The 144,179-nt window shown below is 38.1% G+C and overlaps 1 protein-coding gene across 1 annotated transcript; it reads right to left on the reverse strand.

Annotated features, from left to right (window-relative positions):
* Window positions 1-12,368: 12,368 nt before the first annotated feature.
* Window positions 12,369-90,396, reverse strand: elfn1a (extracellular leucine-rich repeat and fibronectin type III domain containing 1a). Its single transcript, XM_059348710.1, has 3 exons — window positions 89,833-90,396; window positions 39,475-39,565; window positions 12,369-16,705 (listed from the first exon to the last, which is right to left on the reverse strand). Exon 3 carries the CDS (start codon window positions 16,324-16,326, stop codon window positions 13,957-13,959), a length of 2,370 nt encoding a protein of 789 aa, XP_059204693.1. The 5' UTR covers window positions 16,327-16,705; window positions 39,475-39,565; window positions 89,833-90,396; the 3' UTR covers window positions 12,369-13,956.
* Between the last annotated feature and the right edge of the window lie 53,783 nt (window positions 90,397-144,179).

The raw sequence follows: 144,179 nt of genomic DNA on the forward strand, positions 1-144,179 counted from the left end.
GCATGCATTGGGTGAGAGGCAAGATACACTGCTGGAGAGGTCGCCAGTCCGTCACGGGACTAATATATACAGACAGACAAACACGTTCACACCTACAGGCAATTTAGAGGTTCTTTCACCTGACCTGCATGTCTTTGGACTGTGGGAGGAAGCCAGAGCACCTGCAGGAAAAACATGAGGACATGCTGTGAACATACAAACACCCAATCTCACGCCAAGACACACACAAAAACAGTATTTCTTACACTTAGAAACCTGACTTTACTTTAATAATCCTTTATTTTTTTCTGCTTTGAATTCACGTCAGCATCATTAACTTTCAAACTTTTGTATAATAAACCTGGAGCCCCTGTTCTCTCTACAAAACATGAACAGAATGTTGTGATCTCTGTTAACACTTTTACTAGAAGTAATGAACTCATGCATGGCCACCTACAGGAGCTATTTCTGTGGAATTCAGATTTCTCTGCATGCCAGAGTGTAAAATGAAGAACAAAGCTTAATTTCAGTCACAATGCATATTAAAACACCATTCCTTGGTCTGATGCATCTCATTCTCTATTCAGAAAGGGTGTTGTTGTCAAGTAGAATGCAGAGGCGGTTCAGTCCAAATGATCACTTGTTTTTTTCACACTTTAACTCTCAAAACTGGTTTGTCTTGCAGTGACAAAGCACATCCTTTAGTCCTAAAATGCAAATTTACAAAGTGCAATGTCTGTATAAAATTACCTGCTGTGACCTCTAGGATAATCACAGCCTCATGAAACTTTACTACCATGAACTAAAGACCTAGACACCCAGCCATCTTAGCTATATTTATAATAAGGGTTTCCAGAATGCTTAACATCTAATTGTCAATAAATGCAGAAAATCCAAAATGTAAAAAAAACAAACAAAAAAAACAACTGACACCAAATTACAGTACTCCTAAGTTCTTGGTGTGGTATTTTGGAAGGATTTTTGACAATTTTGATAAAATCTTGTGTGGTCAAAATGGGAAAATTTTGCACAAAATCACACATGATATCAACCGCAAAAAAAGCTTAACTTATGAGACATAATTAGCCATGCCCTCTACATACTAATACCATAATGTTCTAAACTATTATACACTTGAATCATTTTATTTTCTCATTAATACATAGATTTTAATTTCAGAACAACTTTTTTGACAATTTATGACTAGAACAACTCCACACAGAGTTGAGCTGCATCTCAAATTATTCGTCAGGTTCCCATTTTTCAGATGGTGTATACACTTCAACTGATGATCTGCTATCTCCCCCTAAACATCCCCTATTCCCCACCCCCAGTTCTCTATAAATGGCTAATATCATACAATGATGAAGTGATGATGTTTTATATCCTATATTTTGTAAGTCAGCTTCACTGTGATATCATAATATTCTACACCCATTTCGGTTATTACTCAATGGCATAGCTCCACAGTTCCATATTTATTTCCATATTTCATGTTTCATTTGGTCAGATACTGAATTGGTGACTAATCTTGGGTGCCCACCTTCAAACCGTGGTGTTGTATATACACTGTAAAAAATTTTTTGTATAAATTACAGTAAAACACGCTTTTAATTACCGCAAATCAAACAATAGCACAAAACTTTTACTTTTACTGTCATAAACTGTAGGAAACACAAGTTTTGCTTTAAAAATATAACATTTTCATGTAAAGTTAATGGATATAAACCATGATGTCACAATGACACAATTACCCTAAAAATAACGGGATTATTCAGTCTAAATGACTGCTGATATTTACATCTAAATTTACGGTAGAAAACCCACCCACTGTATTTTTTATGGTGAAGTTCTGGCAACCACAGCTGCCGGTAATTTACCGTAAATTTAACAGATTATTTTTTACAGTGTATCTTATGTATTGCAGGGTTGAGGATATGTGAGTGAGATATCCAAGTTCTGGAATTTGTAGCTTCCTGGCAGCAGTCTTGGCAGTCTGACCGTCTGATGGACTGGAAACTTGTCCAGTGTGTTTCCAGGCCTCGGGGGCAATGTATGCTGGGGCAGACTCCAACCTCCATTTGACCCGTGGGCATGGAAAATTAATGAATAAAAATGTGTTGATGAATCCAAACACTTGCATCATATTTGATACGAGTAGTAAGTCTCCCTCATTTTGATTCTGTGCAGATGTTCCATTCATGCTCATCAGTTTCTTCACTTCCTAATATCTCCGTTCTTGTTGCCGATGCACTCTGATTAACGCTCGGATTCACGTGTTAAGAAAGAAAGAAGGATAAACAGGAGTAGTTAGTGTTTGTGCGGAATATGTAGCAGCCCGCAGAGATCCTGCTAATCAAAATCAGGGAGCTTCCTTCCTTTTTCTGTGTGATTAAACAGTCAAAGGATTGGGATAATAGAGAATTGTTTTTCACTAAAGCGAGAAAATAATGCACCAAAGCGTCAAGTATTCAGAGAATTCTTAAAATGCTTTTAGCGTATGATGGGAAATGCCACCTCTTAATGGATTGCAATCTGAGCTTTTTAAACTCATGAAGCCTCTGACTAATTGCATTCTCTTCTGCACCACAAAGTCATTTCACAAGTCAAAGGCTGCAAATTTCAGAGTTGATCATTCTAAAAAACATTATTCAGAACAACTTTTAACTAATGTAGATGCAGGTTGACTTGCTTTACTATAAACAAATGTTAATACTACAAAAACTTTCTTTAATTGATGGCGAGTGTTTTTTTTTGTTTAATTTGTTCTCAAGAGCAAGGGAAATCAACATATGTTGATATACAGTACCGGTCAAAAGTTTTAGAACACCACAATTTCAAGTCCAATGAACAGCTTGAAAGGGTACAAAGGTAAGTGGTGAACAGCCAGAGGTAAATAAAAAAAGGTAAGCTTAACCAAAACTGAAAAATAATGTACATTTCAGAATTATACAAAAAGGCCTTTTTCAGGGAACAAGAAATGGGTTAAAAACTTAAAGCAGTTCTGCAGCAACGGAGATTGATCAAGCCTTGAAAGTTGCTAAGTAGGAAGCAACCAATTCCTACAGGTGTCCCAACTTTTCTTGATCACTTACAACCTACAAGTTGCTCCACATTTAAGGGAACTTCTGCAACAGAGTTGGGAAGAACTTTCTGAAGAATATTTGATTTCCATTGAGTGTGTTGAGCTGTTCTATCTGTTAAGGTGCTACTTTGATGAGTCAAAAGTTTCCTTTCTAAATTGATTCTCTGATTTCCTTTTTAACTTCAATTGTTTATTTGTTATATGCATTAATTTCAGAGTACACTGAGACATTAAACTGCATCATTTGCAATTAAATTCTGGAAAAGTTGGGATGTTCTAAAACTTTTGACCAGTAGTGTATGTAAATATGTTTTTTTTCACAAATACTGCTGTAGGGCATGAGTTAATATAAGTGCCTTTCATTGACAGTGACTCATTTAATTTCTTTAGGCATCTTCTGAAATAAAGTCCCTATCAGGGCAATCAGTGACGGCTTCCAGAGACTTTATGATTGCTGGACAGATTAGAGGGACTGTAGTATGCATCAGAGCCTCATCCAGGAAATAACAAGTGCCTCAGCAATCAGAAATACGTTCCAGAGGAAAGGAGGGGAAAAAAGCCCCTGTGATTGCAGCGTTTTTGAGATTAAAAGGCACCACACAGAGGACGTAGCTATGGTGAATTCCCAGCTGAGACAAAAGCTCCAACAAAGTGTGACACAGAGAAATCTCATTGTGTCAGGATCTTGAAGTGACACATTCACAACACGGCACAGCAGCAGGACATTATTTCATTCAACAGAGTGAGTTCCTGCTTCAAATGAAAATGCATCTCAACTATTTCCAGCGAACGCGGTGCTCAAAAGAAATGATTACGTCCCTCAGTGAAATCTGAATTGTGGTTAATTCTGGGTTAATTTGAAACATTTTATAAATTATGGACTTTCAGCACATGTGACAGACAAGTTTTACATTATTCACCACACTGTCAATCTCTTTTGTATTGTTTATTCATTGATTAAGGCCGTTGCCATAGCAGTAAAGGCAAAGGTATTATGAATATATGTGTATTTTCTATTCAAGTGTACCATAAAGTAATGGCATTTTAAGTTAGCATGCATAATGGCAGGGGGACCCTGAAGCTGAACCGAATTAAGCCCTTGAAGCTATACTGGTTAAATGAAATAATGTCCATGCACCATACAAATCTCTTTATATTATTATTTTTTTTATTTCTCTCTCTCTTCTCTCTCTCCCTCTCTCTCTTTCAGACAAGAAAAAGAAAAGAAAACATCTTAAAATATATATCAGTCATTTTGATAAACAGGCCTAAACATGTTACCACATCCAAATAAGGTATGAAGTCAAGGCACATCAACCAACTTTTTTTATAACTAAAAAACAACTTAAAGCGAATTATTGTGTGTACATAAAGAGCATTTAATTTTCAACCTAACTCTATCAGAAGGTCATCATTTAACTAGTTGTATGAACTCAAATAATCGTGAATTCATGACAGAAGCATATACAATAAACATCTCTGTAAAACGTGTCACTGAGAAGGTTACAACCCTGAGTAATTTATGATTTACACATACTTTTTTAATATAAAGTGTCACAGGGTCAATTTAATTTCATTGACTTAGTATCTGAACACATATATTCAATATTTACACCTGCTTGTTTGATAACTTTGTTCTTTAAGTCAAAAGTACTGTATGTCACTGGCTTTATTGATGTTTTGTCAGTGGTGAATGAGTTACTGATCAATTCAAAGTTCAAAACACATGAAAAATTACTTTTTTTCTCTTGTGGATCTCAGTCTTTAATACAGGAAAATAATTAACATTATTCCTTTTAAACGCGGTGAAAGGAAATGAACTGATCCAGCCCATTGTAATTGTGTTCAAGGGAGTCCTCACCTCTGAATTGAGTGGTAAGCAAATTCATAAAGCGACAAGGAGGAAATAATTAAAGCCTAAAAGCTTTTTATCTTCCACAAGAATAGAACCATTGATTTTTTTTTTCTCTTCGCAGCCTCGTTTGTACTCCGCTATGATCAGAGAGGAGTCTTTGTTTGGCAGGAAAAAAAATAAGAGGACCAAAGATGTGGGGAAGAGACAGGCAGGCTCATTATCGCCAGAAGCAAAAGTTCCGGGAACAAAAGTCATGTGACCTGTGTGGGCATACGTCTTATATTTTCTAGTGTGTGAAGACTCTTTGATTTGCTCTCACTTTCATATTGTAATGAGCCGTTCGGGCTCTTCTGCTCCAACATGTAATGTGCTCAGCAGTTCCTCTACTCTTCCCTGGCAGTAGTGTTGACTGGTGGTCCCTGTGACCTGCCTCTGCACAGCGCTCATTTGAAGGATCATTCACTTGTTCTGCTTGGCGATCACTGGAGCTCCCGTCTCGAGCTGCAGTGCTGTGTATTAATGAGCGGGTCCTGGGTCTTTCTGGCTCGTTGGAATCATCCATCAGCATAAATCTCCTTTAACAAGAGTGAGGAGTTTCAGCCCATCAACATGAAGGTGCTCATAGATCACAGGCTTCAACACGCCTTGGTAAAAACATGAAAGATTCATTCATAATGCTCTTTCTTCGGGAATCAGCCACAGCCGTATGACGCATTAAGCTACTTGTCAAAATGTTACTGCAAATCAATGAGAAATAGGACTAAATTAATCATCAAATTTCATTAAATTTCATCAGATGTTTGAATATGAAATATAGCCATATTTCGCATTCAAGCACATTTTGAAAGTTTATGAAATATGATGGACTTATAATAATAGCCATATTTCATGTTTGAAATGCCTGTTTTTGGTCACTATCCACGCTTGAAACGTCATTAGCTTGTTTAATCACCCTCAGAAGCAGCTTTACACAAGTTCGATCTTTTAATTGAGCTTTGATCTCCATGCAGATCTCATTTTATAGCCCGCTGTATATCCTCTGTTCTTCACAGCTGATCACCCCTATCCAATTAGACATTGAATTTGACAAGAGCAGAGAAACTTTTGGTGTTTCCTCTCCTCAAATACTTTCAACTCAGAGCTTTAGTCATGCTCTGCTGACAGCTGATTAATGCACTCTGTGTGCCATGTCCAGGGATAGAGGGTCTCCATCGCTAAACTTTGTGGAAAGGATGACAGGCAGGGTGTTTATGTGCAAAAAGCAATCTTTAATACACGGCAGGGAAGGGAGGAGGGGTTTAAAAATGTCATGAAGTGAAACTAATATTTGTGTCTTGTATTTCGCCTCGACTCCATGATCTTTTGTCTTTTCACAATGTTGCGCTTCCAGAGTAGAAAAGCATAAACAGCATAAACAAATGTGTTTGGGGATTAGGTTGATCTTTTTTCCTCATTATCATCTAGCAGCTATTCTGTGTCCCCACAAAATATTTGTTAGGTCGGGATCAACATAAACCCTTGGGTAAAGCCCCAGTTGTGTGATCAGTGTACTGCTCCCTGTTTTCTCAACTGTGACATGTTGGAGTCGACATGTGCTGTGTGTGAAAATCACTCACTGCTTCTCACATTCATTATTCCACCACAAAATAAACACTTGCTGGGGTTTTCTGATAGGGAGAGCAGAGAAAATTATGAATCACCTTAAGCTGACATGCAGCAAGTTATCCTCAATACAATCCGACATCAGTGCTGGGTGTGGTCGGAGGAGCTGTAACTTAAAAATGGGGCTGCCTCTTTAAATTTAATGGTCCATCAGGCTGTGTGCCATCTCAGTGGTTGTTTCCAAATAGGAAAAAGCAGTGACACCCACCCAAAAATCCATCCATTGAAATGGACAGGGAATCTGAATGTCAATGGAAGAGAAATGTTGAAATGAGGAAATTATTTTCTCGTGATCAATTATCTTATAATGCTTACTGTTATCCTGCTCAGCATGTATTCATTAGCTCAGCGTAAACTTGATACTTGACTTGTACTATGACAGGTTGACCATATAAGCTGACCATATATTATGTAGGTTGACAACTTTACTATGTAAGCACAATGTGAAGCAACTTTCAATGTACCCAAAATATCTGAGCCCCGACTGTATTAATTGCCTCAACATCCTTGCATTTGTATTCATTCTAATGAGAGATGAATCCGACGTTGTGTGCATTAAATCACATGCACTGAATTCCTCTTTGACCACCTCCACATCTAGAAAAACACATCATATCACATACCACAGATTATGTACACAGAATATACAAATCTTTGTTCATACTGTTTTCTGGAGATAATTTAATTTTAGATTTTTTTAGATTTTGTTAAAATATTACAAAATATAGCTCTCCCCATGGGTTCTCCAGCTTCTTCCCACAATCAAAAAACATGCTGCTTAGGTTTTTTTTAAATTTTTTTTATAATAATGATAATAATACCTTTATTTATATAGCACGTTTAACCCTTTTTTTTCCTCTTTTTTTTTATATATATTTTTTTCCCCACAAAAAACACTTACATAACAAAACACACACAAAAAAAGGGGAAAAAAACATGTTGGTAACTCTAAATTGCCCGTAGGAGTGAATGAGAGTATGAGAGGTTGACTGTCTGTATGTGTCTACCCTGTGATAATCTGGAGACCTGTCCAGGGTTTACCCCGCCTCCTGTCCACAGCCTGAGTTCAGATAATGAATGAATGAATGAATGAATGAATGAATGAATGAATGAATGAATGAATACATAATATGAGTTGCCGTAAAACTTTCCACTCCTTGAGGTCAACACAAGCTCAGCTTCTGCCGTACAAAGATTAAGTGAGGAGTTAGGAGTTGAGTCTGTGTAATTTCTGCCTTACTGCTAACCTCTGTTGTTTAGTGATGTGAGCAACAACAAATCAAAGTCCACGCCTTCCTCGGTCTCTCCCCTTCATTTCCCTCCAGGCGAGCCGAACAAGCAAATTGCAGTAGAAAGGCAGCAAAAGCAGCACTGTAAACACTATCGATGGAGACTCAAGCAAAGTAAAGCAATATGGTTATTGCTTTGTTGTTAGAGTTCATTGCATTTTTAAGAAAGGATAGACTCCTTTAGCTTCAGGTACTGAAGTGTTGTTTATTGGGAGCATTAGAACTGGCAGTAGTTTGTTGAAGATGGCAAATGTAAGTTAACTAAGTGAGACACAGTTTCACCTTCAAACAACATAAAAAACCCAGACTTGACCTGCTGCTGAGATTCTGAATTCAGTTTGAACATGTGTCTTGACTCGTTTATTTGCCAATATTTGTCAGAAATCCCTGCAGATATTTACTACAGATATTATGCTTCCAGAAAGCAGAAATAGGATGAGGAAACGCATAGAATCTTTAATATTGTGATTTTGACATTTGCTCTTAGGCGAAGGTTGGAAAAGCAATGCAGACAAGTTCCACCCACTCCAATGTGATGTACTATTTGACATGTATAATTTGTGGTATCCTTTATTGATATAATATAATGTTTTCGGTGCATACTGTATATATCATGTATCACATTTAACGCTCTACCACAGTTATATTCCCTTTGTCCTTGTGATGTGTGACACATTTTATAGGTTGCATATATGTTTTTCCTTTATGAAAAACATAAGAAGAAATAAAAAAAGGCCTTTTCTTTCTGTCACGGTTGCAATGGTACATGGCAGAGCTCCTGCAACATGCGGCTACATTGTGTAATGGTCTATTGATGCTGCTGTGGGTGGAGAAAAGGGGATTTCTTCTCCTTTTCTCTCAGTATGATGAGTGGCGATGGCAAGGAAAGACAGCTACACCTTACTTTCACTTTTAATGTTTTCAGTACCTGGAAAAAAAAATACTGTCAGAGATCTTGTCACTGGAAATGTCACCACCAAACACCACCATGGGACAAGAAAAATGGGCTAAACATGGGTTCAGATAAAAAAAAAAGGTTGAAGTTGAAGTTAACTGTCATTATTGCCCTAATGGCCCGCAGTGTAATTTTATCTGGCCCGCGAGGCAATACCAAATTATTATATTATTATTGTAAATTAATGAGATTGATGTGTTTTTTATTTGAAATTTGATTTTGCATGTCTGCACTATTTAGTTATATATTGTATGTTTATAAGCGTTGCTGGTTCCATATTTAATGTTAAAGCAAAACATGTTTGGTATATATTAAAAGGTTTATTTGTTCAATGTTGGCCCGCAATTTTATTCAAGTTTTAAATTTTGGCCCATTGTGTATTTGAGTTTGACACCCCTGCCCTAATCACATTAATGTGACTTGGTGTGGACATGGAAACATGTCTACCGGTTGAAGAGTTTGTATCAAAAAGAGATTGGCAGGCGTTGTGTACATGAAAGCAGATGATGTGATTCTGCACCATCACAAAGCTTACCTGATTTGTATTAACACTCATCTTTAGTGTACTCCAGGCATTATAGCATGTCATGATGCACCAGATCACAGATGGGTTGGTTGAAACAAAAATTGCACGGTCAGACTCCTAATGTGTGCAGCAGAAAATTGATATTTAGTGCAAGGTCTATGTCAAGTCTCTGGGCTGCATATTTGGTGTTCTGATGAAGCCAGGGGATATCTGGGCCGAGACTTCTCCTTCTGTGTGCTGGTCATTGTTTACAGATGTGAGAAATGGAGTTGGAGTTGGGAGACAGCGTCTATAAGTGGATTGTTTCACCAGTAGCCAGTTTAACTAAGTTAGCCAAGCTAATAAAAAGCTAAATCACCATCGCATAAGGCCTGATGGGTTCAGAGATTTAATTTCGACAATGCATTCCCTTTTGTTTGCTGTCCACATGGACTGTTTACCTGCAGTCAACCAAAGCTTCCTCAAACTTGGTTGGTCAATACTACTCGGACTACAAAAGAACCACAGAGATTTAAGGAGATTACGCCTTAAATAATGCTGGACAAATTATACTTGAATAAAAGTTCAACAGTATGATGCATTTTGCTTAAAGGCATAATAAGCAGGACTCATCTTTGAAAACACAATATTCGAAATTAGACCCTAGCTCAACAAGCTTTGTCCACTTTGTGTATCGTCTTCATATATTTGTGTTTTTTGACTCTGCGTCCACCATTTAACCCATAAGAACCCAGAGCCAGTTATCCTTAAAGGACGTGTTCTATAAGTGGACCACATAGAACACATTTCTGATGTTTTAAAGAAAAATTCTACCCCTAAATGTCAAAGATCTGTGATGAGACATAAACGTTACAATGGGCGTTTATGGTCTTTATGTTTATGATATTTCTTATTTTAAAATAGAACACAAAATAGACACATTTTCTGCTTACAGAGACTTAAATTTACGAAATGTACCTTTTTATTTTCCATCTCCATAACATTTATCAAAATTGTGACTTTAATTTGTGCAAGAAATATGGTCAGAACAAGTTAAATACAATACAGGACACCCTATTAACGGATTAGAACTGTTAAATGGGTTTAAACTTCGCCTTGTCACAAAAAATACGCTTTTTAAAATTAGCTACTTTTTCACATTTCTGTTTCCAGTCACAGCTACATTCTTGTCAAAGTCACATGACCACCACACCAGGGTGTTGAGTATACGTCGCTTAAGAATTTAATGAGTTAATGTGAAGCATAAAGCTGAATATGGGAGATTATAGAAGATGTAAAATGTTTGTTACATGGGTGTCACCATGGGTTCTTATGGGTTAAAGAGCTTTCTCGTTTTAAAATCTGGCACCTGTTAATTCATTTTTAGAGTCAGGCACCCACACCCTGCGCCCAGTGGCTGCGGGCTACACTTGTGTGTCAATATTGACACCGCAGCACACTTCTAATGGGTCATAAGTGATGATTGAGAGGAATTTTTGATTTTATGAGTCTATTAGGGTCGGGCTCTGATGAAATTCATTTCTTCAGTGGCATTACATTTGTAACACAGCATTCACAAAAGCAGCTCCTTTAGATGTGGTAACAGATGCTTTGCGGCTGTACTATTGTCGTCTCTGACTTTCTCTGTCATCACTCATTTTAAAAGGTAATATGTCTGATCACACGGCACAGCTGTTGTCATTAGCCTGCATTTTCGTTTGTTTTCTCCGACGCCGCCGCAGCGGAGCAGCTTGGTAATGACTGTTGGCCAACATTGTGTTTATCTATCAAATTTTATAGTTGTTCTGTTATCTGACAACAGACACAGAAACATCTGTAAATCAACAACTGTATCTTGAATTCAGCCTTTAATCTACAGTAAAACACTGTAATTTTGATCACAGAGAGCACCTTGCATTTCTGCTTTCCCACAAACTGCAAATATAAAAAAAATGTTTTGCTTTTAAGCTTTTACACTTCTCAAATATCGATATTGGTAGCCTAAAAAATCCAGTCTTGGTGGGGCTAAAAATAGACACATTCATAAATAAAGAGAACAAAAGATCAAAAGAAAAGATAATAAGAGTGAACAAAAGATCAGTGAGCGAGACGTTAATGTCACAGAGCAGGAGGACATTTCCATACCAGCTAAGATGCAGGACATCATCTCCAGCAGAGCCTGAACGTGACGTAGATCCAGTGACCGTTAGAGAACCCCTAAAGTGATTCTGGCCAGAAGTCGTAATAAAGATGCTGGTGTATACTGTATGTGCACCCTTAACTTTATTTCACAGTACTTTGTCTGAAAGCAGATAACATAGTATTAAGAAATAAAATAAAAAAACACATTTTTTGTGCTCTTGTTTGTTTTGATGCACTTGAACAACTGTTGATCTTTCTAAAGGTTTTATCAACACTCTTATTAGACACAGAAGTGCTACAATATGCAGTATAAAAAACATGTTGCTAAATAGCTAAATGAACTAGAAACCTGACAGCTCTCAGAAGATACTGAAATGCTTTTATAAAAATAACAACAAATGGAGACTTGTCAACAGTTTCAACATTGAAATGAAACAAAAAAAGGAAATTTACACTTGTACACATATCCCAAAATCTTAAGGCGGTTGAAATATTAAGTCAGACAACCAAGTTAACTTTCTAAAGTGCTTACATAACACATTCACATCAGGCTCATGAATGCTTCATTTCACATCAATGAATAAAATCAGCGTCATGACACACTTACATGAAATGGACGCAGCATTATGACAGAAGAAGTACAAATGGGCTAAATAATGCCTGCAGTTATACTTACATACTCACTTTCTAATGGGACAAAAAAAGAGTTGATGGAAAAATATGTCGCCAGATTAATTCATTCCCTCAGGTCAGCTCTGCTATCAGATTGCAGGCGGTTGTCCTCACCTCAGCACACAGTACACTGAGAGTTGAAGTTATTTCCTCGCAGACAGCTGATGCTCCAATGACTAATGTGTTTAACCTCAAAGAGCTTTTCTCTACTTTTTAATAAGCCCACGTCCTACATCAACCATACATTTAGACTTACATTATTACACTTCTTCGAATGAGTGGGAGATTCATTCATGTATATGCAGTGAATCATCATGAGCCTGTTTGGAACAAGTTATATAAACATCTTACAAAAGAAAAAGCGTAAATATTTACTCAAAAAATTTCATGATATACAAATTCACAGCCAGTAAGTCAGAGGATTCAGTTTCACATTCTCAAATTTTTACTCTAGCACGTTGATATTCGTCTGGTACGTAGCTTTCATAATATACAAAAAGATTTAACAGCCTAGCAGTTAAAAATAAAATGAAACCTCTCAGCAAGCAACAAGGCTCATCCGAACAGAACAAACTACTTTCCTGCATTTATCGGATCAGACATTATGCAATATAATACACTGGACGAAATATTGAAGCAAAGGAAAAAACACAGTCGTTAATAGCATTAAATAAATATTTCCTTACATAAAAGCTGCCATAGACAGATCAGAATATGTATCTGTTACATTCATCCATCGGGCTCTCCTGTAGGGAAGAACAGCTGCTTGTACCTAAACAACAGGTGACAAAGTGCAGCTCCCTTCCCTTTAAAATGTTAGTGATTAATAGTAGGCTTTCAATACCATATCCTGTATGTGGATATTATTGTCTCCCAATGTTTCACTTTGTAACCGATACAATAAAAAAAGAGAGTCAACATGGACCTACTGCTGTATGTTCTTACGATTCCCAGACCGTGCAGAAATATTGTAAACATTTCAGCTTTTTCTACTTTGGTACTAAAGATACAAATGGTGGTTCATGAAACTGATGGTTGAGACTTTCTGTACAGCATGGAATATACTGCATCGTAATCTGCATGATTCCATGCAGGGAATACTGCGTTGTGTAATAAAGGGGACACAAAAACTGAATCCGTCTGTATCTTTTAAATGCATGTAAAAAGCTTTTTAAAAAAAGTAAAGAATAAAAAAAACAAAAAAAAAACAGGCGGTGATGGTTAAATGTTCTGACAGGTTTAAAGTGGCTGTTCTTCAGCAACAAGTTATTCTAAATGAACAGCACTCCATTTGATAAACCTGATTCATCCACTAATACTTATCCATTTACACAGCAAACATTGCAAATATAGATACCCATATCTGTACATAGTTTTGTTGAATTAAATATATGCAGGGAGGGAAGAAAAAAAAGTTCTTTTTGAATGAAGGGTCCAGATAGTTCCTCAAAAAATATTGAGGTTTCAGTAGACATATCTTCATATAGTAGTTTCATATTACACAACAGCAAATCCACTGTCACAGGACTTGGCCATGCGATACCCAAAAACCTATAATCCATTGTAACATATATATTATTAATTTGCAATATATTTTCTCTTTAATAGATAAAAGTTTTCCAGATGAATGCTTTACATAATATGACAAATTTAAAGACTCTTTATCCCATTTTCCTCACAGTCAAAAGAGAATGTGATACACGTGAGTGAGTAGTTGATTATAATATGGAAGTATCCATTGATTCAATTGTCAGATGAGGTTCTTGTGTCATTTCTGCAATGTGTGGTCCATTTTAAAAACACCTAAAGAGGTTATGATTTTTGTTGGGATGATACACCTTTCCAGTAGTCTAAAATATCATGCAGGTCCTCATCCTTTGCAAACTGGACTTTCTTACGCAGTGCATGGCCGGCGGCCATGTACTCTTCATCTTTGTGCCGTTTCCGGTGGAGTTTGAATCGCTCCCAGATGCTGTGTGAAGGTTTGCAGTAGTATTCGGGACTGGAGGAGTAGCTAAGATTGTGATACTGAGATGACAGCTGGGAGTATGCTAAGTCTCTGGAGCGGGAGTGAGTGAGAGGTTCCAGCATGGACTTGTGGCTATCGGGTCCTTCCAGCTCCTCTATCTGAGCGTCGGGGTAAGAGTGCCTGTGGTCGCTGTACTGACGGATCTTCTCTGCCTCGGCCCTCAGGATGGCGGCGGCAGGTGTTACAGTGAGGATGGTCTCTCCTGTCGGGGAGGTTTTCTCTATGTACTTGGAATCAGAGCGATAAGGCCTGGGGCTCCGCATGGGCCCACCTGTGGCAGTGCTGGGCCTCTTTGGTGAGGCATCAGAGGACCGATGCCTCTGCAGAGAGTGGTGATAGCTGTCCGTATACACTGGGGACAGAAGGCCAGATTTACTCTGCGGGTGTTCTGATATTAGTACAAGCTGGGGCTCTGCAGTGGACACTGCTCCAGATTTCCCTTGAAAAGAGGTGGATTCTGACTTCAGAGCATCTATACAGTTGTTGATTATCTGATTTACTTTATCCACCTCTTTTGCAATGGTGGAAATCTCTGCCACCGACCCCTGGCTATTCCCGGCCATTCCCATGTCACACTCCCTGCGTTCATGGTGGTCCACGCTCCGCACCTCCATGTAATTCCCTTTCATCATTTTCGGAGTATCACTTATCTCTTGAAATTTGTACTGCTCCATTTCAGCTGCAGATGGTAAGTACGGCATACGTGCCATGCTCTCTCCGGCCAACAGCTGCTTCTGCGACATCCGAGAAATAGTCGCTCCCTCCAGTTCTTGTCCATATTTGAGTTCTATTATATTTTTTTTCAGGTTACCTGCTTTTTTGTGCTTTTCATCTTGCTGACGCTTTCTTCGTAAGCAATAGTAGACCACACCCAGAAAAATGACCATGCTAAAGAGGCAGCCCAGAATTGTCATAATGTAGTGAGTAGCAGTTGCATGGTTTACACCTTTGTTATGTCCATTCCAAGGGCCAGTAGTGATTGTCAGACAAGTGTGGTTGTGTCGAAGAGAATTACGTATTGAAGCGACACAGTATGTGTAGTTGGTGTGGGGTTTCAGGCTTTTTAATTCAATGTCCTCCTTTATGTCTTTCAGGTTTTGAATATCTGTGAAAAAACTGTTGTTGTACAGAACCAGGATGTACATCTTCTTGTAGGGGTGAGGAATCTGAACTGTGATGGTGGCACCTGTATTCGATACCTGCTTCAGTTTCATCTCAGGGTTTACTTCATTCACTTCATTATAGGTTGTACTGATAGTAATGTCTTCTGGTTCTGTACCTGACGGACAATCTTCCAGCCCGCATAGTGTCGAATCCGGTGGCGGTGTAGTGGGCTCGGTGGGCACAGGAATAAATGGTGTCACGTAGTCATCAGTACACACGGTGGTGAGCATGTGAAGAGCATTTCGGTACGTTGGATTGTTTGGATTCTGGCTCAATAAACTATAACCAGAGACGCCAGGTGGGGAGTCGCAGACCATCCTCTCATTCGTCCGATTGGGGAAAATTGAGAGCCATTTGACAAAACCAAGTAATTCACACGAGCAGTTGAAAGGGTTGGTGTACAGCTCGCAGGTGGTCAGTTTAGTCAAACTGGTAAACGTGGACCCGTCTAACTGCTGGATTCGGTTCATGGAGAGGTCAATGTTCTCAATGTTGGGGCATTCCCAAAAGGCATTGGGTGTCACAGTCTCAATCAGGTTTGCCTGGAGGTAGAGGTACTGCAGCTTTCCTAAACCCCTGAGGATCCCCTCTGTCAGGTTCCGCAACTTGTTGAAGCCCATTTGAAGGACCTGTAGGTTAAACTGAGCCGAAAAGGCCCCATCCTCAATGTAGGAGATTTCATTCTTAGTCAGGTTCAGGTAGGTCAAGTTGGCAAAGCGACTAAGGGCAGAATAATGGATACTTTTGATTTTGTTTTCATTCAGACGAAGGTCCACAATGGTGCTGTTGATATGCTGTGGGATGGCCTCATAAGGTGGTTGGTTTTGGCTACAAATCGCAAGCCATACAAAGCCCTTTTCACCCTCAATTAACCAGCAGTCTCCACTGACGCGGCCAACATGAGTCAAATATACAATGGCTACAGACCAAAACAAGGCACTCATCACCATGCCTAAGCTGCAGGCCATTGGTGCTTCTCTGAGGGTCATGTGCAGGGCCAAAGAAAATGAGAGGAGTGTGATACCGCAGTGGTTTCAGTGCAGCTGAGATGATCCTTTTGGAAAATCAGCTGGATGTTCAACTGTTCTCCGGGCCAGACACAGTCCCTTTATTTGTCTCCTCCTCATGGATGAATAGTATTGTCCCCATGTACCAATCAGAAAAGTGTTGAGAATCTGCCCTTACACTGAGTTTCTTTCATTGAGGTTTGCCTGAAGTGAACTTGTGGTGATGTTTGAAAGAAATCTCACCGCCTCAGGTTGGCTTGTGCTTTTTTCTTTAGAGGTTACCATCATTAAACGGTCTCATCTTATTGTTTCTGCCACTGTCTTCCTCTCTGTGTCTCTCTCATGTGCACGGAGGAATAACCTGCAAAAGACAAGAACACATAGTTGACATTAATTACATTTGTCAGGATAAGAAATGTTCTTGCATGGTTAGCAGTGGCATTCAAAGCCCAAGATTCATGTTTCCTGCATGCTCTCCTTGGTCATGCCCTACCAATTATTTTGTACACAATTTAAGAGGTGTTTGCACTCACTGTGACAGACTCCAATTTAAGGAAACTGTTGGCCAATTACCATTTGACAGGTTGGGAAAAGCAGGGTCCCTGTTTTCACCACCATTAACCTGAGGACTGTCAGATGCAACTGAGGCAAGGCCAATGTTAAGAAGCTGCATTAAATCAATTATACAGCACCACAGAAAAGGGCACTTTGGATCAGTGTATTTAGGATTTTCTCCGAAAACCTTCATGCATAAATTAAAATCCTTTTGAGCCCTGATTCTTCAAAAGAAGAGAGGGAAATTGAGCACAAGGTGTGAATACTGGATCATCCTAAATTAAATTAAGATCTTTGGCAAAAGGACAAAAGTCATAGTTGTAAAAAAATGGGAACAACAGTTCTTCCGAGGCCACTGTGGAGACAAATCTCAAAAATGACATTTTCTTCTTTTTTGAAACTTCTTCTTAATCTTTCTTCTCTTCTCAAATACAAATATATAATATATATATATATATAATACCATATGAAATCCTTAGAAGCACTCGGTTTGCTTTTGAATAGTTAATCTGTTTTTGCTGTTTCTGCTGTTTCATACAATAAAATAATACAATATAATCCACTCAGTGGTATCTTTTCCAGGTAAACGATTTTGCTAGGCTCATAATATTATATTTAAACCAATAATAAATAGTAAAACAGTAACCATTGTTGCCACAAGTGACAATTAGAGAATCATAGCAAATGCTACTATGAAGTAAAGAAGAGCCATAAATATACACAGTCACCCGTAAATAAAATATTTTCTACCTCTTTCCATGAAATAATTGTAACAATGATATTTATTATTGACAGATAAAGTGTATATATGCTCACAACTTGATTAATCAATCTCTTCCAAACATATCACAATGAAAATTAAACCACAATTAATAGAGGATTGTGTCTGAAAACAAAATTATTCCAAATTTATTGGTGACTGTAATAAACCGACTTTAATGTGCTCTTTAATGTTAGTTATAGAGGAATATCTACCGCAAGTTTGTTTACAAAGCTACCAAGTGAGGCTGTAGTGGTATTGTCCATGTGTATTAAACTTTTGTTGAAGAAAAAGTGTAGTGTTGTTCAAAATATACATATCATTTCTTGTGTTACCAATACAGTTCTATTACATCACCAGATCACTCATTATTACAGTCTTCATTGCAGCATTTAATCACTGAAGGGTTAACCTATAACTACTGACATGGAAATAAAAAATATATATAATGTTGCCTTCCGCTCAGCTATTCAGTAGAGCTTGAAAGACTCATTCACCAATAATAATGTGTCTTTTAAAGTAATTTGTCAAATTGATTCTTAAAATGCTGCAAAGGGAAGTTTTTACTCAATTGCAGGTTGAATGATGTTTGTGTAGAAACCAAATTCAGCCGTTAAAATTGTTCAAAGAAATATACACAGAATGGCTAATAGAAGCATTCTTATCAGCAAAACAGTCAATTTAGATTCTCAAATTAATTTACCTTTTTTAAAATACAATTAAATAGATGTCAACACTACTCTTCCTGAAGGGGTGGTTCAACTATTTCCTAACACAGAGGCTAGTGTTGGGCAACCTTAGAAATATTTGGGATTAGCATTTACAATCATCTTGTAACAACCACTAATTTGTAATTAATTATAGGACTAATCACACTGCGATGGAAATGAGCACATCTACTGAGAGATATTGATATGTTTAATCATGTATTCTCCTTTTTTAGTTCACCAGCTCTGCCTGTGACAGTCTGAAATGCTCTGCCTTGTGGGGGGGACACAGGGGGTGAGAAAGAGCTTTTGTGTGTTAGAGGACATGGCTCTTCACAACAGGGATAATCACTGGTAGACTAGAATAAATGTGACAGTTTCTGGCAAAGGGAATATACTTCAAAATGAAGACCCCACCTGCCATCAGAGACCTAAAGGCCATTCCTGCTGTGATTTGACCTTTTTTTTTAAGTTAAGTTTATCACATTACAATCATGCATGTTGTGGTTTTCTCATATCATAAATCAAGTTCGGGATACAAATGTCACCATAGATTGTATAAAATGTGGATGCAGTCTACGTGACATCACCCATAGGTTTCTGAAGAACTCAATTGAAGCTTACAGTGGATGGCTCCCATAGCCTGACTCCTCCTATCTCCCAGCTAATCCAAAAAAAGGTGGAGCACGGGTGAGCTGAGGCGGGCCACCTGTAAGGGCACCCACTTGTCAATTAAAGCAGCCATGCCCTTTATTATGCACGACTTAATGCCTTGCTTTGATTTAGATGAAATGTGTGATTTATAATGAAATTCACCAATTCTTTGCACAAGGCTGAAAAGTTAAATGTGGCTGTCAGTGAGGGTTGAGATAGCCTCAAGTGGCCAGTGGAGGAATCAAGGTTATTATAGTTAACGAAAACTAACGAAATAACGAAAACTAGAATTGAAAAAACATTTTCGTTAACTGAAATAAAAATAAAAACTAGAGTTTTTAAAAAAACGATAACTAACTGAAACTGTATTTTGTGGTTACAAAACTAACTAAAACTAACTAAAATTATAGTGAAAATGTCCTTAGTTTTCGTTTTTGTCAACTTTTTTCATTCATAATTCAGTGTTTCTATTTCAACATGCAACACATGGTAAATATGTTTACTGAGACTGGGATGTCTACACTCCAACCAAAATTCAAAACAGTTAATAACCTTATTGGGGCTGAGATGATAAACCAAAGGAAATAAAAGCAAAATTTATTATGACCACTTTGAATCTCGCACCCAACAAATAGCCCATTACAAAAAAACTAAAACTAACACTAAAACTAATAAAAACTAAACTAAAACTAAGCATTTTCAAAAACTAAAAACTAAACTAAAACTAGAAAACTCACTCTGAAAACTAACTAAAACTAACTGAATTTGAAAACAAAAATTCACAACGAAATTAAAACTAAAACTAATGAAAAATCCAAAACTATTATAACCTTGGGAGGAATAACATTGAAAATGTCTAAAAAATATCAATGTTTGGTTGTAAAAAAAAAAACATTGCAAAGCTTCAGCTGTTCGTTTTTGCACCTTGCTTACCAAGCTGGATAGCTTAGTTCAGGCCTTTTGTCCAAATGTGGTCACTTCTGGCTTGAAAAGCAAGATGGTTACAGCCAAAAACCTGGCAGTTGATGGCCAATCAAGGTTTAAAAACAATAGTCCACAAATGCTATGTACACTTCATATGCCTTAATTGGAATGGGTATTGACTTGGAACCAGCACCAGTTCTGAGGCCAGTTGCTTGAGTCTGATTGTGTACGATTTTCAGGGAAACTGAGATGTGGTTGGTGTGTGTTTTGGACTTCTCTTGTCCACCTAATTATGGTTCAATCTCAGGTTCTTCTTGCAGTGAGGAATTACGGCTAACCAGTGAGCCATAATACCACCCAATAACAAATGGTTTTCACATTTTATACTCACAAACAAGCCCTAACACACAGACAATAACCCACACCACATAAGAACTGCATGCTTCATGTTACATTAAAATTACATAAGAACTTAGAATAATAGAAAACTAACAACTAGTAACAGAATGATTATAAATCTGCTTTTGGGGAAATAAGCAGCTCCGAACCATCTCCAGTCATAGATGTAATCTGATGCATGCTTCACATAGATTTGAGTTGGCCCAGAGGATGAGATTATATGTGAATATATCTCATAGTTGAGCCTTTTTGTGATTTATATTCCACACATTTACTGTAAATGGGAAAGCTGGTATGTCTTCATTGCCAATTCGCAATTTCTGCCTTCCAATTTCCACCCTTTACCAAATGTGGGAAATGAATGCATAATACAGCAAGCTGTCTCGCTGTATGCCGTATGTATTCAGTAAACTGGTATTTTGTGTAGTGGCAGTCAGTGTGAAGATTTTTATTTGCAATGTGAGTGTGACAAAGTTTCACAACTGAGGGCAGACCCTGTTATTGAATGTCCATTCTGTGAAACTACAGCTGTCTGCAAGTTTCATTCAAAGGCACATAAAAGCATTTCGAATCACAAATGAAGGACGATTTTAGTGCATAGAAACAATTTTTAATCGCAATTCTCTTTGGTCCTTGGTACAAATTATCTGCAAACGGGCTGAGATGATTGAGTAAAAGCACTGGTCAGCTATTCAAGTGCAGATAAAGAGGAGAAATTAATGTTGTGATGTAGGACGCTGCATCAGAATGCCAAAGGCTGCCATTACAAAACCACCTTCATGACGACAAAAGAGCAGCGGCAGAGGAGCATTGAAGAAAAGAACGCTCTCAAAGCCCCCCGGGAGGAAAGAGGGTCCAAATCAAATGTTCCATGAAATGAATATGAAAAAATACAGCCCTGCAGAATATCTGGCAAGGCAAAGAATCTCTTAAAGGAAAATGGTGCCTTGTTATTATTCCCCAGTCTCTGACCTTTATTGCAAATACCACACGGCGGAGAGTGAGCTCATCTGACCCGATCTTCCACCCGCTCACAGCGTGGCACTGGTGCAAGATCCTTCACCGGTTAAATGGAAGTTTAAGTTAAACCGGAGGAGTCTCCTCTCATTTACAATGCATTGGCTGTGTTTTGTTTGTCCACAGTGACTCACTCTTAGTGAGCCTCCAACTGATTCACTGCCTCACCACTAAAAGCCATGCATAAATTACAGCCAGGCTAGTTCACTGTGTTAGGGCAAACACAAAACACACATAAGCACACTCGCAAAAATAGGTGATGCTGCTTTTACATGCAGATTTTGAATTCAAATACATAACTCTTGCACTCACTGTGTCCCAGTGAATCCACAGCATATGCCAACAAAAACAATGCCTGCGGTGTTGAGTTGTTAGGGGATAAACAAAGCAACCAACTACATTAAAATTAATTTTTGATTTTCATGCAAATCACATCATACTGTATATGCAGATCTTCAAATGAGCCTACGGCATCCAGCAGGGTATGTTGTCTTATTGAGAGTTTAGGTCTATTTGCCACCACAGACCCACTTTCCATAATGGCAGCAATCTGTATGGTCCAGTGCTAGCCCTGAGTGCAGCAGGCCAGAACACCCAAGGCATCAGAGCTGAGTATATTCCCCTATCAGACACAGGCAGCCATTCCACAGTCTCTTTTCCATTTAGGCTTTATGCGCTGGGTAATGAAGGCTTTTCTTTTTCTTTTCCTCTTCTGTGGATAACCTATGAAACCCTGCTCTTGAAGACGGATTCAAACACTGCCTTGTAAATTTCTGTTCCAGTTGCTCAGGGCCTGTTCACACTACACTTCTACTCAGTAAGTCATTGGCTCTCTTTGTATGAAAAAAAATATTACAAAATATCACTGCGGCGGCTGTAAATGTGGAGAAATAGAGTTCTATCTCTCACAAAACGAGTTCTGGCAGCATATAAAGCAACTAAATTTAAGGCAAAAAAAAAATCTGATTTTTTTTTTTTTTTTTTTTTAGAGTCGTCCAGGGAAAATCCACACAAGAGCTCGATTGCTGATACGGCCTTAAAGGAGAGGGGTGAAGTATTGTGATAGTGACATGGTAGATCGTGCTTTAAGGGGAATCTTTCAGCTGCAGTGGCTCTCTGTGTCTGTCTTGAGTCTTTAAACGTGAAGCTGAAGAGTCGTCGTCTCTCACATAAAGCCTCAGGAGTGCTGCTCTGCCACAAGAGCCAGTGCTTCAAGGCGAACTTTGACAGAAGCTCCAGAACGACACACTGAGAAAAACGATCTTGAAACTACTGTGTCTCCCTCCTCACAAACAGTCGTATATTGTATGCAAACCGACCAGACTGCACCTCAGCACCTCTCTGGCTATCTCTCCCTCCCAGTCCTCTTCCTTTTTGTCAGTGTATCTGTCTAAACAATTTTACCGTGCATACTAAACATATTTTTCTGTTCTATCTCCAAGTGTCTTTAAAAGCAGGATATCAAAGGATCTGCTTTTACAGTTTGAGGCCCAGCTTTTTCTTGTTTCTCACCGTGCTTCCTATCTTGTTCTTTGTGATGGTGAAGGTGCCTCAATCTCTGAGGATCCTCCTCATCCATACCAATGACTGCCCTTTATTTGATGTCATTGAAAATGCATGCACTTCTTGCTGGGAAGAATGAAAAAAAGAAGTAAAGATTGGAAACCAGAAGAGGAGAATCAATTGAGTTTAAATGGAACTACTTCTCTTGGGGAAGGAAAACATTGTGCTCATTGAGGTACTGAATTGCTTTGAAGGGGAGGAGAACGAGGACACGTATGCATCGGTTATATCAGAGGATATTAAACTCATACATTAATTACTCTGGGAATATTGTCTGGAAAAGAATTGATGGTCCTGTCTTCATTGAGTTTGCTAAAAGTTCGGCACTTTTTATGAGTTCTGTGATATACTTGTTGGACTTGATGTTTCTTTTTCGGTTGGCAGGAGCTCAGCAAATGGAGTTTTTACTTTGTGTAACCTAAATCCTTAGTGAGGATTATTGTATGACACATTGATGTACTGAATAAATTTGTTTCGAGACTTTTATTAACTCCGAGTTGCTTCATCGTATAACCTAGAGTTGGAGGAAGCTTCCAGAACAGTTTTTATCTCAATATGATGTATTGAGGTAATACATGGAGTGATTACATAATAGAGGCAATTTGATCATTTAAACACAAATTTTCCTAGAACTGTTTGATTAATCTTGCAATTGCCTGATTCCCCACGATAAAGAACATTCCACAGAATTTGAAATCTACAATAGATTATTATTTTTTGCCACCTGGGGGCAACGCAAACAATTGCTTAATGGCATAACCAGCAACTTACATACTTGCATCATGTATGTAACGTATGTTAGGTAAAAAAAATAAAATACTAATTTTACCCAAAACCATGATTATTTCCTTAACCTTACCAAGTGGTTTTGCCCCTTGAACCGAACCAAACCGCTCCTACCGTTTCACAATTTTAACCACGTTTTAAACTGTTATTGTTATCTTTAGGTATCAAGATGTAACAAATCATGAGAGTGAATTAAAACAATAAAGTTGCAGACGGACAGCTCACTGTAAAGCTCCATATGGCCGAGGAGAAAGTGAAGAACAAAGTGACTATTATTTCTGTTATATCTGCAAATGTACGATAACAATTGGAAAGCTGAAATTGTTATTGTATTTATTTTTTGAAATTCTGTGAACAAGGCCAGATTCAAACATATTTTTGCTAGTGATACGAGCTTAATTTCGTAAAGTGCACTTTCTCGGTTCCACCACTAGGGAGAGTGGCTAGAATAGTCTGCGCTACTTGTAGTTCCAGGCTTCTGCTTCTCAGATAGGGAGCTTTAATACTGATATAAGCTCCTGATATAGTATATTTTGGTAAAAAATATTCTAGTGAATAAGCAGCATTGGCTGAGTTGCAGTGCCCATTAGCAGTTTACAACAGTACTTGGCAAACTAAACAGCACTTCTGTGTATTTGTGATCTTGGTGGTTTGGAGAAAATACTGTAAATGCTGAATCAAAAGGAATACATGTAAACTTTTATTTTTATTCTTCCTAATAATCAAACATCCTTGATTTGATTTGAGTTCATTCCAGGATGAGTAAAGGACAAACAACATTTCCTCGCTGCCAATTAGTACTGGTCCCTTCTAATTAGCTGCAAATTAGCATCAGGATAAGAAGTATTGCTGAAGTGTGGGCTGATCTAAATGAATGCTGATGATATGACGTGCTAAATGTCAAATAACGGATCCTTTTTGGATAATTAAGGCCTTGAGTGCAAAGGTTGGGCTGATACAGATATGCACAAGCATCCTGAATTTGAAATTATTGAAAAGTTACATTCAACCCACTTACTGCTTGGTATTCCACACAGGTGTCATACTTTGTAAAACTTTAAATGACTTACTGCCCTGCCATCTCTTGTAAATTCCCAATATCTCACTCTATTGTTCTGCAGTGTATCAAGAGTCCTTCAGCAGTCTCATGACCTAGTATGATTCAGGCTTAGACAAGAGCAAAAAATCTCATTACAAACTAAAAGCTCTACTTTGGGTGACACCTCTTATAAAGATGATAAGCCGTGGAGAGTGGCATGGAATCACACCACACTGATGGAGACAGATGCATTGGTGAAACCCTGCAGGAGAATTAAAGCAGCCAGACACAATCGTTAGCAGAAAACAAGGAAGCAGAAAAGTGCATCTTGGTCAGCCTTTCTCAGCTCTTTCTTTTAAAATGAATGCGGTGATCTCTGCACTTTATTGTATTCCATAAGAAAACCATAACAGTTCTGCTCCACAGGATGCATACTGAACAGGGGGAAAGGCAACTGGGCTATAGAGAACATTTATCAAAGGGACAGGAGCAAAGCAGAGTTTAATTTAATTCTGTACTTTTGAGAGTAAGATACAACTTGGAATAACACCTGAAGGTTTAAATGCAATTTTCCAGGCCATCAACTGACCATCAACTCGGCACGTTACTTTGGCCTCCGAGCCAAAGCATCTGCCAGCAATGTCTCTAGCTGCTGACTCATGACATGTCCAACTAAAGTGGGTGCTACTGTGCAGCCCTGAGCGTGACAGGAAGTTAAGGAAAACTCACTACTCAGGTGGATTTACAGAAACGTCTTTATGTTTTTATTAATATCTTATATTTAGAGAATTGATAAAAGTTCACACATGCTGATGGAATCTGCGATAAGACCCGCTTTCCTTATCTTTGTCAATTACCTCGCCATGCTGAGCCAAGGTTTCTCCACCAATTAACCTTCAGAGTGTGACAGGAGCTAATTCAATTATGCTGTACTGCAGGACCGTGCTTCTGACTGACAGGTCAACCTGCCTTTGTGTTCTGATTGACAGGCTGTGAACAGGAAATCAGCCTTTTCCTTGTGCTGCATGTTTATATCTGTGTGACACTGCAGACCATGTGATTATTAAGGAAGAGGTCATTATCACTTTGAGATTATCTCCACAAAGAATTTAACTCAATTCATCTACATATTGAAGAGTTAACTTAGCTTCCAGGGTATTTTTCATTTCTATCTTGTCCTCATAATTTACACAGATTTAGTCAGGACATTCTAATCAAGATATTAACCATGTATTGCAATGGCAATATGTAGTTTATTTTACTGCTCATGTGGTGCTCTGGAACAACTCTGAGCAAATTTGACCCGGGCTGTGCTTATGCTCACATTCCCCACGACTGAGAAATACAGATCTAATGATTGAGCCTACCAGCGCAGTAATCAGTAATCAGTAATCCAGGGGTGTCAAACTCTGGCCCGCGGGCCAAATTTGGCCCGCAGTGTAATTTAATTTGGCCCGCGAGCCAATATCAAATTATTATATTATTATTGTACTATAAAAGCCGCTAATACTAGATTTATTATTGTTATTTTATTTTTAAATGTATTAACCTGTTGAAAAAATTATTTTGATATTTAAATCAGAAGGATGCAAACAGAAAAGAGGCATACGATTTTTATTTAATTTTTATTTTATAAATTAATGACATTGATCTGTTTTTATTTGAAATTTGATTTCGCATGTCTGCACTATTTAGTTATATATTGTATGTTTATCTGCGTTGCTGGTTCCATATTTAATGTTAAAGCAAAACATGTTTGGTATATATTAAAAGCTTTATTTGTTCAATGTTGGCCCGCGATTTTATTCAAGTTTTACATTTTGGCCCATTGTGTATTTGAGTTTGACACCCCTGCAGTAATCAGTAATCAGTAATCAGTAATCCATCCATGGGTGTTGAATTTAAGATTGAGGTGGTCTATCTGTCACAAGTTTCGATACATTAGTCTGGTATGTGAATGCATAGAGATTAGCTCACGAGCATCTGATTTGGAGGGGAATAATGACTTGGGGCCCTATCTTACACCCGGTGATTTGATTGTGATTTTCACGCTGAGAGCCCACGTTGTGTAAGTGTAGTTGTGCCCATCTGTGTGCCCATGGGCATGCTGGCCTTAAAAGGAGCTCTGGTCAGGTGCAGTGTTGGCACATTGCTATCTTGAGGCAGCTGAAAGCCAACAAAAACCTGGTCTAAAATCAATGTTGCAGTATTTTCCTGCTGTGTGAAGGGTACATTATTCAGATAAACTGACATCTATCACACTGACACAAACTCTCTCTGGTGCCCATTCAATTTGATACAAGCTCACTGTATTAAACTGTGACTTTAAGACTTTAATGGGAGATGTTTCACCCAAAACATACCTTTGATTAATTAAGAGACTAAACACAGTCTCAGAATATGAGCTGTTTAACCAGCAAAAGTTGGAGTTGGACACACCTTAATTGCACTTGCACCACACACTTTAGACCGTGCACTATAGATCGTTTGAATAGGGCCCTTATTTGAGTTTAATTTTACAGAACCCTAAAGGACTATTACAGTGGGACAAGGTGACAGGAGGAAAAAAAAATCAATCCGTGTTAGCAAGGATGTTACAAAAGACTGACTTTCATACCTCTGCTATTTGATCCGTCCATGATGAGAGGTGGAATGTCAGGAAACACGGGGGAGGCAAATGGAAACAACCACCTTGTGCAATGGCTATGTTGAGAAATAAAACTGTCTCTACCTTGAATGGAAAGTTATTGCTTCTGACAGGGCAAATTCTCTCCAGCTCAATAAGGGGCAGATGATGCAACAGAGAGCTTGAGCTTGGCTATCACAGGAGTGAAAGGTTTTTTGGTGCACCACAGAAGACTGTAGAATTGAAGGAGATCTCAACTAGAGGTGACAGGTACACCACTGGGAGAAGTTTTCTCCCAGTTAGGTTGGAGGATGTAACAAATAAATGCTTTAAATGCTAATGGACATTAGTGGAGATAAATGGGCGTAAAATGCTCTGGCAACATTGTGTCAAAATTTGCATTTTTATTGCTGTTGTCCATTTAAATTTACCTTCACAAACGCACATGGCAGGGAAGGGGAGTAAAGCAACACTTTCTACACAACAGAAAAATATTGCAGCGTGTTCGCAGGAAACAGTGGTTAAAAAAAAAACATCACCTAGTGCTTGAGTAGCTCTCACGTGTGATGCTATAGTTGTCACAGCCTTAACAATGCCATTCACTGTTTTCCCACATGCCTCCTCTCTGGCAGAGATTTTATTGGAATACATCATTCCCTATTTAAAGACACAAAAGCTTTAATGAGGTCTTTTACTGCATGTTTCATCACAGGCATGGATAATACAAATCCTCCATATAAAAACAACTGCCTCTGTTTCACAGATGCTCCTCATATACAAAGCCTTTTGCTCACTTCTTGTAAAAAATAGGGTGTCAATAAATGTCATCTGTGTCATAACCTACTAAGGAGATGAGGCAGAGGTAATTATCTTTGTACAACAAAGTTGGAAAGGTCATATGACAAGATATATTACTTAGTGGACAAGTGTATTGTGGGATGTGATAGATCATTTTGCCCATGAACATGTTCTACTTTTACTGAGACCTTTTGAAATGAGTGCTTTCATTCAGGCCACACAAATTATGTTTTCACTGTGACACTTTCAGATTTTATTGTGCTGAGATGCACGGTTTTGTAAAACAGTCATGTGTGAAAGAGACGAGCCACCTCTTTTATCCATGTAGACATGCAGTCTCAATCTGCAGGACCTTATTACACTCACATCCTTTAAAAAACTCTTGAGAGATCTGGAAGCAGACTCGTATCGCCTTTGCACTTGTTTTTGATGATGTCATGATCTTGTACTGTCCATGCCTATCTTACTGTGTTGTCTGGCTTGCTTGTATTTTACTGTACGTCCATGTTTTATTGTCTGTTCTTGTCATGATGCACTGTCTGTCTTATTGTTGTAACTTTTAACCCTGCTGCTGTCTTGGCCAGGCTTCCCCTGAAAAAGAGGTCTTTGTGTCTCAGTGGGACCGACCTGGTTAAATAAAAAAATAAAAAAATGTATCCTTTATATTTTGCTTACTGTTGAGGCATCTTTCACCAACTTGTTTGCACATGCTTTCAGTAATAACACTAAGTATCCAGGTGTTACAGCCGACTCAATACATAGATAATTAAAGGAGACATATTATGCTCGTAATCAGGTTCACACTTGTCTTTTGGGTTTCTACACTGTAAAAAAAGATAAACAATAGCTTCTCAATAAAATTGAGGCAACAGATTGCACACAATATTATTAATTAAATCTAACTACGTTACAAATTGAGTTAATAACACCTTAACAGGAAGTGCCTGTCAATTAAAAACAGACTAATTCTATTGTGTTGGATTCATTCAAAATTCTCTTGATTTAGAATTTCATAAATAGAATAATTTATTACAGTGTACAATAACAAGTTTACATACTGTAATGTTAAAAAAACAACAACACATTTTTCCCCTTATACGCTCTGTTTTAGTTCCTGTTTCTTTAAGCCCCACTCCAAACAAAGCCCAGTCTGCTGTGATTGGTTAGTCTTTTCAGTTCTTCTGCATTGCACTCTTGGTGTCTCTGCAGCTGGGGAATGACTGTAATTGCACTGTAGTAGCACTTTATACCTATTGTATAAATAGTAAAGCTGTGACATCACAACCATATGAAAGTCTTGAAACTTCCACAGTATTTATATAGCACCTAGACCTTTCTTGAAATAAAAAGACATTGAAATCTCACTTTTCAAATCTCTACTTTATTCAATAAGCTCAGGTAGCCTACAATCTTTCCATGTCCCCACTTGCAACTGCAGAATTACAAGTACCCCATTTACAATCACATGCATGTATGTCATGTTTTAAAATATGTGGACAGCTATTGACAAGACACTACACTACCATAAATATATCAAGAATAAGGAATAATAGATTCCTTTTCCGCCAATAGATCCCCGTAAATCCTACACACTGGCCCTTTAACACCTGCATACCATTACTAACTATTTCTTCATCTATGTCACCAATAAATATTCACTACATCAGTTAAAATGTGGCTTGTAGCAGTTTGGTATGTGTTCCTATCAGTTTGCATATTGTGAGACGGAGTAACTTTGCCCTTTTTAGGAATGATTTCACTATACAGTACATGTACGTCACAAGGTTGTTATAGTTAACGGAAAATAACAAAATAACGAAAACTAGAATTTAAAAATCATTTTTGTTAACTGAAATTAAAATTAAAATTAAAACGAGAGTTTAAAAAAAAAACGATAACTAACTGAAACAGTATTATGTGGTTACAAAACTTCGTCCTTCGTTGTTGTCTTTGTCAACTTTTTTCATACATAAACCTTTTTGGTTGATATAAAAACTATTTCATCAATCTGGTTTTATGACTTAATAAACGTATTGGGGCTGAGATGGATAAGACAAAGGAAATAAAGGCAACATTTATTGTGACTTTTTTTTAACCTGGCACTCAACAAATACCCCATTTAAAAAAAACAACTAAAACTAATAAACACTAAACTAAAACAAAGCATTTCCAAAAAATAAAAAATCACAACGAAATCAAAACTAAAACTAATAAAGAAAACCAAAACTATTATAACCTTGGTCAGTGTTTTTTTAATTTATGAAACACCCACAGCTGTGTGTATTCAGGTATCAGGGTATTACAACTAGTACAACTGCTGAATTAATCGTTTTATTCCCTCTCTCCTGCCGAAGGTGAATTATAAATGCAGCTGCCGTTATCACGCTCAGTTGGAGACAGCTGATGTCCCTGATATGGATAAATGAAACTTAGACAGTATTATTGACTAATTCACTCACATCACTCTTATCACTAATATACTGTTTTCATATAGTAGATTTATTAAACCTTCAACTAGGTTTTCACTGGATGAGTGATTCCTTGTCGGGACTGTGCCACAGTTCTGTCACATTACCGCCCAAGTTGGACAGTCAGACACCGATACTGATCTATAATCCATTTGAGGTGCAATTTTCAGCTGTAGTGCTATCTTTCTGAAAGGATAAGGGAATAAAGAAACACAGCCGCGATTACAAAAACACATACATCAATCCTAAAATGGTGAGGTCACTTCCTGTTAAACATAAATACCCAAACACGGCAGAGTATGATGGGAATTAAAGATAATGATTTCTTGCTGCCATTAAAAAGTGCTGGGTGAAATATCATTGTAACTGAGATCAAGAGGCGGAGAGATTAAAAGGTAATAAAATGAGAACCTGCAAATGTTTTATCAAATGATACTGACGGTGTGATGTTGTGAAACTTTTCTCATTTGGGCATCTCATCTTCTGCAATCTTGTTATCTTTCAGACCAAAGAAAACTTCTTAAGAAAATCACTTGACAAGATTCAAAGACCCGTAGGAAGCCTCTGTACCTGAGACAGTTTTCACATCAGTTTTATCTCCTTATTATAAACATTTAATTAAGACATCTTCATCAAATGTAATTAAAGATTTGTTGATCCCCATATTTTACCCTCTTATAATAATCTTAATGAAATCTGGCAGGAACTTACTGGCCTAGAACAATGGACAATGTCGTACAAGCGAAACTAGAAGGTAAATGTCAAAGAACAATGGATAATGTCTTACAATAAACTGAAAGGCAAATGTCAAAGAATAATGGATAATGTCTTACAAACGCAACTAAAAGGTAAATGTCAAAGAATAATGGATAATGTCTTACAAATAAACTAAAAGGTAAATGTCAAAGAGACATGATGAAAATGAAGGACAGTGTTGGACGAACAAGAAGAAACAAAAGCAGATGGCCAGAGATCCTTCTTTAAAGGTGCGTGGCCTCGGGTTTTTAATCCTTCTCTGCAGGCGATAAACCAAAGCCTCAATTATCTCCTCATGTCTCACTCAGGAACAAGTGTGTGTTTTGAAACAACACGTGCGTTAAACATGGAGTTTCTCGCATTGCATCAATTTAAAATGCTATACGATACAGACAAGAGGCTTTGTCTTCTAAGCTCTGACTGAATGAATGGCATGTAATAAGAGGGAAGAATTGAGGTGTCATGATTTGAGAAAAGTCCCCCGTCATCCTGAGAAAGGTGGCGCTGCACTTATCAGTGATGTGGAAAAAAATCATTAGGGAGTCTGTAATGAATGGCTGACAGCTGTCTGTCAAATCTGTGTAGTCCTGTTTTAACTTCCATTCATTTTCTCCATGATTGGCTTTCTCATTGCTGAGTTACAGCCCGCTGCCAGTGCAAGTCTTTATTAACACAATGCGGGATTTGATCAAAGTATGAAGAACTAACCCTGTGTTGACTTGCTTTATGGATTTTGTGTGGGCTGACAAAAGACTGGAGTCTCATTCTGACTTTTTATTGACTGTATTCATACATCGTGGGATGTAAATATTTTATACTTACCCTATTGTTTTATTGTTTGGGTTTCTGGAGACCTCAGACCCATTTTACAGCAGGTTCTTATTGTTTTATCACTATGATACGAACTTTTCCTTATTTTGTTAATACAATTGATGTCCATATGCTTTATGTTTCTGAATGGCGTTTATATTACTTTATATTCAGCAAAGCATCCCCTGAATACAAAATTTGTGTTATTTTTTTAAACTTCATTGTGTAGGATAACATACTGTGCTGCCTATTTCTTTGGAGGGTAACGACTTTTTGATGAACAAAATAAATATTCTCCATGCATAGCTCATAAAACGTACAAAAAATGAAATCGTTTCTTATACGTAACAACAGCAACAATAGCTTTATGGTCATTTCAGCATTTTGCCACTTTCATCAAATGTGCATCCCAACTGAAGGGTAACAGCTTGAATACTTTTCTACATATTTAATTATAATAATCCAAAACAAATATATATTTGTTATAGGGAAGATTTTTTATTCATTCTTATCAAGATGGGAGCACACAAATAAGCTTTCTTTATGCAAAAAATGTAGATTTATTATTGGATATTAATCAACAACATAGAAGTTAGAGAGCAACACATTCATAGAACTGGAGTCATGTTGAGTGACTCAGAGGTTACTGTGAGTCTTGTAAAGTCTCGTATCTCTGTGTGTTGGATGTCTCTTAACCCTTTATCGGGCGAAGAACTATATTTGGTAACTTCAGTGGATACCAATATTAATATTCTAATATTTAGAGAAAAAAGTTGCAAATTTACTAGATTAAAGAGGCAAATCTACAAGAAAAAAAGTCGCAGATTCACGAGAAAAAAGTGGAGAAAAAAGCAACTTTTTTCTCACCGATTCACCACTTTAAATCTCATAAATCTGCAACTTTTTTTCTCGTAGATTTGCCACTTTAATCCTGTAAACTTTTTTCTCAAAATATTTTCCCCCTCCCCTGGGTCCATATGTTTTTTTTTTTACACATTCTGGCTGTTTTTAATATCCTCCAATATTCTCTAGGGTTGAAATTTGGAATTTGCAAGTATTTCAATTAGTTTTTTAACCTTTTAAGGGTTAAAGGCAAAAAGTATAGTAAAGTAGTCTGACGCAATACAAATTATTTCTTGCAGGCCCTTGTCTGCATGCTAGATATATAAGATACGACTGTCTATCGATCGTTAGCTGTGTACTTGGCTAGCAAATGGTAATTAAGACTAGATGTACTCCAGTGGTAACTTAGTTCACAGTAACTATAAATAACTTTGGTCTTATCGAAGGACCCATCTGTCAGTTCTTTGGAGCTGAACATAATTCAAATGCCTTGTTCTGTGTCCATTGCTTTCTAGTTGCCATACAACTTTGTGCAAAGGGTTATCATAACACAACCTGCGTTGGTGGGTGAAAATAATTAGTGGGGCTCAATTAAATCTGTGTTAATGCATTATAGCATTTAATTAGACAGCTACTACTGTATTAATACATTCAGCAGTAGGGTCTGGAGAAGCAAAAACAATGTAAACAAAACACAAAGGTGAAACATTTAACCATAAGAAACGCTTGTGCTGAAGTTGTGATCATCATGAAAGAGCAATATTATAAAATGTAATCAACAATAGAGCCATAAAACAATAACCCTCCCCAACACCTCTATTTCAAAGTAAAACATAACCCTGTGACTTCAAACTCATCAGAAAGTGTTCTACCATGTGAGGCAATTTCCAATTACATTTATCATGCATATTTTTTTTTCATAATACACAACAACAATGACTGGTGCGAAAGGGACTTGACTATGCAAAGGGTGTTTACTGATTTAATGTTTTTTGGTGTGATTTGGATCCACTCATCCTCTGCAGGGCAAAGCCTTTAATCTTACGGTGGCCATATTTCTGATAGATGTGGCTCTCATCACTGAATTAATAGACTGAGGGAGCATCAAGTGAGTAAATTGATCGCTAAAAATTACAGCACATTAGAAGTGATGACAGCCCGGGCGGGCCAATTGAATGAGTTCAATTCTGAGATTGCCCCAACACAGAACCACAAGCGAACCACTGAGAAGGCATTATGTCGGATTGTGTTTTATTCTGATTGAACACCATAGTAATACTCAATCTAGAAGGTAAACCAGCCATTAAGCCTTTTAAATATGGATATTGCTGCCATAATGGATGTGGTCTGTTGCATTGATCTTGCATAAAAAGAAAAGTTAGTTATCAAGTTGACATCCCAGCAACTAACTCGTCAATGCAACTACATAAACCAATGTTTTATTTACAACAAGTTGTTTTTCCTGTCCTGAGGGCATTGATCATTGGGCACCAAGAACTGCAGCCAACATGAGGGATAACAGGCCAGAGTCAAATCGATGCATTGAGCGAATGCAGTGGAAGGGTTAAATTCCTTTGATGAGGAGAGAGCCCAATAATTGCCAACCATACGGATGTTTTATAATCACTTTATGTGACCAATTTAAGGCTCCCTCGGGATCCATGTCTCTCACAGGCTAATCCATGATGCTCTTTACGGTAATCCATTCAAATAACTCTTCTCTAGTGCCATCAATTAAGAATCCAGGTTGATGGAGGAGCTGGCACTATGCAGCTTGATTGGGATGAAGGTGCTGTGACCTGAACGGGAGAATGATCATCACAGTGATCAATAACAGCTTGATGATCTGAATCCCATATACTGATTTGAAAGGTAAAACTGAAAAACATAGAAGTGATGACGGACTATCACACCAAAATCACAGTTCCCTAACTAACTAACCCTAGTATTTCAGAACTAAAGGCATACACTAGTATTTGTTCATAACAAAATATTGAGCCTCTTGAAATCTCCACACATATGAACAGATTTGTTCATGTGATTTAAGAGAATTTGTGGCTTAAATATACTTTGAATTTTCTGACAGTAAGAATAAACGTAATGTACAAGACCTGTCATATAACTCATGCACATGCCTTTTCCTACAGAATTCGATAGAAATGGAAAAAGTCTCTCTCTGTTCATCTGTTAACCATTCACAAAACAACCGTTCATCCGATAGTCTTCACACTGCATGCATTATGTACACCATGCAGTGTATTTTGAGCGGACCCCTATTGTTACTGTTACACTGGCATAAGGCACGCTGGGTACAGCCCGCTCACCATCGCTTGCTATAGTTCATTTAAAAATGGATGAAGAAAGGGAGACCGCAGAGACCGGAGATGTTACATTGTATTGAACTCAAACACTTTCAGCATCAGCAATGTAACTTTAGAATGAAGGCTGTTTCCCCTGGAGATAGCTTGGCTGGTAGCTAATGATGTGAATAGTCTACCATTGCTCAGGAAAGCAACTATGTCAAGGCAAGACCCAAAGAAGTGCATTGTCGAGTGTGAAGCTGTTCTCGAAGCTGTTCTCGCTGCGGTTCTCGAATGCTGCAAGCAGCAATACTGGAGGTCAGCTTACTAAACGTACAGAAAGGACACCAAATATGTTACATAGGTTAACTTAGGAACATGATTTAATCTACTTACTTATTTTAGCCCAAACAATGATTTTTTCCCTTAACCTAACCAAATCGTGTTGTTGCCTAAAGCTAACCGAACTGTGCAACAAGATCTCCAACCTAAATGATAGAATAGGACTCCGGATCGTTCTAAAAATAGCACACGTCATTATACATACACGTTTGCAGTTCTACGAAAGGCTGCAGTTGTATTTAATTTAGGCTACTAACCTGGTTTACGGCAAAAAACGTACTGGTTAGGAATTATTAAAGACAGTTTAAACAGTAAATTAATCTATGTGAAGGCTGGAAGTGTTGTAGTTACGAGAGTGACGTGAGCCACAGAAGTTAGGAAAAAAATGTAAGTTACGTAAAAAATAATTTACTTTTGTTTTGACACGGGACACAAACCCGTTCTCCTGGGTGAAAGTCTGCCACTTGTTCAACCCAAGCACCTCCCTTTCTTCCCATCCTGAGTGTGATATCCGGCATTTAAATTTTGCATCAATCATTACTTCTGCATCTGCAAGATGCCGGAGGACAGTCTAAAATGTAAATGTGAGTCGTATTTTGCTGCATGTACAAACGGCCTCAATTGATGTTTTTGAGGGAAGACCAGTCTGAATTGAGACATTTCACAACATTAACCACATGTTTAAAACTGCAACCATTATGTTTAGGTATGAGGGCATGTTGATATCCTGCCACCAGTATGGGAGCTCATTTGTGGGCTGTATTAGAGGGCAGGAACAGACGACCTATGTGGTCAAATGGGTTGAAGAAGTTCATGGGCCTTCTTGTGAACAGGTGGAATTCATCAGGTTGAAACAAATTGTTGAGGTCAAGCTTGAGTATGTCAAGGTTAAGAGTCTGGTGAGTCCGACTTAGAATGAACGAACCAGTCTCGCAGAAAAAATATGAAAGGATTTTTTTAACTAAGAATAGGATTTTTTCATCCTGCACATTGTGTATAAATCAGGGAAGTAAAAGCACATATCTCTGCAGGGAAGTAGGAATTATGGGTCCCCTTAAAGAATATTGGTCTGGACACTCTTTTTTTTTAAATAACATAATTAAACTGGGAGTTTTGTGGTCCCTCTCCAGCTCTGGGCTAACAGACTTGTCACTAACTTTCACCAGCAGCAGCAGCAGCAGCAGCAGCAGCAGCAACACTACATCTTCAGCTTTAAAGACAGCGGTTAAACCTCCCTGCTACTCTTTCATTCGTTGCCAAAGTTGTTTTAGGATGGCAATAAATAGTATGAATGTACGGACTTGTTGTGCTTCTTATGCATAATGTGGTCTTATATTTATACCCCAAGAATCGGTAAAGCAGAAATATTTCTGGACAGTTCGACATAAGAAAAATCCTTTTGGCCGTACTTGAAAGGCAACAGGGATTAAATAAAAAATCATTCAATTGAACCAGCACTCAAACACATATTTGATGTGTCCAATTGATTTTATTTTTGAAGTCTGTCCAAACATGCCTTTTCCTTATGTGATTAACAAGAATATATATACAAAGACTCATTGTCTCTCAACTTCTAGTGTAAATAAAAATGCCATAAATAGCTGCTCCCATTTAAAAACAAAGACTGAAATGATGTGAACATGAAAGAAACACATAAAAAATACAGTAGAGAGGATTTATTTGGTTAGTGATGACACTAAAACAGCAGAATCAGTATCTATTCAAGTGCTTTCTGGCAGATCTCAAACACTGAATGTCTTGCTGATTTAGACGATGATACTGAATACATTACTGTACTGTGAGAAACTGTCTTTAAATAAGTCTTTATCATTCCTACATAGCTTTGTTTTCAAAGCATGACGTTATTATCATTCTTCCCTGGGGGCCTCTCCATTTTCAGACTGCATCTCTGTCTTTTCATTTTTGTTTAACAAGCATTGTGACTTTAGTTTTGCAGAGTAAGTATTAACAAGAACAAAAGTTTATTGCTCCACTAGCAGCCCCATGAGGCCGGCTATCTCATTTTACAAAAAATAACGTTGTATGGATACAAAATAAAGATACTTTGCGTTTTTTAGATCTTTACACCAGTCAGCCACACACGCTCAGCTCTGCTTTAAACTTAACGCTATTGACATGCGAACTGTAACAGAGCTAAATAAGCTCTAAGTAAGTAAGTTAAGTGGACTTTTTCACCTGCTTTGAGCTTTATGTAGGACACGGAGGACTGTAGGACTACATTTTCAAAGGTTACAGTTTACTTTTCATTTTTCTTCTTCTGCTGCAATTAAGTGAACGGCAAGAGTAATGTGTTAAATTTAGAACAAGCTCTGCTGCTGCTGACATGTGCCTTAATGAAGCCATAGGGCACTCTCCATCTGCTCTGCTTTACCATGACAGACTAGCTGAGATACTAGTGAGTGAAATGTATTCCAAGAAAGCGAGTCTGTGATGATTAAAATTTGAGGGCCACATCCCTTTTGTGAACGGCCTCTCAATTAGAACTAATTGTTCAGTGTGCACACACCCGTCCTGCAACTGTACACACATCAGCCAATGAAAGTACTCATTTGTTGCCCAGTCGAAAGCAAAAAGGACAGAACAAAGCAAAAGCAAAAAAACCCATTCTGTATCTTTAAAGAGGCATAAAAGATCATATGGTGGCTAGTATATGAAAGCTTAAATGTGCATATTTATGCTGATATGCAGCCCTCTTTGGCATAAAGGTGGTAATAAACTTATTAAATTCAGTGTTTAATTTTTTGCTGCAGGTTTTGATCTTTTCACACCGTCATTTAAGGGCAACTAAATCATAGTGTTTTCAATTATTTTAATAATTAAAGTTTGAAGTGAATTATTAAAAGGAAGATTAGAGTCATTGAGGAAAAAATTAAATTTTTATCATAATTGTTGCAAAGAATGTCCTTTGATGAGGTGGTTATAACTGGGTTATAAAAATAGAACTAGTGAAAAAAAACTAGACATTCATAGACATTTTATTCTAATACTCACACTCAGATTTCACAAATAAGAAATAGAAGTAGTAGCCTATTAAAGGAATTTTTCTGATTTTTTGAGGTTAGGTTATATGAGGTACTTATCCGTAGTCAGTGTATTACCTGCAGTAGATGGCGTTTAGCACACCCCCAGTTTGGAGAAGCAGGCGGGAGGACAAACAGTGTACCACTGCAGCGGGGGCAGCAGCAAAACCTAAAAGGCCCATCTAAAAAATCTATATAGGTTTAACTTTACGCTATGTTTAGAAACATTCTCACTGGTTTACCTTCTTATCAGACAGCCCTGCTTAAGTTTAAAAGGGGAAACTGAAGCCATTCTATGCTCTCTTTAAAGCCACCAGACTCCCTTGACAAAAACAGTAATTTGACCTCAGAGAACATGGTAGTTACCGGTCTACAACTCCTTCATCTGTAAGTTGTTTGTGTTAGTGTGTGACCTTGGTGTTTTAAAGCGATTCTCTTGAAAAGACCCCAGTTTATAAATCCTAAACATTTTAGTTTCTAGTGCTGAGATGCAAACGTAAATTTAAAAAAATCTGTTGTAGAAAACAGGGAAACCTGAACAACAACAAGATTCTACAGAGTGATATTCAGACTGTCAACTCTCTGGATGACATGTCCTTTGAGTGATTTGTCTTAGGCTCTATACTTGTCATGTGCATTGACCAGTGGATTAGCGGTGGATTCTCTGTGATCCTCTTAGGGGGTGTTTGCTCATGCAGACCTGCAGTCCACTCCATGCTACAAGCAAAATACCTGCACTTACCTCTGGAATCTAGGTTGAAGTCCTCAGTGTGAGAAAGCATCCCTGGTGTCCTCCAGCAGTGCAGATGTTCATTGATTTCTCATGTTGAACTCTATGGAAAAAAAGAAATGATATAGAAAGATATTAAGTCATTATGAGCAACTCAAGATATTGTAAGTTAACAAGTACTTCACACATTCATGTAACACTCAGGTATTTAAGCCAACATGTTGAATTCATTCCATGGAGGCCAGTCTTAATGGGGCATGTAATAAAAAGCTGCTTCTTCACAGGATAACCTTCTTTTGGCATTGCGGTCCACGAAATGAATTCAGCTGCATGAACGTTCCTTTTTTCTCTCATTTTTTTTTCAAGAATTGGCACCACCTCATTAACCTTATCTAGCAAGCAAAAGCTAATGAAATCCTCTGTTTCAGTGTCCGGTCTTGCCAAAGTTAGTTTTACTAATTAATCAAACATCAGGTCCCCCCCTATCATCTTAATGACACCCCGTAAAGCAAATGAGAATGTGCTGCACACACTGCCTAAGGAGAGACTGCATGGGCACATCTTCATGCATTTTTATTGGGAGTTAAAGTTAAGTTGAAATAAAAGAGAAGGAGAAACGTTAAAGAGAGATTGATGTTTTGTATTCCCTCCAAAAGCGAAATAGAAATGAAATATGATTTCCTCATCTTTTATCCATGTTTCGTTCTTGCTTGTACGATTCTGTTTGTGGAATCTGTATAGCATGCAGTGATCCAAAGCGGCAATTTTCCCACCTACATACATATTAATATCTGCACAAGACAAGCTCCAGATTACAGCACAATCAGTATTCATATTACTACTCTTGCTCTAATGAAACAATTCTGTGTTCTCATCCCTTGTGATTCAGAGTGTACGACATGCTGTATCAGATGAAAAGCACCAGCAAAATTCAATCTCAAACAATCAGTAATGGAAATCTGCAAAATGGCTAGATTTTCAGTAAATGAGAGGACAATAGATAATGCAATTCAATTAGCTACTAAGGCTGCTATTTGCATCCCAGTGAAAGGGGTGATAGTTTAAGTGGCCCAAGGCAGCTGCCTTTCAGCAAAGGCCTGTGACAACACAAAAAGCAGCGGAACCAAGAGAAAAGGCGAGTTTGGGAGTCTTCAGCAGTATTCTTTTAATTACTCATCATAATGAGTCCATTTAGCTGTTCAATGACCCATTTTACGGCATTGAACAGGCATGGGAAGCTCTCTGTCCTTGGCAGGGTCAGTCCTGCAGCTGCCCCAGCCTGCCATGCTTTAACCAAGAGGGAACATTTCTTTCCCCCCACTGGGCTTTAACAGACAGGTTGCTCAAGACTTTTCCCTCAAAACACATTTGTATATGTTCACGCTGGCTGTATAGGGGAATTCAACAGAAATGGGAGAAAAAAAAAAAATTCTTCATGCATGTTGATGGGTTTGTTATATTGGCACCAACCATGAAGTTGCCCCCCAAACATTGTCCAATAGGGCTATAACAAATAGTTAAAATATTAGTAGCTTGAAATGTATTTCATAATGTTGTCAAATTCAAGCTGTTAGATAATAATACAATTGGTAAATTGTTGGTTTTGCTGGTCTAGTCCAGTGCATGAGCTGAATCGGTTTGATTTTATGCAAACTGACTCAGCCAGCATTTGATATTACGGCAAGTTTGGCAAGGCAAGTCTATTTTTATAGCACAATTCGGACACAGGGGCATTCAAAGTGCTTTACAGGGGCAAGATTAAAATACATAAAACACATTAGAAGACATTTAAAAGCGAATTTAAAAAAAAGGGGGAAAAAAGGAATGAATAAAACATTTAAGAGCGAATGAATAAAAATTACAGGTTAAAATGGAAACAGAAAAGTCTTCAGACTTGATTTAAAAGAGCTGAGAGTTGCAGCAGACCTCAAGTTCTCTTTATGACAGAATCAGTGCAACATTCAACTTGAATTTACAGCATTTACAACACACAGGCTGGACTTTTTTTCTTTTAGCGTGATGATGTCATAAAATATGATGACAGACACCTGGAGCTTTCCACAAAATCTTCAATGACAGCTTAGAATGTAAAAAAAAATGACATTCAGTAAAGCCCTGGTGTCCTATATGCACAGTAAAAAAATAATATATATAAGTAATGATAATGTATACTGCTACAGTGAGCAACCATGTATGGGTCACAGTGGTGTCCATTGGCAACTCAGTTTGCCTTATTACTATAGTTTTTGACTGTTTTATATGGAGATGTGGAGCTGTATTCATCCACCATATTTTTCAACATCTTACTGTGCAAAGACTCTTTTGTGTTGCTTTTCATAAGACATGATGTACGTGAGGATGGGTCAGGCTGCAGCCCTGGAGGAACGAGTGCAGGAGGGGAAGAGTGGAGGTGCTGAGGAGAAACAGACCCCATATGGTCTTGAGGAGCTGGAGTTTCTGGCACATCTCCAGAATGCTGACCCAGAGCATTGAAAGGTTGAGCACTGGCACCGATCTGACTGATTCTGCCCAGCTGCTGACGTGCAGAGGAGCGCACATGGATATGAGGACAAAAATAGCTTGCTGGGATCCACAGCTTGACGCAACTGTTCAGAATTTAAATCACTGCCAATTTATTCTGTTCCACGTCAACTTCCTATGAGATGACTACCGTCACAGTGTAGCAATATTTAGTTATTGTGCATAAAGGATGTTTCGGTTAATTTCGTTTGATCTGTGCTATTACTGCCCTAAGTAGATGCTTTAGAGAAATAAAATCCAATTTGTAACATATTAGGAGGGAGATTTTAGATTTGCTATTCAAAACTGGTCGTGTGCAATCCATTTGAATAAAGAAAGCAGTTTAAATATTCAGAAAAGAAGTGACCCCAAGTCAATTTATGTGTGCCCTCTACATCTTATTGTATAAAAAAGGCAAACCATCTTGTTGTGCCCCTTCATTAATTGAAGAGATTAGTGTGCTTAAGAGGTTTGCAGAGTAACGACTCTTCATTTAAAACAAAGATAGGAGAGATTGAGATTCTTTAAATGAATATTTAGAGTTAATAAATCAACCGGGAGGTTCATTCTCCCATTCCACCAATGTATGCACTCCCTTCATTTTTCTGTTTGATACATTTAATAATTTAACTCATTAACAGCAGGAACTATAATATATGTAACTTAATATAGCTGTACTTGGGAGGAAGATATGTAATCAAGTGGAAATCTCCAGGGCTGAAAACTGAAGCCAACAACTGCAGTTCCTCAAATGGCCACTCAAGGCTGGCTCCAAAAGTGAGTCAATACCCATAGATCCCTATGGCAAAATGCACAACTTTACAGCAGAAGTAAACATATTTACAGCTTTGTAAAAGAAAAAAATGTTTTGCATCTATAGCTAATTTCCTGTTCATTCATTTTAATATATTCACCCTTAATATTATATTAAGTCCCTATAATGTCCAACATCATAGCACAACATTTTGGTCAATCAATCAATCAATCAATCAATCAATCAATCAATCAATCAATCAATCAATCAATCAATCAATCAACCAATCAACCAATCAACCAACCAACCAACCAACCAATCAATCAATACAGTATCACATCCAGTATCACAAAATATAATATGGCTATACTGAAGTGTATCATTGTGCTTTGCCTGACCAACAGTTCAGAAACTCCAATATATTAAATTAACTGTAATATCAAACAAGAAAGAAGAGCAAATCCATAACTTTGACGAGCTGAAACCATTGAATATTTAATATGAAGGCTTGGAAACTGACTTCAATGATTAATCCATTAACAAAATAGTTGCTAACGAATTTCCTGTGGATATATTATATTAGGTATGAATGTCTCAGATAATGTTAATGAATGCACACATCATCATACACACATTTGAATCATCTCTCTGAAAGGAAAACAGCCAGACATTCGCACATTTCTTCAGAGGGAGGTGAAGGAAAGTTAAATAGAACATTTTGAGCCCAGCTTTGAGGAAACCGTTTTTGAAAATGAAAGAGGTTTAAATTTACTGGTTGCAACTGTGAAGCTGATGCAAAGTGTTTACATAAAGACATGATTGCAGCTCTGCCTCTATGTACCTCAAGTGGGAGTCAACTCAAGTGATAAGTGCCTACTGGGTTCACCCAGGAGTACATCAGGTGTTACCAACAACTATCATCAATTTAGAGAAAGTTTCCTTAAAAATGCATTGACCTTGGCACCCTGGGCCATGTCGTGCTGCACACAGCTTCCTGTGGCGTCTAGTTTTGAAATGTATCTAAATTCAAATGACTCTATTTTGTAAATGTAAAAAAAAAGGGGAAAAAAAGCATAGCATCAATCACTTCTGTTTTGGTAACTTGCCAGTGGCCAAACGACAGAAATAAATCTCTGTGTAAATGTGTGAAGATGTGACAGAAGTGTTGCTTTCCAATAAGAATACACATGATTTGCTCCTTGCGTGGTACAGTTCATTCAGAGTAACTTGCATTGAACAAGATCATTTTTAAATGTTGACATGATGACGAGGTGGTGAATACATTTCCTGTTATGTACTTCACTGATCCTGTGCTGCCAATCAAGGAGTAACTCACTTTACAGCATTTGGAAAGCATGGCAGCTGGGGTGGAGGAGGGTGTACAAAAGCACAACCAATCTTTGTAGCATGCTGCACAATCACAGGCAACAGACTGCACAGAGTAAACAGCAGACTGGCTAAAAGTAACACTACTCTTTGAAAGGTCCACTCTGATGTGGAATTATGGAATCAAACTATTGAATAAAATGCTTTTTTCTCTTTCTCGACAGAGAAAGGAATCGCTCAGTGGAGTTGTGTTGGGGAGAATCTAAATGAAGGTGGTTCCAGCTGACCGTGAAATAACTAAAGCGGGGGTTAAGTTATTAGATTTCCATATTATTTGCTAATACTCAAGATGTGACATTCTTGGCTTTACATCTGAGTTATCCAGACTCTGTTGAGCCTGAAGGTATGGAAGTGGAGAGCAACACAGCGAGTTTCCCCTGTGGATAATAGGAGAATATGTGCTGCCTGTTGAACCCATAGACAACAAGCCTTAAGCAAAGCAACACACAAACACACACACACACATGCACAAGAATCCTTCCATTTAAACACTTTGCCATGTGCATGGGTATGCACACAGTAAACTTTGAAATTGCCTTTCTAAAAATAGACACGCAGTAATACTTACAGTACCCTCAACCATGGCAAATGCTTTCTACAGTAAAAAACACATTTAGAGGCAGAATGAGTTTCCTGATAGCTTCATGAAAGCAAGATACTGGTGTGCTATTCCTTCACTCATACAATATTTAAGTAGCATGGCATGCTTTCTAGAGCACACATAATGATGTTGTAATGACTCGACGGTGAAACAGAACATGGATGGTTGTAGACTTTAGTGGCAAAGTACAAAATGATTACACTATACTGAGCTTATGTGGAAATCTTCTGGTTGACAGAAAAGAGAAAAAAAGAGAAAAAAGACGTTACTTTTTGAGACTTTATTATTCATCTGAGATGTTAAAATCTCCAGTCAAATTTTACATGTTACATTCGCTACATTGGAAAAAAATACATGAATTATTCAGTTAAGTGGCAGGTTGTGGTGGTTCAGTGTTTTGAAATTTTACAAGAGTTAACATGCCATTTATTTGTGATGAAATTATGATTATCCTGCCAGTGTTGCATAATCGTATCCTGAATGTACTGTTTGAATGCTCAGTAACATTACATACGGCTTGATTATCAGATTTTTGTTTTGTTCGACTATTATTTTGTTTTTTCCCCCCTTTTTTCCTAAGTAGAAATAATGACGGAACTGCATAACAGTAATTGGTGCTGATTCTTATTAATTTTAATAATAATTATGGATAATTTTATTTTCTAAAAAAAGAATAATGGTTTCATTAGAAAATGTAACAAAGTGACACGTCTGTGTTGAAGGACTCGCTCTCCACAATGGATTCTCACTTTCCATTCTCACCTCTGCTCACGCCAAAAAGCACATGGAAACCCTCTTTTTCTTGCTACTATTTCGTCTTTTTACTTTGTGCAAATCTTTTCTTATCAGTTCAGCCTGTACTTCTGAATTCAAATGCTGTTTCTGTTATTTTTTATTAAGGAATACATGTGTGTATATTTCATAAAATTTTACTTAAACCAGTGTACAGTCTGGTTCAGCCTTTCAGATTCTCAAAGGTGAGAAATAAGCAATCTTGTGCAGATAGAGACCTTGAACCTGGGAGCAACTCACTGAGATGTATGAATAGCAACAGCTATATTCCTTCAAAAAAGGAAATTAATATTAAATGGGCAAAGCTCGATAAATGGACTCATTCCTGCTAAAATGTATTGCTGTAATAAAAATAATACACATACAATAGACATTTTATATCACTATATGGCCGAGCCCTATTATTTAATATTCTATTTAAGAACCTGACACTGTGAGTGCGCTACCTCTTGTGTTGTTTTAACATACAAAAGCTGTGCACTTAACCTTTGCCACATTGAAGGAAACCCTGCTGTTGACACTTCATTTCAGAGGTGCATTCATAATCTTTTGTTCAAGCCATTTCTGTGCTCTGTGAACAGACTGGACCCCAGGGTCCAGAAGCAGGAAAGCTATTAAGTGGCACAAAACTCTTGGGCTGTTTTGTTTTGCCTGGGGAATCATTCATTTAATGTATGATCTTTTCCTTGTACAGTAGTTCCTTCTGCTTAGCTTCCAGGCAACCTCTGAATAGTAATGAATAGTCACAGAATAGCACTCTTTGACCAAGAGTGGCCTTGCACACATGAATGTGACAAAGATATTAATGTACTCCCATGTCTGTTTTTGCTCTCCAGGATTGTTCATCGGGAACATCTTGTGCAGCACCATAATGACTTTTATTCTCGGTCAAAGTCAGATCTCTTGAGTGACACGGGCTGTAATTTGTTATTATCTGGAATAAGTGGGGTGGAATGATAAGGATGACAAGTATAACAGGGGCTCTGCGTGGTTTTACTCCACTGCCTTGATTGCTTTTAGCAGATTTTCTTCAGGGCAGAACCAGCTCAAGAGGGCATTGTGGTGCTGGTATTCTGGGATGACTGTGAAGAACAGCTACGAACATGTGCACACTGAACACAGACTAATGCACAGAGGCTCTTTTCAGGAAAAGAAAAGATTCATGGTACATTATGCACTTTCATTATGGCAGTGCATGATGTCGTGTACAGCACAACTCTATGCCTTTTCTTCACTAATAATGTTCCCTACCTCTTGAAAGTTTAAAATTGAAAAGGCTTGTGCCGACATGAAAATCTATGGACCCTTTGTTTACAAAATAATTGGTCTCATGTGAAGCACGTTGTTTCATATTCTCATGAGTGAACGTTAAAGGCATCTGGGAAGACATATGGTGCAATGAACACTGATGTTGCAGTGACACTCCTGTCCAGCGGCATTCTTTTAATTCAAAATAAAGATCGTATCAAGAAGCAGCTGCAGAATATCTTCAACTACTCTGCACCATTAAATTAAGACCTACAGCAGAGCAAAATTTCACCAACAGCTCCAGCATTAATTTAAAATGAGTCCTGTCATCAGTGCCATCATGAGACTTGAATTCAAACTGTGATACTGAGGATTGCAAAGGAAGTCCATGAAGCATCCAACAGTTCACTGTGGGCATTTTATACTCTGCCTAATTGATATCATCATTGGAAAATCAACATTTTACCCTGAATAAAAATGGACTGAAATACCACAGTTTTATTCTCCTTCACACTGGGTTTATTTCTTTTTTAATAGTATGCACTATTTGCTCCTAATGCATTAGTCTTTAGTTCGTATCATTTGTTGAAGGCCATACATCATAAAACTTAAATAGATACACTTGTGAGTTTGATGAGATTGACTAAGTCACAGTCAGGTTATATGGATAGCTTTAAAGGCAGGCTTTACTGTGTAAAGGACAAAAGGTATAAGCTCGCTATAAAGAGGAGCTTGCAGTTTAATTGATGAGATCAGAGGAGACTTAGAGGACTGTGAGATGTAAAAAGAATTGCTGCATCCCTGGTGAGCACCCTTAAGGCCTTAGAGTTGTTTGCAGAGGTTGTCAAAATGACAGAGTGCTGTAAAATCCTCGTGTTTAAGTTTATTATTAGCCTTAAACCGATCTGGATTTAAATGTTCACTGTGTAGAACAGAGCGCCTGCATTATGTCAAAACTCCAAGTATGAGATGGGAAACACACCCTACATTTAGTGTCAGGTGACGCATATCTGGGGCATGATCTGAAATGAAAAATGGCACAAGTTATCTCGCCTTGTTCAACTCACGATGCTCAGCGTTCACAGGGAGAGAGGGAGTGTTGGGTCCATAGTGCTCCACTTTACATATGTTAACACGGAAATCTGCAAGGCTGCAAGCCAGGGAAGACACAGTGTGCTGAGTGCCCTCATGGTCAGTGTGTTTACGGGGGCACATCCCAGCTTCTCAGCTGATGCACAGGAGGGAGATACTGCAGACTGCCCTCTGTACACATTCCCTCTATGTTCATTATTTAGAGGAAGTGGTCAGCGCTCCAGCCTCCTGCACATTTGCTCTTGTCCATTCATATATTCAACACTGGTAAATGTTAAGAATCAATTTGGCTCTGCAGTCAGACACGATTCCTGCGACTGTTCGTTCATCCGCTCATGAATATGGATCATTCAGACCTCATTGGCTCTTTTTACAGTAATGTGAGTAGTAAAGCCTCGGAAAAATCTCTCCTGACCACAGTGAGCCTCACTTTCCAGGTGAGAGCACTTTATTCTCCCCGCTCTCCCTCTGCAGTAGGCCCACTCAATAAATCACAGTGCAACGCTCCGCCTCTACTCTGCAGCCGCTAAGACACCAATGTCAGTGACTGTGAGGATGAATTGTCATGACTCAGCAAAGACTTGGCTTAAAGAGGCCTGCTTTTCATTTTATATTTCAGGAATTGTTAAACAAATATGTAAAATAAATTTAATCTAGAAAATGACCCTTCAGGGACAATTTGGCCAGAAATTCCTGCAATATGACTGATGATTAATGTAATTGCCTCCTTTGACTGATTGAATAATTAAAAAGGGAAAATGAACAGACATCATCTATAATACAAAGAGTAGAAAGTAACTTGAGATACGAGCATGTACAGGTATTGTTGTCTGTGAGAGACCTGGTCAAAAAAAACTGGTGTAACCTTTCCTGGATCAATTTCCAGTCCACTGTAAAAAAAAAAAAAAACCTCCATAACAAAACATTTTCACATTGCGCCATGCTTGTATAACAATAACCTCGCATCACATGAATTAAACGGATTCTGTGAACCATAAATGCTTTTCATGTTGACACCTTGAAGGAGGACAACCTGTGCACTGCAGCTATTTCCCTGTTGCCTCAATCAGCACTTATAGAATGGATAGGGTAACAAGCTAAGTGTCTGCACTAAAGGCATTATTCAGTGTCTTCATATTGATGGGTCTTGCCAGAGTTGATTCATTAAATGGTTTGAGTGGAGCTGGTAATGCACTTTGGGGTCTGATGAAGCTACAGTGTCAACACTGAAGCCAAGCACTCGAATCAAGTCTTTGCATCGTGCATTCTGCTGTGCAATGAGGGATGTTCATAGAAATGAATTGGTTGGAATGCTTAAATAGTCAGAATATTATCTTATGAAACATCATGCGTATGTGCAATAAAGCCCTAAGATTTAAATACATTTTACTGAACATAGCATATAAAGAAAGTGTACAGTACTAAAACAAAAATGGTTCTTGCTGAAATACCTACAGTATCTGAGTCATCCAAGGATTGAACTTGTTATTAAAGTCTGAGCAGCCGCCAACTCATTGCCCAGAATTATTCACTCAGTTATTCAAGCAGAATTTATTCAGCAACTAAAACTTTTTTGCAAGTGCTAATTATAGCACATTCACTTCACACACATACTTTATATTGTTGCACCATTAAATGTAGCCTACAATACGATTTATTTTTTAGAGACTTTCATTAAGTGCTTGTTATTTTTTTAATTGCAGTTTTTTTTTAACCAAAACTTTGTTACTGGAGTGACATAAAAAGTTAGTGTTACCAAGCCTGATTAAGTAACCAGACAAACGAGTAGTTAAAGTAAAAAGTGTCAGTCCGTAGTATATCTGAAATATAAACAAATGGCTATAAAACATATTTCTGTATATGATATAGATGAAAATATGTTGACCCTCGAGCTTCATCGTTATGCTGATGATGCTCTTCTTTAATTCTATTAGTTCTTCGCACTTTGCCATTTGAAACTTTCTGACTGCTGATTAAACTTTTGGTGATTTCTAATTGTGGAAATGGGTCACTAAATCTTCCCTCTAATAACTATCTTCTGGGTAATGTAATTGATTCTGTTCCATAGTACAAATATCTTAAATGATTATGTTCTATCTTTTAAACTGCATATTTAGCAGATCATCAAAATGCTGCAGTTGGCTTTTTATTTTGGAAACCAGGCTTGATTTTCTTTTTTTAAACCAAAGTGAGGCACTTTCATGAACGGTAGGGATTTTTAAATTTTTAAAGCACTCATCTGCTCAGTGTCTAGGTTTGTGTTGCCTCAGTGAGGACAGTGTGTGCAGATGAACAGTGTTTAGCTTCCCTCCGTGTTGCCAGATCAGGGATCAGGAGAGCCATGACCCTCTGGTGGCAGAAAGCGCCAGATTTCACGCTTCAAATTGTTAAGGTCTGTTTTACATTACGCTTATAAATGCTGCAATTCTGGTTTGCTTTACTGTGTTATAGAGTTATTTCTTGCTGTTTTAGTGACATTTCTGAATCATGGCAAATGAAGATTTTGTGATGTTCATCTTTCAGGACTTAGGAGCTCTGTAAATTTGGGTGAAGCTCGAAATTTTCAGTGCACAAAAAAAATATTGCTTTCAATTTCCAAAGTCTTTATAATCCTAGTTTCTGGTCATAATTACTGTTAATGTGTCAAATTCATTAGCATGCAACGACTACCAGGACATAAATAAAAGATGGCATGCTGTTCACTGTGATGGATTACCTATCTCAGATGACATAAACACACAACAGATTCACCTGGGGGCTCTGGGGAAGATTAAAATCAGTGATTTTAAACACTTAGACACTTCCTGTCTCGAGGCGTGAAGTTGCGAAAGATCTTCATTAACAAAAGTTAAGATATCAGAAGTTATTTTTTATTTCAACATACCATAAGGGAGCTTTTGTAACATGTTTTATATTCAGTTTCCTTAGGCTTATTCATCAAGTCACTACGATATCAAAGGTGTCATAAAAATAAAATGGGATGACATTTAACAAATTACGAGCAATAAATCACCCAAAAATGCATCTCTCTCTAAAAAAGCTCTATTAAACTCCTGATTCAATTGTACAAGATGTGAACATACAGTTAATATAGTTTTACCTTTGATTTCTCACCATGTTGGAAATCTAACACTGAATAAAAACAATTGCAACATCTCTAAGGCCCCGTTCACACGAGGACAGTCTGAACAGAAGACGCAAAAGTGGCGTCGCGTCTTCACTTTTTATTCCTCGTTTAGACGAGCATTTTTGGGAGGAAATCTGCTGCATACGGTGACGCAAAAGTGTGTGAAATTCGATTGTATGCAGCCAGGCGGCATCACTTAAAGCCATAAGAGCATCTTTAGGCATACAGAAGTTTTCACGCCACACATTTTCATCAGCTACTCCTTCCACAAAGTTCTCCACCATCACTAGATCTCCCAGGTCTCCTTCACAGCCGTCTGGCTCCTCCCACCAATTGCTGCATCCAGAATGTGATGGAGGTAATTCCAGATCCTTCTCTGTTCACTAATACTATCTGTACATATCCTGTACATTTGGTGGAAAGACTCCTGTAAGTTTATTAGAGCTGCCAGAGCAGCTTGAAGGTCCCACCATGGAAATAATCCCACGTTTGTTTATTTCCTGTACTGGAGCATGTATGTGACGTAAACACATACGTGACGTGAGCAGATCAGATCAGAGTTTTGTGTCTTGTCAGTGTAAACGACACGCTACGGAGGAGAGGATTTAACTTTTCCACTTTGGAAGGTGGTTTCAGATTTTTGCGTCTTCAAGCCCCCAAAACGCCGTCACCGTCTAAACGAAAGGCACTTCCGATAAAATATTTTGTCGTTTTTACCCGCGAGCGTCCTCGTGTGAACGGGGCCCAAGACTCTATCAGCTCCTTGCTTACTTGGGTTATCTGAGGGCTCCACGTACGTTGAGGCTAATGTCTCATCACTAATGCTGAGGCACAGAAGCAGACCCAGTTTCCCCCGCTTGCCTCCTTCTCTCATCTCTTCCTGATTTTGTTTTCCCTCAAGAGGTTTAACTGTCTAATAGGACTTGAGTGGTAGTGAAAAAGGGGGAGCAGAAGTGTGATATTTTCTGGCATACCTTGACCTTGGATACTCTGTTAGAACTGATCTTAGTAGGTAACAGTAAATATTTCATGTAGCACCTCAGGTTGCCTCTCAGGGAATGTAGCAGACTTTTTAAATAAACCTGCATCTGTCAAACTCATACAATAAGCATTTTTTAGTTATCAACGCAGTGACATTCATAAGCCCTTTGTTTACCAAAATTTTGATTTACTCCTCTTGATATCAGCACTTCTCTGTGTGCTAAACGCACAAGTTCACATCACAGTGATAATAAAAATACCACATGTCATGCAGCATCAATGAGCAGCTTGCACTCTAGGCTGCTTTAATGCAGTGGGATTTGCCAAAATCCACTAGCTGCATCAGGGGATGAGATGACTGCTGCAGATAGACGGGCATGGTGTCTCAGTGGGAAACATTATGTGCATCTTTTCTAGTTATCATTCAGCTGCCTTAGTTAAACATAACTTTTGGCATCCCCTTTCATCGCACGAAACATCTGTGCGCACCAGTTCATCATTGGCTCTGTCGCTTTCCTCCCTACTGCAAGACTCTCTGTAATCCTGCATTTATATTTTAGTTGTGCATGATGTAGTTCCATTCCCTTTTTTAGATCACTGTATTTGAACTGATTGAGTCTTTAGTGTGAAGCACTCAACAATGCTGGGGCATTTTTTTACTCTACTTTAGACTTCTGCTTGCTGTGAGTCCTCTTTTAACCGGGAACATATTTTAGGTATATCTCCATGTGAACCCTGCTGGAAAAGAAAACCCATGTCCACAGCATTCATAGCCACTCTGAACTGTCTGAGGGTTTCATTTGGTCAACTCGCTCAACTTTTTTCCACATCTTTCATGTTCACTTTCTGAGTCTCCATTCCTCTTTAGCCAGGATGTGGTTTGCTTGACTTGCAGTGACAGAATTCTTTCTCGATGATCTTTGTCCACATTTCTTGCATTTTTATTCTGCAATGAAGCACCTGGCTTCATGCTGAATTTTTTGGTACATTTTTCCAACATCTGCTGGTGCTGGCTGTGTTCCTGGGCTTTGGCTTTCTCTCTGAGCGTTCTGAACTCCTCTGGGCTGGTCACCTATGAGACATTTCCTGCCCAGTGCATGCATGTTCTGCATCCTGTTGACTATCACAGGAATTTGGCTCAATGCAAACTTAACCTGAACTTATAATTTTTTCTTAATTTGGAAATTAAATGATTGAATGCGCTTAACATAATAACTTTTGTTCCCCTGATAATTTACTGTCTCATACATAGTTTCCAGGGTTAAAAAGACAGTTCACCCTTAATAAAAAACATATATCCCTCTTACATGTGCTGTTTATATTGTTTTGGTTGCAGATTTGACTGCAAATTTGAGATATTGGCTGTAGAGATTGTCACAAACATAACATAACTATATGGAATCTTATTTATGGTGCTCAAGGCACAAAAATAATACATTTGAATAACTCAACAGCAATGTCTCGACCCAAAGACTTTTGCTAGCAGTTTTATGTAGGAACCATTTTCTTCCTACAGAACCTTACCCTTATCACCTTGCAGAAGTAAGCATAGAAAAAACTTGCATCTACTCATGGCTACCAATGATGCTAGCTTACATAGCATCACTTGAGCTAGCTAAAGTAACAGCTCAGACAAGGAGGACGCCATTAATCCTGCACCATCATCAGCATGCACTTCTCGAGTGAGTTGTACATGGAACTACAGAGACATTGCTGTTGATATTTTCAAATAATAGTATGTCTTTTGCCGCTTTGAGCACTACAAGCAAAGTGCCATCTGGTTCCATTATATTCTAGAGAAGGCAGACATTTCTATAGGCAATATCTCACTGGGGAACTCACAATAGAACAATCTTGATTGGTAAGTAGAACCACAGGTAGGACAAAATAAAATAATTATTCAGATTTTGGGGTGAACTGTCCCCTTTTAGTGATTAACTATCTTGCTGATGGTGCTTAATGTCTCCTGAAGAAACTCCATTGATGGTAGTCTGACAAAATAATACAGTCATACACAATAAATGAGTGACCAAGCTAAACACAAGAAAGAGCCAACAGAAATGTTCAGTGAGGTTGTTTGTCACAATGCTGAATACTGCAGTAACAGTACTGCTCCCTCATTTGCTATTCGGCCTGAGATCAATACTGGGAAGCTTGTTGGCCTGCTCATTGCTTTATTATGGAAATTGAAAACTAAAGGGGCTGGGCAGCTTTTATTTCAAGATTGCAACCTGGAAAGTAGGAAAGAAAACCAAAAATCTAATTCAGAAAATGTTGCCAGGTAATAATTTAATTTTTGTATTAACAAATACAGAAAAAGAACAGGCATATTGCAGTATATTAAAGGCCCTAAAGGATGGTTCTTTCATATGAGAGTAGCTCTTCTTGCTGGTATGAAATACCACAGAATAAAAAAGACAATGTCTCCGGTCCTGCTGCATTGATTTTATTACTTCTTGAGTCCGGCTGTTATATGATTTTAATGCTTAATCATTGGAGTACTCCTTTAAGAAAGGCTGACATATTTATGAGCACATGTCACACTGGTAATCTGGTTATTTTTTTGTTCTTTCTGAAGGTAGATGAAACCTGAAGAGAACTATAGCATGCTAAACCAACACCATTAAAGGCAGCCAAAAATATAATGGAGTAAAGATGTTTTTTCATATGAACTTCCAACAATGGCTGAATCAGGTCCACGCAGTTTCCAGAGTTGTCTAATGATATCAGGGTCGGTCCTTATTGACCGTAGTTAACGTATTTTATCATCTCTCCAGATAGACATTTCTGCTTGTGTCTTCAAGTAAATAACCCCCTTTTCTTCACCCTCTGAGATTTGTTGCATTAAAGAAACGTTGCTTGCTGTGAAATCTCCGGACAATGACCTGTTGGCTTTATCAGACATTACACAGACTTTGTATTAGTGAGCTGGCAGGGTAAAGTGTCATTAATGTCCGGTCCAGCTGATTCAGACATCTGTGTTCTTACATACGGCTCCTCTGGGTAATGCCTTGATAAGTTTAGGGTTGCAGTGTGAAAGGGGCTTAACTGTTTTATGTCTTCGGGCTATGAGGGTCAAAGCAGAGCTAAGAACAAAAACTACCATGGAGAAATAGACAGTACTGGAGATGTGTGCATGGGAAAGATTAAAGTATCAGGTCTGTGGACCTCACGTCGCCCATGGCTGCTCTAAAGCTACACTTCATAACAGCCTCTCAGCGCTGCAGCTGCCTCTTCTCTACCAGGATTAACGGGTTTGGAAGCACCACTAACAGTCCCGACAATGTAAACCTCTCAGAGCTCTCCTGAATAGCACCAACGCTCGATATTACTCCACGGTCGCATTAGTAAAGTATGATAATAAATGAAACCTTCTCCTGAACACCCCATTAGTAAACCTTATCTTTTCACAGCCTCCTACAGCCACCAGCTATCACACAAAAGCCCACATGCTGTCCGAGGCAGAAAAGCCTCTCTTCTTATTTTTTCGCTCTCTGTCTCTTTCCTCATTTGTCTCTCGTCCGCCCTCCTTTTCACTTTTGCTCTCATCTATTCATTGACGTTTTTCCTCTTCTACAGTGTGAGTGGATGCAGTACCTTGTTAAAAAAAAACTCCAGTGCATCCAATCAAGGCCCATTTGCTTTGTGGTGATATATAATAGCTGTAATCCTAAAAAGTGATATTAGTGATTACAGCAAAAAGTCAGCAGTGCTTGATCATCTAAATGAAATGTTTGGATTTCTCATGTTCCCTAACACTTTTGTTGGCTTTTTTTCGTGTCTCTGATGTGTTGTTTTAGATTTTCCTGGCTGTTACTTGTATTTGTTGGCACTCATGTCTCTGCTATTATGACCTACTCATGCCTTACTGGGGGTTTTTCAGTGTCACTGCCCTTTAAACTCAGCTCTCCACCCCTCGAGTCATGCCCGGGGAAAGATGACATTGGGAGGCATCGGGGGCATCTACTCTTGTGTAGGGTTATTCCTCGGTTCCTTTCCCTTCAGAAAGCAAAGGCTAAACAAAGCAATATTTTACGTGACAACCCAATTTTTCATACATGGCTGTTTTAATAAAGACATTTCTGGAAACCCCAAACCCCAATTATGAGGAAAAAGTAAAAATCTTCCTGTCATAAACATTCTTTTGCTCAGTTGTCTAACAATAACTACAATCCAGACACTGAATATGTTTACAACTTTCACACTGTTTTTCACACTAGTCTTTCACGTGAAGCTCGATATAGTTATAATGAAGCAGTAAAAGGGTTTTAGGATAGACTGTTTAAAGAATGTGTGACCATTATTCTTTCCAGCAAAATGCTCAATGGGGACTTCGAGGTGAAGACATTGTGTGTTTGGACTCTGACCACCGGGTCAGACCTGGCTGAGCCACTCTGCTCCAGTCCCAGACCTGTTTGTGCTGGATTTAAGCCGTGTTTTAAAATAGATGCATGTTTTCCAGGTCAAAGTTGAGCAGTCTAGTGGCATTTTCCGACTACTCTGGCTAAAAATGTTTTTGGAACCTTAAATCTGGTGTAGTCACAAATAAGCTTAGCTTGAGTCGATAAGAATATCATGCTTTTTGCTTCTTCATTTAAAAAAAAACAAGTGCACTTAAAAGTGGAATTTAAAAGGTATTTGTCTGCACTCCTGGGAAATCCAAATGTTTTCCTTTGCCTGTACTGCATTATTTATGAAAGCTGAAAGTCAAGGCAGAGATTGTGTTCACCTAAGTGTGATTTGCAGCACATTTCTCATGCCTCCTTGCTAGCCTATATGTCATTCTACCTGGCTGCACACCAGCCACCTAAAAGCCTGTGTGCTTACATCATCGTTCTACTGGGAAGAGATTTTTGCCAAAATGTCCACAACCATCTGATCCAGAGGACCTCGATAGGACTGAAAACACAGGCTATTTTACTACAGACTGTGGCACAAAGCACAGAATCATTATCCAGGGCAGGTGACACAGTATATAGATGATACGCATTACGCTCTCTTAATGAAACACCTGTTATACTCTCTGGCCTACCAATATTTGGTGTTAGGTATTGCAAAGTGAAAAATTCTTCAGGTGGTATTAACGCTGTTAGTTTTTCAGTCTTATTGCTACGACTAATGCAGGATCAACGGAGCAATAAAAACATGATATAATGAACTTTCTTTCCTCACTCGAGGGTTGTAAATAATCTGCTGTTCAATTTACAGGATGCTGTATAACCTCAATTTTAGCAATGTTACATTGGAGAGTAACCTGTAAAACGGTAGTCTCTAAAACATTAACAAACACTTAAACCGGTAAAAACACTCTTGAGTAAAATATTACATTGTTTACCGAGAAAGGGTTATGCCTTATATTGTAAATATGCACAAATTCTACATGGGGAAAACTTATGGGTTTAGAAACATTTTTCTTTAGGTCCCAACAAGGGATGAAAGTGGATCCTTGCAGCTAAAATTATGTTTTAATGTAATTTTCATGATGCTTAACTCGGCACAATCTATTTCCTATGTATTCTCTTTACTGCAAGCTAATGGCATTAAAGGGACAGTGTGGTACATTATTCTCATCGAGCACAAAGGCTGAAGGCAGGAGGAGAACAGAAGCTCCATCATAAGTTTAACACAGATACTACTTCCAAGTATGCAAAACTAAGAAAATTCAACAGTACAACAGAGTACAGATTCATGTTAAATCAATCTGTGGCTACTCTCTGTACCTACGGCATCTTTGTCAGAGATTAACGTGGACTATAGAGGGAAAGAGACAGCGAGACTATGTCACCCCTGCAGCTTTTCCAAGTCACAGCAAGTCAGGGCAATAGCGAGCTGAAAGTGGTTATGAATTTAGTTCCTTTTCAAATCTCAACGCAGATAACGATCGCTGCTATAAGATATCACATGTGCTGCTTCGGGGACACACATGCTAGTGTTTTCATGCTATGCCTTGTTGACAGACAAGTGTTTCCAGGTCATTTGAAAGAGAAACTTAGCCGGCTCTGTGTCACTGCTCTGTGAGCAATAGCCTATATAAAGAAAAATGCTGTTCCAGAGCTCACGTCACTCACCCGCCAGCTAAAGTCTGCCAGTCCAGTCCGAATGTTTGGAGTGTGCCCCCGGATATAAAAGTACGCCTGTGAAGCTTGACAAAAAGCACAATGTGTGTTAATGGGCGATAATCTTTTCTGACAGTCGGCACTGAGTGTTAGAAGTTACAGCTGGAGACGGAAAAAAAGAGAATGAAAAAATGTAGCATAAGGTTGTAGTGAGAAGTTTGAGTGAGAGATGCATAGGTTTTTTTTTATACATAGGTTGTGTAAAATGTTCTAAATACATTTTGAAATTCTAACTGACTGAATTTCAATTTTTAATATCACAGAGAGAATAAAAAGCATCTGTTGGGTACCATATGCCTGCTTCCAGCCATTCCAACCATGCTTTTAACTTTATGTCTTGTGTGGAACTAAGAGATACATCATGCTGTTAGAAATAGTTATGTGGGTGGAATTATTTTTGACTCATCTAACCAGCATCTCCGGTGACATCAGGTGTTGCCAGGTGCAGTTAGTGACATTTAGAAACAATGTACTTGATTCACTAAAAGCCTTGGCTTGTAGGTATCTTGTAGAAACTGGCATTGAAGTCATTGAAGTGATGTGTTTGTTTCCTGTGTGCTGTTGTTATGCACAGCGGGGCTCCAGATCATCACGTGGAGCGATGCGTCACGCCGCCCGTCAACTTCCTAACAAAGGTGGGATGTGTTGGATTGTTCCTGTTTGACTTGTTAGGCAGTTGTCTTTTGTCAATCAGGCTAATAACAGGCTTCTGGTTGCCCCCCCCCCCCCGCCTCTCGTAGATAGAGAGTGGCAGACCGTCCCTGATGACCTATTAGATGAGGGTTAAAAAAAAAAAGAGAGTTGCATTGGGCCAACTTCAAAGAAAATTACATTGCTGTGTCAGTGTCAATGTCAGGGTGCAGGGCACAGTAATTGTACTTTACCACACAAGCCTACTGAAAGAGAAGTGGAGTTGTTGCTCCCATAAGACTGGGTTCATCCTGAATGGCTGAACATATGCAAATCCCACTGAGGAGAGTTTCAGGGATAAGTGGCAAAGAGCCCTATTAAAAGGCTCCGAGATTGTAGAACAACAGGTAGGATTCGTAACTATCGTCACCATGGCAATGTTTAAATGGGCCGTTCAATCTATAAAGTTGTACTTAATAGATGCTTTAGAACAATGAATCCACAAGTGCTGTCAGAGCCAGCAGGATGCATGCTTGCACAAATGGCTTGCTTCCCTAACGGCTGCCCATTTGGTGGCTTTAATTTCATGATGTCTCACTTGTGCAATCGGTAAATACCAACGAGCTAATGATGAGCACTAAATGTTCTCCCTGAACAGTGAGTGTTGTCTGTGTTTGCTTTAAATCATGACTGTGAGTGGTGGTTGAAATACTGCAAGAAGATAAAATGTCAACACAATATAACGGACTTCAAATATGTAGTATCATAGTGACAGTTACAGACACTGTCAATGAGGTGGGTCGTATTAGGTTCAATCCATGACAATCAACACTTTCATATGTTACTGTAAAGACATCAAGGATAAAACAACACTTGTCACCGTGGGCTGAAAATGCAATAGATGAGCAGTATTTGTTCCACGATGATTGCCCTATGTTTGCTCCACATCAATGTGTAATAAGTAGTATTTTATGATTTCATTTTTGCTTGTCCCCTGTTCTTGACATATCCAAGCGAAAACTGGATTTGCTGATGATTTCATCCAGATCACATTGTTATTTTGATTATATACTGAATATACACACAATTTACACTGTATATACTAACGTATATATTATGTGTATCGTGATATTGTAGATTTTTTGGGAAAATCAATAGGAAAAGCTGTCAGTGGATAAAGGATAAGATGTCTGTATCATCAAGGCACTTCTCGGCATTGGTAGGGCTGCAACTATTCATTATTTATGTTTCCAAATAGGCTGCTGATTGTTTTTTCCTGGTCTTCCAGTTATTTTTTTATTATCCATAAAGTGTCAGAAAATAGAATAGTCAATAAAGTAATTAATTCAGATCCTGGTTCAATGCAGTTTAAACATTTCTATATTTGAACAGTTTTAACTGATTTCTAAAATTACCTGCAATGAAAAGAATATAAATTCTCAGGAATAGCCACCTTGGTAGAAGCAAAATCTTACAAAATTTGTATTGCATCATGCACAGGATTCAACTTGCTCTCAACTGCCTTGACTCTGTCTCAACTGCCTTTTGACTTTGTCTTGGCTCAGACTCGGTTCAGTTGGTTTTAACTGCAGCTTTTCCTCTTGTTTTATCAACATGTCATCCAAACCAGCCTGTTAAAACTTAACTTTGACTGTGCCTCACTCACAGGCCAACAGGGCCTCTTCTCAAACATAGACAATAGTGCAGTGTGGGATTGTACTGTATGACAGCACAAATTGTCAGAACACTTGTTTCTCTGTCCTAGTTACAAAAAAGGAGCCTTTTCTACAAACCGACGGAAGACAAAACATCCCCCGGACCACAGGCAACATCCTCAGAGGAATATTGTACAAGAAACAGTGTTTCAAAAATGGAACGTTTTCACACCAAGCAGACGCAGACTGCAGCCTCTTTGTGGATGAAAAGAACTGACTGTCAGTTCAATGAGTATAACAGCTGATCTGTAGGAAGAAGACGGTCTTCTCCAAGAGAACTGAGCAACACTTCTGTCTATCTTTCCTTTTTACATGGACCTGTTAAACTGCCAAGCTGTAAGGCAGCAAATGATTGGTGTAAGTCGCTTGAATTTTCTCACCACCTGATACACGTCCATCACTGTAATGTATTGAAGGAGCTCAGGGGAGATGGGACATGCAGAGATGTCCTTTGCTTAGAGTTGTGATTGACTCATGCTTCGCTGCTCAGTAAGGTACGCCACTGTCTGTCAGGGGCTCCTTTGTGTGCCGTGCCACCCCACAATCCTTCTTACTCAGTTTCCTCAACTACACTCAAAAAAATAACTTGTTCCCAGAACAAAATAAAATTATGGAAATAATTTCCACCTAAATAAAATGCTTTAATTTAGTGAGAAACATATATGTATAATATGTTGGGTCAACATGATGTATTTGCGTTACTGATAATTACCAGGGGTCAGTCTAACTAGATTTGTAAGGGTAATTGTAACATACTAACATCATTTTCTTGGGCCATTTAAACATGTATGACATTGTTAAGAGTTACTTTATTTAATAGAGTTGTTACAACTACTTTTTAAAATAGTGCAGTACATGAATTAATTGTGCTGCGCCAACAAAACAAAGTTAGATTGAAGTGGTTTAGCCTAAAAGATTACCTTTATCATATGAAAATGAACATAATAGTAATTATTCAGAAAATAAAGAATTTTTAGACAGAGTATTATATTCAGTAATTTAATTAGGTTGTTTTAACATAAAGTATTCTACTAAATTTTAAAGTGTTGCATTTTATGCTAAAACTACATGTTTTAAAACTGTTCAACCACAAAACATCATTTTATTTAGTAGAAGCTACATGTTAGACTAAGGAGAAGGTAGCAGACAACCAGTTTGCTTTTTTTGAGTGTACTCCAAAACAAGCAGAGAACAAGCATGTGGTGCAGCTCATAGCTTAACATGTAGAACTTTAAAATAGTGTAAATTTTAACCGGAACAAATGAAGGGGAATAAGTTCAACCTGAGCCTCGGGGGAGGTGTGCTTAATGAAACCTGGCTCAGACGAAATTTCCATAAAATAACCATAAAGGATTATTTTCAAATGTCTGGACCCCAACAAATTTGGTTAACCCCATTGTCTTCCGTCTTCCTTAAAGTAAAGCAAACCCTCTTGTACAAATGGTATAAAACTTGCTGGATCACGTAAGACAGAAAAGATTTTACAACTAAAACAGTGCTCGTTGTTGCATCAACTTGTACATAGAGATTTTATTCCACTTGCAGAAGTCGAGAGGCTTGTTAGAATAATACTCTTCGATTTTCATTATATGCATCAGTCCAAGTAAAAAATGTCAGAGTTATTTGCCACTTTTTGGAGAGTGCACAGTTATCCACCTGCAGAGCACAAGGTTAGTCAAGCTGCAGAGAAGCACAAGCACTCCAGGTGACTGTGCCATCACATTTCTTTCCTTCCTCACTTGCTGGACCTCTCTGACTTCAGAGTTCACTCAAGTAACTTCCACAAGTTCTTCAATGAATTATATAGTTTGGGACACTTGTGAGACTGGACACTGATAATACAAAAGGATTCTGGAGGTTTCATAAGAAGTTGTGACGCTGTGTAAAACATCATTTAAAAAAAACAACAATGCATCAAATACAGAATTTAGGGTTTATATATCCAAAACACAAGATCTATTAGATTGAATTTTAACCTCTTAAAACTCACCTGCCTGGGTAGTTTTAGGGGTAGGGAAAGGATTTGGATTAGACTAAAAACATTTATGATCCAAAGCTTATAGCATAAGATCTGTAAGGCCTAAATGTATGTACGAAACTACATTTGTTGAAAAACAAAACAAATGTTTTGGGTCTACCCCTACCTGCTGATGGGCAGTTGGGGTTTAAGATTTTAAATATTTTGTCCTTAGCAAATTATCACATTGTATTTTATTTGCATTTTAGACCATTTCTCCATTTTTTTTGGAATTGGGGTTGTTGCTCTTCACATGCCTCTCCTTGCCTTAACCACTGAGACAACAGATCAGAAAAATGCCTATATGAGTCATTTTTGGAAGACTCATGTGCTACTTGTTATCTCATGGCACGCTTATTTACTTTTACCATAATATGCCATTTATATTTGTTTGAAAAATCCTGTTCCAATCACTGTAACTCAAGCTTCCTTTGCCTTATGGATCACTCTGACCTCAACACAATACACAATCTTTTATACAAAGCATTTTAAGATTCCAGGCATACATTCAAAAATATAGCTGGACTACAAGGACAGGGAATATACTGCCAGGAGAGAGAGAAACACTGTAAACACTCAGAACGAGGAGGTGGAAATGGAGAAGTCCTAGAAGAGCAAGTGAATTGTTTTTTTTTCTTGCGAGGCTCAGGCTGCATGTATGTAGCAGACTATTAAGCATTCTCACAGTCAGTGGTGGTCAGTGCTTCGCTCTCTGTGGTGGGAATCTGTGGGGGCAGGCATAAACAAACTGTGTTGTAGGGCTGAGGCTGGACTGCCTTGAGGCAGCAGCAGAGTCTAAACTGCATCTTAGACAACACCTGGTGAGCTTATGCAGCTACAGAGCACCTTCAGCCTCTGGCTCAGCACCTCAATGTGCTATACAGAGCTCTTCGGGGGCTCAGCAAGCAGCAGTCTTTATTGTGGTGCTTTATTATAATGCTTGGCTCTCTCTCTAACTTTGGGTGAAAGTTCTGCATGTAAAGAAATCCCAAGCTGTTCAAGATCGTAGAGACACAATACAGAGATTGAGCTCTGCTTTGCTGTGGATTTTCTCTCTAATCCGCTACACACAGCTCTAAGACACAGTAAAAGGGATTTACCATAGAATTTCAGTGTTGCATGTTATTCTAACATCTTGAAATTAATTTGTATCATTCAGAACCTTAAAGGAACAGACTATTCTACCCCTCCCCATCTGTGTGTGCTAATGTGCACAGACAGTACAGTTTATAATTATGCAGAAAAGACAACAATATATTAAGCTAAACATTCTACACTTAGGGGAAATATACTTTTTGCATTATGGTGAAGAGTTGGATGAAAAGACTGATATGACCCTCATATCTACACAGTAATATGAAACTACTATTGTGGTATTGTGGTGTCAAAATCCGTACACAGCCAGACAGACACCTGACAAAGTACTTTAAACCGCTACTGTGGTTGTTTGACCTGCAACAGGTGTCTCCATGACCACGTTTTGCCATGATGACACACACACAGACTCACAAGGTGAAAACAATACCAGCCACATGCTGTCACAGCTGGTAATCAATAAGCTTTAAAGGCACTGGAGAGGTGGATTTTGTTACCAGTCAGGCTGTTTCTCCCAGTTTCCACTTTCACTAGTCTCAGCTTACTTCAGACATAAAGATCAAATAAATGTTCATTTCTAAAAATCTAAATATTCCTTTAAAGCATTAAGGCTGAATTTGATCAGGGTCAGTAATTACAATATGTGTAAGTATAATAATAATAATAATAATAATAATATTAAAAATCGATGAAATTAGCTACTTTTTACATTGGATGATCGCATAGCCAGTAAGATTTGAGCATCTTGGTGTGTTTTGTTGCAGTAAGAGCGTGCTATAAGATCCCCTCTGGGCTGCTGGCTCATACTGTATACTGGCCCTAAGACTGAGTCTGGACATATCAGATCAGCGATGGCACTAAGGAAATGATGTCAACCTTGGGGTGGGATGTTCTCAAGGCGATGTTGACTATCATCTGATAACAATAGCCACTGCAGCCTCGAGTCCTTTTCTCCACCAGAATCATTCGATCCTACTGAAGTTCAAATACAGCCAGCTTATTCTGAGCATGGCAAATAATGGATTAGGGGGGGATTAGATGCAAGCAAACATAAAAAGAATCGTACGTTTTGAATTTCTTCTCGACCTAGATGTATGCTCGCACCACAGGAAGGGAGAGATAATGCACAGTGTGCCAATAAGTATACAGCATGATATAAAGTGAGGGAAAAGGTGTGCTGGACTGAGTGATTTTATGTGCAGGCGTTTGATGTTCGGCTCGGTGTGTGGCAGAAATCAATTTGCAGAAGATAATTGTTTATTTCCAAGGGGAGAGGAGGAGGCAATGAAAGGCAATGAAAGATTGAGTCTACATCACTGTACACAAATGGCACTAATGGGGACAATGATCATCTCCAAATGAATCCAATTATGGGGCTGTTATTCCCACACCTCCCAAGTCTTGATGTCTTCATATGGGTGCAGTTATTCAGCCAGTGAAAGCAGATAAAAAGTTGTTGACCACATCACACCTTGCTAATAAACTCATATCTGTCCCAACAGTTTGACAGTTAAATAGAAACAGATGACAGCTGTCCAGGAAAGCTCAACCGGGGAGGTTGTAGCTGCATGGAAATCGATGGGATTACCTGGGGGATTAAGAACTGTAAGTACAATAACAAAATGGCTTGACGAGGACACAATTACCAGCTGATAAAGACTCGCAATGTGGACACGAAGGCCTGAGTCACTGTCACATTTGAAAATGGGCCTCCTGCAGCCTGCTGACTAGAGGTGGAGCCCTAGCACAAAATATGACTTAACCCAACATCACAATTTTAGTGATCACTAAAAAAACACCGGGCTACAAATATACACAGTTTAGGTAAATATCAACAAGATCTCTGACCTTAACGATAGAATAGACTGTTTTCAATGCTACCTATAGCGACACATATGAGCGTTTCGTAGCTCATACCACGGAGTGTTCTAAAAATAGCACACGTCATTATACATACATGTACAGTATTCATTCATTCATTAACCTTAATCGCAGGGCTAACACAAAGAGACAGACAACCACGCTCTCATTCCCACCTACGGGCAATTTAGAGTCACCAATTAAACCTAAGTGCATGTTTTTTGGACTGTGAGGAAGCCGGAGTACCTGCTGAGAACCCACGCTGACACTGGGAGAACATGCAAACTCCACACAGAAGAGCCACAGGCGGGAGGCGAACTGGCGACCCTCTTGCTAACTACTACACCACCGTGTAGCCCCTCACGTACGATATGTGGTTGTAAAAAAGGCTGCAGTTTCTGTGAATTTATGCTACAAAACCACTGACCTAGGTTAAGGGGAAATCACTTGCTAGTAAGGCGATATGAAAGACGTGCGTAAGAAATGTACGTAGATGCTGGAAGTGGAGTAGTTATGAAGGTGACGTGAGCCATGGAAGTTACGTAAAAATGTAAGTTACTTTTGTTTTCACACGGGACACGAACCCCGTTCTCCTGGGTGAAAGTCAGCTGCTTCTTCTACATCCGCAAGATGGCAGCTGAGGACAGTTCGCGTATGTATCAGGCTGCAACCTCTGGGTCTGAGCAGGGAGGCAATCCAGGAAGTGCCTTAATTCCAGCAGGGGATGCTAAGTGTGGCTGCAAAAACATTTCTGTCCATTCATTTCAGTGCAAAATGAGAAAACTTATCACTTGATTTATTACCTCAGAATTTTTTTAGGACAACTCTATGGTCTCAATCGCTAGTAAAAAATCTTCTGCAAGACAATTTGATGTTAAATAATAAGTTCAAATAATGACCCAATTTAGGAGAAAATCGTATGATTTGGGGCGGGGCTACCTTTATTTGACAGGTCACTAACAAGGCATCATCAGGAGAGAAGCAGAACAATGCGTATCTGCAATACTGTGTCAGTAAAGTTATATATAACGTTATATAGATATAAAAAAGGACGTTTAGCGGTTTGTTCTCATAACTTTGACCCTTTCACTGTATTTTCATTTAATGTTTGTCATTGTTTGTTAATGTCAAAATAATGTTTATTTGACGTTTTATTCAGTAAAAATGTCTTGTTCAGCGTTTGGTTGGACTAACAGACACTCCAAAGAGTCGCTGCTCAGTTTTCTGATGTAAGTAACATACTTTTTTTTTTTTTGCTAGCCAAAGTGAACATCCCAGTTAATGCTCCAGCTAATGCTAACATGAATTAGCAGCAGTTTCTCTCAGTCAGGTTGAGGTGTAGAGAGGCTGTAGTCAGTGATCAGATCCCTCTCCTCCTCCACAGTCCAGATATGGTCTGCTCCCCATTTAGGAAATAAAATGGCGACGCAAGATGGCGAAGAGTATAACACTGAACTCGATGCTTTCAACGGGCACTGTAATTGGGTGACGTCACAATGACTACGTCCATTATTTAAGTCTATGGTATGTACAAACACCTTATATTGATGTTTTTGAGGGGAGGCCAGTCTAGAAAATATACTCTTCCCTGGGTTGTTTTGAGCCAATGTTAGTGATATTTTCTAACACTTTCGGAATACTTATGCTCAATTTAACCCAGTGTTAGACACAACCAAATAAAAATAAAGACCTAATAAAACCCATCCAATTTGATGGGGCACACGCATAAACATTTTTTGTCGGGAACTCATTTTTTCCATTAGCACAACACGACATGAATGCAGAATGAATGCCATATCTTGCAATGTTACTGAAAGTAAAACAAAAGAGTATCTGCCTTGGAATTCACAGCCACTCCAAAATGGTATGGGTCCTTCCCTGGCCCATGTCTACACCATTCTACCAAGTTTCATGAAAATGGGGCCAGTAGTTTTGCCGTTATTCTGCCGACAGACAGACCAACTGAGCTGAAGATATAACCTCCTACAATAATACAGTCAAAACAATTACAAATTATAGACCCAGATCATTTTTGGTGTGAACATTCAAGATCACCCAGGAGACATTTTACTAAATTAATCTTTGAGGGGACATGCATTATGTTTATTTCACCAGATAAAATGGTATTAAGAGTTAAGAAGAACACCACAAAGTCGCATCTCATTTCTTCTGCCGTTAAAAACTTCTATCAGTACTTGTAAAATTGAAATGCCTCAGAAGAAACCTAAAAATATATTTTCCCAGTATCTACTTAACTCAACATATTGAAAAGTCTGCACACCATTTAGAGTGTAATCAGCCCTCTGCTGAAATTATATTAGATTCCAGACTCCCATCCATGAGACTCTCATCAACTTAACATTAGGCTTGAAGCTGTGCAAATTATGAAAAGCGTTCGTTTAAGGACCGGCCTCTCGCCTTCCTGATGAAAGCTTTTGTGATGGTTTAGGGAACACCACAAAGTCACATATCATTTTCTCAGGGCATTAGAAAGTCCAATCAGAATCCATAAAGATGAAAAACTACCTCTCAACTCCAGAGGACCAATATTTAACTGCAGTGTCATATTGATGCACGGCCTAGAGCTCTTCCATTGATAATGAATAGGAAGCGGAGTTGGATGACTCATAAATAGTTTGTCTGAACTACAGCTCAAGGAGCTTTACATTATTCTGCAAGTAAGAGGAATTGATAGAAATTCAATGTCTCCGCCACGGTCACTTTTTCCATCTTTGAGTCAGTTCTTTGTCTATCAAGTCATATATTAGTCAAATTATGTGTGCATTGGGTTAGAGGTCAGGGACATCTCTTTCTGGCGCGCATCAACAAAAGAAAACAGTCCTCTAGAACCTTTAAAGCTGCACACTGACCTTTGGCAGTCTGAAGAGGAAATATCTGTTTGAATATTCGAAATTTCATGCAGGTGATAATAACAGACAAGCTCTGAAGCTTGCAGCACAACTTTTCTTTGCCATTCAGGCCCCATTCACACGAGGACGGTCTGAACAGAAGACGCAAAAGTGGCGTCGCGTCTTCACTTTTTATTCCTCGTTTAGACGAGCATTTTCGGGAGGAAATCTGCTGCATACGGTGACGCAAAAGTGTGTGAAATTCGATTGTTTACATTCCAGGCGGCATCACTTAAAGCGATAAGAGCATCTTTGGGCATGCAGAAGTTTTCACGCCACACATTTTCATCAGCTACTCCTTCCACAAAGTTCTCCACCATCACTAGATCTCCCAGGTCTCGTTCACAGCCGTCTGGCTCGCCTCCGACCAATCGCTGCATCCAAAATGTGATGGAGGTAATTCCAGATCCTTCTCTGTTCACTAATACTATCTCTACATATCCTGTACATTTGGTGGAAAGACTCCTGTAAGTTTATTAGAGCTGCCAGAGCAGCTTGAAGGTCCGACGCATGGAAATAATCCCACGTTTGTTTATTTCCTGTACTGGAGCATGTATGTGATGTAAACACATACGTGACGTGAGCAGATCAGATCAGAGTTTTGTGTCTTGTCAGTGTAGACGACACGCTACGGCGGAGCGTATTTAACTTTTCCACTTTGGAAGGTGGTTTCAGATTTTTGCGTCTTCAAGCCCCCAAAACGCCGTCACCGTCTAAACGAAAGGCACTTCCCATAAAATATTTTGTCGTTTTTACCCGCGAGCGTCCTCGTGTGAACGGGGCCTCAGAAGCAATGAGTTAAATGTATTTTGCTGTGGTGCTGATGCAGAGTTTAGGGAGTTGTGATCATTAACTTGGCTGAGATTTAATTTGATCATTTCCTTTTTGCTGAGTTAATTTCCTGCCAACGATCGTACTTGACGTGTGTGGTTGTTAAAAGTTGCTTCTAATCTGTAAGTTGTGGGGTGGTCTGCTTTAATTGACGACAGTTCCAATTCATTTGGAGGACTCCCAATGCTCAGTGTGTAATACTTATTATTTTGCCACAATATGCTTCATTTTCGGCAAAAAATAATAGGCCAATAATTTGAGATTTATATTATCCTGTATTATTGTGATCATTTAGTTATACCTGATAAATAAAGCTGAAAAGAAATAAGCCAAATTGCTTTCTTTGGCTAAACAAACTGTTTACACACTCTGATACAGTAGCATTGCATAAAGTAGTATATCTATAATAACTTTATTTTTGTATTCAGTATTTAATACACTACCATGTCTGATGTGACAGATAGTGTCTACTGAATGTGAAGTATTTGGAAAATGTGAAATGTACTTTACAATAAAAATGTATTTACATTTTAATAGTCCAAACTATTCATTTAATGTGTTGCCTTTGCTTACTACATCTAAGCCCTTTTATACCCTGAAGTATGCACAAACTCCAGGTTATGAACTGCATTTTAAAAATGCAAATATTACCATTACCATTCTTACACGAGAAGAAGGTAATTATCACTAATCAATATGTACTTTTTTTTTTAAAAGCTCCATATTGTGCATCCCTTATTAGGATGCATCAACTTAATGTTGAAATCTGACTATCAGGGGTTGCAGGCTTGGTTTGTTTCATTTCATTATTTTTTTTGTCTTCCAGGAAAAACTATTAAAATTGATTTAACAGGAATGAACAGCCACATTTTTAGGGGGTGATAAGACACATGTATTAGATATTAGATTAGATAAGACAAACTTAAAGTGGAGTAGCACTTAAGCTAAATATGTTTTATTTTATTTATTTGTTGTGTTCTCAAGGCATGGTAGATGTTATTGTGCACCCTAACTATTGGGAAATGGCCTATTTAGATTTATACATTTCCAATTTCACGAACTAAATAAGCAGAATGTTTTATTTCTGCTTGGATAACAGCAGAAATAGGACATTCTCTTTGGAATTCGCTGTCAACGAGGTGTGGCGAGAGAGATGAGGTTGAATAAAAGCAGACAGATAGCTTAGCAAGAGAGGTTAGAGAAGAGAGAAGAAAAACAAGGACTGAAAACAAAGGTGAGGGGAGAGAAGAGGAGCGGTCAGCGATGGGGAGAAATGAACAGATGAGGACAGTGAGTGCTGCCAGCTCGGCATGAGTGCATGTGTGTAGCTGGGGGATAATATGGCCACAGTGGCAGAACACACATCTCACATCACACTCAACAGGTGGGTCAACAAGGGGCATCTCAAACAGGCAGGCAGGAGCTTATCTTAATTCTGAGGGAGAGAAAATCCAAGATCCTATCCACACTGACTCCCTGTAATCGATGCTGACAGGTAATTCAGAGCAGTGCATGGGAGAGCTTACAGCTCGCAGGAGTGGCAGGACATTTGTGTGGCCTTGGTTGCTATACACTGCATGCAATCAAAGTGCTTCGCAGTTCCAATACATGTCCAGATAAACACATATTTTATGAGAGCTAAAAACCAATCCAGCAGAGGACCAACGATGATGGACGAGACAAGAAAGCAAATCCTGTCCATCTCTCAGCGACTCTACAACTACCCTCAGGTTTTCTTATCCAAGTAAAATTATGTGAACATTGGTGCAGTTCCTATTATACTGTTTGTATTATACATATAACTCCACTGCAAATAAACTGCAACTACAGCATATATTATAATAGCATCATAATATGATGATATAGTGCCAAACCTTGGCTTTTTCTGCTTGAACAACAGACATTTAGCATGTCTTAGCCAGGCATGGCATATATTGTTTTTCTCAGGAATGTCTTTGCTTTACATGTGATTTGTATTCTACACCGTTGCCCATAAAATTGGAATCATTTTTTTTCCAGACACAATCATCTGTTAATTCTTGTTTCATTTTCATTATTTTATTCCAACTTCACGAGCAACCGTGTATATTTTTAGGACAGTTTTTATGCAATTATTAAATTGTTGTTGTTGGTTTTTTTTTTGTCCACAGGCAAATATCTGTAAAAAGGAATAGAGGACCATGTTGATGGGATATTCTGAGCTTTAGTATATTTATAGCTTTGTGACATGTTGTTTTGGAACTACACGTTGTGGGACATAAACAGAACGTTTGGAAAATAGCACCATTGAAAGTATGCCGAATTAGTTATTAGAAGTTTTTGCTGGCAAGAGTTACAATGAGTGATGTTTCTCTACGATTTGGGGGGATTTATCGACATTAAGATATAATGATATCCTTGGAATGTGTAATGAGTGTGTCCATGTTCAGATTTGACTGAGCAATGACTCAGAGAAGAAGGAGTTAAACTTATGTATGTGATATTTGCATTTGCATTGTAGCGTATATATATATATACGTATATATTTATATATATATATATATACCCCACAAAACACAAATACACAAGTCACAGTAACAAGCTTCAGAGCTTCAGACAAAGTACCTTTAGTACTCTGTCTGACACCTCGGTCTCTGTTTCCTCTCCAAGTCTCTCACTTTGTGCTTTACAACTGTCTGAGTCAATAAAAACAATATAAGAAGGTGAGGGGCCATCCCACATGCCCATTTAAAATCACTGCTGGTGTTTTGGGGTAAAGTCAGACCCTGCATGGATGTGGAGGCCAAACCCAGAGGACAAAAACATGGAGGAGGGTGTATGTAGGCTACCAGGGGAAGTGTGGTGGCTTATGGCTGTGTATCCAGAGCACATTAAAAAGAGAAGAGAAGCCCGCTTCAGCTGGTCCCTCAAAGCTGCCATTGGCATCTCTCCAGTTTTGTGATGGGACTTATTATGTAATTCCATAGCCTTTTTTCTCATACTTAACTATTGCTAAAACCAACACGACTGGCAGTTGACAAAAATCCCCATACACTGGATGACAAAAATAAAACAAAAAAATGTTGTGAATGTAAACTTGTGGAGTGATATGTAAATCTGCATAAATCTTCTGCGACTCCATTGCAAACTCGAGCAGCGATGTGCATGAATAATATTACAAAAATACAAGAGTGCATTGTTTTGAATGTTGGCCACATAGGCATTGAAAGAAAAGCTATCTCTCAACAGCTGAGCTGAGATTGCGCACCATGCATAAAATATTCTGCATGTACTGTATTTCACTATGAGCATAAATTCCAAGACTCATGAAAAAATAAACACTACAGCACAGTATAATGTGTTTTTGTTCACATCCACCACTGTGGGTGTGTTATACTACGAATGTTTTATCCCATTCATAGGTAGCAGTTGCAAACTTTAAAGCACACTGGACAGTGTAGACACTGGAGAAAATTGTTCAAATACACTGCTATAATTTTAGTTAGGACAGTGTAAAGAATTATTCAAACCAATTTGATTTTAAGCAAAAGACCGGACCAGATACTAAGTTTTACCACTAGGTGTCGTATATGACTGAGCAGCTGAACCTGTGTGGAACATAATGAGAGGGAAAGAGCCCATGAATGACAGTATAGCGACTTCTCACCTTTTTTCATCTGCTTCAAATCCAAAATCTTGTTATATTGGTGCAGTTTTAGCATGCATGGCTTGTCTCATAATTACAGAAAACAAAAAAACACATGACCGAAAGCAGGCTTTCTGATAAACACAAAGTGCGCACTCCTGTCTTAATATTGGCATTGCACATTTCTACAAACCAAACATATGCTGAATCTCAATGTTTTTGAGCCACAGATATATTTAATCTAAACATTTCTGAACATCGTCAACCCGTTCCCTTTCCCTACCATGGTGGTAATGAAACCTGACCAGGATGCAATCTCATTTAATATTGGAAATTCAGACAAAATCTAATAAAATCAAAAATAATCAGGATTTGCGTTAAATTAACTATTCCCATACATGAGTAGTGGATGCAATTCAAAAGATTTGAGAAAAATAAACCATTTGAAGCAGTTACGTGGGTTAATTTTCAGGTTAACTTAAAACCTAAGAAAAGGAACTTGTAATTGGTGTCGTACAACCAATTGAACAAAAAATTATATAAGTTAATAAAAAATAGTAAAAAAAGGCACAGGTTGCTGACTGAGGTTACTTTGTCATAATGACAAATGCTGGCTTGCATAAAATCAAGCCGGTTCAAGCTTGCACACCAGACCAGAGTGGAAAAACTGGTAATCAACCCAATTTGACTAATATAAAACATGTTTCATATGTGTTAATTGTAAATATAGCTTTATATTTAGTGGCATTTTTCTTGAGTGGCAATTGAAAAGGTCAGAAAGAACAAGTCATGACAGATGCCCTCAGCCACAGTCACACTGAGGACACAGTGAGGTTAATGCTATATATCTTACACCAGGAAGTATCATGGGATCGGAGCTTGCATGGTTTGTGATGCATATAAATGCAAATGAATAATGGCAGGGCAGTTGAGGCTGAAGCAGACACAGACAGCTGGCTTTATATAGAAAAATACATGGAAGAAAGAGAGTTTGCCTTTTTCCCCCAGACATTTTGTTATGAAACGTGCTTTCTTTAAGGAATTTTCAACTGTTCATATCAAAGGGATTTTGACAAAAAGGACAAAACTAAAGATAATACACATAGATGTTAATAAGAAAATACATTGCAGAGGTTACCACTTGCAATGTTTAAGGAGATTAATGGTTTGATAGTAAATGTTTTGTGCAAATAATCAGATTATGAGAAACTAAAGGTTGTAATGAGCTCAAGATAGTTTAACAAAATGCTTAATCTTATTACAATCCTCTCCACAGGGATTACCGAAACCTTTAATTACATCATGTTACATTCATGAGAAAGGGAAGAAAACGTTGAAATGATCCAAATATCGCTTTGGCCACTCTGATGCCACATTACGACACAAGCATAAAAAACAAAAGGCATCTATAGCTGATTATTTAATCTTTTCTCTACAAACCAAACAGGCACATTAAGCTCACTAAATCCATTTGCAGGAGGCAATTTTCTATAATAAGTATGTGATGCAAAGAGGCTACCTGACCTCTTGAGTCCTCTTTAGAAAATCTTGTCAGGAAACTTGAAAAAATGATTGCTCTACATCTTTTGGTTGTGCTTCATAGTATCATTTACACATGAAGATAAAAGTGAACACACTTTAGCGTCGAGACTTTTTGGGGGAGAAAAACTAAAACTTGTGATGAAAGCTGGGAAAAGGGAACAAAGTCACTCCAAATCAGGGAGTTCATTCTTTCAGAGAACTCCACTTTTAATCAATGAAAAGGAATTAAAACAAAAGTTCAAACTTCTCTCTCTTATGGGAGGTCCCTTCAAACTCTTGAGCCCTGCCTCAGACTGAACCCTGGCGGCAGTCAGTGCTGCAGGGACAGCAGCAAGACACAAAAACTCTAAAAGCTTTGAAGTACCACCAGTGAATGCAGTTCTTTAGTATATGTTTCATATTTAATGACTGAAACATCCTGTGCTCTTCGTATGATATAGAAGCACTATAGTGTCATCCCTTTGAACACTGTCCACATTAAAGATTTATGCCTGGCGACACATTTTTTTCTCGCTTCCGTCAAGCAGATTTCGCACATGCAATTAATGTGAAAAAGATAAGCATGCTTTGAACTATATGTGTTCTCGTGTCCCATAAGTGCGTCCACATTAGTCTTACAGTGATACCGCTGCTTATGCAGTGTTAGAAATGTATTGCTTACAAGATTCTGGGTTAAGTTGTTCACCTTGATTATCAATATTAATTATTATATAAGACTTCTGCTTGTAGTTGTCTCCGGTACTTGGGGTATCCTCAGTCCAGCAAGTGTCGTTCACTATGTTTATCTTTGTAATGAGATCCGATCAGCCAAATGGGAATGCTGAAAATTCTTAAATAGCAAGAATAATGAAAAGTGAAAGACCTAGCATTTTTAATTAGAAGTTTAGTGACACTGGCACGTAGCACTAGGCATAGGCATTTAGCTGTGCAAATCAGATTAGACAGAAAAGGATACAGTTAGTCAAGCTTGAACCTCTAATAACAGGGTGCAGAGCCTAACGTTCACTCCAATGTGCATTTTTCCTCATGGACGTATCCACTTCTTCTGATGTGGATTTATACGCTGGTCAAAATGGATTATACTTTTTAATCAGGCTCATATCTTCGAAGACTATCAAGGAAAATTAATTGAAATTTCAACCTCTTTTATGCTGTGATTAATGTAATTATAATAAACCTAATTTTTGCATTACATTGCTGAATTGAGGTTTTTTTTTCTCCCACACATTCCAGGAATGTGTGTTTATTCACTGATGCTGATCACTGATGCTTTTAGTAAAATGCATAATTGCTGTTGAAAAGTTGACTTTATTACTTTATTAATGGAGAAACCTTGTAGCTCCTACAAGGATAAGACTATAGTTTCTGAATGTATCCTCATTAACAGTTCGTATGATGTCATACAAAATATGACTGTGGTATTTAATGTAGTGAAATGGTCGCAACGTTGCTGTTTATAAGGCTGTCTTTATGAATGGTTTGCATGATTTTTTGTGGAAAGTGATGCACTGGAATTTGTACACAAGAATCCAACAAAATGTTGTCACATAATCACTATTTTAGGCAGCATTCTCCTTCTCTTCCGCTATCAATCTTGCAGGGGACACTGTTGCTGCATCCAGGCCTTTGCGCCACCTAAGATCATTGTGGTTTGTTTAAAGAAATTCTATCATTAAAAAAAAGGCTGAAAGGCTGACTGAAGGCAGTCAGACCTTTCTGTGGCGTTACATCTTCTCCAAGCGAGACCATTTATACACATTATCATAGTAATAGTTCGGTTTGATGTGAAAGATCTAGTCGGTTGAGAAAATGCTTTTGATAATTTGTAGAGAAGAGAAAACAAGTTCATCATCATGTTATGACTGGTAGTACTGCGACATAACAGATGCACCTCTTTGAAAACTTCCCTGGAGGAGGGACCGGAGGCAGAACACAGAGGAATTGACAGAGGGACTATGCCTGAGGCAGATAGAATTGAAGTCTGAGCAGGCACACCCGCAGGGCTAATAGGCACTCTAGCCCTCCAGGGAGGCCCTGTCCTCGAATAAAACATACAGTACAGTATATACTATAGTAATATTCACTTCTCAGGCTTACTCCTGCAGTTCATCCACAACTTCACTGAGCCCTCCAAGGATGTCCAAGGACCTGAGTGTAGTGAGTTATTCTATTTGAGTTATTCTATTTGAGTTATTCTATTTTAATGGTACAGGGAGTTATATCTGGAATCCTCACATTCAGATTGTGGAAGATAATACTGGAAAACTATAGAAGCTTAGCCTAGTTGACTACAGAGCAGACATCTCGTACTTGTTCTTCCCTTAAACATTTTTCATTTTCCCTGGAGGTGAGCCTATAGTGTGGGCCTGTAATGTATTTATGTCTGCTTTTAGAACATTTTCCCCTTTCTAAGACTATCCTTAGTACAGTATGTGTAGTCTATAGTTTATTACGTGTGGTCCATTGACACTCCTCTGGTGGGAGGATACCACATTATGCTGCCCTGGTATTCATTACTTCCAGGTCATAAGGTGCCTTCTCTGTCTGCGTCAAATCAGTGATAAGAGGTTCAAGTTCCAAGCCAAGCAAAGGGGAAGAAAACAGAATGCTACTCCTTGATTGTTGATGTGCACCACTACATATATGCTGCCTGTGGCATGCAAGGACACCATATTTTATTAGGTGTGTTTCACTGATGAAAATCCTTTATAGCTAGTGCAAGTGAGCTGAGCTGTGGGTACATTATAGCATGAGTTGAGCATTCTGCTCCGTCCTTCATTTGCAGGTTATTTCCTGCCCTGGCGTCATGAGGCTTTGGTATTCATCAGCTCTCTGAACAGTGCTTTGACCACGAGTGAGCTATGATTCTCACTGTTTTTTTCCGGCTCTTGATGGTGCACGAACAACTTAAGAAGAGAGCGGCAAAACTCAAAAGGCTATGAATATAGAGTGGTTAGATCTTTATTTTCCAATGCAGGCTGACACATGAGTCAGAATGACCTTTTTAAAAAAAATCATTTTATCAAGCTGCAAGACTTTGATGGTTTATCTGCTACATGGTGTGTGTGTGATCTGTGTTTAACAGATCATATCAAATGCAAATATGCTTGGATGTTTTGCTTTTATTTATTTTTTCCAGGTGTATGTTAAATTTGCCAGTGGCTTTGGCAGCAGGTTCTAAATGAAGATCCTTGGCACCTGTATTTTGCCTAAAGTAGTTGGCCTGATTCTAAATTCAGACAGGTTATGGAGAGCAACCAAGTTTTGATTTTTCTTTTTTTAAATGCTTCCAAGCTGACAAAAGACTAAATCCAACAATCCATTCTAAAAGTGAAGATTTTACGGTATGTACTGGACATGTGCATTTCTTCTCATTCTTCTGTACTTGATATTTTTTGCTGAGATTTCAATGCGTGGCACCAAAATGAGTGACCGTGTAGCACTCTTTTCTCTCCTTTCTCCTGTTCTGCTCCTACACCTGAACTTTGTTCAGTTTGTCTTGTGAAAACCATTTTATATAGCACAGGTAAATCATCTTAGGGAAAGGCTGAAATCCTTTTTTAAATTGCTAACAGCTATTATTATTTAAGACCCCCCCACCCCCCACCCCAATTACTGAACAATACATGGCAGATGATAATAATTTAGTTCCAACTGTCCCTGCTTCTGTTTAGATTCATCTTACTCAATTTTACAGGTTAGAACTGTGTTTTTTGAATGTGTAGGAATATTTTACAATATGACAGACTTATAAAATCTCCTTTAAAGGGTAACTTAAGACTTTGTTTTTGCTTAGTTGTTGAAGTTCTCACCTTGGTATAGTGATAAAATGCTCCTTTAGTGTGGTAAATGCATCCTGGCATCACTGTTACTTAACATCACGTTGTATATAGCACATATTCGTCAAATCACAAGAGACCTTTACTGCACATTGTATTCACTGTGCATAGCTTCACACAGATTCCAAGTGGTCTTACTAAAGAAGTGGGAAAGCATAATTGGCACACAGGCTTTACACATAATCTCCATATTTATTTGAGGAATAACACCTCACAGGCCTGACAATCTGGCACCCCAGATCCGCTCTCTCTCTGTGCTCTGGTCTCACAGTGGGTGATCACCAGGCTGAGCTGATTCGGCCTGAAAGACAGCGCTGTTTAATGAGCAATGGAGGCCGTGAGTGAGGAGACAACAGGTGGAGCGTCAGATTGATGCTCTGCAGCTGGGAATGGACCACTTTTCTTGCCAGCTGTCAGCCTGGATAATAATAATTAATAAAGTATGTTTGGAAAAGTGTTCATGCTACTGGGACAGTTGCCTATGACTTCATCAGCTGTTGGAAGGAATAAGTAAGATTTGCAAGATGTTTTTCATCTGGCTGTTGTTCAGAGACACCAGCATGGCAATTGTCCAGGTAAATATTGATATGTTTCTTATTCGCTGCCGTAAGCAGTAAGTAAGCTGCCAAGAAAGGTCTTGCATCCGATTTGAATCATGATCTGTAGTATTTGGTAAAGGCACTCTCAAAACTTGGCACGGTCCGACTCTGACTTCATTGCTCTAGGCACACCAAATATAGCGATTTTTTTCCAGTTGATGTGGCTTGGTTCAGTTATTGCTTTCAAAGTCCAGCGTTCTGCCTCGCTTTGTTGCTCTGCAATCAATCTTCTCTGTAAAGGACACTTTTTTTTTTTCCAAACAACTGCATTGTTTAATCAGCCGCAAAGCTAGAAACACAAGTGACTCTGTGGGATTCTTTACAAACACTGTGAGTCTTAATTAATTTATCATGTTAGTTTTTTCAAGGTCCCCGATGCAAGTTATTGTATAAAGCACTTACACGTCGGCCTTTTCCAGACTTCAGTCAGATGACTGCGTAGAAATCAGGCTCTCTGAATAATCTGCATCATATTAAAGGCTCAGATAGTGTCAATGAACACTAAGTCAAGTATGCAGCGACGCTCTCCAATATGAGTGTTATGGTACACTGTGGCCTGCTAATGGTGTGAATACTGGCACATTTTTTATAAGTAGATGCTAGTATGTTTGCTCCAAGTTTGGAAGCAGTTTCTATGGTAACAATGTCCTATCTTCACTTTCTCACTGACAATCTGTAGATTCACTCAACTGATTCACTGATTAAAAATGAAGTAACTCAAGCTTGCCATCAGCCATTGCACTGACAATCTGAAACATGCTGCACTCTTTAATCATGCCAGGACACATGTGCTTAGGCAAGCAAAGTTGTGCGCTCGCCAAAACTTAAACGCTATACACCATCTTGACAGAGCTGTTTAAAGGCTTTTAAGTTGAGATGCAGAGGTGCATTAGAGGTATTTTGGCAGCTTGCACGCTGTAAGTCAATAGCCATCAAAAGACGTTTTACTTTAATTATTTCCTCACAAAACTGACCTTTGATCCCCACAGCACAACAAACAAGGTCGCCAGCAGGTTGCAAAGGCTAGACATATGGCTCATGAAATTATTGATGAGTCAGACACCCTATCATTTACAACCTGTCATTCTCAGCTGGTCTTTAAAGCAGTCATTGTCTTATTGAATCAAGCTTGAATTTGTCAGTGCACACTCTCACAATGTCTGTCTCACAATGTCTCACAATAACAGGACCATGAAATGTCCAAAAAAAAGTATAGGAATTTAGTTTTAGTTTTCTGCCATATCTCAGCCAGCAAAGACAGAGAACTTCAATTTTAAAACAGATGCTGGGATTGTTGTGTGATAAAAGCCTTCTGTCACAACAGCTGCACAATGAGTCAAGAGGCTGTTATTGCAAGAAGTGGAAATGATCATTCACAGTCACGTGTTTGGCTTTGTTCTTCATTATGAATGAAAATGCTGCATGCCACAATGCAACTCTGATACAATAAGAAAAAAGAAAGTAAGTAACCCCTGGCAGGGTGCAGGCTACAATCAATAAGGGAGGATTTAAAATAACAATGATATGAAGTCGATAACCTAAAATGTATCAGTTCATTAGTACAAACTAAGGGTTTAAAATGAGCAGTTAATCCATAAAAGAAATGTTTCACAATAAAGAATGAATGGAAATAGATTTAAACTTCTTATTTAGCATGTTCATTCAAACTACAAAAGCCAGCTAGCAAAAACTAGCAGAAGGTGTTAAGTTATGGTATAAACTGTGTACTTTGACTTCACTAATGTTATCAAAAGCTCCATGAAAGCATGCAGTCCTTTGGCTCACACAGTGCATCAGTGTTGGCAGTAAAGCAGGCTGCACATGTGATGGGAGAATGCACTATGCAGAGGGTTGTAATTTTACTGAATTCCGATTTAATGGGATGCTGGAAAATGATTCATACATGTGCTGAGAGAGTGTGCTGCTGAATGCACTGCAGGGTTACAATCCAACTAAATGGGCATACGTTTAACCAAAAACCATGATCTAGTATTGCTTTTTTATGTATTAACTTTCTAGCTTAACTTCCCTTAGGAAATATTACCAGAAATGTACCAGAAATGTTCCAACCCTTTGCAACCCCAACACAAAAGAGTTGTCAAATATATCAATGCTCTGCCTCTGAGCTCTAGCTGCAACATGCTCACATACAGGATGTTGAACAGTTTCCAAGAGAACCATTCATGACAGTTGCCATAGCGGTCTTAAACAATGTATTTTTTCCCTCAGACCATCTGTACATTAAGCCGAATGAAGGTTTTTTTTTTCTCAAGTTGCTTTCAAAGGAAAAAGGGAAATAATGGCCATCCAAACAATGGTAATACTGTTAGTGGGGCCGAGGTTTCTCTATATCAATAATCAGCGGTTCACCAAGGTAACCTTGTTATGTGGGTCGGCTGGATATTCGTGGGGGTTGTCCATCAGCCATCAAGCACTCACAAGCATCGCAGCCTGCTCACTGTATGGCTTCTATAGGGCCGGCTCGATGGGAAGCAATCGGCTTTCTCAAATCATCCATCAGATGTTTGTACGACAATGCAGTTGTCTGTTGTCTGAGGGAAGATTAAGGGATGACCTTCACACTACATCAAAGTGTAGATGGACTGATCTTCTGATTGCTCTTGTCTTCCTGGCTTTCACTTCAGATGATTGTACACTTAAATGTGGTTTCAGTTGGTGAGGAGCAATTGGGTACAAAAATAGCTCCACAGTCAATCCCCTGAGTTTACAAGTAGTTTTAGTAATAACAGAAATAAAATGCTGTTAAGTAAAAGTAGTTTTATGCAGTGGGTTCCCTTTCTAGATCATCACTGCATAGTATTTTCCAGTTTGGTTGCATTATTGAACACTTGCTCTTTTTCCTTTATCATAGTTCCTTTTTCAGAGTAAATAGTTAGAAACAGTCTTCAGGCCAGAGGTGAGGTCAGAGGGGTTGCCACCACTGGTGCCCCACTACCAGGGTTAGAAGGCCATGCTGCAGGTGGCTTGTTAGTATCAGAACCTCTGTATGAGATTGTTAACAGTTCTTGTTGGAGAGTCAATGAAACAACCACAAAGAGACACAAAATGTTTTGTGTGTGTTCCGGGACTCATTGGATGTCATGCAGCAACTTTCTCTTAAAGTTCTCTATTTTCTGTTGAGAGAAAAAATAAGAGTCAACTCCAGATGCACCAAAAGTTCTTAACCATCCAAAAATGCTCTTAGCCAGGTGTTGAGAATGACGAATCCTTCTTGAACTTTTATCAGCATAAAAAACACCTAAAAGGAATATAATATTATATAATTTCCTGAAATCCTTTTTATGTTGTCTGGGTAAGAGTGCTCTCGACCGACTCTTACCTAAAGGAAGAGCAAACAAAAGCACATTGCTGAACCCCAGAAAACAATGGCTACGAACAAAATTAATAACTTTGTACAACCCTGATTCCAAAGAAGTTGGGACGCTGTGAAAAAACAGAATGAAAACAGAATGTAATAATTTGCAAATCCTTGCAACCTACATTCAATTGAGAAGCATTTGTTTTTTGTAAATATATAAACTCATTCTGAATTTGAAGCATTCCGTTTGTATTTATGTTTTATACAGTTTACCAACTTTTAAGAATCGCCAATTCAAAAGTTTTCAAACCCGCCCCTGTGCCAGATGTTGCAGGTTACCAAAGAAAAGTGCAGCAATTATAAGCTGTAATTGTGTAAAACCCAGCTATTTTCACTGCTCATTTGTACAGACAGATGCAGATGGAAAAGTCTAGTTATACAAACTAAAAAGTTAGTGTATTGTTTTTGACTTGAATGGATTGTGATTGACAGGCAGCCTTTCTAACATAATCCCCAAAAAACCTTAGCTGTTGTTTGACTGATTTATTTTGGAGACAAAGACACAGAAATGGGACACATACCTGGAAGCAGTGTGAGTGTTTACAAGCAGAAAAGCGAAGTGAAACGCCCCCTCCTGTTCCTTCTTTGCTCTCATGTTGTGCGTGAATTCATTTGAAACGGTGAGCAGTGTGAGCTCCTTATTTGGAGAGATGCATTACCGTTACTAACTGAATTAGAGGTCTCCAGAGTTGTTTTGTTTGCATTAGGAGTTGAATGAATGACTGAGAGGGTGGGCAAAATCGATCAGAGAAAGATCTTCCTGTGGTCCATGCAAGGTTGAACAATGAATTAACATTAAAAGGATTAAAAGCCGTTATAGGAGTATCACTTGAAATATTGAACATTTTTGCTATGCAGAGGCAGATTCATCATAGAAATATAGAAGGTTAAAACACTAAAGGTCGACACTTTTGCATGCTGGCAATGTTGAAGAGAAAAAACACATTTAGTGCTTCATATTTGCAGTAGATGTTTGCAGAAGTCATTAAACAGGTTAATTTCCTCACTACGTCATTAGTGCATCAGCTGTTTACAAGCACCGACTGGAGTTACTTAACATTCATAGGGAGGAGGGTCATGTTTTGATTACCATGATACAACTTTTTGCACCTATTGACCTCAAAGAATTTTGTCACAGTGAGATGAAAAGCACTTGGCTTCTACCTTGGCATGTGGGAGCAACTTTATTCACAGAGCATCTGTCATCTTTAAAAGCTGTTGGTTTGAATTTCATAATTGGTAGGAAACTAACTGCCTAATCATGCTGCATTACCAATCAGGGATCTAATCAGCTACACTATTTGTAACTGTGCTGAAATCCAATATAATTATCTAAACAAAAGATGTGCAGCTCGCAGCGAAACACAAGATACAAAGTCTGCTGAATAAAATGACTTTAATTTGATGAACTGACAGCTCACAGTCTTCAATATATTTCCTTATTTGGTGCATTTTGAGTACCTTGGACTTTGCAGACCTACTACTTGGGTTTTATATTTCCCCAAGGAACCAATTAATGTGATTGGTGTCCTGTCTTTTCAGTGAGCGAGATAGAGAGGGCGTGTATTGGATAGAGAGGGTTGGGTTGTGTGTGTTTTGCACATGTGTGCCCATTTGTGTGTCTTCCTCGATGGAGTGTCAGGACTTCCTTAAGGTAGTTGTCAGCCATTAAAATGATTGATAGTAAACAGAGTACTACACCATCTGATCATTTTTATGATCCTTAAGATATAACTAAACCCTAATCTATATTATACTATAAAAACAGCATCTCCACTCAAGATAATAAGCTACATCCAATAAATGAACAATACGTTGTCATCATGGCACATTGTCATCTTTGTTCATTCACACCTGACGGCATGTTCACGCTGATCCTGTTAGATTTAATTCACAAAAGCCTGTTTTATCCTTTAAGCAGGAGAGATCGGTGCCATTCAAACTCAAGTGTGCACAAAAAAAAATCTGCATAAAAATAGACGCCTCATACTCTCAGGTGCAGAGAACTCAAGTGACAGGACACTGTATTATGATACATCATTTCCCTATCAAGCTTCAGTATATTATGTGTTGGCCCTTTATTTCTCATAGCATCCTTTCTATGATTGATGAAGAGGAGTTGCAGTCTGGACTACACAGTGAATGAGACTAATTTTCATATCCAGTTATTCATTCATCATCTCTTTGTTTGCCTGAATACCACAGAAGGTAAATTCTTTGAGCAGTCACCAGATCACTCTTTGTTTTGATCCTTTCCTGGCATGATTTGGACCCAAGAAAATGAATAATAGACATAATCACACCTGTATTTGGAACCCACATAAGTATCTTAATGAGAGCTTAATATGACCTTTATAACTGCTCTGACTTTACAATTGACAACTTACTGCATGCTGTAGAATCCAGAGTCTGTTAATATATGAATATAAAAATAAATATATTCATTATTAATTCCCTCCTGTGTAACTATTAACAACTACACAGCTTTTATCTAGACTTAATTTATCTAATGCATGTTATATGATAAAATATTATGACAATATTATGGGGTTTTTTGGCAGTTAAACTTTGTATTAGAAGTATTAATGACAGTAGAAAACAATCAAGGCAGGTAATTAATCAGACAAGACAGTTTCCTTTATACGACATAGCAATTAATAATTAAGATGATTGAAACTAATATGACTAATAAAAAGAGTTCAGTTTCAGAAATAGATAAGAAGATGGGAGATGGTTTGTGCTGGATCTTTGTGTGCGGAGTATTGGTTTGTGCTGTGTACAATGCACAGAGGAAATATGTTGCATACTGGCCTCACAGAGCTCCTGCAGCCCTGCATATTGTGAACCAGCGATGTGTGCAGTGTATCTACAAACTGGTGTGAGTTTTAATGTAAAATGTCCCTCTGCCTGCCCCCCTTCTCTTGGTTTATAATGAAAAGGTGACCCACACACCATAAGGCACAGCACATTCTGCTGTGCTTATCATCATATGCATAACTTGATGTTCCAAAAAACATGAATTTGTTGAAGGGAGATCAGGGACGTCCCCTGACACACTAAAAACCCCGCTTCTGAAGTGACAGAACTGTTATGTATTGCCAGCTTTAATGGGCTCTCATGTACAGGATATTCATCAAGCAGAGCAGGTGCCTGCAGATACACTGCCATGGTGTTTTGCATCCCAGCATCTAATTACTTTGCAGAGAAGATGGCAAGGAAGAGACAGAGCAATGTTCAATACGCCTCACTCTGCCATTTCGTGATGCTTGTTTACTAAAGGGTTTCATCTATCATAAGGCAGCCAGCAGGTGGCTGGGGAAACTACACAGAAACGTTTCTGGCACTCTTGGGTGGATTAATTTTTGTGCACTCCTAAATTAATTATGACTGATTCACACCCTCGAGTGAATCCCTACATCTCTGGGTTGATCCCCACAATCTGTCAATGGCACAGTAGCTCTCTCCAACTTTACTGTCTCCAGCTCTTATCATGTGCATATATTCTTCTTAGCTCTGCGGGCTGCTGAGTTGTTGAGGAATATGTAAAAATCAGCATGTATGGCACTCATCTCATTTTCTTTCAAGCTGTAATCAGCATATAAGATGATAGTAAGTAGACGAAATGGAAGTACTGAGACATAATGGTTACACCTGCCATGTTTTCTTCTTCTTCTTGAAACACACAAGGAATCCAAAGGGCCATTGCTGCCACTTTCAATAAACTCCTCTTAGTAAACTCAAATACATTATTTCCTGAGATGAGACCAGGCCACAGCTGTGTGAACACAATCTGCAGTTAATGACTCATGAGCTGCTGAATCAAGGTGAAGTTTGCTAAGGTTTTTTATTTTATTTTATATTTTGCATGCTTTCTATGAGATATATAATCCTAATGAAGGTGCATCTTTGTTTTGCACTGGCGAAATGAAATGTGCAGGGCACCTGTATGCATTTTGGCACATTTTATTTTAAGGCTTATCTGCTAGTTACAGCCTTTATTAGATATTGGCAAACCCGACCAATTGCCTTCCTTTCCTGAATGTTAAGTTACTGTCAATAACATTTCCTTTTCATGTTTGATGTCCTGAGGCGCAACTGTGGCAGTGTCATTGATGGTCCTGTCCTTCACCACAAAGAACTCTGCACAAGAGTGGCCACTGCATACTGAATGCAGAGAAATGTAGATCCAAAGGAAGTACTGCAGCTCTAGTGTATTCATTACCATGTTTTAAAAACTAAAATAGTAAGTAATGTATAGCTTTGGGTGCTGCTACATCATTAAATAAACAAACCACTGAAGGTTACTCATTCTAATTTATGAGCAAAGTCCTTTATTATTAAACCTTTATATTATACTGCATCAGTTATGTTAAATGTTATAATTTGACATCTTTATTAATTGTTATATGAGATTTAAGTTTTAAGAGCACAATCATGGTTGATTTAATGGCATGTTTGGCTGTTAGTGATAACCGTAAATGCAGATGAATACAATCACTTCAACTGTGTATTTCCTGTTAATGCTTCAAAATAAAAGCCTGCTTGTGTTTTACCAGTTGAATGATTCTAATGTGAAGCAGCAACAGCTTCTTAATTCAACTCTGATACGTTAAGAGAGTGAGATAACATTGAAAACAGTATTGCTGGATTAAATTCATGCACCATTTCCTGTAAATCCCTTGTGCATGTGAAGGCAATTTGAATCCACCACTAACTGAAAACGAATGTATAGAGAATGTAAATACACTGAATGGCAATTTATATCCGTAAATATTAATAATACATGTTTGATTTAATAAAAATCTTTAGGATTATAACTTTAATGTACAATTGTATGTGTGATTTAATGTGACTTTAACTAAACTACAGTATATGGGCTTTTTCCTTTCAAACATGACATTATCTGCTCTATCCAATTCAGACATTTAGCACGTACTGAATAGGAAATTACTTTCTTTCCCCTTCCTTTCTTTTGTTTTCCCTCTGTGTCTTTACCATTCTTCACTACTGAATAAAAAGATCTCACTCTTCCTTTTATAAAACAGCTGAGTGTCACATGGGACTCTTGAGACCAAGGTGGTGCAACAGCTCTTGTAAAATGGCACAAACACACACACACACACACACACACACACACTAGTCACAGCACAGGAAGTGGCTGTTTGAATTTTTACGGTTGTTGAGAGCTGAGGAGCTCGAACTGAAATATGACATGCTGTCGTACCATATGTTTCACAGCTCTGTCTACAAACCCTGACTGGTCCCTTTGATTACACTTTACACACTGTTAACCATATAACCAGAGCATGGCTGCTGCAACATGCAGCACTCAAGCCTCAGTAACTTCTCCACAATAAGACATCCGTGGGAAAAACATATTTGCATTGCATGTGGAATGTTTGTGGGTTTTTTTGTTCTTCTTTTGATTTTTCCAGTAAACAGCATCCTTATCACAATAGGTGGCACCATTAAAGCTTATCACATACAAGGTAAAACACCCACATCCACAGTGATATATATTCTGACTCAGGATCAGCAATAAGAGACTATATGGGCTTTATAGTTGATAACCAGCAGCAAAATGGGGAGCTATAGTTTCAACTAGGCTCAATCAGGGGATGCCACAGTTACATGCAGTGTGTTTAGATTGAAGGTTTCCATTCTACACAACTGTTTGTGTCCACTAACAGTACAAAATTATCTAAAATCTTTCCCAATTCAGAGGAATGGGTTATATCACACTAACTTGGTAACAAAGAGTTTTAGATGCTTGAATTCAAGTCGTCCACAGTATAGAGCCGTGGAAATCTGTAATGTGCGCTGCCATTTCCATTTAGAAAGGTTGGTCACATTTCCAAAACCGCTGTCCCCCTAGGATATCTGTCTCTCTCAAACAGCAATTTATCGAATAGGGCAGCCTCGTCTTTTCCACTCCTCATCGTCATGAGAAGCTGTAATTCTCTCTCAGTATCCTCTGCACGATCTCTCTCTCTCTCTCTCTCTCTCTCTCTCTCTCTCTCTCTCCTCCACAAAGAACCAAGCTAAGGCAACTTGCATACAAAATAGCTGACTCAATCATCCAGCTGCATAATCAAGATAAGGGAGACGGGGACAGGAAAAGGGAGATGCGAAGGCTAATGCGAGAGACAGCTTTAGCAACAGCAGCAAAACTAAGATGTTTTGAAACAGTCATAACTCTCGACATTAAAAGTTGGAAGATAGTGATTCACACTGATGGTAAAGGCTAAGCTGAGGCTGATCTTTTGTATGAAATGACTGGAACGAGGGGCAACCACTGACAATTATGTCAATGCGTGCAGTACAGTGGCATGAAACAGATTGTTTAAGCTTCATATCTTAAATGCATTCCTGGCTTTAAATGTCACTAAGACAGTAACGTATTATTTAACCAGAACAGAGATGATACAGCACTCCTACACCTACGTCCATAGTGCAGCTGAGTGGAAAGCCAGAGAAGTAAATGGGCTTGTCATTTCTTTGGCTGTGGTGTGACCGCAAGTTTAGGATATATTAAACCTGGCATTGTTTCAGCATTTTTAAAACCCTATGCTACGGACTACATAGCCTCCCAATACTCCCACCTCCTTCCCCTGTCAGAGAATGCAGGGGTCTCTATTCAGAGCTGGTTAAACATCTCTAGAAATTAGGCTTATGCTGTTTAAAAAAAATATAGAAATCAATCCATATGAAGCCATGCGCCAATGAATTTAAAAAAACAAAACATGTCTAGCGTGTATAGTATGTATTTCCCAGACAGATGGCACAGACGCAGCAAAATCCTCAGCTAATCTGAGAGAGACTGCACAGGCTACTGTACTAAGTACAAGACTGTGTAATGACAACATAATAGGTTCAGGTCAAGCAGTACCCTGGTCATTTGTTATTTGTTGTAAATTGTCACAGTCAAACATTTTGTCATGACTTCATGCAGGGTTGTGTATGACATAAGCTTCATGAGCTTGTTATGTGCAGATTTGTGAAACTGACTCTAATTTTGTGACTGTGGTGTAGGCTGAGTGGGCCTAATGCTGTGTTAGAAAGGCTTATCATTTATTTATTTGAAGTAATAAATAGACACATTCACATTAGAATGAGTTCTCACTCAGATGTGAATTGGTTGATAGTTTGTTTGTGGAATAAAGTTCAGCCTTCCCTGGTTCAGTAAAGCGGCCAGGGAGCTGTCCGAGCAGGAGGTGCTACTGGAGGTTTGCAAAGTAGCTACTACTTCCCCCGGAGCAGGTGGAAGCTAATCTAATGTGTTATAAAATGCACAAGTAATCCATTCACTGAATGGAAAAACTTGAAAAGGAAACTTAAAAGACTATTTGCAACACATGAATCGCAGTCAAAGCGAAAAAGTCCCCCCATGTCCCGTTCACAGTACATGTCAGCGTGCAAAGACCTCGCAGAAACGAATGCAAAATGCACTGACTTCTGCGTGATGGTGCATAAGTTGAGCCGTGCATTTTGTCCTGTGTGTATGCTCTTAGTAACAGAAGAGTTCTACTGTTTTTTGTTCCGCACACAACAGCTGAGCAATACTAGGCTACTCAAACACTAACACTAGTATTCTGTAAAGGATTCAGTTTTACCGCTGCCTCTTGTGAATGCAAAAGACATAAAGTATATTATGCTGTCTGTAAAGTCTGCGATACTGAAGTGTAAAATCTAACAGCACTGGAACAGCTTACCTGCTTGACGATCGCGGAGCAAGAGCCTCTTCCCGATACAAAGCTGGCAGCTTACTGTATGTCACCACGAACACAAGACATTTTCAAAGAGACGGGAGAAATTTCTGTTAGATAATAATAAGAAAATATAAAATAAGAAAAGAATCCCAGGTTTCTGTTTTCGGGTTGAAGACGCGCAAAGCAGCAGCTGACTGCGTCAAGGGAGAGTCTCAAAGATCCATTTAGCGGTGAGTGATTTAATTCAGGGCTGAGCTCCTCTCACCGCTCGCCTTTATGTATGCTGAACAGACCCGGAGCCCTGCTTGGGTTTTTCTATTACACCGAGAGCTGGCACCGGCGTTTAACCACAATCACAGGAGGCGGGCAGGCAGGTAGGTATTACTGTATCAGTTGGGAAACTGCGGGGAATAAGTGCGAGAGGAGCGCGTGTTGATCCTCCGGTCTAGCCGAGGCAAAGTTTAAATCTCATAATAAGATTGTTTGTCACCGCGAGGCTATAAATGGTGGCAGGTTCATCACGGATGCCGGGAGGGTTATGGCAACTCCTCCAAGTGAAAATGCATGATAGCCGGTGTATTATGAACACTGAAAGGTTTCAAGTTAATGAAGACAGTCGGAGAGAAAAGTATCAGCTACGTCACATGAGCTTTAGGGATTGAACAGCCAATCTATGAGCAAACTTTTCCTCCCCTTTTTCATATTAGCTGCACCACCGTGCTGGAAATGGTCTTGAATTGCTCAATTTCACAGTCTGGTTGGGGGCATGTTTAATGTGGTATTGCATGAACGCAGATACATTTTTCCACACACAAAGATCCATTGGTCCTGCCAGCAGGGGGCCTCTTTAATAACCAAAATAAGTGCTTAATATGTCTATTTAATATTGTATTTGGTGATTCCTTAAAACGTATTGTGAGGAAGCTTGAGGGGCATTTCTATTCCCTTTAATATCACCTGAATATTTTTCATATATTAACATGTAGGCTACATGCTTCTAAATTCATGGGATTACATGCTCTTTTTGACATTCACAGGCCCACTAATGTGAATGGAAACCATTAAGGAGTCTCTTTAGACAAGTAAAAACTGCCACATTGTGATGGCAGCGGTCTGTAAATTTCAGGATTAAATGGAATGGAGGGGCAGTGAAAGGGAGGGACCAGCAGCTATTGAAGTATACTATACTTCACTGAAGAGGTCAAGCCTGGGTCCCTGTGATAGTAAATCAATACAAATCAATGATAAATTATTAAAAATAAGAACCTGCAGAATACAAATTCCCACCCAATTGAGTCTGTGGTAACACATTGTTAGACAAAGACTGTGCTTATAACATGAATAAGTGCAGATATATTTGCATTTTTTTAGTCTACCTTTGGGTTCACACATAAACAAAGGTGACCCTATGACAAGGTGATCCCATTAGGGCAAATGGAGCTGAAAGGATGTGGAAAACTGAAGAAAAGATTACATTTCCCTGCTAAGATATAGCTGTGACAAAAAGCTGGAAGGCCCCTTAAGGGTTAAACCCACATTGTCTGTCCCTGTGTAAATGCAGTCCCAGATTTAATTTATGGAGAGTGCAGCCTGATGTCCTCTGTAATGACGTAGTCTGGGGGATGACCCGAGCAAGTCGGGAAGCGGCAGCCAGGCTACAGATGCTCTTCTCTGAGAGGGAGCAAGTGGTTGAGAGAGGACTTGGCACAGACGCTGCAATGTCTTGTCTCATTGCAGCAGTCACGTTGGAGCTGTGAAATGTGGATGCCGACAGCCAGGCCCAGGAAGTCACAGCAGTGCAGCTGCAGCACTGAGAATGACAGACACTGTATCATGCTCCTTTATGTCCTCACGACCCCGGGGTGAGGCTGATACACGACCCCCTACAGACACTGTAGCCTTTGAGCCTAGTGCTGCCACTGAACACCACCCTGAATGAAAAAATAAAGGTTTAAAGATATCAGGACTCACAGCTGGTAGAATAAAGAAGAACAGGTCACAGCTTAAGGTCTCAGTCTTCTATATAGCCAGCAAAGCTACATGTATTCTTACAAATGCCAAGCATTTAAAAGCTTTTGAAATGTTTTTTTTTTTGGTTGCCTCTTTGTTTATTTTTCATTCAGATACAACATGAGGACTCTGCACCTTTCACAGTGCAGCAGATGGGGTGGGCTTGATGGGTTCTTTTAATGAACCTTCCCAGTTGAATTTACCTTGAGGGCACAATCGCTTTAACGTCATTCAGGTATGAATGCTTTGATTCCTATTGGATAGGACTGTCTCTGTTCATAATAAACTAATGATTTAAAATGTACACTGGAGGGTATATATATACAAGGGAGTGAATGTGTGATGTCATTGCATCTTGTTGCCCTGTGCCTGATTTCTTGGCGTAGTAGATTTGTGGGTTTTAAGAAAATCTTGAATCTACTTTCTGTTTTGATACAAAAGACAAATGGGTTTAATATATAATTCAAGTTGGCGAAAGGTTTGTTTACATTGCAGTGTTTAAGGCTCTAGTGGTTCTGCCACTTTGCATTTGTGTGGCTTAACCGCATTTTCAGTTGAACTGATGCTTTCAGGAGTTTTCAGCTTGAAGCTGCACATTTTTGAGATGTCCCTTCAGAAGAAGCAAGCATTGCGATATGTTTAAGAATAGTCAATGCATGCTTTATGCTAAAGTTTATGACCTTCCCTAGAAAATGGTGTTCATGTTTACTTTTTATGAATGGCTAAACATAATCTGAATATTAAATACATTTTATTTGTATTTCTCACAGACATGCTTCTTACTAGCTTATTGAATATTTCTGTTTTACTATCAAATGATTCTACAATAAAATATTACACTCAACTTTATAACAATGTGCATACATAAAGTGGTAACTGATCCGACAACATAATTGCTAAAACCCAACTGCATGTGAAATTTCAGCTTCTCTGGACACATCAGGTTTTATTTTCATCAACACAGGTTTCAGAAGAGGTATAGCTAAGGAGTGAAGGACACTAACAACACCACTGGTCCTAGAAATTTAAATCAGGATAGGAGCATGCACATGTAACTGAAATGCAGATTTTCTTGTACTTACCTCTTACATAGGGTAGAAGATAAAAAATAACAGCAATGTTGCTTTCTGAATCAGGTGATTTGACTTGTTTTGTATTGAAGAGGATGGTAAAGCTTCATGTAAATCTTGAGCAACCGCTACAAATGAAGGGATTATGATGTCACTAAATGAAGTCCAGGCAGAAGAAAAGGAGGCAGATAGGTGGAATGTATTATTCAAATCCTTCATTTACTGGCTAAGCCAATTTGATGCTGAGGCAAGTAACAGTGCTGGCAATAATTCAGGGGAGGAGACGGTGACTGCTAGTTGATATAATGGAATATCTGCTGTCAGTGAAGTGCAGGAGATCCATCTTACTGGCTAAGCAGTGGGGCCGACATCTACAGCTGCTTCACCAACGATAATGTTATGTGGGAGAAAACGGTAGCTGCACTCGAAGTCGCTTGTTGACGTTTAACAGCCCTACTTACATACCTTGTTATTGTACTCAAACACAAATACAGCAAACAGATGGAACACTGCACCTTGGAAAGGTATATGAAGTGATTGCACATGACAAGGTATTAATGCTTCTGTGCTATTGTTCCAGTCTTCTCTGTCCTCTGTTTACAGCTGACAAATACATGAATAAAGGAAACCAAAGACGAAGATTAATGTCAATATATTAAAGAACAGCAGGTCCTGGTAAAATAACAATTACTCACTCAGTGGCAACAGTATTCACAGAAATAGATGTAAACCACGATAATTATATGGTTGTACATGCCTATGCAAATGTGAATACAAATATTAGATTAGCAATCCTTTACATAAGTATAAGCTTTGAATTCAAAGCGGCTGATGAAAGGGCCAAAAATACAGATGATATTATATGTAGTTAATGCTAAGTATGGCAATAAATAAATAATATATAGGAATATAAAGATTGTATATCTAATGGTTATACTTTATTCAGGTGTATATTGTACTCATAGACTGTATAAAACATCTCCTTAAGGTCACCAATAGGTATTTGTGAAGCTCAATGTGGTGCATGGATGTATTTAAAAACTAGATACTTATTCACTGTAAAAAGAGGACGTATTGACCTTGATTGCAGCTTGAGGAGTCCTGTGAACAGTTTTACAGACGTCTCTTTTATAATGGTGCTATATGGCAAACCACAATGTAATTCCACAAGCTGCTACTGGGAAAAAATGGCCCCAAGGCTGAGTACCAGTGCAGTGTTCAGTTCTACAATACATCCCACCGACTCCATCTTACTACTGGGTTATTCTTTAATGGGAAATGAACAGGAGCATGGTTGAGTCACTTACCTGTCACTCAAAGCTGACATGCCTTTCATTGTAAATAACTGTAAGTCTTTGTGTAGTTTAAATGTGTACGTTAGAAATTCAACCCCGTACATTACATTACATTACATGTCATTTAGCAGACGCTTTTGTCCAAAGCGACTTACAATAAGTGCATTCAACCTGATGGTTCTAGACATAGACCACAGGAATCGAGTAAGTACATAACTTTAAGAGCTAACTGTCATTGCTAAGGAGTGCTATATGTTAAAGAAGAAAAGAAGAGAAAAAAAAATATTTTTTTTTTAGTATATCTGTTAGGTGACCATGACTTAACCGAGGTATTGTTGGAAGTGATAGGTCTTCAGCCTGCGGCGGAAGATGTACAGGTTGTCTGAGGTCCTGATGTCGGTAGGGGAACCGTACAGTTTATGAATGATACATTTACTTTTAAGATCAAACTGCATCAGGCTGTAAACTTGTTTATTTTGCTGTTTATTTGGGCATTTTGACATTGGAGTCTATGGAGATGACTCTAGGAACTGCAGTTTTTGGCATTTTCGTGTTGTCGTCGTTGTCTGCCCCAGAGGTAGCCGCTAAACTATACTATACCATACCCTGCTATAGTATACTTTACTATAGTATTATTACTGTTTTTTCCTAAAATCAGAGCCTCACTGTCATGCTTCAGTTTATTTAAATTTGGTCTGGTATTTTTGTTTAAAAAAGTAATTATAAAGCAATGAACTGACTGTTTAATCTCAAATTTTATAAAGGCTACAGTTGAGTAGTAATTGTTTTTTTTTTTTACAATTAATCATATTTTAAAAGATATAGTATATATATATATATATATATATATATATATATATATATATATATATATATACTGTATATATATATAAATCTAAATTCATAAGGCAACTCTAACTCTTGTCTAGTACTAATACTAGATAGTTTAGATTTTAAAAAAGTGTAATAAGAAGTACTATATTTCCTTCTGATACATAATGAAGTACAAGTATAAATTCATGTAATGAAATATTGAAGCAACCCGTCAGAGGTGCTATATTGAATATTAGTAGCGATAATAAAGTCTATGAAAAACTGTGAGACTTGCATTTAGTGGCTTCATCTAAAATTTGACAGAGAGGACAAGAACAAGCAGTGACGGATGACAGATCAGAGTGATAAAAGGAAGCATTAATATATATGCAGGCATCAGTTTAACCTGTGCTGCACTAACCAAAGAATTACAATGAGCAAACTAACTCTGAAGAATAATTTGCATAAACACTAGGTAGAGCGCTGAGTGGGACTAGGTTACGACACGGATCCCAAGCCACGAGCCTTTGTGGGAGTACCATTTGCATCCATTTAAATATTTAGTCAGCACAGAAAAACTGCTCGAGATAATAATCAACGTCATATTTCCCACTGTAGGTTTCCAAAAAGTTTTTAATTCCACCATGAAGAGACCTGCGGTCGTCACCGAGCAAAGGATTGATTTTCATTTCACCCAGTTACACAGGTTTGAGTTGAGCTTGTTAGAAATGTCTTTTGTTCTGCTGAAATATCAATCACCTGTCGCCCAAGACAAGGAGACCATTTGAGATGTTATCCTCTAATCAGAGGCTCTGCAGGGATAGTGAAATGTCGCTTAAGCCAAGGGATTATCCTCTGTGAAGTTTATTGTCCCCCTGCTTTGCCTATGTCTACGCTCATTATGGAGCAGTCAAGGTGTCAGCCTCACCTTATAATTTCCCCACGAGCCAGAAAAAGAATTAGTACTAGGGTCATACCTGCTCTGTAATTTAGTGAAAATGATGTCCCCCTCTCTGCGCCCCTCCTCCTCTCCTATATGTTTCCTGTGAAGATATTTGACAGCTTGGGTACTGGGAGAGACAGACAGCTCACAGCGGAGAGCAGAGCGTGGGCAAACTCAGCCAACACTCAGCGAGGAGGGCTGAGGCCCCATGATGGCTGCCTCAGCGTGACCGGTGGGATAAACACACCACCTACACTAAAAGCCTTACAAAAGAGGCACGGCTATTCCAACAGCTGTGACATGCAGCCTGTACCCTGTGACTCTGAAATGAACAAGGTTTATTTATGGTTTAGATGGAAGAAAGGCTGAAAATATCTGATGTTGTTACTTACAGCTCCCAGCTGAGCTACTCTGGTTTAGGTTTAGGGTTGGCCGCCCTCCCTTCAACCAAGGGAATGGAGCTCTATGTCTGTAAATAGTGTCCAGCTCATATTGATACACTTACAGGGAATGCACAGTGGGATTATTTTGACGGGGATGCAAGACATATATAATTAAAATGGCTAAGTGCCTCTGTGCTTTGGCCATTTTTTTTGCCTCCTTCTCTATCCATTAGCTTGGAGGCAAGAGGGGAAATAGGGTTAGACCTATATTTTACACAACCAAGGAAAATTGCACTACATGCATGATTCAGTGGCTTGTTCATCCTTGTGGGCTCAATTTGTCCACGGTCAACAAGTATGATGACTTGACTCGGATTCAAGGTTCTGTGACAAATTGATTTAATTAGAATATCACGACAATTTGACATTGTTGTCAACGAAAAGTGCCTTCTTTGCATGCCCTTTTCCCTCAAGTGGATGACAATAACTGCCTGAGATACTGACTGCCTCATTAAGAACCCTACAATGGAAAACCTCTCCTCAGATTTTCCATAGTAATGATTGTATATACAAGAGTGGCAGTGGCTCAGGATGAAGCAAACTTTACAATACTTCTGGATTTGAATTATTCAGATTTGAAATTACTCTAAGCAATCCCCTACTAGGGCCTTTTATTACTAAGCTTGGCTGCACACCTGTGAAACCATGAGATCCTCTGACTCAATGCCATCATTTATACAGTCAGCAATCCTCTCACCTGTCTGTGCACACACACTGGCAGCCGCTTCATGCCCCAGAGGGGTAAAAATAACCAGTTAATTATTCATCTTGTGGAACTGATGCCGTCTTTCATCATATGAAATGTCTTGAGAAACATCTCAACTCGACAATATACAGACATACAGTATGCCAATAGAGAAGTGGGAGAGGGCAAACCCTCTCAGTCGTGAATGATTTGCTGCCCATTTCAGTTCTTTATCTGCTTTAGTAGTAATTATGTGAGCTAATACCATGCTAATATTAGATGATAAATTGGTCATTTCTATGAAACCCATGTCTATAATGAATTATAAACATACTTGTAATGCATGATAATCTGCTTATAGCACTGTATATTTATATTTAGCACTCATAAATAGTTATAATGCCTTATAACAATAATCATAGTATTTTAAATCACAATGTCAGGTATTATAACCTGAACTTATAAGTCATTATAATTATTGCTTACTGACATTGTTTTGTCTATAATGCATTATAACCATACTTATAATGCAGAATAGGGTTAGGATTATCTTAACCCCTACCCTATAATAATATTATAATACATTATAACAGTGGTTATAATGCATTATTCAATATTATAATGTATTACAACTACGAGGAATATGATCCTCGCAGAAACAATGACAGTGAGTGAACAGAATTTATGTTGAATTTAATTTGAATTGAATTTATTTATTTGTCATTATAAAATGCTCTTGTGATTCTTGTCATGAATATTTATGAGCACTCATAACTCTAATTAAGCAGTGCTATAAGTACATAATTGACATTATTATATGTATGTTGTATGTTTTCCCTATCTTCCCTGTCTCCAGACTCTATGCTAAGCTTAGCTAAGCTAACTAGCTGCTGCTAATATGAAAGTCAATCTCCTTAGCAAGAAACCACAAAAGCATATTTCCCAAAATGCCAAACTATTCCTTTAACAACCATTCACATGTTGCATATGTAATTTAATGAAACTTCTGAACAGAAGAAATGAATCCATTATTACAATTAAATATGCATACATGCTGATGAAACATTCCTCATCCTGCACAGTGTTGTTTTTTTCATTCACAACATCTGAGTCATGATAAAGGATGTAAACAGACTGATGGCGGGTCAGAGGCCAGGGAAGTGGACTCAGGCACACATCTTCTGTATATTCACATCACTCTCACAGTCATTTCAAACCGAGTGTTGGTACACTGTGGCCGCTGCTTGTGTGTGTGTGTGTGTGTGTGTGTCTGTCTGCAGGCAGTTAGCAATGAGGCGCCCACCAGTCTGCATCTGTCTGACTGCAGCCAGGGAGCCTGGGCCTTCCAGTGCCCTATCCATAAGAGAGCTGAGCCCAGCAGGCAGCCCACACAGATGCTGTGCATACCGACAAAAGGACATCCGCCTACACTGTGTTGTTTAAATGATTCCCTAGCTCACGTAACGGTGAAAAAAGCAGAGCATATTGTGAAGTGTATGATCAGTGGAGGTTGGAAAGTGTTTAGAGAAATACTTGCCTCAGTTCCTGTAAAACTTTTCATTAGAGCACTGCAGAGTTGCTTGAATAAAAAGAGGAAGGTCAAAGGTTGTGAGCTGGCCTATGATTTCTGACAGATGGTGCAGGGAAAGGGATTGTTTTGATAAACTCTGACTAAAAGTGCTTCATTCTTTTGAACGCCATTGCATCTGTGAAGGTGAGAAGAGGGCAAATGAAGTGCACTCATACACAGCAGGCACATGTTCAGCTGTTATTGCAGGTGGTGTTGTTGAAGCTATAAAGCAATAAAAGCACGACCCTCACACACTCAAACACACACACACATAGGCACACATGAACACATACACATATTTCTGTTGAGTTGACGGTCGTGCACGGCTTCCGTCTCCGCTGAAATGTTCATTGAGGTTTTGACGCACCACAAAATCCCTCATAAGCTTATTAGCTTGACATGTTAATTACTGCTCATTAACATGGGACTTTATTCATGAGCTCTTATTAGATTGTACATTATTTGTAATAACTTAATTTTTGAATTACCAGTTAACAAAATTAATACAGGAATGCTGTTCAAAATACCCCTCTACAGCAGAACACTGATTATTAATCATGGTCAATCAGGCATGATTTTGTGACCAGTAAACAATCAACATTTGCAGGAGTGGTATGGCTGGTTTTGATTGAATGTGCAAAAAGTAAAAAGTAGTTAGCAACACAGCAGCAAACCAGGCTCATCTGCATTCATCCTTATGCCATGCAGATGCATAACTCTCATATTGGCCAAGTCATCCAAAATATTGAAAAAAAGTATTTGCTGTGCCTTCCACCTGGGTTGCCAAGTTTCTACACTAGAGGGTTCTTGAAGGAATGGGTTTTCAATAATCTCTGTGTCGCCCTTTAAAAAAAAAAAGCTCTTTGCTATAATATGAAGAAATCAGATGGCTTCGGGCCGACAGAGCTGCTTAATTAAACTAGAATATAAAAACTCAAGAAACTTGTTTTATGAATCAATGATTTATTGTGCGATAAAATGATTGTAGTGAATGTTAACTTTTGTTGCATCCAAACTCCAACTAAATGTTTCTCCCTGTCCTGTGAGCAAATATCATGCTGCTTATAATCAAATATAGTTATGAAATGAAATTAGTGAAGTCATGCATGAGCCTTGTGCAGCACAAACTGCTAATTGTCATCCGGCCACTCTTGCCTTAGTCACCACAATGTTATACAAATATTGAGCTGGCACAGAAAGCTCTGCAGGGTTTTTAGATAGTTCGGGTTACTGATCTGTGACATTAGCATGAAGGCTGTTTTACTCATAAAGAATAGAATTTATGCAAAGGAGATTTGAACTGCTGTCACATAATGCAAACAGACCCTTATTTGAGTCTTGCACTGATGTGAACCTTGTTGAATCTAAAGTTTTTGAACATCTTAAAGGGATAAGTGTGCTTGTGTGAGATACTTATATATAGTTAATAGTTATAGTTAGTATTACTAACTTAGGTGGAGGTCGGCATGCCATCAGTTTGGACAAGCAGGCATGAGTATCAGCACAGAAAGCAAGAAATGTACTGCTGTGGACGGGGGCAGCAGCAAAACATATTTTAGTCACCTAAAAAAAGCCACCAGACAAAACCTGTAATTTTGCCATGCAAAACACTGGAGTTGCTGGTCTACAGCTGCCTTGATTGTTGAGTCTGCCCCTGTATAAGCGGTACTTGGCTAAGCTTCCATGTCAGCACTCCTGCCTGCTTCTCCAAACTGGGCTCAAGCCTATGGCTGTTTACTGTGGGTAATACACTGACCATGATAAGTACCTCATACGAACTCACTTCAGTAAATCAGAATTTTGTCCTTCAAGAGAGTCAGCCTTCACTTACTGTAGCCATATACTAACACAGGAAGTGGTGTTGTTATGTGTTTACGTTTTGTTGACTGTATCATGAAATATTGATCAGCCCTCTGGTCCCTCTTGTTTAACCCTGGATTATTTTATGAGGTATTTACTGCCTGACAACTGCTATCACTAATACTCTGTTGTTGTTTCCTGAAACTCTGCACTGCACACTGAACAGTGTTAAAACACAACAGTAGTTTGACTCCTATGTTGCTACTAAAAGTTTAAATAAAAATCCCAAGCAAGAATTCTCAGGCCTTACACCTCACATACAATTTTAAATGTTCCCTTCACTTCTTGCACATCACATCGTTTGTTTGTGGCAGAATAGGAGTAACACCTGATTCTTGCCATCTGTGCATCCCCCATAATGCTCACGGGGTGGTACGTCTGAACTTTACTTTGATTAGGATAGTGACAAGTGGAGATAATCACACATCACATTCTGAAAGAGCTGCTCCCAGAGGAAAACACTTTGAATCAAGTCACTACATCGCTGGGGGGTCCCTTAAAGGAGACCGTAAAGAAGCGAAGGAAATTTAGAAACTCTCTCTCCCTTTCTGGCTTTATGAAAGGCTTAATGTCAGCTTAAGAAATCAAAAAGGAGCTACTGTAAGCTTGCAAAAGCAACGTTTTTAATAATTACTGTACATTTTAAATAAAATTGCTGTAACTCCATGGTACTATTGATTAAGCCAGGAAGAGTTATGAATACTTCCACATGCAGTATTTATAAAGGTGTCAGATACGCAAATCAGCTACTATAAGGGCAGCAGCTGGTATTGCTACAATGATCCAGTGAATAATATGCTGCTGGCAGAAGCTGGCTTCTTGTTACATCACAGTGATATAGTTAGGCTACATATTTTACCCGTGCACTTCTGAAAATGAGGTTTTTTACTTATAGTTTCAGAAGATAATTAAGACATTCAATCACGATATAGGCATTCTTTTGAAAGTGGCTTGAATAAATGAGGGAGTTTGTGTGAAACAGCGGAAGGGTTTTGAATGCTGAATGAGTTTAGTCTCACACATGCAAACCCAAGAGCCCCAGAGACAGAAGCAGCATGTAGGAAGGGCCGCTGAGAACAACTCCTGCCTTGTTTCCGACCTGCAGCTCTCATGTGTGAGGCATGGAGCATATGGAGGCATTCAGCTGAAAAGCCCACCGGCTCCTTCAGCAAATACAAGCACTGTTTTGCTCAGCATGTATGGAACCATACCTTGCTAATGTAATTCTAATAGAAAATTTTGACATTTTGAGAAATATACTTATTCACTTTCTTGCTGAAAGCTAGATGATAAGATTGATACCACTCTCACAGCTGTATGGTAGGCTAAATATATACTACAGCCAGAAGCTACTTACCTTAGCTTAGCATACACTCAAAAAAAGCAAACTGGGTGTCTGTCATCTTATCGTTAGTCTAACATGTAGCTTCTACTATATAAAAGTATGTTTTGTGGTTAAACAGTTTTAAAACAGGTAGTTTTAGCATTAAATGCAATAATTTAAAATTTACAAGAATAATTTATGTTAAAACAACCTAATTCTAATGGGTTAAGATTTCAAATCAATTCTTTTTTGGGGTTTTTTTGGCCATTTTCAAGGGTTTATTGATAGTGAGAGACAGTGTGAAGGGGGGAGACAGATGGGAAGAACCCGGGCTTCTACCCTATTAAATTAAGTAACTCTTAATAATATCATACAAGTTCAAATGGCCCAATAAAATTACGTTAGTATGTTATAATTACCCTTAAAAATCTAGTTGGACTGAGCCCTGGTAATTAATTAACAGTAACGCAAATACAACATGTTGACCCAACATATTTACATTTTGTCGCTCAACAAAATTGTTTCTCGCAAAACTAAAGCATTTTATTTAGGTGGAAATTATGTCCATAATTTTATTACGTTCTGGGAACAAGTTATTTTTTTGAGTGTAGACATAACACTAGAAACAGCGGTAAACAGCAGAATTCAAACAGTTTATAACTGGGGGTTATATGTATGTTTGTGCCTGTTTCTTGGTAGCTGTTTCCCATTAAATCTAATTGTTTAAGCCATGCATAAACCCAGGCTTTCCCCCTGTTTCCTGTCTTTGTGCTAAGCTAAGCTAAGCTAACCAACATCAGGCAGCAGCTTTATATTGATTTTACAGACATGAGAGTGGTTTCAATCATTTCGTCTAAGTCACGGCAAGAAAGACAAATAAAGGTTTTCCCAAAATGTTGAATCTTTCCTTTAATTATCTTCATGAAAAAAAAAAAGTACAGACCTGATTTGTTTTTTTAGTTTGGAACTATTGCCATTCTGTACTCCTTTAAAACACAGTTTTAGATGTTTTGGATCTTTTATTTCCACACCATCTTTGACCTAAATATGATTAAAGTGAGATATTATCTCAAACCCTCAACATGAAATTGCTTTCCAACTTGGATTATCAGGGGAGACAAAAAATCTGAAATTACTTTTCTCTCTCCGGAATACAGTTTTGTTTTGTCGGTTCGTTAAAATCTACGGTGGCTTCTTCAATCACAGACTTGCGTGACCCTGTGGTGCTGCCACACAGACAGATATCACTGGAGCGGGACAGATGCAATCACAGTAATCCTTCCTCGTGCGTCTGAGGCTCCATGCGATGAAACCATTAAAATGATTCAGGTGTCTCTGCCGCTTGGAGCTGGTCAAAGCAGAACAATGACGACCCCTATGACTCTGAGTCTTGGAGATGAAGATGTCTGCTGGTCACCCACCTAAAGCCAACACCTGCATGTGTTCCACCAGCTTGTGTGTGTATATGTGTGTGTGTGAGTAGCTCTCTACTGAATATTTCATTCAGGTCAAGGGTAAAAAACACTTGTTCGCCAACACAGTGGATGACAGAGCTGCTAATGGCAGACATATGGGCAGGCAAAGCGTGGTTTTTAATTGATAAATTAGATGAGTGGTTTTTAGTCAGCTATTCAACTTTTAGGTACATTTACAATTTATTGTTTCCACTGCTAGGATATCATTTCAGTTGTCCCCTGAGCAGAGAAAGCCGACTGAGTATACAAATAAGCCCATTTCATTTCCAAATAAATGGTGGCTGATGGGTAATGTTAGCCATTTGTGCTCTTTCCCATTAATGATTGTCGCTCCCACATATTTTACAGCTGCATCACTCGATGACACTCCAGGGGAACAGATGTGTTCAGATGAGTTTACAGAGAACTCTGATGTGAGAGAGATGGTTTTTCATTATTTCCCTGTCATTCTGCTCAGTGCAAAGTCATCAGCTGTACAGCGAGAGGTTCAAAGCCCTGGAACAAACCATTTCAAAGTCTCAGTGTAGTTAAACAGCATGTACTGGACTACACAATAACACATGAGTATTCATTATTATGCAAATTAGCACTGTCTCTTTCGGCGCTCCATGATTTCATTTTCAATTATACAATTTTCTCAGTCACCTTACAAATTGTCTTTCCTCTTTCATTGTTTTTTGAACATCAAATCCGTAACAGCCTGGGCATTAAATTAAAGTCCAAATGGAAGTTTCAGAGGATGCCTTAGAGTATTTGGTTATGCTATGTCACACAAAATGTAAAAAAAAACAAACAAAAAAAAACCTCATCAAAGGAGTTATAAAAACTGGGTAAATGAGCATTTACAATGTAAACTCTTTCTTAGCCCTCATCCTACCAACATATTTAACCATCAAAGCACAACTTAAAAACATGTTTTTAAAGAAGAATGGTGTAAAGAAGTAGTAATTGACACATTTTTTGTATACATATGTGTGTGTGTGTGTGTGTGTGTGTGTGTGTGTGTTATAATTTTACCTACTTCTCCTAGTCCTTTACTTTGTTATGTTGTTTTTTATTTCAATCTACAAAGTACTTTGAAGTACATTTCGTTTGTTTGAAATGTGTGATATGAATAACATTTGATTGATGATTGATTGATTGATTGATTGATTGATTGATTAATTGACCTTATATTTTGAGTAATTAGGATACTAGTGAGTTATTCATCAGCTTAAACATGAAAATGTGACATAAAAGATAAAGTATTGTAACTGAACAAAAGTATTTCATTTGTTTAATCCATTGACGCCTAAAACTTCCTGTAAAACCTCTGGCCGATTTTAAAATAAGCCCCTAAAACCTGAAGTTTTTCTGGAAATTCAACAGAAGTGTCAACACTTCTACTAAATAATAGATTTTTCAGCCTCTGTAGCAGATAGAAATGAAATTCAAAAAGTATTTGAGAGCTTATACAAATACTACAAAACAACGTATCCGCTTTCCAGGCTTCAATGGGTTAATCTAAACAGAATCTGAATCAATTATAGATCAATTCCTCATATACAAAATACCAGTCGTGAAGCTGTTGTCATAATAAAAATACAGGAATATATATATATATATACATACATACATACATACATACATCTTACAGACATTCGTCTTGCTATTAGCCATCCCAATTTTTTTTTTTTCTTAAAAAGTGGTTGCCAAGGCCAATAACTGGTTGCCAAAGGCTATCTGGCAACCAGTACTGTCACATGAGGAAATCTGTGTCTGCCACATTTAAAATGACCGACATAGTGCCCCTTGCCCCCTGATAGTTTGACATACTAAAATATGACATGTGGCAATCATTTTATCCATTCTATTCTGTGTTTTCTATTGGGTGCCTTTGATTGGAGTCCCCATGACCCCACTGCTTTGGTATTTCTAAAAAGCACTAATCAAAGAAACTGAAAAAAAAAAAAAGCTTAGGAATGATTAGGAACAAATTGACAAAGTCATGAAAAATTGGAAGGACAGAATAAAGCACCTGCGAGATATGACAAAAAGTATTCCTTTGTGGTCTGCGGCTCCCCCAGTCGGGAAGATAAGGACTAATTTACAATGTGAACAGGTTCAATTTGCTAAATGCAGGCTATTTGCAGTATTCTCTTTGTTTGATAACACAAATATATCTCAAATATATTAAGCAACCACTTCCATCCCAACATTTGCATAAAGCATCTAAGAAGCAGCACAAACATTATTAATCCCCTCATAGTGGTTGATTGGTCCCATGTCTTCAGTGAGAAAGCAAGCTGCTGTCATGGAACCCGCCTGACAATCACTACCATTGACATTATCTGTGGAAAAAGGCCTGATACGAGGTAAACACAACTATTTAGTTAGCTGACTATACAAAAAGTGCCAAGATAATTATTCAAAACAGATTGTTGGCCACGTCTCCTGGCAAATGTGTCTGCAGCTTGCATTAATATTTATCGCATTACTGTGTGTCGAACTACTGAGGCATGTGGGACGGCTTGACTTAAACAAAAAAAAGAGAAAAATAAAGTTAACTTTACTGCTGGTTGTAAAATTTGCCCATGGTGTTGTTTTGTTGCAACAAAATACAAATACATCGTAAAACTAAACACACTTGTAGCCACTATATTATCAACATTTTTCTTGTCATTTTGTGGACAAAAAGCCCAACAATCAAAATGACTAATTAAGTAAAAATGCACAAGGCAGCATTCAATACAGCCATCGTTCACTACTCTGTCTTAAAATGCAGAGAGTGAGGTTGCAGTCACCTTCACGTCAATATTCAATATAATGATTTATGAGTCCTATAGTATATGGCGCAGTAGAATTTGAACAACCTAGCTTGGAGACATTATGCAGGTCCACTCAAGGTTGGCGACATATCCAACATGAGTTGATGTGACTTCCCATTACTGGGATGTAAAAGCAACACACCGTGGTACACTACACTCCACACGTCGTCTTCACTTGTCATCAACCATCATGTCTTCAATTATGATGAAGAATAATGATATAGTTCTAGAAGTTGAATTATAGTCTCTGGTCTACAAGGTTTTAAATGCAGTTCGGAAATAATAACTGTGTTATATCGACAGTATGTTCATTTCTTGTAATGGCCTGAACTGTTCAGCCTTGGGGATGTATGAATTCTTCTATTGCTTTGGAATGCGCAGACAAGGAAGAGCAGAAAATGTGCATAGTGCACTGCAAATGCACATGTGATAACAAAGGAAGTACTTCAGAGTATCACAACAGTGAAAGGGCAACTTGTTCCTCTGGAAATAGGCATTTCTGTTTTCATCAGTCAAGTAAATGTTATTTTACAATCTGTATAAACTGTGTTGTCAAACTCCACACAAAACCCACTTTAACGGGGGGGATAGAAAAAAATGAAGGGATCTCTGGATCTATCTTCCAGGGTGGACTCACATGCAATAGAGGGTCATCCCCTAAACAGCTGCATATGTCTTCTGTAGTATGTTATTGCAGTGTTTTCTTCTCTAAATTTAACCAAGTAGTTTTGGTGCCGAAACCTAAAATGAACACTCTGATATGGACTGTTACACAATCAGAGTAAGGACAATAAGGGTGAGGGCTTCAGTTTAAAGTTACATAGTTTGCGGTCCAGTTTCAAGAGAATCAAAACAGCAACATGCTTGACTTTTTGCTACACAGATTATGTAATGTAATGTAATGTTTTAGAGCAGGGGTGTCAAACTCAAATACACAATGGGCCAAAATTTAAAACCTGAATAAAATCGCGGGCCAACATTGAACAAATAAACCTTTTAATATATACCAAACATGTTTTGCTTTAACATTAAATATGGAACCAGCAACGCTTATTAACATACAATATATAACTAAATAGTGCAGACATGCAAAATCTAATTTCAAATAAAAAACACATCAATGCCATTAATTTACAATAATAATATAATAATTTGGTATTGCCTCCAGAGTTTGACACCCCTGTTTTAGAGAAAGTAAAGTAATGCTTTATGGCCCCTTAATGGTAAAAGAAGAGTAGCTTGTCACACTGTGCAGTCCATATAAACAAATAGCCTTTGAAAAGTTTAAAGTTTAGTTATTCCTAAGCATCACACCACAGATTATTTTTTATAAAACTGATTATTAGGAACTTCTTGTCACAACATAATATTGAATATGCTCCTGTGCAGTAATCAATAATAGTATGCAAGGAAAAATAATTAGAAGTGCCAGTAGGACAAACTACGATTAATTAAGCAACAATATGTTATGCATGAGCATGTTCACTGGGTAATCAGTTTCATTAACCTATTGAGTACAGACATAAATGACTGGAAATGTGAGTGCAATCGTAGGAGAGACAGTCGTATGTTTATGCAATGTTCATTCTGTGATTCACATGTGCAGTTTGTGTACATGACCATTTAGACCTAAATGGAGGAAACATATGTTGTCACAATCACATTACAGGCTGTGAACCTTCTGCGACACGTCTCTCACCTTACATCTTTGCATGCAAACCGTGGAAAATGCAAATCACTAAGCAATATTTCTCGTGCTCTGGAAGAAAATTACCCATGAGTGCTCCTAATGGATTCTTGAAATGCATCTTATCCTACATGAAAACCCAATGGGGATCACACTAAGGTTCACATGCTAGTGCAGTACAATGCAAGTGTCAAAAGTGTTTTACATGTGTTCACTGTCTAAATCCAGAACTTTTGAGCCAATGCCAGAGTTCATGCCAAACCTTTCTAAAGTAGATATTTTAAGCCATGCTAGAGACATGGCTTTATGGTCAACAATATTATGCCAGTTGGTTGCTTGGTTGGTCCAGCCTGAAATATGTCAACAACTATTAGATGGATTGCCATGATATTTTACACAGACAGTGTTTGTCCACAGAGGATGAATCTGTCTGACTTTTCTTTTCCCCACCATGAGGTTGATATTTGTGGGTCAGAGTGAAACATCTCAAAACTGTTGGATTGATCATCATGAAATTTGGTGCACATTAACTCCAGTCTTGGTCTCAAGCAGTTCTCTCAGCCCTGTTGGACTCTTGGTCTTGGGTTGTTTATTTGGTTTGATGATGCAGATTAGTTTGATGCTCATTTGTTTTTAAAGATAGATTTGTTCTGTCCACTTTAACTCCGTAACCACTATATTTGCATTGGAAAGACAATATTGCCTATTATGGCCTTGAACCGTAACAATATGATGGTCAATTTGCTCTGGACTTGGTCTCAACTCTGACTCAACTGGACCCAGTCTTGGACTTGACTTGAACTCAACTGGCCTTGATGACAGACTTGCTTATGACTCTTAGGATGAATTGCAACTATGACTTTTGTAGTTTGTGCTCAGCACTAATTAACAACATTTTTAACAGCATGTTAGGAATAAAATAGGTGAATAGAAACACAGCTATTGCAGCCATATGAGTAGCCTGACATTAGCACATAGTTGAATCGCCGCATAGTTAAATCAGGCAGTTAGGAAGCGTGGCTTTTGTCTTCTTTGTCTCATGTTTGATTCTTTGTTGACTTTTTTTTCTGAAGATAAATTTGCTGTTGCTGCTTGTGGAGTTCTTGACATTTTCATGTAAAACCTGAAGAAAATATCAACCTTTAATGAGTACCAAGAAGATATTGATCTGTGACAACTTTTTAATGTTTACTCATTAAAATCAAACAAGGTCTTAATTAGAACCTGGATATCTTTACTTTCCAATACAGCACAAGTTGAAGCAATCTCATTAAATCAGCCATCAGCAATCCATTAATGCTACTGAGTGGCTATCACTTGATCTCAAAAGCACGATGCCAGAGGGCTCTTTTATTTAATACCCAGCAAGAATTGCGAGATGACCACGTCTGCCTTCCTTTAGACTGAGAAAAATAAAATACCTATTAACCTTTTTATATTGCTTAGTGCATATGTAAGAGTTGGAGTCCCAGAAATCATTAATAAGTCTAGCTCAAGTGGCAGATCTAAGACCCTGCGGTTATGCATGTGCACAAAATCTGACTTCATCAGGATCCCTCATCTGCATACAATCAAACTGTGCAGTGAGCCATTAAGGAGGATGAAGACAAGGTGGAAGACTTATGAAGGGGTATATATTGTCTTGACCAACAAAGGCAGGAAATTAATCAGTCAGTCTTGAGCAGTGAATGAGCTGCCTGTTGGTGGTAAAAGCCTCCCTCTCTCTTTTCTGCCTGCTGGCAGCGTCAGGCAGGTTCAGACTGGATCTCTATCTGGCATCCTCAGGCTGTAGCAGAACAGTCAGGACACACGGCTTCAATGGAAAGACACAAAAACTGAAGCTGAGCTTTCAGTGTCTAAAGAAGATAGATAATGTTCTCATAAAAGATAAACAGACTCATTATTTTGATGAGAAACAGCTGGTGTGCTGCCAATTAGACACTGAATTTACATTATTAGTGAAATTTGCTTCTGGCAGTGTTGTTTTTTTCTCTTTTTTCTTGTGCAAGAGTTCAGAAAGAAAATTGGCTCCTGTTAGACAGGCTTCCTTGTCCACTCTGTACCACAGAAAGATATTACTTTGGCAAAAGTTTGAAATTTAAAAACAACATGTATGCAGAAAAAAACCCGAAGTCAGTTCATAAAAGCTGGCAAATCATCATGACAGATGGAGTGAAAAATATGGAATGTGATTGCGCTCTTCAAAGGCTCAGGTTTGTGTTTTATCCAGTTTTTTAAATCAATAAATCATGAAAGTTTTGTTGCACAGATGGCATTTTCATTTCATTCAAAGTGGATCATACATATCAATAAATACTTAAAGTGACACCCGAAAGTTTTATGCCATCAAATGCGTGTCAAGGCTTCTGCACTGAACTCCAACTAAACCTTGAAAGTTAGGCAAAACTCTGATCTGATCTGCTCACGTCACGTATGTGTTTACGTCACATACATGCTCCAGTACAGGAAAATAAACAAACGTGGGATTATTTCCATGCGTCGGACCTTCAAGCTGCTCTGGCAGCTCTAATAAACTTACAGGAGTCTTTCCACCAAATGTACAGGATATGTACAGATAGTATTAGTGAACAGAGAAGGATCTGGAATTACCTCCATCACATTTTGGATGCAGCAATTCGTCGGAGGCAAGCTGGTGGAGAACTTTGTGGAAGGAGTAGCTGATTAAAATGTGTGGCGTGAAAACTTCTGCATGCCCAAAGATGCTCTTATCGCTTTAAGTGATGCCGCCTGGCTGCATACAATCGAATTTCACACACTTTTGCGTCACCTTATGCACGCAGATTTCCTCCCAAAAATGCTCGTCTAAACGACGAATAAAAAGTGAAGACGCAACGCCACTTTTGCATCTTCTGTTCAGACCGTCATCATGTGAACGGGGCCTTAGTTAGCTAATAATAACGTGGTAGTCAGTGACAACCCCAAAGTCAAAAGGGAAAATGAGACCTGGTGACCTACCAACAATAAGGATCTTCATGTTGCTGATTTAAAATTCAGAGGACATTTTCGCTCTTGGGGGAGGTCATGGAGGTGAGAGGTACTGAATAGGAAGGCATTTGAAATGATAATTTTATCTGCCAAAACATATTGTTGTCATTTAAATTCATCATTGTGATAAACTATGCTAAATTAGCAGTCATCCTGTGTTGCAGAGAGATAAGCAAATGTTCCATTTGTCAAAAGCTTTTCATTGTGCAGATATCTAATCAGATGTTCAGTCAGAGAAAGAAATGGCACAAACAAACATGCAGTGGAATCCCTTTTGTTAGTCCTCAACCTCCTTGGGAAGTCTTTGACCTTTTTGAAGCTGAGCTGTGATACAGCAAGTAAAATGGTAGTTGAAAAGATAAAACAATGTCCAGTTTGTTACTCTGGTCAACAATGGTTTGAATATTGATGAGAGTGAGATAACGTCCTGTGGTCCTGTGAAATGAAGTGTATTTATTTTTGATCCACATGTTATTATTAATGTGCTTTGATTAGTGGCTCTAGATTATTATTAAGATCTAGATTAGCAGCAGTCTATATTTCTGCCTGTCACACACTGAGAGACAGCGAGTGACACACAGCCGTTGGTTGTTTTGTTTTTATTTTTTATTTTGTTTTTTCTTCTTTTTTTGCTGGGACAGTTAGATTGTATAAATTATATGTTGATTGTAATTCAATGATTGTAAATATTGCTTTCTTTTATTGTTATTAGTTTTTCTTTTCTTTTAAAATGAATAACAGAATTATAATAATTTATTGTAAATATTGCTTTCCTTATCTTGTTATCTTTTTTTCTGATGGTTGCTTTGGCAATATATACATTGTTACGTCATGCCAATAAAGCCAATTTTATTGAATTGAATTGAATTGATTATTGTCACAGTGGTAGCTGCTTCATTCTCATATCCTTAAGATACATCTAGCCATTTTTCACCACTATATGTCAGAAATAATTATTTTAATAATTAATTTAATTCTTGGTCTTTGGTTTGATACTCATATTTCTGTGCTTGCCACTTGTTAACTTTGGCTTGACCAAGGCTATTAGAAATGCTTATTTTACATGGAAGAAATCATGGGAGTCATGAAATTCACTTTCCAGCCAATATATGGCTGGAAAGGAATCTCAATACACACTTAAACCACCATATTGCTACAAAATGTTAAATGACATATTGTGGTTTTGTGGAGGCTTATGCACCAGACTATTTCTTTGCTGGATGCAGTTATTTCCTGTGAGGTTACCAGACAACCAGCTAATTAAGCACATTCACAAAAATGTCAGACTTTTCCTTTAACTCTCTGGACTTTGGCACTGAACATTTTTTGCACCAGCCTGTTCTTGTTTGCCGGGGGGGAAAATGATGAGTAGATTACCATCGAGGGTAAAAATAAAAAAAACATTAAAGCTTTAGATGTTGATTAAATGTTGGTGCATAAAAACTGAAATGGTTCCTGCTAACAGAACATACTGTGCCATAATATCATATTGTAAAATCTCCTGCATGTTACCCATCACACTGTTGATGGGTAACAGTTGCTGTCTGCAATAAAACAATGTGCACATTTTAGAACGTGTGCTTCCGATCTAGCCAGAATTGTGTTTTCCTTTCCTCATCTTTATTGGATGTTAATCACATTACATGTGTCCCTGGCCACTGCACTTGCTGAAACTTTATTTAAATTGGATTGCCTCCAGTGTCTGCAAAGTACACAATTGCCCAAATATTTGTCTGTCTAACGTCTAATTAGTGATAGTAATGATGTCACTCAGCAGCAATGGGAGGAAGCAGCACCACATTTACAGCTGGTAAAAAACAGAAAAGTCAACATAGTGAAAAAAGGGATATGACACTGAAATACCTCCATCACTTAATGGTTTTGCAGATTTCAAGCAATCTGAAGAGTTTCAGAGTTGAAATAGAAAAAAAGCCTTTATTTTTCTCTTAGGGTTTAAACATTTTGAATCAAAGCCTTTGTAGGCGTCTTTGCACACTCAGAATTGATATTTGCTTGATGGATTAGATATCAATTGATCTGTTGATCAACAAGGGCTGGACCCTCTTTTCATAGGAGAAACTTAAGCTCCCTTCTTCTACCTCCTAGGGCCTATTGTTACATATATCTTGCCTCTGGGCTGTCCCTACTGTAATTATAGTTTACCCAGTAAAAGTAAGAAAAGATGATGTAATGAACTGTAGAGTTACACCCTAATTTATATCCTGCTTATAACAGCCAAATCCGGATCTGAAGTGGAGCTTTTGGCAACTGCCAAGATTGCTTCTTTTGCGTCACTCTTGTGAATGTTGCCAGCTTACACTTAAAAGAATATGACCCTCCTTCTATCAACAGAGTAGACTTATTCTATGTGAATTAAGGGCACATGATGCACCCTTTTCTTTCCTTAAACCCTCTGTAGATGAGAACCAATGCATGCTTTTGAAACATCCAGGCTTTCAGTACATGGATACCGCCACACTTTTCTTTTTAAAGTATCTGCACAGGTAGCAGTGTGCCCAAAATGTCAATCTGTACACTTTGACCTTGTGACCACCTCGCCCACACTCTGTAGCACTGACACCGTCTCCCCATCCAATATGGTATATTGAACAAGATTTTCCAGGTCGCGTTCAAATCCCTTGGACTCCCCTGACTCACTGACCTCATCCAACCCTACACACACCACTCCTCCCACACTTTCCTCCTCCCTGATACACTCTGCTCCAGTTTGGTCACAGGGCTTTTAAGGTTGTAGCTTTAGAGCGCCACAAGGCTACAACCTTACCGCCTTAACTCTAAATCCCTCTTTTAAAGCTCGCATTCCATCATCTTCATAAGCTCTATGAAGAGAAAGGACATGCATTTCCCTTTCACCTGGCCACATATCTGAGCCTTTCCTTGCAGAGACAGCTACTACTGCTGTTTCATCCAGTAATTGGATTTAGAAGGTTTTGCCGGGATTGCTCTCAATACTGTATTTGTTTTGCGTCTAACAAATTACACTTCAATAGAGAAATGAATCATGGGGAGTTTACACAAATGCATTTTTTTACATCACAGAAGTTGATCCCAAACTAAATGTTTAACTAGATGTTAAATGTTTTGCAAAATTAATATTTAACTAAATCCTACACATAGAGTTACCCAAACTAAATATTTAACTAAGTCCTAAATTAAGGGTTTGCTAAACTAAATATTTAACTAATGTTAAATGTTGAAATTGCTGAACTAAATTTTTCACACACTGTTAAATGTGGACATGGCTTTCTCACTCTCGAAAGTATTTTTTTACCAGAGGAATGGCTTCAGATACCTCGGAAAGTTTTTCCCCTCCATGAAAAGTAAAACGGGCTGTAATAGAAAGGTGTTTATTAAGTGAGGCAGGCCTGAAGAAAGCAGTTGACAGTAGTTAACATAAAAAGCTCCACTGAGTCCCTCCACTCAGTGCTGCAGACATCAGACAACTTCAGACATTTTTTTTCATACATCTAAGGGAAAAAATTGAAAACATGAAGAAGCGACATCCATTTTGCAGGTCTTTGATTCTGATAGGAACCAGAGAATTTAATTTTGACCTGAAAATAATATATCCCTATTCTCAACAACATGGTGCTTTGAGATTAGAGGCTGCCTCAGGCATTTCTAAGCAAGAGACTTTAATTAAAAAACACTTATGTGTGGTTTTTCTACTGATGATTATATTCAGTGGCAGCCAAAAGAACTAAGCTGCTTTAGAAACCACACTAGACCACATTAGAAATATTCAATAATGAATACAGTGCATGTACAAATACTCCTGTCATAGTCAAAACACAGAATGGCAAAGATAGTTTTCATAATCAAAACAGAAAGGAAACATAATCCTTGTACGTTAGCTAACATTGCATCACATGAAATCATGTTTTTTTCAAATCATGGCATTTTAATATGTTTGTATTTTTGTTTCATGGCTTTCATCTGTTGAGTGTCCATGTCAGTGAAGATTTGGAAAATAATATCTACTCACAGTAAGTGCAAGATTGACCCTTTGTAAAGTTCTGCTCTACCTTTATTCATTATGTAAATTGTCCTTTTTCATATTCTAGTGTTTGAATAGCGTTGCACTTTTTAAAATGTCATTGTGTCGTTAAAGTTGAACAAACAATATTGTGATTCTACCACAAGGAGGTGTGGCATAAAAGCTTTTGTCTTGTGAAATGATGATGCTGTTTATAATGTGGCAGCACAGATGGTGTCACAGAGCTTGAATATTTATGCACAGTCAGTGTCCATCAACTCAGGCCAGAAATTCAGAAAGCAGACGAGGTCAGGCTGGGCTTTCTCAATGAAGAATAAAGACAATACTAATGCGAGCAAATACAGCACTCCCACTTATCGCTTTTACCTGAATCTAAAAACTCAGTCGAAATGTAACAATGGACCTGAAGGGAAAAAAAATAAATAGGAGCGAGGGCTGGCTCAGATGTTCTGTCCAATCTGACAGCATCACCTTTTGAAGCAGTTACATAATCTTGAAGAGGTCAGGTATAGTGACTCGCGTATTGAAAAGACTGAAGGCCACCTTTTCCAAATATCTGGGTTTCTGTGCAGCTCTAACCTGGCTGTTTGTGTTCTTTGGCAGGAAATGAGAAACATATTAGTGGAAGGTTGCAAGCGAGCAGGCTGAGGAAGACAGAAACCAAAACTTTATTCCAGGCTTTAAAGGGCATGTTACATATACTGTATCTTGGATATTTGTGTGTTAAGATAGAAATGACATTAAAAATGAAAAGCAATAGTTTGGCAAAATTCAAAAAAGTGTATGTTTAAGTCATGTCTGCACTTAGTAAATTGGCTGAATTCAGAGCATCTGGGTTGCCTTCACACGACTCTCAACATGGCAGTTGCTGAGCTGGCAGCAAGCATTAACAAAATTGCAGAGGGTGGTGTTATCATCAATGGACCTACTTCCATAACAATTTGCTGTTGTTTGTTGTCATCAAAGAACAGAGAAGCTCGGACTCAAACACAAAAACTTCAGTGTGTGCTAGAATGCATTTTCATGTAATGAAGGAGGAGAAGAAGCGAAGAAGTGGCGTTCAATGCACATATAATCCACATGTCGGATTCAGTTCTGGCATGCTTCAGAATGAACAAGTGAAATACAGTGACTAGAACTATTTAAATAGTCTTGGCTTACTGCCATCTATTCTAGTACACTAAAGGTCCTTTTATGGTGACCCTATCAACACGGATGTAACATATTACTCAAGTGTGGTCAGTTGGGATATTGGGTCTGTCCTGAAAATACTGACATACCTAGTATGAAGTTTGAGTTTACAGTTGCATGCTATGCAGAATTGCAAGGAATGTATCCTAACAGTGTGCCTTCATTCTGTAGTCAAGACACTCCACTATATCTTTACATAGTAAATTGTTTATTGTTCATTAATGTTCTGAATGTTGTGCATAGCCCCTTTAAACAACATACTCCATCGATTTAGTGTTGTACTGCTTTGTTGGCAAAGTTACTTCTGAAATGCAAGGTTATAAAAGGGTTAAAATGCAAAAAGAAATGCAAGGTTTTAAAAGGTTATAAGTAATGTATGTTAATTACTATATCAAAGTAATGTAACGTAATACATTTAATTACATGTGATGACTTTTCATACTGATGTTTAAAGCATTGAAGCTGAAAAGTCCTAAAAATATACAGCACAGGCCAAAAGTTTGGACACACTCATCTCATTCAATGCGTTTTTCTTTATTTTCATGACTATTTACATTGTAGATTCTCACTGAAGGCATCAAAACTATGAATGAACACATGTGGAATTATGTACTTTACAAAAAAAGTGTGAAATAACTGAAAACATGTCTTGTATTTTAGATTCCTCAAAGTAACCACCCTTTGCTTACTAGAATATAAGACATGTTTTCAGTTATTTCACACTTTTTTGTTAAGTACATAATTCCACATGTGTTCATTAATAGTTTTGATGAATTTACAATGTAAATAGTCATGAAAATAAAGGAAAAACATTGAATGAGAAGGTGTGTCCAAACTTTTGGCCTGTACTGTAAATTAAACTAGGCAAAATCAACCTCACAACAGTACTTTACTCTGATTCTCTCCTTACTGTGAGAGGAAAATATTGTTGAATTTTCAGCACTGAAAGTTGATTTTTTTTTTTCTGACGACATGGCCAGTCTCCTTGGCTTGGCTGGCTGGCTGGTTGCAGGCATGTCAGACTATAGACGTTCAGGTTGCTCAGAGCAATGTGCATTGAATTGCTTGGCAGACAAGAGGCAGTGCAAATTCAAACAAGAAAACCAAACACACACTCTGAGCTTCTACTGTCAAATGAATGGAGCCTGTCTGGATGTAGAGACAGCTCCTTGCAAGCCATCTGCTCAGTGGTGTTGCCCTCGTTTGACCCGGCAGCTTTGTTGACCCATGTTTTCCTATTTAATGCAATGTTGATGATTATGCTAATACACCATTCAAATTCAACCTGTAAACTGCAATATATTTATTTATCTGCTGCATATTCTCTGGATGATACACTGTAAAAAAAAAATGTTGTTTTTACGGTAAAAAACTGGCAGCTGTGGTTGCCAGAACTTTACCGTAATAAATACGGTGCAACTTTTTGTAATATTGCGGTAAAATGATATTAGCACTGTTGATTTCCCATTTAAGATTGCCATTTTATTCCATATTTTACCGTAAAAAATCAAACGTTTTTCCATCAAAAGAAACGCTGTTCTGCCATATAATTGATAAGAAAATACTTTATAAATGATGCATGAATTAAGGATTTTACCATTAAATATTACATTATATTTCTGTTAGAGATATGGTGTTTAGTACATTTAACAGTGAGAAAAAATACTTTAAAATATAAATGCAAAAATGATGGCTTGTAAATATGTAATGTATTTAAAAAAAAATAAAAATACAGTTTTGGCTGATATATATATTTACGGTGTTTCATTGTTACTGAAACTGAATTAACCCATTTATCATTTTACAGTCTTTTACTGTCATGGTTTAGCAATTTTTCACCGTAAAATCTACAGACATTTTTTACAGTGTAGACAAAAATGTAAAATATTGAACAATATAATGAATTACATCGATTCTTAAGATACAGTTAACTAATTCCTCTCTGAGCTCTGAAGACAATCCACAGGGATCCGAGGGCCAAGGGTCCTCTGGAGGGGTCACATCCAACTGTAACCTTAAATTAGTAACTGTACATCAGCTGCCAAAAAAAACTCCATAAAATGGATATTAGATGACCTCTTCCTGGGTACCCTGCCAGCAACTGTAACCTAATTAAAATATGAAATTAGATGCTTTGATAGTGTTAAACCAACAGCTACAGCTATCATTGAGAGTTTGGCACAAAGAAAGACTTAACAGTGCCAAGAATCTCATGTTTTGTGTACTTTTGGAACTCTAAGTCTGCACCAAATTTAGAAATAATCCTGAATGATCAGAGATGAAATGCCATTAAGGTGTCAGACAGAGTTGCTTGCCATCAAGGTTTATTGGATTTATTCATGAAGCTGTAACATTTGAGGTCTGTTGACTTACAGTGACAAAGACTGTAAAAATCTAAATCTAAGAAAAAGTAATATTTAATATATTTATTTTCTGCTTCTTTTTTCAATGATGGATCACCTTTCCTTCTGCACTGTAAGTACAAGTTTTCTTTATTAGTGTGTGTTACACCGTGGGAGAGACTCAGGACTGCAAACACAGACTCTGTGTACATTGAAGTCACTGGTTTTATTTCTGCTAGTGAGAAACAATGCTGGTAATAAGCCAAAAATACAATTCAGCTGTTTCTACCCTGTAACTGTTGTATTATGCATATTATTGGACTCTTCAGGACACTGTGTTAATGCAGTCATGCAAATCTTTAGAAAATCTGAGTAATTTTAAAAAGATAGTGCATGATATCAGCCTTAAGCATAAACCTTATTACCACTATTTAACTATATAGTATATATAATATATAAATATATTATATATTGTGACACTTAAGCTCTTTCAATACTTAAGTAATATGCACATGCAAAAAATATTTCTGAATATAAATGATTTTGTCCAAAAAGAACATGATAGTTACTTGCACAGCCTTGAAGACCTGTAAAGTCATTCAAATTTGTTTCGCCCTCAAAAGTGATGATGACTAAGAGGAATTTGCCAAAAGTAAATGGTGTGTTTAAGAATTTCAGTTTAAAGTTTGAACATCACTTTAAACCTTTATTAAATAACATAAATATATGCCAAAAGGTATTTGAGTGGTCTAAATGCCATGTTTTTTAAAAACAGCACCTGGGTCTTCACAATATCATGAGATAATTCGAGAACTGCTAAGGAGGAGCCACAGGCATGGTTTAGGTGTAGGCAACTATTCGTACTAAACAAAAATGGCGACTATGACGTAGATTGCAATGACTGATGGTTCATCCAATCACCTACCAGGGAATTTTTTAAAGTGCCTGTCACTTTCTACACAGCTTCCACCGACGGCTCCTGAGATATCTGAGCTGTCTGCAGTGTCAGGTTAATGTTTTTTGGCTTTCCATATGATATTAAAGACTATAATAATGACAGAGCAGCCGATGCACATAATATAAATATTACTATAGTAACCCAAATGAAAATAACACATTCCTTTCACCTCTTCCAAACAAAGATAATTTCTCTCTTTTTAAATGTACTCAAATTAAATGAAGAGGCCGCTGTTATTATGTCACGGTGAATTTCTCTACATCTGCCCACGCAGTATAAACTGCACTGCTCATAAACGCAACAGAAGCACACAATATGTAGCCTCATACAGGGATCTACCTTAGAGGATTGTGCACTGTGTCATTTAGCTGCACTGCTTTAGCTGAAGAGAGGCAATTTAGGATATGCATGCGGCAAATGAACAAAGCCCACATGTGTGGGATGCATTTCTCTTCAGCAACACAATGTTTCTTGAGGCCTTCATTGATGGAATGGGTATCTTGACAACTTAATGTGCCTTTAGTAATTCTCTTATATTGTCCTTTTGGAATACAGCCCAATACTGAAGCCCAGTAATGCCTGAACTACATTAAAACTGGGCTTTAACCCTTTGGCGCTGATTCAGGTTATGCAATAGCTAATCATTCTGAGTGCTTAAGAGTTTATAAGGATGCCTCCATTCTTAAAACAACATGATGGGGCCGTGCTGATCTGCACGGCTTAACCAGCAATTCCTGCCTTTTATACGGTTGTTAATCTCTGTTGCCTCAGTGCATACAATCTCTTAACATGGAATGTAGTTCAAAACAAAGTCATCGTGTCAGAACATACGACAGCTGCTTTTATGAATGAAATCCTTGTTACATGGGTAATATACCGGTGGTAAAATGTCACATTCTTTGGGAGCTAGATTCAGATTAGTCAGACAATGTAGCACGGTTTTAGTGAACATTTCAGCTCCAGCACCTTGGTCAATTGACATTTCATACTGAAAAGGTGTATGAGTAAAGTAATGACTGTGGATAACGGCAAGAGTTCAAAGACAGATGAATTTTGGTTTTAATTTAGACCATGTCAAGATCCTATCAGACTTTGAGGGGTAGCAGCAGCATGCAGAGAGAGACAGAATGAGGAAGAAGTCCTATCACTTCTGTATACTGACGGCAGAAAATCAATTAAAGTGAGAGGGCTGTGCTGCAATGTAGCCACCTTTTATGCAATGCACTTTTGTAATTGCATACATACTGGATGCTTACATATGCTCACGTTTTCTTTCCTCTGCTCCAGACTAGCAGGATAGCCTACAGCGTGTGCTCTGTAGTGCATAATTTATATTTTATATAATATAATGGCATACAATGTTTAACACTCACCTCACATACACAGGAATCTAATATGGACTGAACAAAGGCTGATATTTGATAATGAGTAGCAGCATAACAACAGGCTGTTCTCATTCACCGTTCGTAGTTGTACCAATGAAAAGTGATGCCTCATAATTTGTAGATAACCCAAATAATTGTAAACCAGGAGGCGCCGCTTACGGCCCATATTGGTGTTTCTTGTTAGCTGGCAGCCTCTAGTGGCTGAAGCAGTTATGATGGGGGAAATGAGGAAGTGAGGCTGCATAGTCTAAGGACAGAGAAAGTTTGGGTAACACTTTACTTGAAGGTATCGTCATAATAGTGACATGATACTGTCATAACTGTGACATGACATAATTAGACATAATTAGATGTGCAAGGTTACAGACCAATTCTAGCACTTGGTCATAGATGTTTGACAGAATACCAACAAGATACCCAAAACTGCTAGAATTGTTCTGTAACCTTGCACATCTAATTATAATAATCATTATGCCAACTTGCCATAAACACAAATATAGAAACATATTTTCTTTATGTCAAGTTGCCATGACAAAGACATTTTGTGGTAATGTCACTTTGATTAAAGTCAAGTTGTCATAATCAAGACAACCCAAGGAATGTCAACTTGTCATGACAAAAACCGAATGACACTTAATGACAGCAGTCATAAGCGTTTATGACATTGACATAATGTTTATGACACGTTTATGATGGTGTCATGTCACAGTTATGACAGTATCATGTCACTATTATGACGATACCTTCAAGTAAAGTGTTACCAAAGTTTGTTTAGGGTTATGCTTTATAATGCAATGTCACCAATGTTAACTCTGTCCAGTAGTTACAGAAGTACTATTTAACCCAAAACCTGATTTATACCATCATCACATGCTCATGTGGCTGCCAGACACAAACGCATTACTTGAAGCCTGACAGGATGGATTTGCAATCTCATGATCCCGCAATTCTCATGTGAACTTGTGATATCATGAGAATCCAACTGCAGTGCAGTAGACCACTACAAATTTTCAATTTCAGATTTCCTTACTCTTATATATACAGCTCACATAGAGCTTTTTTATCATGTCCTTTTTCTTCCACTCTGCATCAACCAGACTCTAAGCACACAGAGTTTTGAGGCAGTGAGGGCAAACAATTTGTGAACTTGTGGCTCACATTTTTCTTTGAAAGTTGTTTGGATGGGACTTTTTTGCCAGTATGTTCAACCCACTGGTTTGCTTCTCTGAAGAAAACAAGGGAAGCTGTGTGTGTGTGTGTGTGTGTGTGTGTGTGTGTGTGTGTGTGTGCGTGTGCGTGTGTGCCTTTGCTTTTGCTTACCAGAGCTAAGATGTTTGTGTTGCTCACTTCAGGTGTCTGCAGGCAGGATTCAGAAAGTGATATAACATATTTACTCCAGCAATGATTCCTCAATTCAAAAACTACACAAAATCTTCTTTGTTGTAATTGGTTTTCTTTTTATTTGGTTGCCATTTATAATTTAGGAGCTCTTAAGTCTTGTAAGCCAAGTGGATATATTTTAATAGAATCACTTCAATGTTGCAGCTTTGACAAGAGCTTTGCATTCAGTTTTTACTCAGATAGACAACTTATGCAAGGGGTTGATTATGTGGCAAAGTTTGGATCTCTTTTGTTTACTTGCAGCTGAAATCCACATGTCATGTTCAACTGCACAAATGAGGCATTTGCAAATAACTAAAATGGAATTGCTAATATTGGGGTTGTATATTATGCTTGTGTAGTTTCTCCATTTTACAGTGAAATTGAAGTCAAGTTTAACTAACTTTAACTTGGTTATTATCTTTATGGTGGGCTATTGTCAAAATGGCCAGTTGTAAATGTAAAAGAGACCAAATTAAAGCTCAAACACAAATTTGTTGCACATTTGCATTTCATTGTATATTTAATGCCATTTGGAATCAATTCATGTGTTCATTAACTTCAAACGGACAAGTATCCTATTTTTAGGCTTCAACTTATCATAATAAAGTACATTTAGGTTTCACAATGTAATGGCTATGTAATAATGACACCATCAAGCTTGATAACCTTCAAGCCTTGCTTTTACTTTGCAATCCTGCTTGCCACCAGGTCTGATCTACCGGAAAATGAAGACCCGATTTACAGCATAAAACAAGAGAGGGTAGTGCTTGTGGTGCACCTGCACTTATGAAGTTAATAAAATAACAACATAGAGGGTCCATCGTCTGAAGAGCAAACACTTTATTGCCTCCCAAATTGTCAATATGATACAGCAACACTCCTGACGTTCTTACCTTTCACAATAAAATCCCAAGACATAAACACTGCATCACCACTCACCAGAGCATTTTCGCTAGGAGGCAACTAACAAAATAACTTGCTACCCCCAGGTAGCAGAAATGGCAGATGCTGGAGCAGCTAGTACTGTGGAGACTATACCGGGCGAAAAGAAATAGAGGCCTCTCGATAGAGGAGGCAAACAGGTGAAGAGGGAGAAAAAATCTTTGTAGTAAATTAGATCAGTAATAACAAAATCTGTCTACTTATTAAAACTAGCGGGTGTTTTACATTTAGGGTTTTGAGTTTAAATTGGGATTGTTATGTTTCTTGCTTTGGACAATATGAAGCACTTAGGAATCCATTATTTGCATGATGGTTTCTATCATACATTTTTTTTTGTTTTTTTAATGAAGACCTTGTTTTAGTAATAATTCATATAATTGTTACTGTACTTAGTTTCTCCAGAAAAGAACTACAGACTTAGACTCATTTTTAGCGCTTTGTTCCTGCCAACACTGTTCTGATTTCTCTTGAGACATTAAATTTGACATCAAATACAGCCGCACAGAGAAATGTGACTTGAGCTTGGAGGTCGGATGGATGACAACTGCACAGACTTTGCCCACGCAAGTCTGATGTCTTGAAACATAAAGAGTACTTTCAAGTCCAACACCATAGCAACACTTCTACTTCTGCTTACCTGCTCTACCCACACATGACTCAGCCCCTCTAATCCATAACAGTAATCCTTCCTGTGATGTTAATATGAAAACATTCCATGATGCTATGAAATTGTCAAAGAGCTAATGTGAAAAAAGTTACGGTTCCTGGTAGTTATTCTTCTATTTTAATGTTTTACTTAATTGGCAACCATTGATTTGACATGCTAGAAACCTTGGCTTATGTCCTCTTGATCTAATGAACGAACCAACATATCCAAAAAGGTGAAAAAAGACTAAATGGATTATGATTGAAAGACATTAAATGAATAAATGACCTAAGCATGGGACAATTGTTCACCAATCAAGACATTATCATGAGACAGGAGATAAAATGGAGAAAAATGAAGTTTCATCATACCTTACTCAATGCAAATGACAAGAAAGTGTTTGCTAAAACTGTTTATTTATGTGTGACTCGAGATTTGAAATCAGCCCAGTGCAAACAGACGGGGTAGATAGCAAAGGTTAATATGCATTGGAAGCAAAATAAATAAATTAAATAAAAATGATAATAATTACAATAAGCCTGCTTGTTGATCTCCCTCAAGGCTGTGCTAACTCCTGTGGTTTGAGACATGGATTATTCATAACTGTGGTTCCATCATTAGAAATCTCTAATTAATTGTTGAAGAGCTCCGGGGCCTGAACTCACTTTCAGCTGGAGCAAAGTTAACATTTTTCTACAGCTTCCTGGGGATGAAGTGTTGTAAAAATGAGTTACAGAAATTGTTGGCATTTGCCTTTGGTGATTCTGAAGCCATTTTGTCAGAGGTATTCAGAAGAGACTTTAATAAGTAATATTCCAAGCAAATGAACTGTAACAGAAATGCTGGCTTTATTGTGATGGGAGTTGTCAACCCTCTTATCAAACAGAGCACTGATTATGACAATTATGCGAAATCTTGATTATTATTCAACAGCAACATTTTAATATTAATTAGTCCTACAATATCTGCATGTGGCAACTACAGTTTGGTTAAGGCGTGTGTAGTCGTAATAAAAAAAAAAGGCCAACATGAATTACTTAAAGGCTGTGTTCACACCACATTCGGCACTGCAACAAAAAAAGGCCATTTTTTAATCTGTTTGTAGTGCATTATGCTGTGGCAGTGGGGACTGTAAGGGGTTGCCTATTATTATTATTATTACATGTCATTTAGCAGACGCTTTTGTCCAAAGTGACTTACAATAAGTGCATTCAACCTGAAGGTACTAGACATAGACCACAGGAATCAAGTAAGTGCCTACAAAAACAATTAAGTGGCCTCCGTATACTCCTACCTATTTTAAATAAATACAACTGCACACCATCTGACAACAAGTTCCACTGAACTATGGCCCCGTTTACACGCGGACGCTTGAGAATAAAAACGACAATATATTTTATCGGAAGTGCCTTTCGTTTAGACGGTGACAGCGTTTTTGGGGCTTAAAAACGCAAAAATCTGAAACCACCTTCCAAAGTGGAAAAGTTGAATCCTCTCCGCCGTAGCGTGTCGTCTACACTGACAAGACACAAAACTCTGATCTGATCTGCTCACGTCACGTATGTGTTTACATCACATACATGCTCCAGTACAGGAAATAAACAAACGTGGGATTATTTCCATGCGTCGGACCTTCAAGCTGCTCTGGCAGCTCTAATAAACTTACAGGAGTCTTTCCACCAAATGTACAGGATATGTACAGATAGTATTAGTGAACAGAGAAGGATCTGGAATTACCTCCATCACATTCTGGATGCAGCAATTGGTCGGAGGCGAGCCAGACGGCTATAAACGAGACCTGGGAGATCTAGTGATGGTGGAGAACTTTGTGGAAGGAGTAGCTGATGAAAATGTGTGGCGTGAAAACTTCTGCATGCCCAAAGATGCTCTTATCGCTTTAAGTGATGCCGCCTGGCTGCATACAATCCAATTCCACACACTTTTGCGTCACCGTATGCAGCAGATTTCATCCCGAAAACCCCTGTCTAAACGAGGAATAAAAAGTGAAGACGCAACGCCACTTTTGCGTCTTCTGCTCAGACCGTCCTCATGTAAACATAGCCTAAGACATGCTTAAATGCCGTGTTACCCTATCATAAAACAGACTTCATTCAACTTTGACAGACAGCTGGTGTTGATTAGTCAGTCTTTCCTTCCTTAATTGGTAGAGCAGAAGTGCTGCTGGCTCTACACATTGTTTTTTCCTTGAAAATCATTGAATTATAGAAATAAAAGGACAAAAATAGTATCAAGACATCCAAACAAAACAACCAGATATGTATTGTCTCTTATAGCTGATATATATGTTCAGTCTCCTGACAAACACAAAACAACACAATGGATCTGCACACATTCCTGTGCAAATCACTGCAACACCTGATTTGGTGTGAATGCAGCAAAGACTCACACTTGAAGGCGTTTTACCACCATCCACCACCTTCCACACTGAGACCCCCAGGAGACTGGGGTGACGTATTTTCACCATATAGATCTAATAACTTGGACAGAATTGTTTCATCTGTCTGACCACTAAAATATAAGCTCAGCACAGATGTTGCAGTAACCTGTCAAAATGTCTGCTTTGTTGTTGCGCTTTTATGTTTTTGGCTCACTGCGTTAGCAAACTTCACAGATCAAAATGACAGCAACAGGTAACTGTTGGAAATTCTGAAAAGAGGTGCCTATGATGTGAACGTCTGTCATGTAATTTTCCACAAAAGGACCAAAACTTGGCATAACCCATCTGCTAGTGTCAGGCAACTCAAATGGTTTTGTTGAACCAACTTTAATTAGTCACTATTTCTAAGGAATGAATGTCTTGTCCTCCAAATGAACTAAAGGATAACATCATATGATAGTCCACTCAAAATGTATTGTTTTGCTATCAAATACTGACCTTGTGTTAGCTTTAAAGATTGCTTTTCAAAGTTCAATATTAATTTGTGTCAGTTACAACCTACATGATTGATAAAATAAATTGTTTGAAAGAAGAAAAAAAGTATTACAAATGTCCATAGAAACTTCACATCCACTTTCCAGTTTCAGGGTTGTCTGAATCTGACGAAAAAGTCGAATCTGGTTCGACATGCGTTCATCCACCAAAATGCAGTTGTTGGGAATTTAAAATGCCTCTTTTATGAATAAATGATACCATACACGGGGCGTCCAATATGTAAAACAAAAAAGGGTGTTATCATAAATGCTATCCGTCCCATAAGGATATCAGAAATATTGATAATTATCATAAATAATTATTAATTATAATAAATTATATGACTTGATTTACTCTAACTCAACTCAAAAATGGGGCACCACTCTATAAAACAGAGAAAAATGTAGTTGATTCACCTAAATCAGTCCCATACATTTACTAAATTATCAATGACCAATGAACTCATCTGTAGATATCACAAGCGCAAGGCATCCTTGGGGTATACATCCCAAGTCTCTTATTTCGCATCCCTGCTTCCCTCACTTGCGTCGTTCACTTGCGTCTTAGTCCCGCCCACCGGGGATGCATGGAGAGACGCAAGGAAACGAAGCGAGGAGAGGGGAAACGATTTAAGAGACATGGGATGTCCTTTCCTCTGAAGCGTCACGTGAAGCGACGTCCGTTTCTAATGACGGCGGCAGCAGATCACAGCTGATCAGCTGTCAGTCGCTTTAACAGCTGGAGACATGCACTAATAATAATACTAACAAGACTCTGTATGAGGGAATACCAAGGTTGAGCCAGAAAATAGCAGCCAGGAGAATGAGACTAGCAGGACACTGCCAAAGGCATCATGAACTGTCGGCCAGCAAACTGGTGCTGTGGGAACCAACACATGGGCGCCGGTCTGTGGGACGTCCCACACTAACATATGTGGACGATGCAGGAGCACAAAGTACCAATGAACCGGCCAGATGTATGGAGAATCGGGATGACTGGAAGCGACGGATCACTCATAAACAATCACTCTGATAAAACACCCAAAACAGAGTGAGTCATGGAGAAGAAGAGACATCCCGCGGGTAGAAAGGAATGAAATGTGGTGATGTAGTACCATCACCTCATGTTATGTGTTTTTCAGCATGCCATGGTGGCTGGGCCCCACTCCCCAGGGTCCCTATTTATTTATTTTTTCATACATGTAATACAATGTAATTACAATGTAATTACAATGTAATTACATGTAATACATGTAATATGCCGTCGTAGTAGACGATCCTGGTGATAAATTACTTATTTAATATCCCAGAACATGACTGTGTTCGCTGAACACCGGCCAGAGTTTTATTAGGTTATATGATTAAGGTAAAATGTAAATGATGTCAATCAGATCAAACTACACCCAGCAATGATCAGCCTCACGTGGGACTGATGAAAATGATAAACAATGTAAAAGTGTTTCTTGCTGACGGACAGACTCTCATTCTCTTTACTGTTGTTTTTTTGTTGTTTTTTTTACTTTAATAATATCCATAATAAATCTGTATGGTGGAAACAACAGATCACGAAAAGGTAAAAAGCTTCTAGAGCGATCTTTCTCTTAATTTATTATCAATGTAGAAATATGTTTGTGGTGTTTTTGTTGTTCAGAGCCACAATAAAACATATTTTAACTACATGGTGAATCATATAAATAAAATATAAAACTTGTGGTGACACACTTTAGTTTAACCTGTGATCTGTCTTCACTCCGGTTTGAAACTACATCGATGTTGCGATGTATAACATCAGTCCGATCAGCTGCAGCGTCTAATCAATAACCAATGTCCAGTCGGGGCGGGGCCACCGCTAAAAGACTTCCGCACAGGACGCTCTCATGTATCCTCACTTGTGCCTCCTCCGATATGCCTCCTCTATCCTCTCTCCTCTACCCTCCGAGCACAAATAAGAGCTTTGGACCGGTCGTAAAGATGGCGCCCACGAAAGAACTTCCGGTTTAAGCGAGGATAGAGGATAGAGGAGGCGAAAATTAAGGGACTTGGAACGCAGCCTTGGAGGGCGGCATCTCTCTGTTCCTTGTCAGATGCCCAAAATGGAGGTTGAGATCTCTGGCTGTTTCTTGTCAGAGAGCCAACATGGAGGTGGATGGAAATGCTGCTGCATTTAATCCACATCAGTTCAAATTCTGTCAGGCTTGGGCAAAAAGGAGGACTCAGATGCAGATAGGCAGCGGTAATGACAGTTTTATTTATCTGAATAGATTTCTCTTTAAACAGCAATTATAAATAAACAGGCTATGAACTTCTAGATGGTCCGAAGACACAACAAGAACACAAAACAAACACAGAACAAAAGGCGCTCCCGAAGAAGGAAAACCTACTCTGATATGAAAGGAAATACTCTATGAAAATTAGAAACAAAAACAAAATCACTCCGAAGAGGAAAAGCACAATGGCTAAGAAACTATCTACTCTAATTTATGTTACAAAATTTACAAACAAAAAATGCTCCAAAGGGAGGAAAACAATGCTACAAAAAATTACTTAGACTTAGAAAATAAAAGAAGCTAGCCAGAAAACTATGAACAAAAAATCACTCTGTTAAAGAGGAAAAGTATTCAACAAACAAAACTTGACACACTTAACTTTGATGCAAGACAGGACTGTGAACAAGGCTGGAGGTATTTGACAGGACGACGAAATACTCTGGCAACATGGACAGGGGAAGACAAAGACTATATACACACGGGTGAGGGGAACACAGGTGGAAACAATCAGGAATCAGGGAAGACACCAGACCTGACACAGGAGGAAGGGCAAGTGACCTGAAACGAGAGGGAAGTTACTTTTCAAAATAAAACCATAAATTCACAAGACAAAAAACCCAAGACAAGACATCCCTCACCGCGGTGTGACAAATTCACAAATGAACCCAAGATTCACCTGTAGGCACGATCACAACACTGTTTGCAAGTGCACATTACTACGATTTCCTCATGAGCATTTTGACTAAAAATAAAATAACTAGAAGGGCACTTGGAGAGTGCGGAGCAGTGTCAAGGCAATGCCCTATCTCGCACTGTTAACAAAAAATAAAATAATTTGTGTATCTACGCCATGACTTGTTATGTGCTCCAAAATTGAATTGGGTCTTTGGCTATTGTGCTACATTCTTCCACCAAGTTTCATGAAATAACATAGTTTTTATGTAATCCTGAAAACATGACGGAGGTAATTACTGCAGCGTTATATAATCCTGTGTCAGAGTATTATAAAGAAGAGACTTGCAAGAAGAGACATCCTTGATCACTTCCCTTCACGTACCTTAAACCAGCTATTCTCAACCTGGGGGTCGGGACCCCAATTGGGGTCGCGAGATGATTTCTGGGGATCGCCAAATCATTTTGGAAGTCAGCTCTGCCTCCACTGTGTTAAAGTGTTCATGTGTTAATGTGTTTTAGTCTTTTGGGTCACTTAATGTCTTTTTTTGGGGGTCATTTTTTGTCATTTTGTGTCTTTTTTTTTTATCATTTTGTGGTCAATTTGTGTCTTTTTTGGTCATTTTTGTGTCTTTTTTGGTCATTTTGTGTCTTTTTTGGGTGATCTGAACTGTGCTTGTGAGAATCTGTTCAGTGAGTGTGGCTTGCGGACAATATGCATGTTAAATTGGGGGTCGCGACTCAAAAAGGTTGAGAACTACTGCCTTAAACAACACTTCTCACTAACGCAGGGCTTCTTTCAGTCTGAATGTCTGCTTGCTGTTCTTCTTGACTGCACAATGTCTTTTTGGTTCATTGGCCGTTCACCCCAACTTATACCCAGAACCAATAAAATAGTCAACAATAATTTGCACTAGCATTATCTCAGTTTCCCTCACCCTGTATGTCATTCTAGTAACTCTAATTAAACAGTGATATACTGAGATAAATGTTGTGGGGTTTAAAGTTTGAATTAATCAGTTCCCGTTGTGTGGAAATATATCCACATGACTACATATTGGATCAGATTATTTTTTGTCTTCATAGATTGAGGGCTATTGGTTTAAATTATTTTCTTTTTTAGAAAATAGGGAGCAACTGTTTTTGCCTAAAGTGGAATCTTAACCCATTCACTTTGAGTTTATTTCTTATACTGTAGCGGTCTTCATTTGAATAATTTAATAACAAAAATGCCTTTCAGTGGAAAGCAAATTAGAATGTGAGAAGGATACTACCAAGGGGCAGATAAGAACAGCCGAAGTCAAACACAATGTTCCTGTTCAGTGAGCACATTAAACTGGCATATTTTTGCTCTATGTGCCTGACGAGCCCTGGACACTGGCTACACTTGCAGAAATACAGCCTTGAACATTTGGGGCTTTGCTGGGAGTCTTCTTTAAAAGAGGTCGTCAAACTAAAACGAACAACACAGATACTCACACAGAGGTACACATCTCCCTAACCTCATCAGGCACCACCATCTCACTCTTTAAACCTTCAGCCACACATACAACTCTCACAGTCCTTTGAATTATGACAGGTATCCCACTCACACTTGGAATTGCTCCTGCCATGCGGCTGATTTAGTGGACCTCTAAAGGAAAATTCAAACTCAGGCTGGTGGAAAGCTTGATCTGCTGAGTAACGGAAAACCACAGCATTCTAAAGAGCACCTTGAATGTAGTTTTGTGCTTATTCAATAAGTTCATCGATAGAAATGTGCCATGCACTTCCCTTTGGTAAAATGTAGCTTCTATTCCATTCATGCATATAAAACAAAGAGCATATTAGTTGAATGTTAAAAAGGTCATTGAATAATTGTCGACCTTGGAGTGCCTAAGAGGACTGTTGAGTATCTGGAAAGTCCACAGGGCAGAGTTAACAAGCTGAAAAGTGTTTTTTAAAGCGGAAGGTCTTTTCTACTTGTGAAAAAAATATGGTTGCATTATTATTTAGTTATTCAGCTTACTTAAAAAAAACATGCATGCATTTAAAATCTTTTTATGTAAAAAAAAAAAAAAAATCATACTTGTTGCATCTTCTGACTAAACGGAAAATAGTCCCTGTTTAGCTGACAGCCCAAGAGAAGTGCAGTGAGTGCGAGCTCTGTCTACAGGACATATTTATTTGTTGTTCATTGAAACAGGACCCCTATTAACTGTTGCACCATCTAATGGCATGCTGGGTACAGCTCCATCGCTCGATTAACCCTTTGATGCACAACATGGGTCTTAAGTGACCTGACTGAGTTTTTAATTTTCTATATCTTTGCAATAAATTAATTTCATCATTCAGTATTCCAGGTTTTCCTCAATCAATTTGTTTTTGATTATCATACATCCTAACTTTTTGTTTTTCATTTCTTACTTTTTGCATAAAAACCCTTTTATTATCACCACGCTTCTAATGCACAACATGGGTCAGAAATGTCATTATGGGGGTATTGTGTGTATAATTTTAAGGAAAAATGAATTTAATCAATTTTGGAATCAGGCTGAAACATTAAAAAAATGTGGAAAAAGTGAAGCGCTGTGAAAACTTTCCAGATACAGTGTATGTGTGACAAAATGATACATAAACATGTTAAATATATTAAATATATAAGTGTGGAAAGTAACTATTTGAAACAAATTACTATTATTATAGTATTAGGTCATTTAATTTTAAATCAAATTTGGGGTGAATGAGCCATTTTTGGCCCATGTTGTGCATTAGGAGGGTTGTCCATATGTTGTGAATCAAAGGGTTAAGTACATTCAAGAACAGATGAAGAAAGAGAAAGCGGGGTGTAACAGTGTCGCAAACTTCGACATCTGAAGCAAGGTTATAATAGTTTTGGAACTATGAAAATGTTTTGAAAATGCTTAGTTTTAGTTTAGTTTTTATTAGTTTTAGTGTTAGTTTTAGTTTTTTTGTAATGGGCTATGTGTTGGTTGCCAGATTCAAAGTGGTCATAATAAATTTTGCCTTTATTTCCTTTGGTTTATCCATCTCAGCCCCAATAAGGTTATTAACTGTTTTGAATTTCGGTTCGAGTGTAGACATCCCAGTCTCAGTAAACATATTTACCATGTGTTGCATGTTCAAATAGAAACACTGAATTATGAATGAAAAAAGTTGACAAAAACGAAAACTAAGGACATTTCCACAATAATTTTAGTTAGTTTTAGTTCGTTTTGTAACCACACAATACAGTTTCAGTTAGTTATCGTTTTTTTAAAAACTCTAGTTTTTATTTTTATTTCAGTTAACGAAAATGTTTTTTCAATTCTAGTTTTCGTTATTTCGTTAGTTTTCGTTAACTATAATAACCTTGATCTGAAGTCTGATCCTAAAAAGTAAGCTGTTGGGGAATGACAAGTACACTCTAACTCTGCTAGGGGACGCAGTCATATCAGGGCAGGTATGTTGCTCAGGACCTGAGGAAGTGCAAGGTCAAGCTGTAAAAGCTGCAAGCAGCAAAACTGGATGCCAAGTAAATGGCTCATTCACAGCAGGCATGTTGTGAATGGATGTTCCATTGGTATCATACATATTACAAATATGACATATCTCACATACTTTCAGCTCCACTGGAAGAAAAAAAAGTCATCCAACATACTTTAATCTGTAGCACAATTATTCATTGTATTATATATGACCAATTTAAATGTTAATGTGTGGAGTGCCATGAAGAGATGTTGCCCCCATTCACAGCCCAGATGTATGACTGTGAGTCACAAGCCTCAGGAATGAATGAGCAGACATATTCATCTTTATGACTGCAAAATGTTGTGAATCATTTAAAGCACTTTTGTTTTCATCAAAGACTCCAGCAGTATTCCAAAACAAAAACATAATTGTGTTTCTGGAGAGTGCACAACACCTTAAAGGTTTCTTTGCTGATATTCATTATTCTCACTTTAAGCTTATAAACCACCAAATACCAATATAGTCGAGCCTTGATGTTAAGAAACACAAAATCAAAAATTAAACAAGTTATACTAAATAATGACCTTCTATTATTCCTAATTTCCCTGAGGCGGTAAAACAAAGGAATTGTTGACAAGTGGAAAACAACTGCACCAGATTAATGGAGCACAGTCAAAGTTCTCAGCCTAAATCAGAGCCCATAGTTCACATTGGCCCTCCAGTGTGGCAGGCCGGGTAACATATTGTGGTAGGACCAGTAATGGGATGGAGAGGCAATTTGCCACTGTTCTCCATTTTTCTCTGTGACCTTTTCTCAGGTGTGTGCAGTGTATCTGTGTGCCTCCTGCTGTTCTAAATAATGCCAAAGCAGAATCACAGACCTGCCACCATACCTGCACTCAGTCTTCACAAAATGCCACCCAGTCATCAAACACACAGACCCAGATTGATGAATGAATTTAGGGTGGTCCGCCTACAAAGACATTGCTGTGTCACTGTAAAATATTGTGCCCATTATGTCTCATGAAAAACAATAACCAAATGGTCTTGTGTTTTCATCACACAACAAACTGAATACCGCCCAAATGTGAAATGAATGCTGCTGAAATCTACAATGGTGGGCAAAACGGAAAAGGCGTGCAAAAGGCTGGTATTTCAAAATGAGGATCTTCATTTCAAATTAGCATAAATGTCACATATTGAAGTAGCAAGCCCATTTCAGTTCATTTTTCTTCTGCATTTTTTCAGTCAAATCCCGACACCATTCTCAGTGTGTGTGAGCACTCTTTCTCACTGGTGATAAATCATGCAAAATGACACACATCAGCAGCACTGACACACCCACCAACTACAAAAATGGAAAACAGCTCTCAAAAGGTCTGTCCTAAAATGAAGAATGCTTGTTGAGACTGCTTGTAGATTACAGATTTAATTTCCCTTGCTCAGCCCAAACTCTATTCACAATGTTTTCCACCTTTAAGAATATTGGATGAGGACCTGCCACGACCCAAACGTTATGAACCTGCTGCCACGGCTCTCTTTTGAGACCACATCTGTGATTAAAAGGTTTCTTTGTCTGCTGTCAAAAACCTCCCTCAGTTGCCCTCCCATCATACAGACAGGCAACAAACAACAGAGCTCCCTGTGACAAGCCTCACATGCCCAGGCAGCAATACTGATACTGGAAACATCAGTGCTGTGCACAGGCTGATCTGGGCAGGAAAATTAAAAGCCCCCACTATCACAGATGCCACGAGTGTTGTTTTATTCATTGATTGTTTTGAGGTTCAACTCATGCTAGCTGAACCTTCAGGCTGCATCGAGCCAAATATACAGCGAACTCACAAATGGGATCATTCCGTCACATGAAGTATTCAGATGTGAATTACCTCTTAACTGTATTGCATGAGTGAGAACTCTCAGCTCTTTAAAATATGTATATCATGTATGTTTTGATCCAACTTGAATTACCACCCCTTCCCTCACTTCGTTGTGCGAGATCTTACAAGCTACAGAATCATTTATGTACTCAATTAACCTGCAAAATTATGCTTTTTTTGTTTGTCTTTTTGGAGGGCGTTAAGTGAATGAATCACTGTGAATTATCCTTTACAGTGTCAGAGGAGAAAGTAGAGAGGTTTCACACCGCTCCACAATTTAAAGCTCCTTATTTCCTTTCTCTTTAGAGAGTTGAAGCTGTCTCAGTAACTTAAGTCATTAAATATGTAGTCACCTTCATACTGCTCTATATTGAGCTGCTTTGGATTCGTCTAGTGTCTCTGTACACAAATCAAAGCGCATAGTTTTTAAATTGTCCAGATTCTAAACAAGTACACAACTATTGCAATTAAATTAGTCTTTGGATAAGTGAGCCTGTGCTTACAAAGTGCAGACTAATTAGGACATTATAATAGTCACAAGCAAAATAATATAAACAAAAATAGAACACAGTGTGCTGGGAAGGATGATTCTAAAAAAAATAGCATTAAAATAAAACCATTTTGAATAAAGTGACTAAAGTTGTGTTTCAGTTTTCACTGCTGCAGGCATTAAAATGTAGTTAAAAGTTAAAAAAAAACTTGGTGATAAAGGTACAACATGCTCTTAAATGTGCAAAATCGAAGGTGAGAAAAAAAAGACTTTCCACTTTTCTCTATGACAAGTGTTTACTAAACATGTTTTGTATTGCCACATACAGGATGCAATACAACAAAAAATAATTTAACATCACCCACATATTTTATTTTCAACATGGTCTCACAGGAATCCATGAAATAGCCACGGAATCACTCAAATTTCCGTGAAACTGACACGGATTTCGCTACAATGCAGGTTAATGACAGTCATATCCCGTGGCTATTCCAACATACAAAGTGATTATGTACATACACTGAGTGAATATTTAGAAAATAAAACATATATTTCTCGCTAGAAATGTGATCAAAATCCATTTTTATGCAGAAACTAAGTCAAAATAATGATTTTTTCACTGAAAATGAGAGAACTGTCCGCCATGTTTTTTGTTCTGATTGCCGGGACCTTGAAAGTCACGTGACTTGGAATAAACCAATAGGAAAAAATATTAACTTGCATTGTAGCGAAATCTGTGTCAGTTTCACGGAAATTTGAGCGATTCCGTGGCTATTCCACGGATTTTGAGTTAAGCGAATCCGTGGCTGTGTTCACTGTCATCATCCACACATTCACCTCTTGTGACAGCCAGGCTTTAGCAAGGCAATAGGACTGAATATAAAACTCCTCTTCAATTTAGCTTCCACTAATTTTGTGCTTGTGCCTACACCAAATTTATTTGCACTTTGAATCTGTGAAAGATGTGAGTGTATTCACAGCTCTGAGATCAATCAAAGAACCAACAGGAAACAACTCCAAAGAGACATAAAATACCCACAGAGAGTCTCTTTCATTCTGGGTGTCTTGCTACTATGTAGGAGTGGTGAGTGGCCTTGGCCATTTGGAATAGAAAATAGCTATAATAATTGATGTCATACTCAAATCATTAAGGTTGTTTCATTCAGAACATAACCTGTATGAGCACTGAACTACCCTGGAAGACCACACATACATGATGTGACATACAGTACGTTAGGGATAACCATCACATTCACTAGCAGTAGCTTTACACTGTAAAAAATAATCTGTTTAATTTACGGAAAAATAACGGCAGCTGTGGTTGCCAGAACTTCACCGTAAAAATTACAGTGATTGGATTTTCTATTCTAAATTTAAATGTAAATATCAGCAAAAACTGTAATTTAATCTTCAATCCTGTTATTTTTAGGGTAATTGTGTCATTCATTCACACATCATGGTATTTCTCCATACATTTCGCTTGAAAATGTTATATTTTACAGCAAAACTGTGTGTTTCTTCCAGTTTATGACAGAAAAAAGTAAAAGTTTTGTGCCATTCTTTGATTTACGGTAATTAAAAGTGTCTAATACGGTGATATACAATTTTTCATTTTATGCCCTATTTCTGATGTATTTGACAGTGTATTACTGTTATTTCTACAAACCTTTTTTACAGTGTAGCTTGCAGGAACACAAACTTCAGTTTGAACATAGACTTCCTCCAATCTTAACAAACTAGTGGATTGACCAGCTGTATTTACATAACCATACGCCCACTTTTAATTAAAAGCACTCACTCTATGTCCGTTACTCTGAGAGCTATTGGAAGTCATCCTCTGAATTTTTTTGTCAGAAAATAGAATTTGAGTGGGAACATCAAAAAACCAAATAATTTAATCAGAAGAAAAGACCTTTGGAATCTACAAACCATGACATACTAATAGAGTAAAAGAAAATCAGTGGGTGTCATTTCCTTTAGCATGTATGATTTGTTTGTTATTCCAATTCCAATTAGAATATCAATTCCTAATGAGTGAAATACCCTCATAGCATATTAGAGATCATGCTGCACACATGTCTTAGAGCCACAGTCTCCCAACAATCCTTGACATACAATTTAGAGGGACATAATTCACAATTATGTCCTGAAAAACAAAAAATATATAGTAGGTATTTTCATTCCTGACTTATGGCTCTCCCTCAGCTGTGGAGAGCTTGCAGCAGTGCTCACATTCTCACAAGCAGAGACGTGATCTGGGAGATGTACTCCATTGTTTGCATACTGTTTTTCCAGAAGGCCTTGAGTGTCCTGGTATCAATGGAGTTGAAGGTGTGGGGTGAATTCTCCTTGGGAATACTCAGCGACAGTGTAGAAAACAAATGGATGCCGCTGAGTCCAGCTCCTGAGGCTTCAAGGGGAAAAAATAACTCTTCCCTATCTGTGAAAATATATTGGATGTACTTTTAAAACCTTGAATCCTTTCATAGCATCACCATTTTTATTCAAGAAGTGTCACGAAGTTTTGAATATGTTTCCGTGTTCATTTAATAATTCAATTAGGGATTATATGTCTGCACATCATGCTGCTGAATATCAATATTAGTTTGGAATATATAATTTCTCTGCTAGACTGCTATGAATGCCTTCTGGCCGTCCTGATCTAATGAGGTGCTGCATCACAGACTGGGCAGATAATCACTGGCACAAATTAACAAAGTTATTTGAATTAATCAGATGATACATTTGTGTGAAAATTTAAACAACACTAAAGGGCACGCTACTTATGTTTCATTTACAAGCACGTGTCAAGAGCCAGTTGAAACTGATTACGGGTTAATGAACTCATCAACCAAATATGCTCAACTATTTAGATGGCGTTGGTGAAACTCATCAATATCTTCTGACTCCGCTGACATTAATTCCATCTTGTATTAACTATTATATTTTCATAATTGGCAAAGTCTGGCTCTCAGTCTGCACAGCAAACATGCATGGACATAGATAAACTAAATTAGGGCCTAATGAATGTCGTTAGTAATGATTATTGGTCACAAATACAAGATTGAGGACCAAATATTGCTGCTTAATGTGTGGGAACAATAGAAATGTAAAGCACTTAATATCTTAAGTACCCCTGAGACAAGATAATTTATTGAAAGCAGCTTCTCCTTGCTGCTAATTTTTGAAAAGGTGATGATTTAGTGTCTTTACATTCTAAAAACATTATAATAACTTGCAGAGGAGGCTAGCAAATACGTTTCTAAATCTAGTCTGCTGTACAAGCAAGGATGAGCAAAATATACATCCACTGCTGACCTGAATTATGAGGAATCTGAAGGTGCTGAAGTGTTATCACTTATGTAACACCTTGCAACTTGCAACCAAAGGACGAGGTGTCACTTTCAACATGATGCAAATAATAATGGTCCAAAGAGTAAAAAAACAACAACAACAACAACAACAAACAGTTATACTAGACTATATATGGATTTTTAAAATATCTACACTACTATGATGTGTAGAAATGATTTTTTTGAAGTATCAATTCAGTGTGTTTTCCCCAGCAGGTTCCCGTTCATTTATATCATTGAGAAAATAATAGGCCATGTCTTTCCCTTCCATATCTGCATTACTAATTATATACTATAAAGCTATGTAATAAAGATAAAAAGACATAAAAACTGAATTACTATGTAGTAGACCTGTCTCCACAGGGCTGTGTCAGCACTGGCGAAAGGTCTGGTTGCCCCATTATAGTTCTGCTATAGGGGAAGATTTAAGCAGCAGAGTTGGTACCTACTGTCTTAGAAGCAATACCAAATTCTCCATGAAATGGGGCCATAATGGGGCCAATGAGACCATAGATGGATTACCTAACGGGCCTTCACCTACAAAATGTCAGTCAGAGAGACACATTTCAACCAGAAGAGACAAAAATGACCACAAGGAAACTTGTTAAAATGACTACAAAGAGTGTCATGGTTGACGAAAGCTGGACCTTCGATGCAGACAACAGGACCCAAAAAATAGTTCCAAAAACAAAGTCTTAAATGATTATGGATTGGCAGGAACTTGAGCTGAATCCTGACAAAGAGATGCAAAAAGACCAAAACAACTAGTACAAAGAGATGCAAAACAGCTGTAAGGAGACATAATAAAAACCACAAAGTGACACAAAACAACTTCAAAAGGGGCCAAAACAAGCACAGGCATAAAGACCAATTATAAAGTGACACAAAACAATCACACAAAAAAAACATGTCTATCCATTTGAAACCAGGCTGTCTTCGAATCTGCCCATGAGTAAAAGTGTATCAAACATCACTAAATCATTCAAAGATATATGTATACAGTATATCAGCTACAAACTAACTAGATATTGCTTGTGAGTTATAGGTAGAGAAACTTCCAGATGAGTTATGTAATTCGACAGGAAGCTTAATTGGATCATAGCTGGATTAAAAGATTACCTCGCCATGCTATGCTTGTTTCTTCCAGTCTTCCAAAGAATTAACTTTATTACATCTTGGGGTATTAATGGCTGCCTCTGCACCAGCTTTGGGGGGAAGCCTTTACAAGCTGGCTACTGGTTTGTGCATTAACAAGTGCAGGGCCATGGTCCACTGCTTTGAAACAGGTAGAGCAGAGGATCTTATACTAAAGCCATGGGGGGAAATGAAAGAAAAACATTTCTAACCCTTATATGTTACAGATTGGCATCAACCTTGTAAGGCTACTTAAGTTAGCCGTGGTGAATGTTGTTATGCAGCTGTTAGAAATCTTTTATCTTTTTCTATTATGGAATTTATGTCTTATGTTCTTATGTCTCTGCTTTTGTGTGATATGTTTTGAGGAGCATGGAGTGATTTACCAAAGCGTTCAAACATTGAGCCAAAAACCTTCACTGTCTGAAAGATGTTCCAGTCATGATTCATTGTGTGCATTTCTGGAACACTATGAAGAGCTGAGATGAGACAGTGTGGGATGTTTCTTTGCTGCTTCTCTGATTTCTGTTTTCCTCTCCAAAATATTTGGATCTTCCTCCTGTCACTCAAGACCCATTCAAGCCAGCAGGCAAACTATAGAGACATGGTGCCTTTGACTATGTGTTTTTTTTCATGGTGCAATATAGTGGAATAAAGGGGCTTTGTCATTCCCTTTTTGGGCTCGAGAATGAAATGTCGTGCATTGCTCAACCCTGTCTTGTTTTAAAATCCTCCACTGTTGAGTCGTTGAAAATAATTGGAAAGTGGATGGGAGAATGGTCAGGCATGTGATTTCGGCAGGAAGATATTGTTTTGTGCCGTTGGAAAGTTATTTTTCAAATTTCCGAAAGCTTTGTTTGGTGAAATAATGGTTGTTGGTTATTGATTCCAGTCCCCACAGATTATGGCCATCCTCTACTGGATAATACAAAGCTTACAAATGACTTCCTGAATGTGTGTAATTCAGATTAGATTTATTTTTATCTCAAGCTAAAAACTGACTAAATAAACCAAAATGAAAGAAATCATAAACCATACTAACACCAAAACTATTGTATTTGGGTGGTCTTCAGGCACAAAGGTAAATCACAGTCTATTAAGTGCCCTGAAAATGTTGTTTTCTCCCCTTTGGTTTGTATTTGTCTGTTTTTTAAAAAACACTTAATGGAAACTAACCCCAGGAGGTAATCCCACGTGGGATGAGTGCAACTTTCAAATGTCATGGTAAAGTTGCTTTTGAGCTCAATCTGTAATACAGCACAGCACTCTAGTGGCCACAAGGGTAATAATTGTCTATGTGTGTCTATGTGTGTCTGTGTGTGTGTGTGTGTGTGTGTGTGTGAGAGAGAGAGAGAGAGAGAATTTGTGACAATGTGAATATACTCAGGCATGAAGATGCCTTTTTTTTTTTTTACCCCCATCCAGCTCCAGCTATTCTGATTTTACAAAGCAGGTATGAGGAAAGTGTCTTTCTTGTTATCAACATCACTGATGACCTAATATTTAATTATTATTCAAAAGGGGTAAAGAGATAAATTGAGCCTGCATGATATCTATTCAGTGTGTACGAAAGGGACTTGATGAGACAAACAACTGCAGAAAATCTGAATGTGAAGCTGCAATGCAAAGTGGTGATAGGAGCTGCCTCATCAAGCAAATTTATGAAAATTATTTTCATTTGAGATAGCATTGTGACACTGAGAGCCTGTGTGAGAGACAGGGAAAATGCTTGACTAGTCATACAGAAACAGAGTTATGTGTTTGTAAAATTGAGAACCCTTAAGCATCATCAACTCTTTTGGAAATGTATGACAGGCAACGTTTCTTTTTCCTCCATCTGACGCCAACGCTTAACTTTCAGGATACAGCTGGTGTTTTGTACCATGTTTATTGCCCAAAGAAAGATCACGAAGCAACATCTCTCAAGGATGTCTTCCACGACAGCTTAAAAGTGCGTCTGGTTCCTAAATTTGACATGTCGAAGTGTCATCCAAAGTACATGGTGATGAGTACAAGTCTAGTTACATAACCAACAAGTGAAATTAAACTCCTGCCTTCCTGTGGTACGTAAACCAAAGACTCTGATGTCAAGTCTCCAATTACATTTACTGTAGCTCCGGGGCTTTTGTTGTTGACATGTAGGATGAATTTAAAAAGGTTGGGGTAGCAGAGGAGTGAAAAGAAGGAAGAACAAAGCCTCTGATTTGAGAGGCATCCATGTAATTATTCTCAGCCACTACCGTCATATGAATCACATTACAATGAACTAAAGTACTAGTGTATTTTTTTCTTTAAAACAGCTCAAGGACCTTTGAACCCCTGTACCAGCCACTGTAATCATTAGTGCAAGTAATCCATTATGCAAAACAAGTTCTTAGTAATTCACAAAGAAAAATTACATAGAATGAGTAATTTGAAACTCATTATACATCCCTGTTATAAAACCTTTCCCATGACCCACTGGATAAACCTGCGATTAGCTATTTTTCCAAGTTCCTGAACAGCAGCTTGTGAACTTTGAAATGTTCAACCAAAAACAATTATTCGTATGAAAAATTATGGAAAGGTTACAGCAGGGTTCTCCTGAAATAAGACATGAAATATAAGGATGCAGCAGTATAAAATATATTAGAAGAAACTTCACAACACAAATATGTCATGTAGCTTTAATAAATCTATTATGGTGTGTTTTACATAATGAAGTGTAAAAAATGTAGGCGGGGCATGTTCGTCTATTTTCACTCTCTGAAAATATAAATATAAATCTCTGTATTACTATCACATTCTTTATGTGATAGTAATACATATTCAATGCAAGGCATAGTTATGTTTTAAACATAGGGCCATTGGGAATTTAATTTTAACTGATATGAACCTTCATAAATATGCAATGTCACTTTTATGAAACTTTTTGTTTTAAATTACGGTGCGTAAAAAGTTTTGGGGGGCATTTTGTTGTTGATTTTGGTTATTTGTATGTAGAGATTTTTTCTGGAGACTGGATAACATGCCTTATGTGATAGTAGGGTATATTTATTGCAAGGCATCTTATTATGTCATAATTACTTATACATCTTCATTACCTCGCTCTGGTCTTTCAAAACCATTTTTGTGCATTGCATGTTCACATGAATATATATCACAGATTTTGTGACAATGCCTTACACAAGTAATGCGGAAATATTGTATATTGATATTTGCATCACATTTTTGTTGAGATCAGTCAAGGACACAGATGGTCAGCCAGAGAGTATAGGGAGTGGTCCAACCAATTTCATACCTACTGCTGCCTACTCAGAGTGCATAACAATTCCGCTGAGCCGGCTCTATTTGACATTGTGAGTGTGTCATGTTCATAGGGATGGCTCCTTTTGGATCAGCCTGATGCAGCACTCGCAGACTTCAGTGGAGCCTCACATCCACCTGAAAAAAAAATGTCACGCAAGCACTTTTGGTAACAGCGAAAATTCCTCCATCGCTCGCCTCTCCTGTGGCTGTAAATGAAGATGTGACTTGCTGTAGTTGGCTAATGTGTATCCAAAGTGTAATAGTCCTACTAAACTATCCTTGCACAGCCTACATATAGCATTTTAATGCAGTTCAAATGTCAGGCCAATGGGTCCTGAAAACACTTGGTTTTCATCACATGTGCTAAAAAATGTATATATCTAATCTGTCAGTCATAAAAGTCTTTGAACCACCAGATTAAAACAGTCAAGAATGTTCTCTCCTGCCTCCTCATCTATTTCTTATGTCTTAGCACCAAGAACATTTCACGTCTCTCCCAGTAAGCGAAGGGTTTATTCAGCCTGCAGTTTAAAGTGCCACTATTTCATAAAACTTTCAGCTAAAAATACATCTGAAAAAATATATATAAAAATGTAAAGCAAGACTTTATCTGTTCCTAAAATTAAAGCTCCATTGGCAGTTAATTAAAAAAACATCTTGCCTCTGTGGTTTCTTGCTTTGCAAGAGTTGCTTCTATTCCTTAATATTGATTGAAATGTACCAGGGCAGAGGATCGGCTTAATTTTAAACTTAAATAAATTCACTCTTGATATTACTTTATTAAAGTTCAGTTGAATCATCCTCACAGCATCACAGTCATTTTGAGAAAATAATTATGCAGATTAGGTATAATCGTGCATCGTGAACAATGCTATAACCTTGAATATGATTTATGAGAAACAAAATGTGTATTTGTTTATAAGTATTTAAGATATTGGCAAACTTCAGGCAAAAACAGAAAATTCCTCTCCTTTTTTCTCGTATTACTGTGAAGATGTGGTGGACCTGTAAGGAAGGTTTATTGGAGGACAT

The sequence above is a fragment of the Centropristis striata genome, chromosome 13, assembly GCF_030273125.1.
Source record: "Centropristis striata isolate RG_2023a ecotype Rhode Island chromosome 13, C.striata_1.0, whole genome shotgun sequence".
Taxonomy (NCBI): Eukaryota; Metazoa; Chordata; class Actinopteri; order Perciformes; family Serranidae; genus Centropristis; species Centropristis striata.

Excerpts from the sequence above, each read along its gene's own strand:
- elfn1a (XM_059348710.1), bottom strand. The coding sequence starts at position 16,326 with ATGACCCTCAGAGAAGCACCAATGGCCTGCAGCTTAGGCATGGTGATG.